This window comes from Trachypithecus francoisi, unplaced genomic scaffold, assembly GCF_009764315.1.
Source record: "Trachypithecus francoisi isolate TF-2019V2 unplaced genomic scaffold, Tfra_2.0 Lachesis_group5, whole genome shotgun sequence".
Classification (NCBI taxonomy): domain Eukaryota; kingdom Metazoa; phylum Chordata; class Mammalia; order Primates; family Cercopithecidae; genus Trachypithecus; species Trachypithecus francoisi.
In genome coordinates this window covers 88,868,082-88,995,047 of record NW_022681470.1, presented here as the reverse complement: position 1 = coordinate 88,995,047, position 126,966 = coordinate 88,868,082, and the positions used below count along the sequence as shown (strand labels likewise).

Sequence of the window (126,966 nt, the reverse complement as noted above, 5' to 3'; positions counted from 1 at the left end):
TCACCACAGTCAAATTTAGAGTATTTTCACCTCAAAAAGAAACCTAGTGCCTTTTAAGCCAATCCCCATTCCATCTTCCCATTCCCCCATCCAGAACCCTAAGAAACCATTCATCTATTTTCTGTGTCTATAGATTCCTTTACTCTAGACTTTCATATGAATGGAATCACATAGTATGTGGTCTTTTGTGACTGGCTTCTTTAACTTAGCACAATGTTTTCAAGGTTCATCCATGTTGTAGCATTAATCAGTACTTCATTTCACCTTATGGCCAAATAATATTCCATAGTGTGGATGAACCACATTTTATGTGTTCATCTGTTGATGAATATTTCAGTTGTTTCCACCTTTTTGCTATTATGAATAATGTTGCTGTCAACATTAATATACAATTTTCTGTGTGAATGTGTTTCCATTTCTCTTGGGTATATACCTAGGAATGAATGGAATTGCTGGGTCATATGGTTAACTCTATATTTAAACATCTGAGGAACTGCCAAGTTATTTTCCAATGCAGTTGTACCATTTTACATTCCCAGCAGCAGTGTATGAAAATTCCAATTTCTCCCCATCCTTGACAACACTTATCTCACTTTTTGATTCTAGTCATCCCAGTGGTTATGAAGTGGTATCTCATTGTGGTTTTGATCTGCAATTCTCTGATGACTAATGATGTCGAGTATTTCTTCATGTGCTCACATAGGTCACTTTTATGTCTTTTCTGGAGGAATGTCTATTCAGATCCTTTGCCCACTTTTAAATAGACTTTTCTTTTTTTTTTTTTTTTTGAGACGGAGTCTCGCTCTGTCGCCCGGACTGGAGCGCAGTGGCCGGATCTCAGCTCACTGCAATCTCCGCCTCCCGGGTTCACGCCATTCTCCTGCCTCAGCCTCCTGAGTAGCTGGGACTACAGGCGCCCGCCACCTCGCCCGGCTAGTTTTTTGTACTTTTTAGTAGAGACGGAGTTTCACCGTGTTAGCCAGGATGGTCTCGATCTCCTGACCTTGTGATCCGCCCGCCTCGGCCTCCCAAAGTGCTGGGATTACAGGCTTGAGCCACCGCGCCCGGCTTAAAATAGACTTTTCTTTAAAAAAAAAAAAAATTTTTTTTTTTTTTTGAGTTAAAGTCTTGCTCTGTCCACCCAGGCTGTAGTGCACTGGTGCGATCTTGGCTCACTGCAACCTCTGCCTCCCAAGTTCAAGCAATTCTCTTGCCTCAACCTCCCGCATAACTAAGACTACAGGTGCACGCCACCACGCCCAGCTAATTTTTGTAGAGACTGGGTTTCACCATGTTGGCCAGGTTGGTCTCAAACTCCTGACCTCAGGATATCTGCCCACCTTGGCCTCCCAAAGTGCTGGGATTACAGGCATGAGCCACCACACCCGGCCAAAAAACAATTTTTCAAGGAACCGTGTCTCACTATGTTGCCCAGGTTGGAGTACAGTGGTTATTCATAGGCACGATCATAGTATAATGCAGCCTTGAATTCCTGGCCTCAAGGGATCCTCCTGCATAGCTAGGACTACAAGTGCATGCCACCATGCCCAACAGATTTTCTTTTTTCTTTTTGAGACAGGTCTTGCTCTGTCACGAATACAGTTTATCGCAACCCTGACCTCCTGGGCTCAAGCGATCCTCCTGCCTCAGACTCCCGTGTAGCTGGGACCACAGGCACATGCCACCATGCCCAGCTAATTTTTTTTTTTTAGAGACAAAGTCTCTTTGTTGTCCAGGCTGTTCTTGAACTCCTGAGCTCAAGCAATCCTCCTGCCTTGGCCTCCCAAAGTGCTGGGATACGGATGAGAGCCACCACACCCAGCCCAGGCTGTCTTTTTTTTTTTTTTTTGAGATGGAGTTTTGCTCTTGTTGCCTGGGCTGCAGTGCAATGGTGCGATCTCGGCTCACTGCAACCTCCACCTCCTGAGTTTAAGCGATTCTCCTGCCTCAGCTTCCCAGGTAGCTGGGATTACAGGCACCCGCCACCACATTCAGTTAATCTCTGTATTTTTAGTAGAGATGGGGTTTCACCACATTGGCCACACTGTTCTCAAACTCCTGACCTCAGGTGATCCACCCGCCTCGGCCTCCCAAAGTGTTGGGATTACAGGCGTGAGCCACCATGCCTGGCCCAGATTGCCTTTTTATTATTAAGGATATATTCTAGATACAAGTCTCTTATCAGATATGTGATTTGCAAATATTTTCTCCCTTTCTGCAGGTTGTGTTTCATCATGATGTCTCTAAGGCACAAAACTTTTAAATTTTGATGTGTTCAAACTTATATTTTTGTTGTTGCTCATGCTTTTGGTGTCATATCGAAGGATCCTTTGCAAAACCCAAAGTTATGAAGATTTTACCTCTGTGTTGTCTTCTAAGAACTTTAGTTTTAATTCTTACTTTTATGTCATTCATCGATTTTATCTTTTGTAAATAGTGTGAGGTAAAAATTGAACTTCAATCCTTTGCATGTGGCTATCCAGTTGTCCCAGCACTGTTTGTTGAAAAACTATTATTTCCATATGGGATGGTCCTGGCACCCTTGTCAAAAATCAATTGACTATAGATATGAGTTTATTTTCTGGAATCTTAATTCTATTCCATTGATCACCACATCGATTCTTGTGCCAGTTCCACATTGTATTTTTTCTTTCTTTTTTTAGGACAGGATCTCACTTTATTGCCCAGGCTGGAGTGCAGTGGTGTGATCTCGGCTCACTGCAGCCTTGACCTCCTAGACTCAAGTGATCCTCCCACCTCAGCCTCCCAAATAGCTGGGACCATGCTTGGCTAACTTTTTAAAATTTATTTTACATAGAGACAAGGTCTCACTATGTTGCCCAGGGTAATATTAAACTCCAGGGCTTAAGGGATCCTCCTGCTTTGGCATCTCTAAGTGCTGGGATTACAGGCATGAGCCACTGCACCCACCCTTAACTTTTTTGTAGAGATGGGGTCTCACTGTGTTGCCCAGGCTGGAGGATTTTTTTGTATGCAAGATAATGCCATCTGTGAATATAGTTTTGTCTCTTCCTTTCCAATCTGGATGCCTTTTATTTCTTTCTCTTGCTTAATTGCTCTGGCTAGAACATTCAGCACAATGCTGACTTGAAGTGGAAAGAGTGAATATCCTTGTGTTCCTGATATTGGAGGAAAAGTATCCAGTCTTTCACCATGAAGCTATGATGTTAGCTATAGGTTACTCATAGGTGCAATTTTATCAAATGGACAAAGTCCCCATCTATTCCAGCCAATGGCACCTTAACATTCCAAAACTGAACTCACTTTTGCTCTACCTTCTATCAAACCCAAACTGTTCTGATTCTTGATATTTCTTAGTTGGCACCACTATTAACCTGTCTTAGGTTGGATTCTCTAAAAGCAGAGCCTGAGAAAGTGATTCTGTACAAATGGTTTATTGAGGGAGTGCTCTCAAGTAAAACCTGTAATAAAGTGAGGGAAGCAATGTAGGACGGGGGGAAAGTTAGCCAAAGATATAGATTCAGATGGTAAGTTTAGCCTCCACTAGGAACTCTGGAACATAAATGGCACCACATTTGTCCTACCTTGACGAAATGGGGAGGAATTTTGTAATTTTTTTTTTTTTTTTGAGACACAATCTCGATCTGTCACCCAGGCTGGAGTGCAGTGGTGCAATCTCAGCTCACTGCAACCTCTGCCTCCCAGGTCAGGATAAATTTTTGCTTTTTCCAAAATGGAAAAGGTTCAGTGTAATCAACTCACCATCAAGTGTCTGGTTGTTCTCCCTGAGTAGTACTGAACTGGGGGTTCAGCATTGGTCTCTGTTGCTGACAGGCTGAACACTCAGCAATAGCAGTAGCTAGGTCAGCTTTGGTTGAGAGGAGTCCATGTTACTAGGCCAATGACTAGCGTCCATCTCTGCCACCGTGGTGATTCTATTCACGAGTACACTGTGCAAGCACTGGGATAGCTGAGGTAGTTCTGATAAATTCATCCTGTCCAACATGGTGAAACCTTGTCTCTACTAAAAATACGAAAAATAGCCGGGTGTGGTGGCAGACGCCTGTAATCCCAGCTACTCGGGAGGCTGAGGCAGGAGAATCGCTTGAACCTGGGAGGCGGAGGTTGCAGTGAGCCAAGATCTCGCCATTGCACTCTAGCCTGGGCGACAAGAGCAAGACTTTGTCTCAAAAAAAAAACCAAAAACATCTTGTCCATCTGGTTACTTAGTCCTTTGCTGGCAATGCTTTAATAGGCTCCACTCTCCCTGGCCCATCCAAATGCTCTTCATCCAACCTTGTCACCCATTTTTAAATCTTCTTTCTTCCAGGCCCTGACCAGCAAAGCCAGTGACCATGAGTTCTTGTATAACTTTATCTCCAGCCACTTTTTTCATTTCTCAAAGGAAATGATACAAGTACATTGCCTGAAGCCCTACACATTAAGATTTCCCTCATCTTTGTCTTTCATGACCACCCGAGTAGGTCTCAGTGAGAGGCTGTAGTCCATCTGGCTTGCCCCAGCATAACAAGGCAGTCTTACCCATAAACCAGGCCTAGAGTTTTTCCTCCTTTGTAAGGTGGTTTAAGGAATTTTTGTATGGCCAGAGGCATGAGCTAAGAAAAAGGTATCAGTGCACCAGAGGTAGGTGACATGGGAGTGCTGGGGCCCCTTGTTCAATTTAACTTACTTGTGCCACTAAGTTTGCTTGGGCTTCTTCCCAAATGTACCATTTCCATTGTAAGATGGTTTGCTGCTGTATACACCCAACCTCATGACTTGGAAGGTCTAATGATAACCAGCTGGTTATATGGGCAACTGGTCACATAGTCACTTGATATCTCATGGCCAGGCGCTGAGTCTCTTCCAGGGCCTAACAGCAAGCCAGAAAATGCATTTCAAATGGTAAAACTTTTTCTGCTAAAAATGGCATCACCTTACTCCAGAATCCTGGAGGTCTGGGCTGGAACCCTCCCTCCTACTGGGTATTATCAAAGAATCTCTTTTTTTTTTTTTTTTTTTTTTTTTTTGAGACGGAGTCTGGCTCTGTCTCCCAGGCTGGAGTGCAGTGGCCGGATCTCAGCTCACTGCAAACTCCGCCTCCCAGGTTCACGCCATTCTCCCGCCTCAGCCTCCCGAGTAGCTGAGACTACAGGCGCCCGCCACCTCGCCCGGCTAGTTTTTTGTATTTTTTAGTAGAGACGGGGTTTCACCATGTTCGCCAGGATGGTCTCAATCTCCTGACCTCGTGATCTGCCCATCTCGGCCTCCCAAAGTGCTGGGATTACAGGCTTGAGCCACTGCGCCCGGCTAGAATCTACAATCTCTTCCTACCACAGATACCTCTAGTACAATGGAATTTTCCAGGTGATATGGCCCCCTGGACCTGTTGCAGAGCTCTTTCTTGCATACCCAAGTGCAGAATATGCTGCCTCCAAAACTGTAAGAGGCCTGCAATAACCTGTACTTTACTTTAGAGGCGATGTTCCAGAATGCTTCAGACCACTGAACTAAAAATTTCACCAATGTCACAGGCCCCTGCATCTTTGCAGCATTTATCCCCCACTGCCTTGAGTATATATGTCTAACCAAGGAATCCAGTGTACTTGACACTGCTTGGTTGTTGGGTCTGATTAACATATCCTTAATACCTGATTAATATAACTTTTTTGTTTTTAAGACGGAGTCTCACTCTGTTGTCCAGGCTGGAGTGCAATGGCGCGATCTCAAATCACTGCAACCTCCGCCTCCCAGGTTCAAGTGATTCTCCTGTCTCAGCCTCCCAAGTATCTAGGACTACAGGCACACGCCACCACGCCCAACTAATTTTTGTATTTTTAGTAGAGACAGGGTTTCACCATGTTGGCCAGGTTGGTCTCAAACTCCTAACCTCAGCCTCCCAAAGTGCTGGGATTACAGGTGTGAGCCACCACGCCGAGCCAGATAGTAAATATTTTCAATTTTGCCGGCCATATGGTCTGTGTTGCAACTACTGCATTCAGTCATTGTAGCACAAAAGCATCCACAGACAATATGTAAATAAATGATAGTTGCATGTTAATAAAACTTTATTTGCAAAAACCGGTAATGAACCAGATTTGGCCTGTGGGCTGTAGTTTGCTGATCTAGCTAGATTAGCGGCTACATACCTATACAACAGCCTGTTACTTTGTCCAGTAAAGAAAGCATATCCAACACAGCACTGTAATTGGGACTACTACTTGCTTAAGTTTGTAGTATTTCATTGTTATTCACTATAGGCCATCTAGTTTTTGCACAGGTCAAACAGCTGAAACTGAATGTGACTATAATGGAGATAACACCCCTACAATCTTTGTCTTTAAGGGTTGAACTAATCTCTGCCATTTTCCCCAGAACACAGTATTTTTTATTTTCTATCTTGGCAGAGGTGGGGGTGCAGTTTTAGGAGCATGGCCTTTCTGCCAAAACTGCTAAACATGTTCATTCTGATTATACATTTGGAAATGGGGGAAATGATCATAATGTGGGGTTTTTGGACGCACTGTAAGAGCAGGGTTAGGGGTGTTGAGGGGAAGACACTGTGGTGGTACTTCGGGTTCCTGGGTATCAGTGCCAACTCAGAACCCTGTAACCCTGTTTCCCAACTCAAAAACATCTACATATTCTTTTCCTAGTGTTTGGTTGTGATATTTTAAAATATATATTTGGCCTTCAACCCCTTTTCCTGGAATATAACTTCTAAAATCCTTGAAATCTTCAAAGTGATGTCTTATTGTATTCCAATGAGTTCACTGATGGTTGCCATCCCCCTAGGTAGCTTCAGGATGGGGGCCAGTCAACAAAAAGACTAAAGCAGTATTAGAGGGTTGGAACTTTCAACCCCACCCCCAAACCTCTAGGGAGGACAGAGGGGCTGAATTTTAAATTAATCACCAATGGCCAATGGTTCAACCAATCATGCCTACATATAAAGCCTCCAAAAAAACCCAAAAAATACAAGATCCAGATGGCTTCCAAGATGTAAAACACATGAAGGTTTCTAGAGTGAGGGATCCCCAACACCTGGACCACGAACCAGTACCAGTCCATGGCTTGTTAGGTACTGGGCCTCACAGCAGGTGAGTGGCAGGTGGGCCAGCAATATCGCCTAAGCTCCACCTCCTGTCAGATCATCAGCAGCATTTGATTCTCAGAGGAGTGCACACCCTATTGTGAACTGCACATGCGAGGAATCTAGGTTGTGTGCCCCTTATGAGAATCTAGCTAATGCCTGATGATCTGAGGTGGAATAGTTTCATCCTGAAACCATCCCCTGACCCCCGTCTGTGGAAAACTTGTCTTCTGAAACTGGTCCCTGGTGCCAAGAATGTTGGGGACCACTGTCCTAGATGGTGGCATGCCCAGAGAAGGAATGGAAGCTCTGCAATCTTGCCTTATACATCTTTTCTTCTTTTTTTTTTTTTTTTTTTTTGAGAGATGGAGTCTTCCTCTGTCTGTTGCCCAGGCTGGAGTGCAGTGGCGCAATCTCAGCTCACTGTAACCTCTGCCTCCCTGGTTCAAGCAATTCTCCTTCCTCAGCTTCCCAAGTAGCTGGGACTATAGGCATGCACCACCACACCCAAATAATTTTTGTAATTTTTTTAGTAGAAACGGGGTTTCACTATATGTTGGCCAGGCTGGTCTCGAACTCCTGACCTCAGGTGATCCACCCGCCTCGGCCTCCCAAAGTGTTGGGATTACAAGCGTGAGCCACTGGGTCCAGCCATATTTTCATCTATAGTCATTGTAATATCCTTTAAATAAACTGAAATATGTGTTTCCCCAAGTTTTGTGGGCCACTCTAACAAATTAATCAAACCCAAGGAGGGGGCTGTCGACACCCTGACTTATAGCACAGGCAAAATAACCCAGGAATTGCAATTGACATCAGAAGCTGGGGAGACAGTCTTGGTGACTGATTAACCTGTGGGATCTGACACTGTCTCCAGGTAGACAGTCAGAATTAAAGGAAATTAGAGGATATCCAGCTGTTATCCACTGCAGAATTGCTTGCTTGTTGAGGGGAGGGAAGTCCACATGTGATTACAGAAGACTTCTGTGTTGCTCATTGTGGTGTGAGAACAGAGGATGAACAGTGCTTTTCCACTCAATGATTAACTGATAAATGGCTCTTTCCATTTATAGTTTATGAGTCTAAGAGTTTATGAGTCTAAGAATTATCTCAGGCTTAAAAACTGGACAAGAAATTGGGACTTTTCTTTGAAGTTTCTGATTTCAGCCTTCTGTTCAACCATTCTTGATCTCCCTTATACATAAGAAGGCAATATTCTTCTTGGTTGCCCATCTATCCTGCTCCTAGGACCACCCACATTCCGTTAGCCATCTCCACTTTGACCTTGCTACCCTTAGGGAAATTTACTCACCTTGCTTCTGAGAGTTAAGTGTTGCCATCTGGCCTCTGCTATGTCAGGATCCTATCATTCCCCCACTGCTACTAGGAAACCAATTTCTTTTACATCTTCTATCAGCTTCAATCTACAGAGACAGCCACTTCTAAATTTCTCAAAGATGTTGGTAACCCTTCATCATTGCCTTCCCTATTGTCTTTATTAAAAAATAATTCCCAGGTCTTTCTGGGGTATATAGTCAGCTCGTGGGTTTACCAGTGTTATGTAACATTCATTCTTGCATATCCACTTCCTCTAAGTCTTTTGGTCCTTTTTTGTATGGTCTGCCATCTCTACTTTATTCAATATGGGCCAATGTTTTCTCCTAGCTCCCCAAAGCCATCTTAACATCATATTGTAACTGCCTCATGGGGCTTTGACAAGACCTTCCAGAGTCACAGGAAAATGTCCCAATTATCACAAAGTCTGTATCAATTCAATTCTTAATTCATGAAGCCACCCATACAATCATACATTTGTTATCTAACACATTTAATTTTGGAACAAAGGAGCAACTCCTTTAAAGTTTGGGAGTCGCATAAATATTTCATATACAGCTTAAACCTATGCTTTGTAATGATTATTTTTGAGCAGCAGAAAAGGCAGGCTAGAGAAATGCTAGAGATGTCCTTACTTAGTGACACATTCTTGCTGAATAACAAGTTCTCTGGAAGTGAAACTCAAATAGGAGAAAACAAGAGGTACAGATAGGTATCAGTGCTGCTAGGATCTTCAGAGAGATGGAAGGCCCCAGAACAGTGCCACTCAAAGGTGATTTGCAGACTTGTGCTGGTCTGTGTACATATATATATATGTGTGTGTGTGTGTGTGTGTGTGTGTATTTTTACCAGTCTATGACATGGTGAATTAGAAATTGAAAGTGTTTAAAAACTTTTTAGCATTTTAATGTTGCTGTGATATCCGAGGACATGATCAACGGACTTAACCTACAGAACAGTCTGGCCAGTTTGGGTGCTGTCAAACTTGTCTGGTGGGCAGCACACAGTGTGAACTCCATACTTGTCATGGGCAATAGGAATGCATATTGATAAGTGAAGCACTGGAAAACAAAAAACCTGGTCCTTTACCATACATAGTTTGAGAAAGACTACCCTAGAGTACCATACTTCCACCACAAGTCCTGGAATAATTCCAAAAGTTTTTGGAACAAAGTGTGACCTGAGGTCAACTTGCTCACATTCTATCAAATCAAAATAAAAATGAGTACCTTGGGAATAAAGCTAAAGTGGACTAGGGCATCTATTTAGATTCCTGGAGTAATCCCTGGCTAGGCTAGCAGAAGTGAGAATCTGTAAAAGAAAACTGGTAGGACAGGAGGCACAAGGTTCATAGACAAGGGCTCTTTTGTTCTTCCCTCCTCCTCTCTACCCTTGTCCAGTTTTTGGCTGGAGCTTTAAGGAGAAAACAGTGACACTCAGGCCCCATGACTGTATCACAAGTCTACCTGTACTTTCTCCATCTCTTGCAGAACAGAGAAGTTTCACATTCAGATCCTGGCTCTTCCATGCTCTGGTAAGGTATAAGAGTTGGAATTTCCCAAATAGCCTGAGGCTTTAAGAACATTTCCTTCCTAGTCAATACCATAAAACATGTAAGGTCTTCAAGGGGTGAAAAGTTTTAACCTAGGGGCAAGTGACATGTCAGAAGCTCAAAGTGACTCATAATGAATGTGAATTTGCTCTGGAGAGACTTATCTTCTGAGTGAACAAGGACAGCTAGCTGGGCTGACCACAGTATCTATGGGCCAAGGTCCATAGACCCACTGGGAGCCACAGAAAAAAAAGCCAGGTCAGCTCAAAAAGAAAAATAATTTAGAAAACATAACAATATATTACTAACATTAATAACAATAATGTAAAATGTTAAATTATAGTACCACTTGAAGGGCTTTCTACATTGAAATACTCAAGGGAACATGAGGAAAGATGGCCATCCAGTCTCCTTTGCCAACTGAGGTGCAGACTAAGTTGTAGAAGGCGGGTGGCGATGGAACCCAGCATTACAATATTGTGTAGAACTAGTCTCCTAATATACCTCACTCTGCAACTTACAGAAGCTGAGGAAGATCAGAAAAAGACCTGAATGAAAAATAGGCCACACTCCTTACTCAGAATATTTATTATATTCTGCCCCATGGGGCCGTGCAGGAAAAGGGACCCAAGCTATACCCCTACTCCTTTCCCAAGCTACTTTCCTGAACCAAGGGACAGGATTCTAAGAGAATCATGTATCTCAATAAGCCAGAATGTATCCGGGAAGGAATAGCCATTAATTTCCTAGACCTGACACTGGGTTTATTTGTGTCTGCCAGGAAGAGGGGGAGTCAGTGAGAATGGTAGACGGACTAGATGAGGGGAAATAGGATGGGCCCTTCTTTATCACAGCTTGAGCTCAAAAAGGTTGGGATAAACAGGTGTTTAAAAGAGAGGAGGTAAGAGGGAGGACAGGCAGGAGATAGAGGAAGGTCAGGGGCTGGGTTCACCCATATCACACAGCATTGTAGGAAGAAGCAGGGTAACAATTTGAGTTCTCAGGCTGGAACAGGGAGGTGAGGGCTCACCACCTAGAGAGAGGAGAATCCTAAGGCCTCTCTTTCAACTCTATTGTGATTAGATGCAAAAGCCCTTTCCCTTTAGAGAATTCAGAATGGTCTGTCTGAAGGCAAGAGAGCATAGTGACAGACCTGTAGCCCCAGCCCAGGCTGTTTCTCCCCATTCCCAAAGGCTCTGCCAGGAGAACTATAGAAATGCAGAGTCCCAGGACTCTGTCCCTCCTCCCCAGATCCAAGAGAGGGAGTAGAGACAAGGCACAAAGACCCTGGGCATAAAGATGAACATCAGTGTGGCCACATATAAAATTATTTTGAGAAAGGAAAGAAAGTGCATGCCCCAAAAAGGATGCCTTCCTTCACCTGGCAGGTAGCTGGAACTTTGATAGTGGCAGAAACCACAATGGAGTAGGGGTCACAGAAATGGTCTCTGAAACAGACCCTATTCCTAGACAGAGGAAAAACCTCAGCTGGTATGGCACAATCTTGAATGGGATGACAGAGGGCAGCGGGCAGACTTCTCCCGCAGATGACACTCCTGCCTCAGGTCCCAATGGTTCTGCTGACTCCAGATGTTCCCCATGGCTGGGACTGAGAGAGGAAAACGTGTTGTGTTTCACATGATCAGACACTGTTCGCCACTGGCACCTGGTGGGCCCGAAAGATTGAGGGCATCCAGGTCAAAGTTGAGGCCAGGAGGCTGGGGAAGAGATGAAGGGACTCAGATAATTGCTCATTTTTTAGGACAGACCTTCTGAAGATCCATCCCCAGTAGCCATAATTATCACCTTAGGTGGAATCATGAGAGGTTAAGGAATTCTGGAAATTGGGGGCTCAGATTAAAATCCGGAAAAAGAAGACATACTCACCATCTCTCCAGCCAGCTCTTTCGGAGGATGGCCCAAATCCTGTAGCTAGAAAATAAGGAAAATGGAACAAGAAATAGAGAAAAACCCAGAAAATAACAGAGGATCCAGAAAAGGAATCTAACAAATCATCTCTCTATTTCTTCTGAGAGAGAGCACAAGAGAGGATCCCTCCTTCACCTAGGTCTAGCAGTACTGCATCCTTCCCAGATACCTCCTCAACTGAACACCTAAATGGACAGCACCAGTAGGCAGAGGGCAAGAGGCCTTACCTGCTGCATAAGATCCAGCACCATCTCAAAACGAGCCTTTTGAGTGGTCTCACTGTCTGTGGGGGTCTCTGCCTCGAACTGCTCACATATTTTGCACATGACGCTGTGCTGCTCCTGATATTTTTCAAACTGCTCTGGAGGTAGAGATTCCCGATGACTCTGCAACCATTCTGGATACTAAGAAAAGAGAGAATGGGTGGAAAAGAATTAAGTGAACAATGCATATGGATGGGTAAGCAGAACAATGTGATTAAAATGTGAAAGGGAAGGGGACGTAGAAAAACGAAAAGCTAAATAAGTAAGTTCATCATGAAAAGTGGCACTGACTCCAACCAGATCACCTGGCCACGTTAGCATTTATGGTCACCAGAAATTGGTAAGCTTCTGTAAAGAGCCAGGGAATATTTTAGGCTTCGAGGGCCACATATGGTCTCTGTTGTGTCTTTCTTTTTTTTTTTTTCTTTTTTTTTTTTGAAACAGAGTCTCGCTCAGTCACCCAGGCTGGAGTGCCGTGGCTCGATCTCTGCTCACTGCAAGCTCTGCCTCCTGGGTTCACGCCATTCTCCTGCCTCAGCCTCCCTAGTAGCTGGGACTACAGGTGCCCGCCACCAAGCCCGGCTAATTTTTTTGCATTTTTTTAGTAGAGACGGGGTTTCACTGTGTTAGCCAGGATGGTCTCGATTTCCTGACCTCGTGATCCGCCCGCCTTGACCCCCCAAAGTGCTAGGATTACATGCGTGAGCCACCGTGCCCCTTTTTTTCTTTTTTTTGAGACAGAGTTTTACTCTGTCACCCAGGCTGGAGTATGATGGTGTGATCACCACCCACTGCAGCCCCGATCTCCCCAGGCTCAAGCAATCCTCCCACCTCAGCCTCCCCAGGTAGCTGGGTCTACAAGTGTGCACCACTGTGACTGGTTAACTTTTTTGTATTTTATAGAGACAGGGTTTCTCATGTTGCTTAAGCTGGTCTTGAACTCCTGGGCTTAAACAGTCTGTCTGCCTTGGCCTCCCAAAGTGCTGGGACTATTGGAGTGAGCCACTATGCTCGACTGTTGCCTATTTTCTTCGTAGTTTTTTTCAAATGACCTTAAAAATGTAAAAACCATTATTTGCTTGAGAGTTGGATTTGGCCCACTCAGGTCTTGGCCTGCTGACTCGTGGTCTGTATTATTCATTACCCACTTACTCACGTTTCCCTGTGTCACTGAAAAGCTTCTGTTCCTATATTTTATCTCTCCAGAAAAACTACTATACACTCTTTAGCCACGTATGGTGGCTCACACTTGTAATCCCAGCACTGTGGGAGGCTGAGGTGGGAAGATCACTTGAGCTCAGGAGTTTGAGACCAGCCTGAGCAATATAGTGAGAGCTCATTTCTACAAAAAATACTTAAAACATTGGCCAAGCATGGTGGCGCACACCTGTAGTCCCAGCCACTCAGGAGGCTGAGATGGGAGAATCACTTGAGCCTAGGAGGGGGAGGCTGTGGTAAGCCAAGATCGTGCCACTGTGCTCCAGCTGGAGTGAGACCCTGTCTCAAAACAAAATGATACAACCACACATATAAGCTCTTTTATGGCAGGGATCATCATTTAAACTACTCTTACACTGTTCACATCACAAAGCCAGTAAGTAAATCCTCAGTTAATTCTTTTTCTTTTTGAGACGGAGTCTTGCTCTATCGTCCAGGCCGGAGTACAGTGGTGCAACCTCAGCTCACTGCAACCTCTGCCTCCCAGGTTCAAGTGATTCTCCTGCCGCCTCCTGAGTAGTTGCAATTACAGGTGTGAGCCACTACGCCCGGCTAATTTTGGTGTTTTTACTAGCGACGGGGTTTCACCATGTTGACCAGGCTCGTGTCGAACTCCTGACCTCAGGTGATCCACCCGCCTCGGCCTCCCAACGTGCTGGGATTACAGGCATCAGCCACCACGCCCAGCCAAATTCTTGCTGGAGAAATGAAGTCAGAAATGCAAGACTGATTAGACAACAACCCCAGAGTCTTGAACCAGTTTATAGAAAACTAGAACCGAAGGATTTCCTCTTATACCCCAAAAGTTATACCCCTTATACCCCAACATACAGTGTGACAGCTTTATTCTCTCAGAGACACAACTCTCCCCACCTTCCAACTCTCCCCGTCTCAAATAAATAAAGGAAAAAAAGCAGACTCAAGTTACTCTTTCTGCAGGCTCTGAGTAGACAAAATAGCCCACATGAGTGGATGTGATGGAAAATGAAGAGAAAAAGCAGAAATGGAAGTTCACAAACCTTTTCTGTGATCTCCTTCAGTGATGGGTACAGCACATCCTTGGAGAGTAGGTTCTGCATAATACTCTGCATGATGGGGAGGATGTTCCCTTCCCCATCCCCTTCGTCCATGCCTAGCCCCTCCATGGCCTTGGTCAGCTCTTCATCCGACATGCCAGAGTTCTAGATAGGACAAGTAAGAGGTGAGCAGGTATACCACCTTCTTGGGATGCTCACACTCTTGTCAGGTGGGAAAGATAAACTACCTAAACTTGCCTGTAACAAAACAAGACAGGAACAGACTTGGGATGATACTCAAAGCATCTGTCTTTTGAGACTCTGCTGGAGAAGTGTCTGAGAGTGGACCCCTTGTGGGACCCTACTACTTTCTCCTCACCTGAAGGTCAGTGGCATTTTTGGCTAATCCACTTAGTGTCTCCTTTAGGCAAGAAGTGAATTCTTGTTGGGAGGTCATATCACTGCCTAGGAGAGATTAAAAAAGCCAACGTCATTTAGGAATTTGTTTCCTTGCCTAGACTGAACTGGTTACCAGCTTGGATATGAAGCATTTACTAGTGAATCATCACTCCCCATCTTGGAAAACTCTGTGGTTATCTTGATAGTCTTTTCATACATCTGTTTAATATATGGACTCTGTGTCAGTTTATTCTCCATGATGATACCCACAATAACACTGTGACCTTTCAAATGGTCAGTTTTGAATAATCTTTTCTATTATTTTCTAACCTATCTCACCCCTTTTCATTAAGAGGGATTTCCACCCCTTCTCTCATTGCCTTTACCCATTCCATGGCTGTGACATCATGATTGCTATCAACTTCACTACGAATTCTGGTGTTTTCAGGCAACAAAGACTTAAGAGTCTGTTCAGATATTTCCATGTATCTAGGGTCTCCTCACCCACTCTCCCCGCAGCCTCCGAGAGCTTCTGGAACTGCTCCACCAGGTGGGGCTCTTCCTCAGCCAACTCCTTCATTGCCTTCTCGAACTCTGCAGTGGCTTGAGAAGCCAGTTCACTGTCGAATAGTTCCTGGAAAAACTTCTCTTGGGAAGCGAAGAGGGCATCCTGCGGGGGAAGGGTGGCTGAAATGCGTCTCTTACTTAGAACTATACTGCACCTGGCCTCTGATAGAAGCCACAGGCAGTAGCTATGGGAAATGCACCTCCCTCCTACCCACTTCCACTGGACATTCTAACTACTGCTCCTAATGAGGATAGCAAAAAAGGCATCTAGTCACTGAAGGAGGGTATGGGATGGCATACCAATCCAACCATTTAAACCTACTATTTTTTCAAGGAACTCTGAGATTCCTCCACTCAACCTCAAGTCTTTATTTCACAAGGACTGAGGCTGGCAAGAGCACTCACCAATGTGAGGCCAAGGTACCCTCCCCCATTCCCCTCTGGCCCATAGGGGCCTGCCCAACCTCTGCTCAGAGCTGCATGCCCATCCCCTCCCCATCCCTTAAGGGGGTGGAATTTATACTTTGGCAGTGTCTCCTGGCGATCTCTTCTGGGGCTCCGAAGCATCACGGGCCGTGGTGGTAGAAGTGGGTGCTGGGGAGGGTTTGGCTTTATCGAAATCATCAAGAGCACCTTCAGAGACAAGAGACATGGTGTGTGTGTTGGCGACAGATGAGGATGCAAGCAAGGCTGGGTGGTTTCTGGGCAAAGCATTAGGAATATGATTTTTCAAATTGCCAACTTTCCTCAATTTTCCTCCTTGAGGCCCCCACCTCCCCAGACCACCCTTAATGAGCCTCCTACTTCCTTCCAGATTACCTAATTTATTGTGAGCAAAGGCAAGAAATCCCCTACGGTGGAACAAGTATCCATCTCAGAGCTGGGAGGAGAGGATTAAAAATTTCTGCAGAGACATCTCCATCTATAGTGTCTCCCTTGCCACATCCTAATGATTCCCTAGAAATCCCATACAAATACCCAACAGGAGTAGAGAACACAGATGTCCTCATCCCTGTGACCTCACTCTGGAGCTCTAAAAGGAATAACTTGGTGAGAAGGCACATGACATCCCACCCAGCTTCCTGTTGGTACTGGTACCAGCACAGACTGAGGGACCACATACCACACTCCATGGTAAGGCATTAAACTATCTTCTCTTATTCTCCAGTTTAGTGCTCTCCCACAACCTCCTAGAGCTCCTTTTGGTCTGATCTTTGCAGATAACCGTATGCTAATTTACAGTCACTTGGCATGCCTCAGCGTTTCTGTTCATTTTTCTGCCTGCCCACATCTCTGTGATTGAGCAAGAGATTACAAATTCACCTCTGCCCTGAAAAGCCTGTGTCCTTACCACCATTCTGCTTGCCAGGCCCAGGGAGAGAGCACTGGCCCCACTCTGGGCAGGAAGTCAACAGGGGAGTGGACAATAATGCTAAGAAAACATCCACCGTCTTTCAGGAGGGTGAACTGTTTTCCCCTGAAATCGCCACATCCTCAGTTTCTCAAAATAAGGGAAAGGAGTCCGCTTGAGCTACTAACAAGATGAAAGAACTGTTAAGGGGCCTAACGAGAGAAAGAGAAAAGGACTACAAGGAGAAAAGTGTCTTTCATGTTAAGGAAGACAGGACGAGGCACAGCAGGATGGGCCATGAGCTTGCTAGGAGTTAATGTAAGCAATCAGTGAGTGCGTGGTTCGCTACCCAACAAGAACCAAATGCTGCTGCTGCTGCTGAAGTTGGACTTTAGGAACTTAGTAACCTAAAGAAAGAGGAGTTTGGAGAGGTATCATGAAACGCCGTCCTGCGGAAACATCCACAATCTGGACCTCTAGGGGACCCCAGGTCAGTTCCCCAGCTCCAGTCGCGGAGGTGGGGCAGGATGACCCAGAGATTTTTGGGGGGCTCGCGGTCAGACTCTCCGCCCCCATTTAACCTTTGGAGATCCTCTCCCGCCCCGTCCCTAATATCTCAGGCTCACTTAACGCCCGGAATGGGTCCTCACAACTGCCCTCTTCGGGCCTTTCCCACTATGGGCTCTTACTTTCCAGAAGCTCCTCCAATTCCCTGTCTGCTTCTGCCCCGACACCACAGTCTTCCTCAGCGGCCGCCATCTTGCTACCTCCGACTTGCCGTAGGAGGCGGGACCACTAGGCGCCGCCACGCCCTCCACCCCTTCGTTCCTGCCCTCTTCTGCCTCGGGCAACCAATGGTATTGTTGGCCAGTGCGGAACCGCCATTTTTAAAGGGCCAGGAAGCTTTGAGTTTTTGTTTTGGGTATTTTTCCCCTTTCGCCTGTGAAACATAGAATTAAGGATAAGATAGTGTTATTTTCTGCCTGGTTTTAGAGGCCCGGACTCCTTTCAACTTCCCAAATTACCTGGCGAAGCTCTTTCATTATTTCTTCCTGAGCTATGAGTAGGCCAGATTGAGACAAACTGCCTACAAATAACCAGAATCTATACATATATAATTGATACGACAATTATGGTACATAACATACCACTTTCTCTCACTTCTTTTGTTTTTTGAGACAGAGTCTCGCTCTGTCGCCTAGGCTGGAATGCAGTGGCGCTATCTTGGCTCACTGCAGCCTTAGCCTCCTGGGTTCAAGCGATTCTCCTGCCTCAGCCTCCCGTGTAGCTGGGATTACAGGCATGCACCATCACATCCGGCCAATTTTTGTATTTTTAGTAGAGACGGGGTTTTACCTTGTTGGCCAGTCTGGGTGGCCAGGCTGATCTCGAACTACTGACCTCAGGTGATCCACCCACCTCAGCCTCCCAAAGTGCTGGGATTACAGGCGTGAGCCACTGCGCCCGGCTTCACTTCATTATTTCATTCAAATGTTATCTTTTCTGAAACACTTTCCCTGGCCATTCCCGTTCCTTTTCTTCTTAACACTGAACACTATCTGACATATTATCTACCGTACTTGTTTATTCTCCGCTCCCCACCCTGCAGAATTTAAACACTATGAAGGCGAAGATTTTCGTCTGTTGTCTTCACTGCTGTAAAGCCCAACTCCTAGGCTAGGGTTTAAAACTTAGTAGGCACTCATTGGCCACTCTTTGCTCTCGCAGTCCCTAATCAGGCACATCTGTCTGCCCAATCTAGTGGCATCTCTCATTTCCTATTCTCTATTAGAACTGTTTGATTAGCCGGGCGCGGTGGCTCAAGCCTGTAATCCCAGCACTTTGGGAGGCCGAGACGGGTGGATCACGAGGTCAGGAGATCGAGACCATCCTGGCGAACACGGTGAAACCCCGTCTCTACTAAAAAATAGAAAAAACTAGCCGGGCGAGATGGCGGGCGCCTGTAGTCCCAGCTACTCAGGAGGCTGAGGCAGGAGAATGGCGGGAACCTGGGAGGCGGAGCTTGCAGTGAGCTGAGATCCGGCCACTGCACTCCAGCCTGGGCGACAGAGCGAGACTCCGTCTCAAAAATAAAGAAAGAAAGAAAGAACTGTTTTATTAAAGGACACAGGGCCAGGAACTTAGAACTCAATGTTAGAAAGAGAGCGTCTGGGACCTCGGACTGAGCAGGGCAATTCGAATGTAGTAGTTAGTAATAGACTTGCTTTCCCTGACCAATCTCCTTTTCTCCACACAGAACCCAACCTCCAACTGAGTGAACACGAGGGATGCTCAGATAGAGGTAACTCTAGACGTCCCTTTCCTCCTTTGGAATTGTTCTATTCAGATCTGTAAGAATGTAGCAACTGTTTCACATACAAATCTGTTTTAGCACTTGGAGAGCACCTGTTATTAAGGTCTTGTTCTGGGCACAGCAAGGACAGAGAGATAAATCAGGACCAACCCCTGCTGTAAGGTAGCTAAGTGGAGGTGAGCGGGAGGTATGATGAGATATACACACAGTAAGTATGATACAAGGTAAGAATTTTAAATGAAAAAAAATTGTGTTAAGTCACCTCATCACTTTCATTCTTAGCTTCCTGAACGCACATTTGAGTACTGCATCAAGCACTAGATCAAGCACTTACTATGTCTTTCACAGACAGGGCACAGATTTGTAAAATCGTATCTATGCAAAACCTGTTTCCTTCTGACCACAAGTAGTGTGTTTTGGGAGTTATAAAGCCTAAATCCCAGCCCTAATTCTGCCACTAAATCACTTTCCAAGTCCTTTACAATTCTAAACTTCTGTAATCAAATCCTTTCCTGATAAACTTGTTTCCCCAATACCTGCAACATAATTTATTCCAGGGTTTCTCATTCAAATTGCTTACATGTGGATCTCCAATATGGCTATAGGTATAACAAGCACGTTAAAAAAAAAGAAAACTTGTGTATCAACAGGCATCTCTATTGGCTTTACTTTATTTTTTGAGACAGAGTTTCACTGTCACCCAGGCTGAAGTGCAGTGGTTTAATTTTGGCTCACTACAGCCTCCACCTCCCGGGTTCAAGTGATTCTCCTGTCTTAGCCACCTGAGTAGCTGGGTCTATAGGCTTGCGCCACCATGCCTGGCTAATTTTTGTATTTTTAGTAGAGACAGGGTTTCACCATGTTGGCCAGGCTGGTCTTTAACTCCTGATCTCAAGTGATATGTCCACCTTGGCCTCCCAAAGTACTGGAATTACAGATGTGAGCCACTACACCTGGTCAACTGGCTTTAAACTAATGTAATACAAGCATGTTAATTAAAAGATAATAGATGATAATTAAAATGGAGTAAAAAACAAGCATGACTCTTTCTTTGCATTATTGCTTAAACTTGTTTCTGCTTTTGTTTTTACTACTAATACTCCTAACATCTCATCTCAGTATTTACTGACCTACCACTGACTGCTCCTTCTGCCTTTCTAATGTATAGCGAATACTGTTGAATAACAGTATTTTATAGTACTTTCATATCACTCTGTCCTTAAGGATTTAATGGCTCTCCAGTTTATCAAACAAATCCTAATTCTTGCCTGGGATTCACAATTATTTCATATACATCAATCTTGTTTCCCCAATTATGTAAGATTCAAGAGGCAGGAATTGTAGTTTTTCCATATCCCTCAGTTAGTAATGTTTTTGTGTGCAAAATTAATTTTGTAATTTAATTTGCAAATTATAAATAAAAAAATTTGCCAAAATTTATCACCAACTTGCCTATGTTTATAGGGATAATGTTTGTAACTTGGGAAAGTGTCATCAAAGTAGTATGTACTTTTTTTTTTGAGACGGAGTCTTGCTCTGTCACCCAGGCTGGAGTGCAGTGGCGCGATCTCGGCTCACTGCAACCACTGCCTCCCAGGTTCACGCCATTCTCCTGCCTCAACCTCCCGAGTAGCTGGGACTACAGGGGCTGATACAACGCCTGGCTAATTTTTTGTATTTTTAGTAGAAACGGGGTTTCACCGTGTTAGCCAGAATGGTCGTGATCTCCTGACCTCGTGATCCACCTGCCTCGGCCTCCCAAAATGCTGGGATTACAGGTGTGAGCCACCAAGCCTGGCTTTTTTTTTTTTTTTGAGACAAAGTCTTGCTCTTGTCCCCCAGGCTGGAATACAATGGTGCAATCTCAGCTCACTGCAACCTCCGCCTCCCGGGTTCAAGCAATTCTCCTGCCTCAGCCTCCCCAGTAGCTGGGATTAATAGGCGCCTGCCACTATGCCCGGCTAACTTTTGTATTTTTAGTAGAGACAGGGTTTCACCATGTTGACTAGGCTGGTCTCAAACTCCTGACCTCAGGTGATCTGCCTGTTTGGCCTCCCAAAGTGCTGGGATTACAGGCGTGAGCCACTGCGCACGGTCAATATGTACATTTTTTTTTTTTTTTTTTTTTTGAGACGAAGTCTCATTCTTGTCTCCCAGGTTGGAGTGCAATGATGCAATCTCATTAGTAGTATGTACAATTTTGAGAAGGCAGCCTTAGTTTAGGGATGCTGTTTAAAAAAGCAACTCTTAAGATAAAGGTAAAAAAATACAACGTGCTGGGTGCAGTGGCTCACGTCTGTAATCCCAGCACTTTGGGAGGCCGAGGCGGGCGGATCACGAGGTCAGGAGATTGAGACCATCCTGGCTAATACAGTGAAACCCTGTCTCTACTAAAAATACAGAAAATTAGCCGGGCGTGGTGGTGGGCGCCTGTAGTCCCAGCTACTCGGGAGGCTGAGGCAGAATGGCGTGAACCCGGGAGGCAGAACTTGCAGTGAGCCGAGATCGCGCCACTGCACTCCAGTCTGGGCGGCAACAAAGCAAGCCTCCGTCTCCAAAAAAAGAAAAATACAACGTATAGTATGAAGAGAAGTAAAAAACAAAGTGAAGCTCCCTAATATATTGATACGAGAAAATACCAAAAATGTTAAATGAAAAAACAAAGGTACAAAATTGTTAAATAGTATGGTTTCATTTGTGTATAAAGTGGGATAGAGAATGGCATAGTCATATCTGCTAGTATATATATATAAGATTTCTGGAAGGATGTAAGCAAGCTGGTAACAGTGGTTACCTGCTTTGGGGAAGGTGATAGGAACTGGGTGCCTGATGAAAGGATGGAAAGATTTGTCACAGAATAGCTTTTTATATTTACTGATTTTTTAACTATATGCATTTATTATTTATTGAAAACATGAATTTAAAATGCAAAAAAGTACATATTTTAATCAAAGGCACAGTAACGTCTACCCAATTATTCTTAGCATATGACAAGCAAAATATTGCATTGTCAATGTAATAATTTTATCATTGTAATATATATAATGTACTATTCTTATATCTGTATATTACATGTAAAATATCTAGAACAGTGACAGGCACATGGCAGTTGCTCAATAAAATATTGCTATCATCAGCAAGAGATAAAGGGCTGCAATCAAAAACAGAATAGGGGAGCTACTTGCTTTCTATCATTTTCACAGCAGTTTAGGTCCTCATATATATCCTATGAAAAATATGTGCTTCTTTTTTTCTTTCTGTTTTTTTGAGACAGACTCTCACTCTGTCGCCCAGGCTGGAGTGTGGTGGCGCGATCTCAGCTCACTGCAAGCTCCGCCTCCTGGGTTCAAGCAATCCTCTGCCTCAGCCTCCGGAGTGGCTGGGATTACAGGCACCTGCTGCCATGCTCGGCTAGCTTTTTTTTCCCCCCAATAGTGGATGTTTATTTTGTAATTAAAAATTATTACTGGAAGGAAGATATGTGCTTTGGTGGGGTACCTGCATGGGTGAACAAGAACATGACAGTGTCCAAGAAATAAATGGCCAACTCAAGAAGCTCTCGTAGAGATTTATTTAGTGTGAGAAATATGAGAACAATAGTTGTAAAGAACAAATCAATAACCAGCAGTGTGCATTTTGGAAAACCAAATAACTTCTTCAAATTTCTGAGTACACAGAGGGTACCTGCCTGGGAATTTAAATGTCTAAGGAAAATGGGAGATGATTAAGAGTTGGTGTGGCCTAGTCATACCAACATGTATTTATTACATCCCGCTCCTTTCTAGTTGACAGGAAAGAAAGCTGCTGTGGGAAGAGAAGGGATAAATACTGAAGGGATTTACTAAATAAATGTCCATCACAGAGTTTTCCTTTTTTTTTCTGAGACAGAGTCTTGCTCTGTCACCCAGGCTGGAGTGAAGTGGTATGTTCTCAGCTGACTGCAACCTCCACCTCCTAGGTTCAAGTGATTCTCATGCCTCAGCCTCCCAAGTAGCTGGGACTATAGGCGCATGCTACCATGCCAGGCTAATTTTTGTATTTTTATTAGACACAGGGTTTCACCCTGTTGGTCAGGCAGGTCTCAAACTCCTGGCCTCAGATGATCTGCCCACCTCAGCCTCCCAAAGTGCTGGGATTACAGGCATGAGCCACTCCACCCAGCCCAGAGTTTTACTTGTTCCTTAGAATTAAGCTGGAAAGGCAGGGCCAATTATTAGAACAACTATAGTCAAGTTGAGAAGACCTCAAAAAAGTCAAGTTTAGACTTCAGATTTTTCCATAGAAGAGGAAAAGATACTAGGTTTTAGGGTAGAGAAAGCCAAATCCAAAGAGTAGTTGCAGGAGGAAGGTGCTGTTAGAAGGAGGATATAGACACATTCTCTGGGGGGAACATATGGTGACTGACCCATGCACACAAAGGGGGCCTTAGCGAAACTGCAGAGGACTGATCCTTAAACCAATCACATCTTTGCCAATCTCTGTCACCTGTGGAAGAGCAAACAGAGGAATAAGTTAGAGATTTGTAAGGTTGAGAACCCTACAAAACTTATTCCCTATACCCTCAATGGGCGTAGCAGACAGGTATTTGGGTGTTCGTCACTGGCTGGCAAACAGCAGTGGGGAGATGCTCTAGCGTTCTCCAGTGTCACTGCCTCAGGGAACAGGGGACAAGCACAAGAAGAAAAAAGGACCACCATATTTCTTTCTTTTTCCCCTTCTCTCAATATCCTAGATACATTTATTGAGGACAGTACTTACTGTGGTGACCCTACAGATTTGACCTTTGAACTCAGGGGAATAGCAGGCCCCACTGAGTGGACACTTTTCCACTGGCTTTCCACGGTAGATGGGCCGATATGATGCAGCACAGATGTCAAAGGGGTTGTGCATGTCATAATTGAGCTGATAGGCATCTGCAGGATTCTTCTCACAGGCAGACAGGATTTTTCGAGTCTAGGGAAAGGAAGGAGCATTTTATTTAGGAGGATAGAAAGCTGCAGACAACACCTCAAAAGGATCCCATCACCATGGTTTGGTAGTTCTGTTGATGTGAGATACAACTGTACCAGGTGAAAAGAGGTCCCAGCCTCTGTACTGGATGTATGTGAAGGGTTAACAATCACCATTCCTATTGTATCAAACTTTCCCCTTCTCAATACAAAAGTGGTTCCATAATTTAGACCCACATTCCTACACCAACTCTGGAGATTATCAGGGTCAGGTCCTAGAAAGGGTTAAAACAGACTTCCATCACCCAAAAAGAATGCATTTGGAGGACACAAGTAATGAGATGTGTATGTGAAGCTTTGTGGTGGTTGTGATGGGATATCTGGAGCTTAAGGACAGGACTGGGGTTACTTTCAGGTGCAATGGAGCTATTCTAGGTTGCACAGCACACTTAAGACAATTGTCATGTCTCAATAAACTATTAATTTTCCAGGAACAAAGGAAGCACCAAGTCAGGAAGTAAACAGAGGGTAGCATTCTGTTGGCTCTTTTTGTTGAATGTTGTTATTTACTGCTTTGTTTCAGAGGCAAGGACCTTGGTCTGTTCCCTCCATGTAATAGTTGATCTGGCTTCCCTATGGTCACTGAAGGAGCTCCATCTACCTGTTGTGCCACCTCAGGCTTGGGCCCGAGTTCTAGTAGGCGCCGAGCAAAGGTGGCAGCTGTCTTGAAGTTCTTGAGCTTGAAGAAGAGATTGAGGGCTGTACGCAGCACCAGGATCATGTGTACAGGCTGCAGGTTTGAGTGGGTGAAATAGGCTGCCATCTGGTGGACAGAAAGAGGAACACATGCCAAGTTGATGCTACACCTGGTAGAGGTCATTTCTAAGCTGCTACACATGCATAGAAAACACAACACAACACAACAGGATGGGTTATAAAGCAGAGAGGTCTTCTGCCTCCCAGGTATGGAGGACTGGTGAGATGAGGAAGTGGGGTGAAGAAATGTATCCTCCCCTCATAGAAATGAAGGGCCTAAATTTCTCTTCGTCCCCACTCAGATCTGGGTTTGAAATTAAAAGAATTCAAACCTAGTGAAGGGTGAAGGGAAGGACGTCTCTGTTGTACTCAGGGTCCTATAGATCTTACCTCACATATGCGCTTCTGCTGTTCTAGAGTCTCTTTGGGCAGCTTCTTCCTTTCTATCTCCATGGACAAACCCACAATGTACTCACGACAAATGGTGATGAGCTGCTGGGCCTGTAGAGGGAGCAGAAGGTCAGGATACAGAGACAAGAATGTGGGAGTGCCCAGAACTGGGACAGTGGCTAGACCCTCTTACCTCTGCAATCTCTTGTTTATTGTCCACAACAAGAAGTGGCACACTGAGAAGGATGGAACGGAATTTTTCCACAGCCTCCTCAAATTTGCCAACTGTGGTGAGCTGGTAACATAGCTGCAACCGTTGGATGAGGTCATTAAGCTTCAGGCCCACAGCTGGTACACCATTCTTCAGCCCTGCATCCTTCCTGGAAAAGGAAAAGTAGGAAGAAGACAGGATAGACAGAAATTGGAGCCAACTAGAATCCAATTTCCTTTTCTGGCAAACATCCTCATAGCTTCCCTCCTGTCTCCTGTCAAAGTAGCTGGGGAAGAGGATGACAGCAGATGTAAACCAAACCCCATAGAGTAACAAGCCAAAGATCTTTTTTTCTACTGGAAAACCCTAGCTCGGAAAGAATTCTGACTATGTCACTGAGACTACCATCTGAAATATCGACCATAACTTGGAACAGATGAAAGCAAAGAGCGAAGGGCCTTACCAGTTGCGATTAGGATATCCATACATGGAGGGTAGGCAGGGCAGAGCCTGATAGGTTGTGCGGCCTCGGGCATATGTCTGTAGGAACAGTTGCTTGTAGGGGCCAAACTGGATTACCCCTACTTGGTCATGAAGGAGCTGGAACAGAAGGAAAGAAACAAGGATTTTGGCCCTGCTGCAGAAAAAGCTACTTTTCCTTGGGCAAGGTAATTAACTTCTCTGTTCCCATTTCTTCATCAGTAAAATACATTTAATTGTAAGACCTACCTCATTTAATAATACCTATTAAAGTGTTTAGGATAGTGCCTGGCACACAGTGAACATTAAATAAACGTTAGCGGTTATTGTAGTGTTATCATTATTGTTATTATAACAATACTGGCTTAGTGTTCAAAACAGACCCCTGCTTGGGAAGGGGTACTTATCTCACTGATGTGAGCCAGAAAGCAAGCTATAAATGGGTGGAAGATGACTGAACGATCTGCCCTAAAAGATTACTAGGCCAACTGGAAGGCAGATAACAGGAAGTCAAGTGTACTTAACAAAGAGTTTTCATGAAAAATATACACCTTTGCCCTTGTGGGTAGGATAATTTCACTTGATTAAAATTGAGTCAACCATCTCCCTGGGACCCTGGGCTAGGCACACTCAAGAGGAAAAGCCAAGGTTACTTACCCGCATGGCTGTTTCAAAAGAGCCTGCCAGGATGTGATCAACTGGAAGCTGAGAGTTATTACACCAGATCTAACAAGAAACAAGAAAACCCAAATCAAGTGAAACTTTGTTCTTCTCTATTCTCCAATACCTGTTATACACTAATCGAGTATTAGCCACTCATCCTTGCTGGTTTCTTCCACTTACCTGAGTTGGACTTGTTCCCTTGGTTGGGGGCACAAAGAAACCATCTTCAGCCCCACCAGCTGCCCCAGGGGATATATCCTAGGGGGAAATCAAAAATTGAGTATTGAATAATTTTTTTTTTTGAGACAGGGTCACACTCTGTCACCTAGACTGGAGTACAGAGGCATGATCTCGGCACACTGCAACCTCTGCCTCCCATGCACAAGCAATCCTCCAACCTCAGCCTCCCGAGTAGCTGGAACCACAGGCACAAGTCACCACACCTGGCTAATTTTTGTATTTTTTTTGTAGAGATGGGGTTTTGCCATGTTGCCTAGGCTGTTCTCCAACTCCTGAGTTCAAGCGATCTGCCTGGCTCAGCCTCTCAAAGTGCTAGGATTACAGGCATGAGCCACCGTGCCCAGCCAAATTGAGTCATTTTTTAAGCCATTCAAGCACTTTGTTCTGTTGAATCTAGAACACAACCATTTACATTGTTCCCTGCCTCCAATGAGGAAGAGGGGTGATAGTTGTGGGAGAAGACTGCCAAAAGAGGAGCCACCTCACCAGTGACAAAATGACTTATCAAAAACTCCAGCTGCTGCCTTCTCATAAGCTGTTGCTGGAAGAATGCTGATTACCTCATTCTTCTTTCTTTCCATGGGAGTTAAGCATCAGATTAGAGATAAGTCCTACATCCTCTCCTCTTTGAGCATATCAGGACAGATGGAAGTGACAAGGCCACTAACGTTGACTCTCTCATGCTTCCTGCTTCTTTTACTTTTAAAAATAGAGACAGGGTCTTGATATGTTGCCCAGGCTGGTCTTGAACTCCTGGGCTCAAACAATTGTCCTGCCTTAGCCTCCCAAAGTGCTGGGATTACAGGCATGAGCCACCGTGCCCAGCCATCTTCCTTCTTTCAAACGGGAGATAAGCATCAGATTAGAAGGAGGGTCTAGTCCCCTTCCCTTCTGGAGACCTTAGGATAGTGGTGGGGGGCAATAAGGCCTCTAGCTTCCACAGGGAGATATGGAGAGAACCTTCTAAGGGTACAAATTCCACATACCAGCTCAGGAGGGAGCTCCAGATCTTCTTCTACATCCCAGCCACCTCCTTCTTCCTGTCCCTTGCCAAGAGCATCATCCCCCAAACCTTCTGTAGCCTCCACAAACCCATCTGTAAGGAAAATTCAAGCTCAAAACAGATTTGGGCAGTGGCATAATCTTAGCCAAAGAAAGTAAAATCAATCCTAGTTGGTTTCATGGCCTGGAAGTCTGCAGATCTACCCACAACCCAGTCCCAATCCAAGGTGTCCATCGCCCCAGAACAGTCCTTTTTTTTTTCGAGACGGAGTCTCGCTCTGTCGCCCGGGCTGGAGTGCAGTGGCCAGATCTCAGCTCACTGCAACCTCCGCCTCCCGGGTTTACGCCATTCTCCTGCCTCAGCCTCATGAGTAGCTGGGACTACAGGCGCCCACCACCTCGCCCGGCTAGTTTTTTGTATTTTTTAGTAGAGACGGGGTTTCACCGTGTTAGCCAGGATGCTCTCGATCTCCTGACCTCGTGATCCGCCCGTCTCGGCCTCCCAAAGTGCTGGGATTACAGGCTTGAGCCACCGCACCTGGCCCCAGAACAGTCTTAAAACAGCACTTTTACCTTCATCCAATTGTAGCTCTGCATCCTCTCCCCAGCCCTCTGTACCAACAGTGTCAATGTCAATGTCAGCAGCCAGTGCTCCTCCCTTCCCTATAGAGGGAAGGAATAGAACAGAACTGGTTATAGTCCAGCAAGTCTGAGATACGGCCTTTTCTGCAGGCAGGTTAAATCCCTTCAAAAACAGGTGCCAAGCTTCTGCCTACTTATTATTTATTTTTGTGTATTATTTATTTTTGTGGTATATATGTTATGCTGACTTGCAGTAGGTTTCACAGAGGGAGGGAATAGAAGACAAATGGAAGGAACTGGCCTTCCTGCTACCAAAAACTGGCTCTTAAATAATTTGTACTTACCAGCCTTTGGCTACCACTCTTGAATTTCTTCCTGAGAGCTTTGCTAAGCTACCACCACTACCATATGTACAAGGCGTCAGGCATAGGGTAGATAGAGGAGGTGGAGGAAAGACCGGGGTTCGGCACAAAATGCTTAAGAGTCTGTTTAGGCTCTTACTCACGTGAAATAAACTAGGAGACCAAGAAAACAGGAGGAGGTTAAGGGTGGAAGTGGTGGAGGGTGGTAGCACACATCTGCCTATACCCACATACCGGAATTACAGGTAGTTGAATTAGTACCTTTAAAATTGTGTCATGAATGATAAAATACTGAACAAAGAACATGACTACATATAGAGTAAAACTTAAGAAAATATACCAAAATATTAACTGAAGTTATTGATGGTAGTAGAGGGATCCCTTGTTTTTCTCCCTATTTTCCAAATTTTCTTTAATGACCTGAAAATGCTATTTTAAGTTTTTATGACCGCACCATAAATGACTGGCATTTCAATACTCCATTAGGCTTCATGCAGAAAAAAAGGACAGATTAAACTAAATGCTAATGGTATTCTCTAGGACAGTTCTTCACAAAACAAACAACAAAAGTGGTATGGGAGAAGTAGGTACTTACCTTTGCTGGCAATGGTGCCTTCAAAAAATCCTTTGGATACAGTCAATAAAGGCCAATTGGTATCCAATGGCATGATAGGTGCAGGTGGCTGGAGCAGGTTGGCATTAGGGTCAATGTCTGGGATCTGAGTAGTAGAAGAAAAGAGGCTAAAAACAAACAGCACTTGGAAGTCACGTAAGGAAAGTTATGGAGCCTCCTTTGATGTCATTTGTTTCTCTGCCTCTCCTGATAACCAGGTGGGAGAGTGATATTCATAATTTTAAATTGTTCTAAGATCTTAGAGTTAATCCTGTAATAAGAGACAATCATGTAAATAAAGACTCACTGTCTCCTTCTCTGGGTCAAATGTCTCCTTTAGGCTCTCAGCTTCTTCATCTAAGCCATGGGTAGCAGCTGTGAGATAGGCCAGGGACTCTGTAGAGAAAACAGACTTTGTGGTATAGGTACATTTCCAAATGCATATTGCTGGGGTAAGCAGCCTCTGAGATGGTCCCCCCAGTGATCACTGACTCCTGGTATTCAAGTTGTTGCATAATACCCACCTCTTAAGTGTGGGCTAGATTTATTAACTAGCTTCTAATACATAGAACATGGCAGATGTGATGGGATGCTACTTCCTAGATCTGGTTACAAAGATTGTGGCGTCTATCTTGGGGTGCCCTCTTTTGCTCACTTGCTGTAAGGGAAACTAGCTACCACGTTACAAACTTCTTTGGAGAGGGCAACACGAAAAGAAACTGACGTTTCTTAGACAACAGGGAGCAAGGACATGGGGCTGTCAATGGTCATTGAGTGTAGAAGTAGATTCTCTCCCCGGTGAATCTTCAGATATCTGCAGTCCTGGCCAACACTTTGACTGTAGCCTCATGAGAGACCCTGCTAAGCCATGCTACAAATTGTGAAATAATAAATGTTTGTTGTTTTAAACTACTAAATTGGGGGGTAATTTGTTACACAGCATCAGAGAACTAATATAGCTGCTTATCTTTGAGACCTATCCATCAGTGCTGAGAACCTTGGATATCCCTGACTCGTCTCTGTTACATCTCAAATCTAGTTACTGCAACAAATCATGTTGTTTCTACCTGCAAAATATATCCTGAATCTGAACAGTGCTCACCCCTCCACTAAGAGCACCTTGGTCCAAACCTCATCTTTCAACTTGTTTGTTCCCTAATATATCTCAAATGCTAATACAATGCTTGGTATATAGTGGGTTCTCAAAAATATCCCTTGACTATATACATGAATAAATGAGTGAAACCTCCAAACTGAAAATAAAGAATAAAATTCTAATGGCATCCAACCATGTGCATTTACTAGGGTGTCTGCTCTAGGCCTTTTAAAATCTCCTATCTTCCCCATGAATAACTATTTTCCTAAGGGTGTTTGGCTGGACTGAATATTCTGGCTGCACCTCGCTTTGGCTTTGAAGAAAATCTTCTAAGCACAGGAGGAGCATGTTGTCTCTCCTAAGAAAATGCACAATAAAGAGAAATCCCTCACCACTGTACACAAATTAACTCAACAAGAACAGAAAAATACTTCCTCAGACCCTGAAAAAGCTGGCAAGTCCCAGATACTTACTCTGCCCACAGTTCTTTAGGATCCGCACACGCTCTGACACATCACCCAGGTATAGGGCATTCTGATAGTGGCCACTCATGTCCTTTCTGATCTCAGCTGCACCAAGTTAAGTAAGAGACACCAAGTTAGGTCTTTTCTCTTAAGTTCTCTTTCTCCTTTATTCACCTTCCTCCTTCCCCGAAGAACCCCTCTTCCCATCCTTAGTTCGAGGGCCTCACCAATCTTCATCATCTTGCGAAGCTTTTCTAAGTTGCCAGTGATAAGATACAGGAAGGAAAGTTTGTCAAAGTTTTTGGTACGCTGATAGCACATTTCCACAATCTGGTGGTTCCCCTGCAGCAGGGCCACTTCTCCCAGCTTTTCCCAGCAGTTCTTGTCATCCAGTGCTTTGGCTGCTTCCAGAGCAATCTAAAGAATCCCCACGGTCGTGTTAACAGGTTGAAGAACAATGTGACTCAAAACCAGGGACTCTGCAAAGCATCTGCCTCTATATAAATTTCCCAAAGAATTTCTTATACTTTCAATTACTCCTAGCTTTTAGTCTAATTCCATTGAAAATTGGCCAGGCGCAGTGGCTCGTGTCTGTAATCCCAGCACTTTGGGAGGCCAAGGCAGGCGGATCATGAGGTCAAGAGCTCGAGACCATCCTGGCCAACATGGTGAAACCTTGTCTCTACTAAAAATACAAAAAATTTGGCTGGGCATCATGTTGCGCGCCTGTAGTCCCAGCTACTCAGGAGGCTGAGGCAGAAGAATCGCTTGGACCCAGGAGATGGAGGTTGCAGTGAGCCAAGATCGCACCATCGCACTCCAGCCTGGGCAGTAAGAGCGAGACTTCTGTCTCAAAAAAAAAGAAAAGAAAAAAAAATCCAGTGAACACATAGAACCCCTTTAGATACAGGGATAGAAATAATCACATCGCATTTATCCTCCTCCTCAGAAATTTACTTTTACAACAAAACCACCCAGCAGTTGATGATTCCACAGAGCCGGTTCTTGCTTAGCTACCTTACTTCCTAGCTGCCAGGTATGAAGATCCACAGGGGCTTTAGCAAAGACAGAAGAAATAATACTAGGAAGAAGTTCAGAACTGGAAAACATTTTCCTAAGCCCTTTTCACCTTAGAAAGCAATGCCTATACATTCTAGGCCTCAGTGCTTAATAGGTACTCTTTCATCTAAGTAGCTAGTCAGCAAGATTAAGTGTCAAGGAAATAATAAGATTTTCAAATTCCATACCATCTTGCTTTTATCCTAGAAGTTACTATAATTGAGGTTGACAAAAATAGAAATGCTGTGGGAGAAGCAGAGGCAGGTAAAAGTAGAGATGGGCAAAGAGCAACAGGAAGATGGCTCAATGTAACAACTAAAAAAATCCCAAATTTCATTATTCTGGCTAAAGAAGCAAGCCCAGAATAATGCCCTCCCAATGCCACTCTAACCCTCTCACCTCTAAGACAATATGGGGCTGATGACCATATTCCTCTCACCTCAATGTTTCCACACTCCAGTGCCAGACTAAAGCGAGTTTTCTCATCCTTGACAAAATGAAGTGCCACTTCAGGATAGCCCTTCTTCTGGAGATAAGCAATAATAGACTGGCCTACTAGTTTGGCATTCCTCACCATGTGCAGTACCTAGACATTTGGGGTAGGGTTGGGCAAGAAGTAGACATCACTCACAGGAAAGAAAAAAAAAAGAGTGCTGCCTCTCTTAATACTCTAGTTTGCATCCTCACTTCCTACCTCATCATATTTTCTGTTGATCAGGGCCAGCTTGAATTTGAACTCAGTGGGATCAATGGTGAGTACCCGGGGACGACACTCCCTGTCTAGGCAGTATACATTGTTGCCCTTCACCCGTGTGACATAGATGGGTAAATCCAGAGTTCGAATGATCCCGTGGTCCCTAAGAACAGAGGGTAGATGGCACAACTTTCAGTAAGTGAGAAGGAAAATCCATCCTGTGAAGAAATGGAACAAACCTAGGAAACGGTCTTTTGTCAAGTGCCATTTGAACAATGATATAGATGGGAAGTGCTTCAAAAAAGAGCAGAACTAAATGCCAAATTTATCATATTCTTTCTATGATGGGGTAGATGGCATGATTTTTCTTTATATACTATTATCCTAGAAGATGAGTAACAGACATGGCTATAGGAATCAGACCTAACAGTTAAATCTTAAGTTCTTATATATAATCAGTAGGTGATTATGGACAGCTAACTCCTTTATAAGCTATAATTGAAAGTAGAAGAGAGGTATATGTGAAGAGTTCTGACAAAGAAATAATAAAAAACAGAAAGTATATATATATTTTTGAGACGGAGTCTTGCTCTGTCGCCCAGGCTGGAGTGCAGCGGCACGATCTCGGCTCACTGCAAGCTCTGCCTCCTGTCACGCCATTCTCCTGCCTCAGCCTCCCGAGTAGCTGGGACTCCAGGTGCCCGCCACCACGCCGGGCTAATTTTTTGTATTTTTAGTAGAGACGGGGTTTCACCGTTTAGCCAGGATGGTCTCGATCTCCTGACCTGGTGATCCACCTGCCTCAGCCTCCCAACGTGCCGGGATTACAGGTGTGAGCCACCGTGCCCAGTCTAATAGAAAGTATTTTGAACTAAATAATAATAAATAGATTGCAAATTGAAGTTTGTCAATATAGCTAATGCAACACTTGACAAACAATTTATAGACTGTATTAAAAGAAATACTAAAAATTATTGGGTTCTACATGCATATATTAGGAGAAACTAAAAATTAACAAGCACTCATCTCAAAAATGTTACTGTTCTTTTTAAACCAAAGAAAGTACTTAGAAGAAAATAATAAAGCCAATAGTAGAAATTAAATAGAAAACAAAAATACAATAGAGAAGTTCAATAAAGGCAAAACTTGAATAAAACTGATAAGCCTCTCATGAGGGCAATTCAGAGAAAAGAAAATAGTATGAATGAAAAAGGGGATATCACTACAGATCGTGCAGAATAAAGATGTAACTTTTTAAGAGAATCAAACTGGCCAGGCACAGTGGCTCACACCTGTAATCCCAGCACTTTGGGAGGCTGAGGCGGCTAGATCACATGAGGCCAGGAGTTCAAGACCAGCCTGGCCAACATGGTGAAACCCCGTCTCTACTAAACATACAAAAATTAGCCAGGCGTGGTGGTGCATGTTAATCCCAGTTACTCGGGAGGCTGAGTCAGAAGAATCACTTGAACTTAGGAGACGGAGGTTGAAGTGAGTCGAGGTTGCACCACTGCACTCCAGCCTGGGTAACAAAGTAAGACTCCAACTCAAAATAAATAAATAGATAGATAGATAGATAGATAGATAGATAGAGAGATAGATCGAAGGATCAAATTATTTGCCAAAGCTGACTCAAAAATAAATAGAAAACACCTATAGTCCTGTAATAGCTAAATAATCTGAATCAAATTTTTAAAGTTCTCCCATAGAGAATATGACTTCAAGGGCAAATTCTAACCAACATTCAAGGACGAATTAGTTCCAATCTTATGCAAACTCATTGAGGGAACAGAAAAAGATACATTATTTGCTTACTTTATGAAATTCACATAACCTTGATACTAAAACCTAACAAAGACAGAAAGAAAAGGGAAAATTACAGGTAATCTCACTTATAAATATGTGAAAACATCAGCAAAATATTAGCAACCTAAAGCTAGCAATATTTGAAAAGGGTAAAAATATCAAGACCAAGTTACATTTATATCAGGAATATAATGTTGATTTAACATAAAAAAATCAGCTGGGCACAGTGGCTCATGCCTGTAATCCTGGCACTTGGGAGGCTGAGGCAGGCGGATCACCTGAGGTCAGGAGTTCAAGACCAACCTGACCAACATGGCGAAACCTCGTCTCTATTAAAAATTCAAAATTAGCCAAGCGTAATTGCTCACACCTATAATCCCAGCTACCTGGGAGACTGACACACAAGAATTGCTTGAACCCGGGAGGTGGAGGTTGCAGTGAGCTGAGATCACGCCACTGCACTCTACCCTGGAGTGAGACTCTGTCTCAAAAAAAAAAAATAAAAAATAAAAAAAAAATCAATTTAATTCACTACATTAATCAATGAAAGGAGAAAAATTGTATGACTACCTCAATGCAGACTGAGCATCCCCAACAGGAAATCTGAAATGCTCCAAAATCCAAAACTGAGCATTGAAATGACACTCAAAGGAAATGTTCATTGGAGCAGTTTGGACTTCAGATTTTTGGATGTGGAATAATGTTCAATCAGTAACGCAAATACTCCAAAATCAGAAAAAAATCGGAAATATAAAATACTTCTGGTTTCAAGCATGTCAGGTAAGAGATACTCAACCCGTATATGTAGAAAAGTTATCTAATAAAATTTAACATTTGGACCAGGCATGGTGGCTCATGCCTGTAATCTCAGCACTCTGGGAGGCCACGGCAGGCCGACTGCTTGAGCCTAGGAGTTCAAGACCAGACTGAGCAACACGGTGAAACCCCATCACTACAAAAAATACAAAAATGAGCTGGGCATGGTGGCATATGCCTGTAGTCCCAGCTATTTGGGAGGCTGAGCTGGGAGGATAACTTGAGCCCAGGAGGCAGAGGTTGCAGTGAGCCAAGATTATGCCACTACACAACGGGAAAAAGAGTGAGACTCTCTGCCAAAAATAAATAGTTAAATTACATTAAATTAATAAATATATATAAATAAATAAATTCAACATTCATTCAAGGTAAAAAAAAAAAAAAACAAAAACTCTTAGCAAAAAGAAATAGCAAAATTCCTTCACAGGAAAGGGATATACATTTAAAAAAATCTACTGTAAGCTCACATAATTCTAACACACTGAAAGTTCGCCCTTTAAGTTAGGAATAAGACAAGAATGTTTGCTGTCATTATGTTAACTCAACATTGCTGGAGATCCTAGTCAGTGCAGTAAGACAAGAAAAATATAGTAATATATAAGTACTTGAAAGAGAAACTAAATTGTCGTTACCCACAGATACTATGATTATTTGTAAAGGAAATATAAATCCTAGAATTGATAAGAGTCTAGCAAGATTCCTTAAAATAAAATCAATTTTAAATTGATTTTGTTGTATTTAAATTGAATTAACTGTATTTCTAAATATCAACAAAATTAGAAAATTAAAATTTTAAATAGATATCCATTTACAAACAGAATTTTAAAACCGTCAAGTGTCTAATAAATCTAACCAAAGAGATGCAAGATCTCTATAGAGAAAACTATAAAACTTTATTGAAGGATGTTTCAGAAGACCTAAATGAATGAAGAGCTGCTATACCAAGTTCACAGATTAGGAAATTGAACACTGTAAGGACTGTAAAGATGATGGTTATCCCCCAACAGATACAGAGATTCCATGCAATTCCAAATGAAATGACAAATGTTTTTGTGTGCAATTTCACAAGTTACTTTTGTTTTTTTTTTGAAACGGAGTCTTGTTCTGTCACCCAGGCTGGAGTGCAGTGGAGCGATCTCAGCTCACTGCAACCTCAGCCTCCCAGGTTCACGCCATTCTCCTGCCTCAGCCTCCTGAGTAGCTGGGACTACAGGCGCCTGCCACCACGCCCAGCTAATTTTCTGTATTTTTAGTAGAGATGGGGTTTCCCCGTGTTAGCCAGGATGGTCTCGATCTCCTCACCTCATGATCCGCCCACCTCGGCCTCCCAAAGTGCTGGGAGTACAGGCTTGAGCCACGGTGCCCGGCCAAGAATTTCACAAGTTACTTTAAAAACTTATGTGAAGGTCCGAGCCTGGTGGCTGATGCCTGTAATCCCAGCACTTTGGTAAGCCAATGTGGGAGGATGGCTTGAGGTCAGGAGTTTGAGACCAGCCTGGCCAATATGGTGAAACCCCATCTCTACTCAAAATACAAATATTAGCTGGGTGTGGTGGCATGCACATATAAGGCAGGAGCATCTGGGGAGGTAGGACAATCACTTGAACCTGGGAGGCAGAGGTTGCAATGAGCCAAGATTATGCCACTGTACTCCAGCCTGGGCAACAGAGTGAGACTCCATCTCAAAACAACAACAATAACAATGACAACAAAACTTATGTGAAAGGGCATAATTTACTTGAAAATACCCTAAAAACTTTTAAAAAATAAACAAAATAGCATCAGAGTAAGTGTTGTATCAGATGTGAAGATTTATCATAAAGCTACATTATTTAAGACAGTGTGGAATTAGAGCAGAGATAGACCACAGATCCTTGCATTTTTGAAAACATGATTTATGTATGACAAAGATGAGACTGCAGAACAATGGAGAAAGAATGGTCTTTTCAATAATGCTGCTGAGGAATTGAGTGTCCTTATGGAAAAAGTGGGATTAAGCTTTCTATACCTCACAGCATACATAACAATCAATGTCAGGTAGATTATAGACCTAGATATAAAAAGCACAGTTACAATGTTTTTACAAAAGAATACAGCAGAATAGCTTTATGATTTGGGAGTCAATAAAGATCTTTAAAATAGGATGAAACCTAATAGCCATAAAAAATAAAGATTCATAAACTTAACTACATTTTAAGACTGTCTGTTCATTAAAGGATACCATAAGGAAAATCAGAAGACATGCTACAAAAGAGGAGATACTGATAATTGCAACATGTAGCCCTGACAAAGGACAGACATCCAAAAAAGAAAGATAATGTAAGACAGATTAAAGATTTGAACAGAATTCATATGAGGAAATCCTACTGGATGGCCAGATGAAAAGGTGCTCAATCTCATTAGGAAACAGAGAACAGCAAAACAAAATTACAAGGAGATACCATTACACATCCATCAGATGAACAAAAATAAGTCTCACCAAATCAAGTGTTGGTCAAGAAGGCAAGAAAGGAAATTTTTTCTTTCTTTTTTCTTTGAGACGGAGTTTCGCTCTTGTTGCCCAGGCTGGAGTGCAAGGGCACGATCATGGCTCACTGCAACCTTTGCCTCCTGGGTTCAAGTGATTCTCCTGCGTCAGCATCTGGAGTAGCTGGGATTACAGGCACCCACCACCACGCCCAGCTAATTTTTTTGTATTTTTAGTAGAGACAGGGTTTCTCCATGTTGGTCGGGCTGGTCTTGAACTCCTGACCTCTGGTGATCCACCCGCCTCGGCCTCCCAAAGTGCTGGGACACAGGAGTGAGCCACCGCACCCGACCCAAAAGGAAATTTTTATACCAAGCTGAGGGGCATGCAAATTGGTACAACCACTTTGAAAAGCAGTTTCACAACTGGGCACAGTGGCTCACAGCTGGGTGCAGTGGCTCACACCTGTAATCCCAGCACTTTGGGAGGCCAAGGCAGGCAGATCACAAGGTCAAGAGTTCACGACCAGCGTGGTCAACATGGTGAAACCCCCGTCTCTACTAAAAATACAAAATTTAGCTGGGCGTGGTGGTGCGTGCCTGTAATCCCAGCTACTTGGGAGGCTGAGGTAGGAGAATCACTTGAACCTAGGAGGCGGAGGTTGCAGTGAGCCGAGACCACACTACTGCACTCCAGCCTGGGCAAGATTCCATTTCAGAAAAAAACAGAAAAGCAGTTTCACATTGCCTAATAAATGTGAAGATATGCATACTCTATGGCCAAGCAATTCTATTCCGAGGATACACTCTAGAGAAATGTATGTACATGTACACCAGAAAACAGGTAAAAGAATGTTAAGCATTGTTCACACAAGCCAAAAACTAGAATTCACTCAAATATTCTTTAAAAGAGTAGAACTGACAAACTGTGGTATAATCATACAATTATATAAAAATGAAAATAAATACATTGGAGCTACAAGATGGATGAATCTTACAAAATATTGAGCAAAATATGAAATAATATATTCAGTATGGTTTCATTTATATGAAGGCAAAACCAGGCAAAACTAAATCATATCAAGAAACACAGGGCAGTAAAATTACAAAGAAAAGCAAGGAAGAAATTACTGTAAAAACTAGAATGTTATTTTTGGTGGAAACAGGGTGGGTTGTGACCACATGGCAAAGGGCTTCTGGGGTGCCAGCACTGTTCTGTTTTTTGACTTGGGGGGTAGTTATGTTGATGTTCACTACATAACTTGTTATTCTATATCTTTTTTATGTAATTGTCTACATTTGTTTTAGAGTTCTCAATTTTTAAAAAGTTGAAAAAAGAATGTTCTAATGCCCTTTGCGCATATATACCAGGTAAAGACTTTTCCATGAAGGAAGTTCATGGAGGACTTCAGTTACATCTCAAGACAGGACAGTGATTTCAGGAAGCTGCCTTCTCCCATTCTGTATCCCAGATAATTAACTTACCCAGTGGTGACAGCATATTTGATGTGGTTGCTTGTGGTATAGATAAATACCCCACTCTCATCCCAGGCCCCACTCTTGACACGAATGTTCTCATGAATGTTACATAAAGCATCCAGTTTGCGGTTACAGATCACAATGGCTGTAAGAGGCAAAGGGCATGAGTGTTCTGTTGGATAGGGTAAGTGCCGTAGACTGGCAGGAATGGGTGTGGGAGGGACTGGTCTCTAAATCAGGGTGGATATAATGAAGACTCACCGTGTTTGGCTAGTAGTGCCACATGTGACATGTCTGCTGACCAGATAACATATTTCACTTTAGAAATCTTCACAGATGCCAGAGACCTGAGATAGACAGAGATGTGCAAACATGAATGGATCTATTTCCCTTGTCTCAGGCTATGATCTACATTAATTGCACCCTCTAATTAATGTAAACCCCAATTTCTTAATGCAATACTAATTACACAAAATAATGTAATTTCTACATAGTAGCTCAGTGACTTAAACATTTTGGCTCACACTGTTCACTTTCCCCCTCCTCAACCCCCTCTCCCTCATTTCCTTGTATTATTAGGGAATCTGTGTATGTCTATTTTCACCACTGGACTGTAAGCTCCTTTAAATATAGGAACTATGTTATTAATCTCTGTGTCTCTCTCGTTCTAAGCCCTGAGAACACGCTTTGTTCAGGTAAGTACTGTAAAAACAGATAAATAACCAAGACTCTCACTGTAATGCTAGTGTGGACGTGCAGGATGGAGAGTGATCACAGAAAGGAAAAGTTACTACAAAGTGTCTTGGAGCACAAGAAGTGGCCAAGCAACAAGACAAACTCACTTGGGGAAAAAGGTTCCCACTAAAGATGTCCACTCTCCCCAACTACATGGCTGTCTGCTCAGGGGCACCTGATATGTTACCGCTTCTGCTGTACGTCAAAGAGTGTGATAGAGTCCGCATCTCGAAGCAGGAGATTGCCTGTGCCAGCATAGAAGATCTCATCACAGTTGGGCACCTGTACCTTTTTGGTGATCTCATTCTTCAGATTCTTGATCAGAAGCTGCAATAAGTATTAAAGATGGGGTTAAGAGAAGAAGTGTGTATAGATGATGATGACAACTGATGATGTCTCTCAGCAATTGTTCCTCAGCGTCAATTAACAAGTATTTTTTGTCCTGTCCATGTCAATGACCACTGCAGACAGACCACGCCAACCAAGATCTTCTCTAAGGGCCTTAATACATATTCTTTCTCCTCCAACTAAAATATACTGAGAAGTCCCAACTAAAGTCTGAATTCCTTAATGAACAACAGAGAGAAAACAGTGTTTCTGGGGCTTAAATTTTGTTAAATATTTTCTTCAGAGTGCTTTATCTTGTGCTGGACCTATTACATTTCAAGTAACAATGGAGACAGCAGAACGAGAAGGGAAATTTCCTCATCCAGCCCATTCACTTCAGATTTGATGCATTTTGGGCTCCTGTAGTCAACAGTGACTTTAGCTTGGTTCTTAAACCCAGAGCCACAGCAATCAACCCAATCAAATCAGTTTTAATGCCTTTCCCCCAAGAGGGTTTAGTGTAGGGCTAGAGACAGAGGTATAGCCAATATGAGAATCACAGCTGCTCGGGGGGAAGAATAGAAAAAACAATGGTCTTTATTTTGCAATACACAGGCCGCTGCCACCACACTCCCCAAATTAGTTTCCGCTTTTAGTCTTAACTCACCGAATGCATCCGATCTAGGACAGCAAACCGATTTCGAGCGACCCAAACGGCTGTCAGGCCTGAGGATCGTTTCCCTTCAGGCGCTGAGAAGAACAAAACCAAAGGGTGGGAGCATGTGGTGAGTCACTGGCAGGTGACATAGTCGGGTGCCATGGAGCTGCCAGTCTTGCTGGATGCCATCTTGGCTTTGCCAGTTGAGCTGCTTCCTAATTCAGCCATAACCTGGGGCTATTACTGAGTGACTTTTCCCCACCAGTCCCCTCCAAACACCAACCACCACCCCTGCCAAGCCTCTTTTCTCTAGGCCAAGTGGTTGCATTTCAGCCAACATCATGTACTGGCAGAAGGGCCGCCCATCTTGGGAGACAGCACACTCCATCAAGCTAACGAGCAGGGCCTCCCTGGCCAAGCTGCAGCAAAGCAAGCCTGTGTCATAGGACCCCCTCCCCAGGATGCAGCTGCTCTGCTGCTTTTAACATGCAAATGCACACACTTCCTAGTAGGGCAGGGTGGGACAGAGCACTCCCAACTAAATCTTGACAGGAGAGCTTGGTGCTGGGTGGTATTTAGAACCAAGCTGTTGCTCTGTAAATGTCAACTGACCATTCTTATCAACTTGACGAGAATTAAAAAATGTTTCTCAGTTCAGTGGCTTATTAATTTTGAAATGGACACTCCATTCTCTGGGAAACTTGTAGAAGGATAAACAGAAGGGTGCATCAAAATACTCTTTTACCTATTAGACCAGCAGAAAACTGGAGAGAACATGTTGGCTAGTCTTGCCCCTGGCATCTGGAGTGGCAGGCAATTTATGAAACTAATTATTATCAAAACTAACACTCCCATTTTCCAGGGGCCAGGAATCTGCATTATTCAAGCCTATCACTGTTGCCCACCATTGGGCTGCTCCTTTGTTATTATCTCCCTCAAAAAATGAAGTACACAAAATAAAAGTGGTAATAAAACAAAACAAAATATTTTAAATTCTATTAATTGTAAACACAGATGGAAAAAAAGAAAAAAAGCAAAGGGCTGAGTTGGGAGGTACCAAACCATAAGACTTAGTCAGAAATGGCTTAACTAATTTATAAGGGAGAATTTGACTTATGGATACTAAATACAAATATATTTTCTTCCTCTCATTTAAAAGAGAGGAGATAGATTAGCAACAATAATAACCCAGTGGCACCCAGAAAAGAAACAGAGCTAGTAAATTATTTCTCAGGAAACTGTTGATGGGGTCTAAAATATCATGAAAGTATGCCAGTAAGAGTGGGGATATGCAGAATAAATCTCTGATCTGGTACTAGCTATAAACCCGCTGGAGGAAGTGCACTGAAAGGACCATAGGCAATAGTCAAATCCATTCTGAGAATGTTTTGTCAGCAAGTTCTAATCACAAGGACATCAACAAGGGATGGTGGTGATAGAAGAGGTAGTCAGGAGTCTCAGCTGGATCCTGGGATCCCAGGTGGGGTGTGGGGCTGTTAGCAGCCTCATCTTTTTGACACGCAAAAGGAAGCAAATCGGATCTGGATGTGGATGGGAGAGTATAAATCCCTAGTCCCAGGATGAGGCATTGTAAGATTGGAACCACATTTTTAAATAAATGAAACTACCAGGGTGAAAGTCATATCAACTGACAATAAACTAGGATAACATGCTGTGCTGAAAGAGAAAATGGAGAGTTTCTAATAACCAAATTATAAAATATATATATCTAGCTGGGGTAATAAAATGGAGGAGGAACATGAATATTTCACATCATGGTCGCCGCTGATGCAACTGTCAGCAGCACCTGCCAACAGACATGAGTGATGTGGCCATGGCTTGCGGATGGAATGTGAAAAACTTGAAGAGGAGTTATGATGCGGGTGAGGAGAGCTGGAAGCAGAGTAGGGTAGACAAAAAGAACACCTACCATCAGGATTCTGGGAGTCAGCATCTTTAGGGATGGTGTACAGGTCATAGGTACTATTCTCTAAATTGCTAGCTCTCTGTAAAAGAAAAGGGGAAATTAAAATGTTAGTGAGAAGCACCCAAGATAACAGTTTTCCAGTTTACTCTGACAGAGAAAACAGTTCCATTGCACAGACATCAATCTGAAACCATACTTTTCTTACCCTTCTCCCAGAGGGTATTTGACTGTTTCTACATCTATGAATTATAGGGCTCTTTGCCAAACAACTCAGCACTGATGCCACTTTATTTTCTTTATCTTCCAAAGATGCAGATATTATCTGAATGAAAGTAAGAACTGCTCTCTATTCCACAAATTAGCAGACTAGGACCCTGATATTCTGGTACCCCACCCTGAGGACTCATCAACTGAGTACTCAACCACTGGAAAGAAAAAAAAGACATCAAAGAAAAGACACTATAGGAATGCAAATGTTTATTGGAAAAAGAAGAAAAGAAAAAACATGAAAGAAAACTGTCAGAATATGGGACTGCTAGATATTAAAGAAGAAAAGATTAGACAATACAGCTATATAAGGAAAGACATATAACTTCATTCCTTTTAACTTGGCCACCAGGGCACTAAAATTAGAATGTCTTTTTTTTTTTTTTTTTTCAAATTCTGTTGCAAGAAACAGAGAGGACTCTTTGATGACTCTGAAGCCAACCCCACTGACATGAACTCCCTCTCAAAATCATAGTTCTTCTATTTTCACCCAAAGGAAGGAATCAAGGTAAACATTTTCTTTCCATAGGATATATACAGTCTAAACATTCTCTCAAATTATTTCTAGTGATCTGGGTCATTCATCCTGATGCTCCATTAAGTTCAGCTTTATGAAAGATAGGCAGTTCACAAATGCTCAATATGTTTACAACTGAAACCTACCTGATTTGAGTCTCTGAGTGATCACTGTGTCAGCTCTCACAAACTGACCATTAAATAGTTTTTAAGAAGCCATTAGAGATTCCCTAAGGGCATAAGAAAGAGACCTATGGAAAATGGGGAGAACTTAGGAGAGCTCCACAGGTTACTTACCGTACAAAGCAAGACTGCATTTTCTGCTGGATTGTATGACATATTGAATACTGGAAACTTGGAACCACTAGAGATATATATAGAAAAAGGAAAAAACAGGGAAGACACATAAGAATAGAAGGAAGAAAGGAATCACCCCCACACCTCCTACTTATCCAATCTTTACACTATAGACTCATCACTTTTATAATCAGGAGTAAAATGAATAAATATTGTATTCTCTTCCTTTAAGGCTTGGCAACTTCCCTAGCTCAGCTTTGAACAAACAGTTTTAAAAAGTAAGCCATAGTAGAAGTCAAATTATTCAATAGAAGGTAGGTAGGGTTAGCACTCACTGTAGTGAGTGGGACTGAAATTCCTACACATAATTGCAGTGGACACCACACAGTAACATAATGTGATTTGTCTCTGGCTGGTTTCTCCTGTCCCTTGGAGTGTTCACATAAACCCATTTTTTCATTGTAGTGATGCTAGAGGGCGGTTATCAAAACCTCATGCCAAAGTTTGCCACCATTAATGTTTCAGCATGCTGATGCAGCTGGCTTTTCAAAAGGACAGTTCCTTTTGCCAGGCATCCCAGAGGTTATCATATCTTCAGAATTAAGAGTTTCCGGGGACATATATTCTGGTTCAGAGCTGTGTGCTTTTTGAGGGAAGGCAATGGACAGTTAAAGACAAGAAATGCCAAATAAAGGCAAAAAGTTCTGTTACCAGTTTGGGCCATTCTCTATCAAGAAACTTCCTCTGGCTTGCAAGAGACCCAGCAAATTGTGGCAGAATGATTTTCCATCCACATGGTCACTAGCATTCTCAAGAAGGGAACTACCATTCTACTCATGACCACTTCCTTGCCTCCCTCACTCATTGGGTTTACACTGAGCAGGCTCATCTAATGGGGATTCCATCTGTGACAGAATACGAGATCCAAAACGTCATTTAAAAGAAGAGTCTTGGTCGGGTGCGGTGGCTCACTCCTGCAATCCCAGTACTTTGGGAGGCCGAGGTGGGCAGATCACAAGGTCAAGAGTTCGAGACCAGCCTGATCAACATGGTGAAAACCTATCTCTACTAAAAATAGAAAATTAGTCAGGCGTGGTGGCACATGCCTGTAATCCCAGCTACTCGGGAGGCTGAGGCAGGAGAATCGCTTGAACCCAGGAGGTAGAGGTTGCAGTGAGCCGAGGTCGTGTCACTGCACTCCAGCCTAGGTGATAGAATGAGACTCCGTCTCCAAAATAAATAAATAAATAAATAAATAAATACAAGTAAATAAATAAATAAAAGAAGAGTCTTGTTTGTGGGAGTTGTATCAGGGTGATAGATGAGAGGGTTGGGAGGAAAGAAACAAGTCCGATTTACCTCCGCAGCTGCATCACAGCTACATCTTTGGAGCTGTTGAAATCCAGCTGACGTAAGAATCGGTCCTTGACATAGTGTAGCATATTGCCGTGAACAGCATAGGCTGGCCGTTCCCGTTCCAGCTTAAACACAATCATACCACCATCATGGCCTGGGGGACAGGGAGAAGAGGAGAAAGAATTAAGCTGTAGGCAAGAAAAAAACCTGGAAATTGGAGATACATAAGGATGAAGATTGTATCTGTATGCTATTAATAAAAGACAAGACACCTGAATACATCTCTTATTTGCCTAAATTCTCACAATTCTTGGAATCTCTATTTAAATAGTTCTCTGTGAATCCTTTTCTAATACTATTCACACTGCCCTTTTCTGTGTTCCCCTAATGCTTTGTACAAACCTCCATTATAGTACTTATCATCCTGCACTGTAATCATTTAGGTCTATCATCCACATTATAACATGAATTCCCTGAAGGCAGAAATTATAATTTCTATCCTTCCTCAGTCTCTAGCATATAAAAAGAGTCCGGGCACGGTGGCTCAAGCCTGTAATCCCAGCACTTTGGGAGGCCAAGACGGGTGGATCGTGAGGTCAGCAGATCGAGACCATCCTGGCTAACACGGTGAAACCTCGTCTCTACTAAAAATACAAAAACTAGCCGGGCGAGGTGGCGGGCGCCTGTAGTCCCAGCTACTAGGGAGGCTGAGGCAGGAGAATGGTGTAAACCCGGGAGGCGGAGCTTGCAGTGAGCTGAGATCCGGCCACCGCACTCCAGCCCGGGCGACAGAGCGAGACTCCGCCTCAAAAAAAAAAAGTATTTACTGAAAAAATGAATGTTAGTTTAAAAACCCTTTATGATTCTGTTTTTTAAAATGTTTTGCTCTTTCCCTACTAGCATCATTGTCCCTTAGAGAACCCTTCCACTTTTGTTCTCCTACTGTTTGCTCTCCCCTACTGTTTGCTCTCCAAATATAAACCAGATCATGTCACTTTCCTGCCCAAAACCTTCCAATGGCTTTCCATTTATTCAGAATAAAATATTAAGTTCTAATCATAGCATAGAAGGCAATACATGATCTGGCCTGACCTCACCTATTACTTAGTCCCTTACTCACTGTGCTCCAACTGGCTGGCCTCTTTGGTGTTCCTTAGCATGTGATGGTGACATGCTAAGCACCTCTCACAACACAGTCTCTGCATTTGCTGTTCCCATTGCCTCATACCCTTTCACTTTTCTGAACACCCAATATAAAGCAGTAGTCCCCATACTCATCCATCTCTATCTCCCTTAACTTTAATTTTTCTTCAAAGCATTTTTCACCACACATCATTTTATGTACATATAAAGTGGAGGAAAAAAAGGAGAAAAGCTTCAACTAAGTGGCTCTGAGAGTCCTTCTTCTTGTCATCCTACTATACATTTACTACAGACAAAGCTAATAATCACTTTCAAGTCTTCTATAAAACAAAGAAAAAAGAGAGAAAATGGCCCTTACCTGCTGCAAAGAGGTTAAGGTTAGGGTGAGCAGCTAAGACCCAGAAACGATCATGGTCTCTGCGGAAAGTCTGAACCCCAGTCCTAGAAAAGGTACACAAAGAGAAAAATATTAATTTCCTAGGAATCTTCAGCCCATCCTACACAAGAATATTAAATGGTAAGCCAGCAAGCTGATTAAAATGTAAATCAGGGAGAGTAAACTGCATATCCTAAGTAACAGTAGTCGTGATAAGTTCTACCAAAGAACAAAAAGAGGAGACTTCAAAACTGACCACATTATTATGATATACAGATTTCCCCTTTTCAGCATAATTTTAAGGCTTTCATTTCGCATTTCTTACTTCTCTAGCTACAGAACCGGAGAAAGGGGGAAGAAGAAAAAATGTTTAAATTTAGAGGCAAAAAATAATAAATGTGGAGATTTCTATTTGATGGAAAATTTGTAAATGCTGACTGATCTCTAGGTCTCTTCAAATTTTCATAATATATGATTTGATTTGTCTACATGCTGAAGATGATGAGAGACATAAAGAAGTATTCCAGGCCGGGCGCGGTGGCTCAAGCCTGTAATCCCAGCACTTTGGGAGGCTGAGACGGGCGGATCACAAGGTCAGGAGATCGAGACCATCCTGGCTAACACGGTGAAACCCCATCTCTACTAAAAAATACAAAAAACTAGCCGGGCGAGGTGGCAGGCACCTGTAGTCCCAGCTACTCGGGAGGCTGAGGCAGGAGAATAGCGTGAACCCAGGAGGCGGAGCTTGCAGTGAGCTGAGATCCGGCCACTGCACTCCAGCCTGGGCGACAGAGCGAGACTCTGCCTCAAAAAAAAAAAAAAAAAAAAAAAAAAAGAAGTATTCCAATCTAGTTTTAAAAGAGAGAGTAAGAGAAAGTTCACACAACATTGATGACTACCTTACCGCTTAGACATATCCCAGACTCGAATACTCTTGTCCTCAGAATTGCTGAGGATCAACTCTTGGCGAGGGTGGAAGACGGCACAAGATACATTGTTATAATGGCCCCGGCAGGTATCAACCTCCCATGCTTTTGATTCTGAAGGACAAAAAGAATTAGGTCATCACAATTCCCTACTACTATAACTTTAGGATTTGGAGATATGATATTCTTTTAATCAAGAACTAAGTACTATTACAGAATGCTAAATTTCCAACTTCTTTCTAACATGGCAATCTCCTTCATTTAAGTCTCTTAATCTTTACATGTCTTGGTTCTTTCATTCTGACCCTCTTATTGATTATAACACATCTTCCCTTGGCCGTACATGGTGGCTCACGCCTGTAATCCCAGAACTTTGGGAAGCTAAAGTAGGGGGATCACTTGAGCCTAGGAGTTCGAGATTCGCCTGGGCAACATGGCAAAACTCCACCTCTACAAAAAATACAAAAAGTAGCTGGGTGTGGTGGCACACGTTTGTAGTCCCAGCTACTCAGGAGGCTGAGGGGGAGGATCACCCGAGCCCAGGAGGTCAAGACTGCAGTAAGCCATGAATGCGCCACTGAACTCCAGGGCAAGAGAGCAAGACCCTGTCTCAAAAAAAACAAACACCTCTTTTTCATCATTTGCCATCCCTTTATCCTGTTTTATCTGTCCTGATAACAATTTGTCCTAGCTGCCCTTTTAATTTTTGTTATTTTTTATTTTTTTTCAGGGACCTGCCACTTTAGGAGCTGCCATTTTAGAACAAATATGAGCTCCTTAAGACGGGCCTTATCTGTTTTAGCCACCACTGTATCTCCAGAGCCTTAAACAAAGTCTAGTACAAAGGAGGTACTCAATAAATATTTGTCAAATGAATGGATGAATTCTATGTGTACTCCTCAAAACAAGGGTACCATCACAGGAAAAAAGGGAAAGAAGGAATACTTTCAGTTGCAAAACAGTGGTAGAGAAACAAGTTGGCTTCACTCCCCTCCACAGAAAACCCAAAACAAATATAAAGGGCTGAGATTTTCATCAGCAACAACCCAGACCTCAAATATGACAATGAGACAGTTCCCGGGGCCACAGAAAGATGAAAAAACTCTGAGCAGATGGTAAGAGAATCTGATTTCCACATCTGCAATGCCCCTTCCCCCAACTCATGGTTTCTACACTGCAAAAAGTAAGACTGAGGTGGTCAACTATCTGCCCCATCTTCCCGGGTGCCCTGGCAGGACATCTAATCTTGACTTAACCCATGGGAGGCATCACGACTGCCTGAGAGAGGAAATACCCCTGAGGACAGGCAGAGAGAAAGTGGGGAGGCAGCACTATCATACCCAGCCCCAGAAACGTGCTCTGTTACTTGGCCAAAGGAGATGCCAAGTAGCACTGCGTTGCAGGAAGTATGTTCCACAGGTCCCCCCATACAAGAACCTCTAGCCAGCCTTGACACACAGCTGGGATAATCCCTTTGGGACCTCCCCATTCAGGATAGACAATGCTCGGGTCATTTACTAAAGCCAAGGTGAACCTGGGCTTAAGGTGTCACCTAAAGCCAAAAAGGAGGAAGTGATCGAGCAGTAAAGATTTGCTAAGTAAATATATCCAATAAAAACCAAAGCAAGCCAAACAGAGAAAACTGGAATAAGTAACTAATCTTTCAACACAAAGACATAGGTGTATACCCAAAAGTAACAATAGCAAACACGGAACCATAACCTCCCCACAAGGACAAAGCAAAAATACAATGATTGACCCTAAAATGACAGACATTTCTGATCTCTGACAAAGAATTCAAACCAGTAGTTTAAAGGAAACCCTGTTATCTCCAAGAGATGGCTGAAAAACAATTCAGAAATTTACCAGAGAAGTTTAACAAAGAGATTGAAACAATGAAAATAAATCAAACAGAAATCTTGAAACAGAAACACATTTGCTGAAATGAAGAGCTCATTAGAGACTCTGAATAGCAGACGGGACCAAGTGACCAAGTGGAGGAAAAAAATCAGTGAGCTTGAAGACCGGCTATTGGAAAATTACATAGTCAGGCCAGACGTAGTGGCTTACACCTGTAATCCCAGCACTTTGGGAGGCTGAGGTGGGTGGATCACAAGGTCAGGAGTTCGAGACCAGCCTGGCCAACATGGTGAAACCCTGGTTCTACTAAAAATACCAAAATTGGCTAGGCATGGTGGTGGATGCCTGTAATACCAGCTACTTGGGAGGCTGAGGCAGGAGAATCGCTTGAGCCTCGGAGGTAGAGGTTGCAGTGAGCTGAGATTGCACCATTGCACTCCAGCCTGGGCAACAGAGCAAGGTTGTCTCAAAAAAAGAAAAAAAAAGGCCGGGCGCGGTGGCTCAAGCCTGTAATCCCAGCACTCTGGGAGGCCGAGACGGGCGGATCACAAGGTCAGGAGATCGAGACCATCCTGGCTCACCCGGTGAAACCCCGTCTCTACTAAAAAAATATAAAAAAAAAACTAGCCGGGCGAGGTGGTGGGCGCTTGTAGTCCCAGCTACTCGGGAGGCTGAGGCAGGAGAATGGCGTAAACCCAGGAGGCGGAGCTTGCAATGAGCTGAGATCGGGCCACTGCGCTCCAGCCTGGGCGACAGAGTGAGACTCCGTCTCAAAAAAAAAAAAAAAAAGAAGTCGGTGGAGAAAAAAAAAAAGAAGAATGAAAAGGAACAAAGACCACCTACAAGACTACAAGAAACAGAAAATTGCCTCAAAAGACCAAATTTAAGAACGATTGGCCGGCGTGGTGGCTCATGCCTGTAATCACAGCACTTTGGGAGGCTGATGTGGGCGGATCACCTGAGGTCAGGAGTTTGCAACCAGCCTGACCAACATGGAGAAACTCCATCTCTGCTAAAAATACAAAATTAGCTGGGTATGGTGGCGCATGCCTATAATCCCAGCTACTCAGGAGGCTTAGGCAGAAGAATCACTTGAACCCAGGAGGCGGAGGTTGTGGTGAGCCGAGATCGCACCATTGCACTCCAGCCTGGCCAACAAGAGAGAAACTCTGTTTCAAAAAAAAAAAAAAAGAATGATTGGTTTTCAAGAGGGAGCTAAGCAAGAGCAAGGGTAGAAAGCTTATTCAAAAAAAAAAAAAAAAATCACAGAAAATTTTCCAAAACTTCAGAAGAAAGAAATACCCAGGTACAGGAAGGCCTGAGAACACCAAACAGGTCCAACCTAAATAAGACTACCCTAAGGCACATAAAAGTCAAACTCTCAAAAGTCAAGGACAAAGAAAGGATCCTAAAATAAACAAGAGAAAAGAAGCAAAGAACACATAAAGGAGCTCCGATTGTCTGGCAATAGATGTTCCTATGCAAACCATACAGGCCGAGAGAGAGGAATGACATTTTCAGTGTTCAAAGAAAAAACCCGACATGTAAGAATACTGTACCCAGCAAGATTATTTTATTTTCCAAATATGAAGGATAGTCTTTCCCAGACAAACAAAAGGTGAGAGAATTTACCACCACCAGACTCATCTTACAGTAAGTATTAAAAGTAGTTCTTCGATCTGAAAGAAAAAAACACTAACGTGCAAAAAGAAAACTTTTCAAGATATAAAACTCAAGATGTAAAATTAAGTTCACAGACAAACCCAGAATACTACATTACTGTAATGGTGGTGTGCAATCCACTTATAACTTTACTATGAAGCCCAAAAGACAAATCTATCAAAAGCAATAATAGCTATAGCAACATGTTAAGAGATAGTCAAAAATGCAGGAGCAGAAATGGAGTTAAATGTATAATTCCTGAGTGTGTTTTTGCCTTTGTTTTTGTTCTTGTTTGTGATATAAAATAAGCTGTCATCTCTTTAAAATACCTTATTCTATCTATAAGATTTTTTTTTGTGAATCTCATAGTAATTACAGCACAAAAACCTATAATATACTTACTAAAAATAAAAAGCATCAAATTAAGACATATTACCAAAGAAAATCACTTAACCACAAAAGACAGAAAAGGAAGAGAGAAGCCTCAAAAAAAAAAAAAAACAAACAAACCAGAAAATAAGCAAAAAACAGCAGTAATAAGTCCGTACTTATCAATAACATCACTGAATGTAAATGCTCTCAATTCTTCAATTAAAAGGCATAGAGTGGCTAAACGGATAGAGAGAAGACCTAACTATATGCTGCCCTCAAGAAACCCATTTCACCTATACAGATACACATAGACTGAAAATGAAGTGGTGGAAGACATTCCATGAAATTGGAAACCAAAAAAGAGCAGGCATAGCTATACTTGTATCAGATAAAACAGACTACCAAACCTAAGACTCTAAAAAGAGACAAAGAAGGTCACTATATAATGTTAAAGGGGTCAACTCGGCAAGAGGAAATAACAATTATAAATATCTGTGCACCTAACACCAAAGCTCCCAAGTATATAAAGCAAACACTAATAGATCCAAAAGGAGAGATAGACTACAATATAATAATAGTAGGAGAACTAATACTCCACTCTCAAAAACAGACAGATCATTTAGACAGTAAATCAACAAAGAAACAGTGGAGTTAAACTACACACTAGATCTAACAGCCCTAACTGAAATTTACAGAACATTTCACCCAATGGCTACAGAATATTCTTTTCATCAGCACATGGAACATTCTCCAGAATAAACTATACTTTAGGCCACAAAACAAGTTTGAAAAAATTGTAAAAAACAAATCATATTAAGTATCTTTTTTGAACACAATGGAACCAGAAATAAATAACAAGGGGAACCTCAGAAAATACAAACACATATAAGTTAAACAACATGTTCCTGAAAGACTAATGGATCAATGAAAAAATTAAGAAGGAAATTTAAAAATTGCTTGAGATGAATGAAAATGGCAATACAATGTATCAAAATTTATGGGAAATAACAAAAGCAGTACTAAGAATGAAGTTTATAACATAAACACCTATGTCAAAAAAAAAAAAAGGAAAGACTCCAAATGAACAATCTAATGAAGCATCTCAAGGACCTAGAAAATAAAAAAAAAAAGGCTGGGCGCAGTGGCTCACGCCTGTAATCCCAGCACTTTGGGAGGCCGAGACGGGCGGATCACGAGGTCAGGAGATCAAGACCATCCTGGCTAACACGGTGAAACCCCGTCTCTACTAAAATACAAAAAAAAATTAGCCAGGCGTGGTGGCCGGCACCTGTAGTCCCAGTTACTCGGGAGGCTGAGGCAGGAGAATGGCGTGAACCTGGGAGGCGGAGCTTGCAGTGAGCTGACATCCGACCACTGCACTACAGCCTGGGCAACACAGCCAGACTCCGTCTCAAAAACACACACACACACACACACACACACACACACACAAATTAGTCGGGTGTGGTGGTGTGTGCCTGTAGTCCCAGCTACTCAAGAGGCTGAAGTATGAAAATCACTTGAGGCCGGGCGCGGTGGCTCAAGCCTGTAATCCCAGCACTTTGGGAGGCCGAGACGGGCAGATCACGAGGTCAGGAGATCGAGACCATCCTGGCTAACCCAGTGAAACCCCGTCTCTACTAAAAAAAAATACAAAAAACTAGCCGGGCGAGGTGGCGGGTGCCTGTAGTCCCAGCTACTCGGGAGGCTGAGGCAGGAGAATGGCGTGAACCGGGAGGCGGAGCTTGCAGTGAGCCGAGATCCGGCCACTGCACTCCAGCCCAGGCGACAGAGCGAGACTCTGCCTCAAAAAAAAAAAAAAAAAAAAAAAAAAGGAAATCACTTGAGCTGGGCGCGGTGGCTCAAGCCTGTAATCCCAGCACTTTGGGAGGCCGAGACGGGCAGATCACGAGGTCAGGAGATCGAGACCATCCTGGCTAACACGGTGAAACCCTGTCTCTCCTAAAAATGCAAAAAACTAGCCAGGCGAGGTGACGGCACCTGTAGTCCCAGCTACTTGGGAAGCTGAGGCAGGAGAATGACGGGAACCCGGGAGGGGGAGCTTGCAGTAAGCTGAGATCATGCCACTGCACTCCAGCCTGGGTGACAGAGTGAGACTCCGTCTCAAAACAAAACAAAAAAAAAAAAAAGAAAAGAAAAAAAAAGAAAATCACTTGAATTGGGGAGGGGGAGGTGGCAGGAAGCCAAGATAGAGCCACTGTACTCCAGCCTGGGCGACAGAGCGAGATCCCGTCTCAAAAAATCAGTGGCATTTATATATGCCAACAGTGAACAATCTGAAAAAATATCAAGAAATCCCATTTATAGTAACTACAAAAAATATAAAATGCCCAGGAATCACTCTAACCAAAGAAGTAAAAGGGCCATACAAGGAAAACTATAAAACTCCAATGAAAGAAGTTGAAGAGGACCCCCGAAAATGGAAAGATATTCCATGCCTGTGGGTTGAAAGAATTAATACTGTAAAAATGACAGGGTAAATTACTACCTAAAGTAATTTACAGATTTATTGTAATCCCCATCAAAATATCAAAGACATTCTTCACAGAAACAGGAAAAAAAGTCCTAAAATTTATATGGCAGCACAAAAGACCCCAAATAGGCAAAGCAATTCTGAGCAAAAAGAACAAAGCTGGAGGCATCACACTACCTGACTTCAAAATTTACTACAAAACTAGAGTAACCAAAACAGTGTGGTACTGGCACAGAAACAGACACACAGACCAATGGAACAGAATAGAGGACCCAGATATAAATTCACAAATCTATAGCCAACTCATGTTTAACAAAGGTGCCAAGAACATAAAATAAAGTGTTGGGAAAACGGGGTAACTATATGCAGAAGAATGAAACTCCTATCTCTCACCACACACAAAAATCAAATCAAAAAGGATTAAAGACTTAAATATAAGACCAGAAACCATGAAACTACTAGAAGAAAACATTGGGGAAATGTCCCAGGATATTGGTCTGGGCAAAATGCTCATCACTAATTACCAGAGAAACACAAATCAATGTGTCCTTAACGTAAAGGCTGAAATATATACACATATATACAGAAATAAAAGACATGTAAATCAAATCCATAATGAGATATCATTTCACCACAGGTAAAATGGCTTGCATCAAAAGGACAGGCAATAACAGATGGCGGCGAAGGCATGGAGAAAGGGGAACCCTCCTACACTGTGGGTGGGAATATAAATTAGTATAGTCACAATGGAGAATAGTATGGAGGTTCCTCAAAAAACTAAAAATAGAACTACCATATTATCCAGCAATTCCACTACTGGGTATATACCCAAATAAAGGAAATCAATATATCAAAGCGGTATTTGCATCCCCATATTTGTTTATTGCAGCACTATTCACAATAGCCAAAATACGGAATCAACTTAAGTGCTCATCAAAGGATGAATAAAGAAAATTACACACACACACACACACACACAATGGAATATTATTCAGTCATAAAAAAGAATGAAATCCTGTAATTTGCAGCAAAATGACGGATGCAACAGGAGGCCATTGTGTTAAGTGAAGGCAAGAACAGAGATAAATATGGCATATTCTCACTCATATGTGGAAGCTAAAAAGTGGGTATTAAGATAGAGAGTAGAATGGGGAGGGTGAAAGAGGAAATGAAGGGAGGAAAACAGAATATAAATATATTTATTACCACTTAACTGTACACATAAAAATTGTGAAGATGATATATTTTATTTGTAAAAGAAATAATTTCTATGCTCCTGGCATTAGCATTAATTAATTGCCTGAGATAGAAAAATAGGTCAGAGTCCAGAAGACCTGCCTACTTTACCTTGCTGGCTGGCAATTTCCTAGCGGTGATAATGTAACCAGTTCACTCACCATTCATGCGCCAGATCTTCACTTGACGATCATCTGCCCCAGATACAATAAGGGGCATAGTGGGGTGGAAGGCCGCCCAGTTTACTCCACGATCATGACCCTGTAGAAAAAGAGTGGTTCTTCTAAAACATCTTTATAGCCATCACTCAAAGCAAATCAATGAATCAAGCTATCCGTTGTAAAAGATACCTGATTTATTCTTCATGTGAACAGATTTAAGAGACTATGCTGATCTAAAATTTTGAGCATCAGAATTATCATGTCTGTCCTCCAATATTACCCCAAATTCTCATGTGAATTTCCAAATACTTATTTCTAACCCCAAACTCAGCCTCATTTGCATTTAGGATATTCTGCTTTGTTTTTTACTTGCCCATTTTTATCTTATTTCTACAAAAAATTATTAGTATCTCCAGACAAATTTTATTTTAATTTTTATTGTTTTTAGGTGGAGTCTCGCTCTGTTGCCCAGGTTGGAGTGCAGCGGCGTGATCTCGGCTCACTGCAACCTCTGTCTCCCGGGTTCAAGCAATTCTCTGCCTCAGCCTCCCAAGTAGCTGGGATTACAGGCACCTACAACCGTGCCCGGCTAATTTTTTGTATTTTTAGTAGAGACAGGGTTTTACCATCTTGGCCAGGCTGGTCTTGAAATACTGGCTTCATGATCCATTTGCCTCGGCCTCCCAAAGTGCTGGGATTACAGGTGTGAGCCACAGTGCCCAACTGACAAATTTTATAACTTAATGCAGAAATCTCAGTCTGATCTTGAAGGAGCTCCAAGATTCTTTTAAGAAATCTGCAAGGTGAAAACTATTTTCATAATATTACTAAGATGTTGGCTTCTTCATTCTTTTTTTTTTTTTTAAAGATGAGGTCTTGCTGTGTCACCCAGGCTGGAGTGCAGTGGTACAATCATACTAATTGCTCTCTGCAGTCTTAAACTCAAGTGATTCTCCTACCTCAGCCTCCCAAGGGACTACAAGTGAGCACCACCATGCCCAGTTTTTTTGTTTTTGTTTTTTGGTAGAGACAAAATCTTGCTATATTGCCTAGGCTGGTTTCAAACTCCTGGCCTCAAGTAATCCTCCAGCCTCGGTCTCCCAAAGTGCTGAGATTACAGGTGTCAGCCACTGCACTCAGCCTATTTATCTTCTTCTTATTATTCATGAGTATACAATAGAGTTTCCCAGCACATGATATGTGATATCATTGCTCTGACAGCTAATAGAATGTGTGCTGATACATTTCACGTTTTTAAAAGTTGTTTTAATTTAAAATGTGGTAAAAAATTGACACACATACCCCACATAAACAAAAACTCTTTGGGGTCCTCAATAAATTTTAAGAGTCTAAAGACATCTTTAGACCAAAAAGTTTAAGAACTGCTGATTTTAAGAAACTGTATACCCTATTTATACATTTATATGGTATAGTGTGACAGAATCCTGGATAAGGCAGTTTTGAATTAGCAGTATTATTGAGATATATCATAGTGCAGTGAAAAGCACCTGGGTTTTGCAGTCAGATCCAAATTCAAATCTTAGTTCTTACATTTATTTAGTAGATACATGTAGATTTTGGTAGACTGCTTAATTTCTCTAAATCTCAATTTTTTTTTGTCTGCTAAATAGGGATAATAATATCTACTTCAGTGGGTAGCTATGAAGATTAGATAATTTTTGAAAGAAAAACTAGTTTCTTTCCCTTATGCTTTTCTGTTTTCTCACCTGCACAAACGTTACACATGGCTGGTTCTCAATAACTTTGATTAAATTTCTTGCAGCCCTGCCTTACAGAAAGCTTGAGAATGGGCTCTGCTTTGGGATGGTGATGAAGTCTGCGCCTGGCCTTCTCCCTTTCCCCACTGGGTTTATAAGGTAATAAGACTCTCCCTCAGGTGGCACATAAGCTTCATTTCTCTGTTGGTTCACTCACAGTTTGATTTCTAGTACCTCAAACAGTGCCTGGTACTTAATAAGCACTCTGTAAATATTTGTTGAAGGAATGAATAAATGAACAGCATATTGTGACTTTCCCAAAATGACAGCCCATATCCAGCCCCTGGCTGTAAAGATAAGTACCTCTAGTACATGCTTCACCACTGCATCTGTAGTTCCAAATAGATCAACCCCAGTTATTCCTCTCACATCCGATTCCACTGCACCAGGGGACAGGTTTTTTTTCCTTAGACCTTTGAAGGGATAAGGAGCAGGATGAAAGATGTAAACACAAATGTTATCTAAAACAGCACAGTACCAGAAACACAGAAAGTACAGTGAAAAAGAAGAGAAAAAGAAATGGAAAAGACTGAAGAAAGAAAACAGACTCAAGAATTCCTATTTCTAAAAATGTTCAAAATATTGAAGTACATTCACTATCTTCTCTTCTGCTCCCTTAGCACTTAAACAGATCCATTACTGGAACTTCTTTCCAGAGGAGGGTGACCCAAATTTCTCGCACACTTTAACCTCTTCTTCCGCAAATCTTACCTCAAGAGGTGTCTGCTTCAGTTAACGCCCACTTTCCATTCTTCAGTGTTCTTGTGTTCTTGAAATGTGGCCCCAAATGGTAAACATTCAATTTCTACTCTCAACTTCATAAAATTTATAGCAGCTTTTTTCCCATCATTTCAGAAAATTTTTCCTTTTTTTTAAAGACTAGTCAAGTGCAGCAGTGAGAAAGGGGAAAAGAGTGGAACAAGGAGTTCAATCTGTAACTGACTGTGAACAATCAACTGAGATAACTCACTATCTTCAGACTAGGCTCAAGAAACTTTAAAGGAAAGCCATTTGAGGCAGGCATGGTGGTTCAAGCCTATAATCCTAGCACTTTGGGAGGCCAAGGCAGGTGAATCGCTTGAGCCCAGGAGTTTCAGACCAGCCTGAGCAACATGGCAAAACCCCGTCTCTCCAAAAAAAAAAAAAAAAATTCGCTGGGTGCAGTGGCGCATGCCTATAATCCCAGCTACTCGGGGGACTGAGAGATAGGAGGATGGTTTGAGCCCAGGAAGTCGAGGCTGCAGTGAGCCATGATGGTGCCACTACACTCCAGCCTGGGTGACACTGAGACCCTATCTCAAAAAAGAAAAGCCATTTGAAGAGGCCACAGCACAGTGTTTCTCAACTTGAAGCCTTTCAACAGCTGATGGGAGAAGTTCCAAATGGGTTACAGAAACTAGGCCTATTAAGGACAAAACAGCTATTTGGTAGAAGATAATGTAAAACCACAACCCATGTAAAAAAGTGTACTCATGCCTACTACTTGACTCTTGGACAAAGAACAAGATAATTAAAACTGTCATGTCCTTTTAAGTTCCTGCTTAAAAGGCTGATTATAGATTTGAATACTTGGATTTTGCCATTGAAACCTTTGGAGGCTAGTTTTACTGCGAGGAATTAGGCTGTAACTTAAAAATGAAGGAAAAAGACACCAGAATAATAAGTCTTATTTGTAGAGGACCCACGTATATGGCTCAAGTACAACTATCTTTATTATTATTATTATTATTATTTTTGAGACAGAGTCTCGCTCTGTCGCCCAGGCTGCAGTGCAGTGGCTGGATCTCAGCTCACTGCAAGCTCCGCCTCCCGGGTTTACGCCATTCTCCTGCCTCAGCCTCCCGAGTAGCTGGGACTACAGGCGCCCGCCACCTCGCCCGGCTAGTTTTTTTGTATTTTTTAGTAGAGACGGGGTTTCACCATGTTAGCCAGGATGGTCTCAATCTCCTGACCTCGTGATCCGCCCGTCTCGGCCTCCCAAAGTGCTGGGATTACAGGCTTGAGCCACCGCGCCCGGCCAAGTACAACTATCTTTAAAAGCTATTTGTGCTACAGTCAGAACCAAAATTATGATAACACTACTACTATCTCACATTCGAAAAATACTTTGCAGTTTTCAGAGCGTATGCTATGTAACTGGATTCTGATAACAAACCTTTGGAATGAGCAAGCGGTAAAACTGTAACAGTTTGTAGATGAGAAAAAAAGAATTGAGACTAAAATCCTATCTTTTGAAGTATTTTAGGGGGAAAGTGGAAGATGAAATTACCCAGCACTTGTAAATGTTTTAAGAAAAGATAGTTATGTATAATGGAAAACCAAAACTCTTACTGAAAATAAAACCTAAAGGCTGGGCGTGATGGCTCACGCCTGTAATCCTAGCACTTTGGGAGGCCGAGGTGGGTGAATCACCTGAGGTCAGGAGTTTGAGATCAGCCTGGTCAACATGGCAAAACCCCGTCTCTACTAAACATACAAAAATGAGTCAGGCATGGTGGCGCACGCCTGTAATCCCAGCTACTAGAGAGGCTGAGGCAGGGGAACTGCTTGAACCCGGGGGGCAGTGTGGCGGGGGGGTAGCGCAGAGGTTGCAGTGAGCCAAGATTGTGCCACTTCACTCCAGCCTGAGTAAAAGAACGAAATTCTGTCTCAAATTAAAAAAAAAAGGAGGCTGGGCGCAGTGGCTCACGTCTGTAATCCCAGCACTTTGGGAGGCCGAGGCAGGTGGAACACCTGAGGTCAGGAGTTCGAGACCATCCTGGCTCAAATAGTGAAACCCTGTCTCTACTAAAAAGACAAAAATTAGCTGGACATGGCGGTGCATGTCTGTAATCCCAGCTACTTGGGAGGCTGAGGCAGGAGAATCACTTGAACCTGGGAGATGGAGGCTGCGATGAGCTGAGATCGCGCCACTGCATTCCAGCCCGGGCAACAGAGTGAGACTCCGTCTCAAAAAAAAAAGGAAAGAAAACCTAAGTCATTTTAAGCCTAAACTTTGCCATCTGTAGGAAAATATAAGAAGTTTAATAACCACATTTATATTTATTGTTTTAAAACTGTGATATATCTCTTTTGTTATAGTGGCACCTACATTTTAACACTGGAGAAGCAAGAGCTTAGAAGGCCACAACAATTTTAATTATTTTGTCCTCTGTCCAAGATGATCATTTAGCCAGTAGGTAGACAGAAATAAAGCTGATGCTTTACAATATATTCTCCCAACGGTTCATAAATACTTTATTGCTGGGATGCCTCCTTTCACTTATTACACTTGTCCCTTTAATAAGATCTGTCAACTTTTTCTAATGAGTCTGGTATATGAAACAGATTCAAAGGAAAATACAAAGATAGACAGCTGTGAGAAACTTCACCTCCAATAAGCTTCAACAAACACATTAAAAGGAAAGCTGTATGACAGAATGGAAGGCTTTGTTGCATTTGCGTGTAATGATCCAGGAAAAGGGGAAGGGCAAAAACAGACAGATGAATGGTGACAGGCAGTGAAAAGATACTTAGAGAAGAAATATTTGAGCCTTCAACAAGCCACTTGCTAGGACTGAACGACAGACGGAAAATTTCTACAGCAGCTACCCAAATCCAGAGGGAGGAGAGGACACTCTCAGAATGGACCAGTTTGATGCACACCTCCCAATACGGACCAGGGAAAGCAGGAAAAAGAGAGGGATGATAACAGGATTTGGCAGCAAATTAATACTTTTTTAGTAGCCATTTCAAAGACTGAGCCTGAATTACATGGGCTTGACATGCAAAGGTACAAGCCTATTAAAATAATTTAACTGTCAGTTTACTTGGGAGCTCAAGTTAAGAAAGTAACCTTTTATATATAGGTTTGTAAATACATTCCCTCTTAAACAAATAGTTTTTGCCAGGCTAACACAAAAGATTCAGGTTAAGCTAAGCCCCGTGGGGCTCAATCCCCATGGGAGAGGTATCAAGAGATAGGTTTTCCTTTAAAGATCTCTATATTCTCTTATTGCTTAAATAACTCAGAGAGTGTCCCTTTCAAAAAAAGATAGTCAAAAAAATTAGAATTAGTCTTCTAAATTTGGGAGTATTCATACTCTTATTCAGAACTAATTTCTCCGTTTTGGAAATATAAGCACTGGTCTTTAACAGATAGGAAAGCTAATTCCTCTTCCTGTTTTCTGACTTATTTGAACCCAATAGCAAAAAAGAACTCTGCTGAAAAAGAATATGCTGATTTCTAGAGAAGGAAAGCATAAAAGTCTAACCCAAAAGCTTCCTGCACTTTGTTAAATACCAAAGCATCTCCTTCCACTCTGGTTAAGGGGTTACTGGAAGTCAAGAGTTGTGGGTAAAGAACAACACTTAGAAATGGTAAAGACAGCATTAACATTAGTACAGCAAGTTAGCACAAAATTCTCACTACCACATAAATAAAGTATAGCAATTGCAAGATTATTATATAGTAATCCATGCACTTCACACATTCAAGAGCAAGTATAAACCCCATGGTGTCACACTCTCTCCCTCTCTTCTCTGATCTGGGGCCCTTAATTTTGATGTAAAAATGTTCTCTGTCTGCAAAAGGTAAAGCAAAGTATTTCGTGCCTTGAGCATTTCATGATCACCAATAATCCAACCACCTGATTGCCCCCAAACTGCACTGGCTAGACTGCAGGGAACATGCTGGGCTGGCATCAGGTGGCACAAACATTACTCTTAGAGCGGAGCCCTTCTCAACCTGGTGTTCTGGAAAAGAATTAAGTCTTAATGCCTGAAAGCATCAGTTTAGGTATGTAATAAATTCTCTATGATCTAGAATAGCATTAGCTATATACCATTCTTGGAAGAACTATGGAAACAGCCACTGAAAGTACTTTCTTTTTTTTTTTTGAGACAGAGTCTCGCTCTGTCACCCAGGCTGGAGTGCAGTGGCCGGATCTCAGCTCACTGCAAGCTCCGCCTCCCAGGTTTACGCCATTCTCCTGCCTCAGCCTCCCAAGTAGCTGGGACTACAAGCGCCCGCCACCTCGCCCGGCTAGTTTTTTGTAGTTTTTAGTAGAGACGGGGTTTCACCGTGTTAGTCAGGATGGTCTCGATCTCCTGACCTCGTGATCCGCCCGTCTCGGCCTCCCAAAGTGCTGGGATTACAGGCTTGAGCCACCGCGCCCGGCCGAAAGTACTTTCTATAGCACTTAATTCTCTCACAGAATCCAGGTTGACAAAGGCTATTCTGGATAATTGCTGGCCGGGGGCAGTGGCTCATGCTTGTAATCCCAGCACTTTGGGAGGCTGAGGCAGCCAAATCACTTGAGGTCAGGAGTTCGAGACTAGCCTGGTCAAAATAGTGAAACCCTGTCTCTACTAAAAACACAAAAATTAGCTGGGCATGGTGGCATGTGCTTGTAGTCCCAGCTACTTGGAAGGCTGAGGCAGGGTAATCGAACCCAGGAGGTGGAGGTTGTAGTGAGCTGAAATCATGACACTGCACTCCAGCCTGGGTAACAGTGAGACTCTGTCTCAAAAACAAACAAACAAAAAAATTGCCCCGATCAGCTGGAACAGCATGAATTGGGATCCAACCCCATCAGGCTCCTATATCCTGAGACAGAGAGAGTGCTTTGAATGTGTGCACAGTGAAAAACCATGGAAAGCCATAGTGAGGTTACTGGGAGAGTAGATGCTAAGCTCCCTGGTACTGGCAGTGAGGAGAGGACACAGGTTCACAGTGCCTGTGTCTAGCTCCTCCTGTTGGCATGGCTGGTCACATCTGGGTGTACTTCAAAAAACCTTGTCAGTCTGATGAAAAACTGCAATGGCAAAGCCCTAGGGAAGGAGAGTACAACTGCCCTATCTCCAATACCTCATTTATACTACTCCCTTTCATTCTAAGCCTTTGAAAACGACGAAGACAGCATGATCTAGAGGTTCTACTCTACAATTGTCTCCATCTCCCCTTGTCTTGTTTCTATGCTACATTAACCTAAACAACTGCTACTGCAACATTCCAAATGCTGTATCCCAGAATCCAAATTTTCAGCTTGCTGTTCATTAATGGTCTATAAAAACAAGTGCCATTATTGCCCCAGCTCCCCATGCCACAATGGAGTTGGGAACAGTTATCACCTCCGCTGTACAATGCAGAGGATGACTCCTTTATTACAAAGAACCAAACAAAGATCTATGAGGGGGGCCTTCCTTTCATAGAATGAAACATGTTTTGTAGTCCAGTCACTGACATTTCAAAGAACTCACATCTCCAAGAATTTCTAAGGAAATGAATAGAAAGAAACAACAGGCTGGGCATTATGGCTCGTGCCTGTAATCTCAGCACTCTGGGAGGCAAAGGTGGGCAAATCACCTGAGATCAGGAGCTTGAGACCAGCCTGGCCAACATGGTGAAACCCTGTCTCTACTAAAAATACAAAAAGTAGCTGGGCACGGTGGCACATATCTGTAATCCCAGCTACATGGGAGGTGGAGGAAAGAGAATCGCTTAAATCCAGGAGGCAGAGGTTATAGTGAGCTGAGATCATGCCACGGCACTCTAGTCCAGGTGACAGAGTGAGACTGTCTCAAGAAAAAAATAAATAAATAAATAAATAAAAAAAAAGAAAGAAACAACAAATACTAACTGGTCAGGGAACTACAGCATTTAGTGTTTGATTTCCCTATTCCACCACGAAGCACTTCCATCATTTTCACAGGTACAGTCCACTCTCTGCATTTAAATTCTCTAGGTAGCACTGTCTTAGATCTCCTCTATATAAGACTAAACATTTAAATCCTTGTCTCAAAATAAAGATATGTAAACTGTAAAAGGAGGAATTATCCCAACTATCCATAATCTATAAATTGTTTAATTTCTAGTCCTAAATCTGTCCATTAAAAGGTATTCCGGGCCAGGCACAGTGGCTCACGCCTGTAATCTCAGCACTTTGGGAGGGCAAGGTGGGTGAATCACCTGAGGTCAGGAGTTCGAGACCAGCCTGGCCAACATGGTGAAACCCTGTTTCTACTAAAAATACAAAAATTAGCTGTGCGTGGTGGCACACACCTGTAATCTTAATTACACAGGAGGCTGAGGCACAAGAATCGCTTGAACCCAGGAGGCAGAGGTTGTAGTGAGCTGAGATCGTGCCACTGCATTTCAGCCTGGGCAACAGAGTGAGATTCCATCTCAAAAAAAAAAAAAAAGGCCAGGCACAGTGGCTCACACCTGTAATCCCAGCACTTTGGGAGGCCAAGGCAGGTGGATTACGAGGTCAGGAGTTTGAGACCAGCCTGGCCAATATGGGGAAACCCTGTCTTTAATTAAGATACCAAAATTAGCCAGGCATGGTCACATGCGCCTGTAGTCCCAGCTACTCAGGAGGCTGAGGGAGGAGAATTGCTTAAACCCGGGAGGTGGAGGTTGCAGTGAGCCAAGATCATCGCACCACTGCACTCTAGCCTGGACAACAAAGCAAGACTCCCTCTTAGAAAAAAAAAAAAAAAAAAGTATTCTGGACATAAAAGTCACCAACTCCTAGAACCCAACCATGCTCCTTGCACTAGAAGAAATGTAATAGATTTTACTATTTTTAAATAAAGCAACAGGGTCCAACAGTCTTGTTTCCCTGTATTAATCTATTCTAAAAATTTCTTTTTGTCATAGATGTATTTTTTTCTTATTTGTAGTGCAAAGCCTGATTCTTAACCAAATGTCCCAACAGTATATAGATTTTAACTAAAAGCTGATCTAAGTAGAGTTAAAATTTCTTCAAATCAAATGAATTTTCTAGAGTTACCTCTTTTCTTAGAGAAGACTTCCAATATGAAGAACGATCAAAGCAGATTCAACACCCTCAGAAACAAAGACGCTATTATAAAACAGAATATTCTAAATTTTCCAGTTCTAAGTCAACTTTCCTCACTATTTTAAGCAATTGCAGTTTTGCACCAGACATGACCAGGTTGTCCCCTGAACTTGGGCAGCTCACCAGAAATATCCCAAACGCGCACAGTCTGGTCCAGGCTGGCTGATACTACCAAGTCTTCTGAGGGGTGGAATTGAGCACACATCACATAATGGTTGTGCCCTGTTAACACACTGCAAAAAAAAAAAAAAAAGACAATACCAAGTTAGAGGCGGAAGTCAACAGACTCCTAAACTGAATACCTTTCTCCATATTCAATAAATGCTTATCCAATTATATTTTTATGGAGACAAAGGTAGGTCAACCTACCAATTGTGAACTAATAATAATAAGCCCAGTCAGCTATTTTAACAACAGTTCTCTTCTTGCCTCTAATGCTTTAGTATTTAAATATTACTAATTTCAGAAGAACTGAGATTGCATAGCTCTCCTCTCAAAAATATTTTATAATATCAAAATAAATGTAATCTCAGTAATTCATACTGTAAATTATCTGTGAGATTTTAGTAAGGTATCTCTTTTAAAGGCCAGCACTTTATTTATTATTATTATTATTATTAATATTATTATTATTATTTTGAGACAGAGTTTCACTCTGTTGCCTAGGCTGGAGTGCAATGGCACAATCTTGGCTCACTGCAACCTCTGCCTCCCCAGTTCAAGCAATTCTCTGTCTCAGCCTCCCAAGTAGCTGGGACTGCAGGCACGCGCCACCGCGTCCAGCTTATTTTTGTATTTTTAGTAGAGATGGGGTTTCACCATCTTGGCCAGGTTGGTCTCGAACTCATGAACTCAGGTGATTTGCCCGCCTTGGCCTCCCAAAGTGTTGGGATTACAAGTGTGAGCCATGGCGCCAGGCCAAGGCCATCACTTTAAATGGTCCCTAACTCTTCATGGAAGGTTCTATGTAAAGCTCCAGCTCCAAACACAAAATAAGACAAAGGTCTAGACCTTGACTCGGGTTTTCTGGGAAAATAATTGAAAACCAGCTAAAAGTTCTTGTTCTAAAAGGCTGTATGACTTCTCTTCCTGGTAAGAAATTATTGGAAGATCAGATTCATATATGGGATTGCCTTTACATTTATTATTTTGCACTTAAAAGCATCCTACAAATACAATCAGTAATTAATCAGCTGACATAGCCATTTGGGAAGGGAGAAGATTGTTGTAAGAGAAGCTGATTATGAAAAAGTAGGAAAAATGAAGACTCTTTTTGAGCCCTCTGCCTCCTGCTTTACCAAACACAGGTTCTAGATTGCCAATTCCACACTCGGATGGTCTGATCATCTGAGGCACTCAGAATCCAGGGATATTCCTGAAAGATATTTCAGACAAAGGCTTTAAACATTAAACAAATTTGTTTTATCAGCCTCTTGTAATCATTTTTCTCTAAACAATTGCATTGCTTAACAGCTTAGCTACATTAGCAAAGGGGCTGCTGCTTTTGCTACCAGGTTAACTGTCGCCTTTTCTCTACCACTCTAACGGCTTTTTTCAACTTCGGCACTTTCACCTATAAGACTTAAGAATGGAAGCCAGTCAGAGGCATAATAGATTCTCAGAGGCAGATAGTGACATATACATTTACATTTTCTTCTATATGTGTGTATGTGTGTGTATTTATATATAGTTAATCATGTAAATTAAGATCCTGTGAAAGATTCTTCTACCTTTAACTCTAGGATGGGAATATTATTTTATGGTCTGACTTCTTTCTGTCCAGTTTCAAAAAATTCCCAGGTCTCAGCAACCAAAGCAGAAAGTAACATGTAAAGACAATTTAACCTTTTTGGAATCTGTAAGATTGTTGAGAAAAGGAAGTATTTCTTATTTACACTTCCTTCTTACTACACTTGCTAAGGTTTGTGTTAAACACTGAGGATAGACGGTATCTCTATCTTCAATACAGAGATAGTACCTCTAACATCAGTATTTAGCACAAAGCTTAGAAAGTATAAGGCACACACGTATTTACTGAGCTAGTAAAATGAAAGAAAATAAGGTTTTTCATAACTTTCCAGGTAGATGGCAACTTGTTCTAGGCAAGGATCTTCAGGAAGTCCTTTATGGCAATGACAAACAATTCCTACTTAAATTATCTTATTGAGTGGTTATCATTCTGAAATGTTTAAATTGTAATTTTCTCATTCTCTCCTATCCTACAATTTTTTAATTAAAGAAACAATGTATACTCAACCAGTAAATTATTGTTTATTTCATCATATTCTTTCTAACTTAATTCAAAGACTTAATTTACTGGCAATCAAAGAATAGTATAAGTTAATGCTAATACACAGAATTATAAGGAGATCCTCTCAGGTTGCAAATGGATTCAGAGGTTGGGAGTCTGTAATCTCACTATCTAAATCGACTATGATACCTGGCAGCTTAAAGAAAGTAGTAAGCCTGGCTAAGGGAACAGCCTCCACCAGACCCAAAAATCCTAGGATAGACGGGTATGATTGTTAATATTTCAAAACGTTTGTTAGCTCATCAAAATGGCATCTTAGTCTGATCTTCCAGACACACCTACTACTTACTAATAATACCCTACATGGGATTAGCTGGCAAACTTTTGTTTTTTGGTTCAGCAAACCTGAAATCAAATCCCTACTTTTCCCTACAGAGAAACAATGACTTCCCATAGAATCCACTGAATCCAATAAAATTAAATTCAGTACAATCCCAAGTGCTTCCTTTTGCAGAAAGAAACAAAGCAGAAAGGTCAATACCACACAGATTGTAGAAAAGCAACTCCAAAAACAACTCTGTTATTAAGACATGGGTTCTCAAGGATCAAATAAAGATTACTATGGGGAAAGTAAGAATGCTCCAAAACTAGTGCCACCATGACTACTTACATGATGAAAAAACGTGGTACGAATATAATCTAAGTGCCCAAGCAATGTGAAAAGACAGCGCCGAAGCTTGTAATTCCAAACCTGCAAAGATAGAAATCAAACTAAGAAACAGAAATATACCTATTGGGCCTCTATAGAGATAGAAATATGTATATAAATATGGGTTTACACACATATTTGTACTTTGGTATTTCTAAATAGGTAGGAACCTTGGTAGGAAGCCTTAAGATTTGAGGGAAAAAGAACAAGAATGAAACTATAAGTCAGATAAACAATGTGGGGTTGGGATGTGATTAGGGAAAAGATAAATATGAAATTATTAAAGTTTTTCAGGCTGCGCGCAGTAGTTCATGCCTGTAATCCCAGCACTTTGGGAAGTCGAGGTGGGAGAATGAGACCACCCTGGCTAACACAGTGAAACTCCATCTCTACTAAAAATACAAAAATTAGCCGGGCATGGTGGCATTCGCCTGTAGTCCCAGCTACTCCGGAGGCTGAGGCAGGAGAATCACTTGAATCCGGGAGGCAGAGACTGTAGTGAGCCAAAATCATGCCATTATACTCCAGCCTGGGCGACAGAGTGAGACCCGGTCTCAAAAAAAAAAAAAGAGAAAAGTTTTTCTTTCTTTGGGAAGAAACCATCTGTATTTAGTAGCGGGAAATATTTAACCAGGGCTTGATTTGAAACTCTTTTTTCTACTACACAATTGTGCTCTTAGCTTGAATACAGGCCCCTTAATGCTTTACCCATCACTTTTAAAAAGTATGACAGGCCGGGCACGATGGCTCATGCCTGTAATCCCAGCATTTTGGGAGGTCAAGGGGGGATCACCTGAGGTCAGGAGTTTGAGACCGGACTGGCCAACACGGGGAAACCCCGTCTCTACAAAAATACAAAAAAAATTAGCCGGATGTGATCCCAGCTACTTGGGAGGCTGCAGCAGCAGGATCACTTGAACCGGGGAGGCCAAGGTTGCGGTAAGTAGAGATCGCACTACAGGACTCCAGCTTGGGCGACAGAGAGGCCTGATCTCAAAAAAAAGTAGAACAGATAGATACCATGACTCCAAGGGAAACAGTAATATACGGCATCAGCTTCTTAGACTCCCAACCTGACGGCAAATGATGCCCATACATATGTGGTCTGTACTCAACTGTCAAGCAAACAGACTTTAACTTATTACATGGAAAATACTAATTGCTCAGTAAGGCTGAGCTAACCAGAGAAACAATATCATATTCAGATGTGAAGTTGAGTCAACTACCAAAGTACTAGGCATCAATGAACACAACTGAAGACACGAAAACCAGGAGCATAAATACAAAACAGCTTATCTTCCTCATTCAGAAAATCCCCTAAAATGTACAAAAATAAGAGACCAGGTGCATTTTTCTTTTTATTTCATTTAATTTTTAAAAAATTTCTTTTTAATATTTGTTTATAATCAATCTGGGCCAGCTTGTTACTATTTCTAATTTTTAACTTTTCTTTAGTAAATTATAAAAATATCATTTCCTGTAACAAATTCAGACAATTCAAAAGTATGATCTTCCAAACAAGAATGCTGAGTTCCTTAAAGGCAGGGTTCTTGCCCAGCATGCTCAACACTATACCCTTACCACCTAACACAGTGCCTGACACGAGGTAAGTGCTCAGCAAGCATTATGCATGGAAATAAGAACATGAAAAGTTAAAGTATTCCAATACCTTCGCCTCTATCTATTCAATCAGCTACATATAAATACACATGTACACAGTGGAATTTCACATAAAAATTAGATCATACCATAAACACTATTCTTTAACTGACTTTTTCCCCCTTATAGAGTTCAGTGTTTTAAACTTTCATATTTCTAGCTTCAAAATGTCTTGACTCCTTCAATGGCCTAAGTCAAGCTCCAAAACTGTAAATCCTTAAAGACTTATAGGGGTTTTAGACCAATACTCTGACCATTTGCTGGGCTCCCCGTCTTACTCTTTGTAAATGAAGATTATACTAATGCTACATTTATCTGGATATAGCAAGCAATATGATAGTCCACAGACATAACTTTTCTAGATAATCCCCCTTTTTATGAAAAAATGTTCAAGTTTATTAGTCATCAGAGAAATTAAATTAATTAAAACCACTAAATGGCTGGGTGTGGTGGCTCACACCTGTAATCCCAGCACTTTGGGAGGCTGAGGCGGGAAGATCACCCAAGGTTGGGAGTTTGAGAACAGCCTGACCAACATGGAGAAACCCCATCTCTATTAAAAATACAAAATTAACCGGGTGTGGTGGCGCATGCCTATTATTCAAGCTACTCAGGAGCCTGAGGCAGGAGAATCACTTGAACCTGGGAGGTGGAGGTTGCGGTGAGCCAAGATCACGCCATTGCACTCCAGCCTGGGCAACAGCGCAGACTTGGTCACAAAAAACAAACAAACAAAAAAACAAACAAAAAAAACCCCACCGAATGATAGCACTATACACCTACCAGCTAGTAAAGAATTCCTTTGTTTTAATAACAGCTTTATTGAGATACAGTTCAAATACCATACAATTTATTCATCTAAAGTATAAAATTCAATGGTTTTTAGTATATTCACCATTGTGCAACCATCAATTTTAGGACATTTTTATTCACTCCCCTAAGACATTCATACCCATTGGCCGTCACTCCTCATTTCCTCCCAACACCTTCAACCCTAGACAATCACTAGTCTACTTTGTGTTTCAATAGATTTACCTATTCTGGACATTTCATAAGTGGAAGATTATTTCTTTTCCAAAGTATTAGTCATTTTGGGAAAACTTTTTCTTTTTTTTTTTTTTTTTGAGACGGAGTCTCGCGCCCAGGCTGGAGTGCAGTGGCCGGATCTCAGCTCACTGCAAGCTCCGCCTCCTGGGTTTAGGCCATTCTCCTGCCTCAGCCTCCCGAGTAGCTGGGACCACAGGCGCCCGCCAAATCGCCCGGCTAGTTTTTTGTATTTTTTAGTAGAGACGGGGTTTCACCGTGTTAGCCAGGATGGTCTCGATCTCCTGACCTCATGATCCACCCGTCTCGGCCTCCCAAAGTGCTGGGATTACAGGCTTGAGCCACCGCGCCCGGCCAACTTTTTTCTTAATTAACACCCAGTTTTTCCTTTTTAAACAGATTATAAGAATCCCAAGTTAACCATCCTTGATACTCAATGTTCATCACTATAAACAACAAATACAAAAATATTATAATGAGGTGATATCCTTATGGGCTTCTGAGATCTATCAGGTGATTTGAGTTTTGATTGCCCCAGGATGTGGTGCCTAAAAACTAGAAAACAGAAATAAATGTCCTTCCTATAATTCCAATAGCTCTTTTCTCTGTAGGCAGCTGTCACTCATTACTCCTGTCACCTGAGTTCTGTGGTATAATCACAATATATAACTTCTTGAAGTTGCTTATGAAAAAGACTTTACCTTTTTATCAAGTAAATTTCACTGGTTTGGTTTGATAGATAGACTTAATGAAAACAACTAAAGGAAGTAAATAAAGGAAATTTTGATTTATTTTTATAAATATAGGTTGCTAGTCTCTGGCTCTAACTTTCGCTATTATGAGTCAATCGTCTTCAAAGAATTGCCTATATTCTGTCTGCTTCCTCATTTTATACTAAGGCCTTCCAAATTAAGCACTTTAAAGGTTATTGCTCAGTCTTGATCTTATTCTAAACGCTTTCTCCTTCCCAAAATTCTCTTCTTCCTTGGCATGCAAGAGGCTTCTTCTCCCTCTTGGTTCATCTTGAACCCCTCAAATCACTGTTTCCCATACTAACTCTACTTCCTCTCTCTCCCTTAAATGATGGTCTGTCTTCTTATTCAACGTACTCCTTGAGCAATATCTTCTACTGCTTCTCCTTTGGCTCCTCCCTTCATGATGACAAATCACAAATATATTTCTAGCACAGACACCTCAACTAGACTGTCTCTTAGCTCCCTCAAAATTATCAGAGACAAGATGGAATTCATTACCCATTCTCTTCCACTCCAGAAAACTATCTCCTCCTGATTTTCCCTTCCTAGTTAATGACACCCCCTTTATCCAGTGACCTAATCTAGAAGCCTGAAAATCATTTCATTTATTTCTCCTTATTGCTCCTTATTTCTCCTTATTGGCCATCTCATTTATTTCTCCTTATTGACCATCATCTAACGGACATACTGATTCATTTCCTTAAATTCTCACATCCATCTCCTTCTCTCCATTTCAAATGCTACTACCTAAGCTCAGGTTTCCTGATTGGTATCTTTGTCTCCAGTTCTGCCCAAATCATCCAATCTTTTCTTTAATTACCACCAAGTAATCATTTTAAAAACATATAAATCTGATATCACTCCTGTATTTAAGTTCCTTAAATTGCTCCTTGTTATCTGCATGATAACATCTAAACTCCTGAGTGCTGCAAACAGGTACTCCATGATCTGGCTCCTCTCATCTTCTGCCCCTTCTCTCAACATTTCTTCAGGTTTTCTCCATACAAAACTAGTAAGAGTTGCCCTGTATCTAGCTGTATCACGCCTTTTGTCTTTGCACCTGTACTGCTCTTTCCTATTTCACTGTGAGTATCTATTACATCACTCACCAAACTATACATGCTATTACTTGGATATATGTTTATCTCCTCTATTAGAATAAAAACTCCTTGAAAACAGAAGCCATTTCTTATTTTTGAATTCCCAAAAAAGAAAACAGTGTCTGGTATACAGTAAGCATTCAATAAATGTTTGCTGGGTAAGTTCTCCAGATAATGTTGTCAAAAGCCTGAGCTCTGTATGAATGAACTTCCCTGTCTTTCAGTCCCTTTCACGATTCCCAAACCTTCCCACATCCTCCGTCCTTTATTCTCAGTCATGACAGACCCTCTGTACCTTAATCTTATAGTCATCTCCTCCAGAGACGAACAGTGGCTGCTGCTTATGGAAGTCAATGCCTCGCACTGGACCTGGTGGAGAAGGCAGGCAATGTATGTTAGAGAGAGCTATCCTTTCTAATATCTAAGGTAATTCCTATTCAGGATTTTTCCGTTTTATCACTTCCACATTCTTTAATCATAGAGGAATCCATGTCAAACAAGGCTTTAAATACCCCAGGATATGATAAATATTTATACTCCTTTAACTTCCTCCTAGAAATATCTCACCATCATGTTCATCAAACTTGTCAATGAGAGTGCACATCCGATAGTCCCATAACTGGATGACCCCATTATGTAAACTAGTCAGGATCCAAGGTCTTTTGGGGTGAAAGCTGAGCCCTGAAAAAAACAGAAAACGATACAATGAGCTAACTAAGCGCCATGATGTCACCTTCTGTCAATTCTGATAAGAAAAAGAAACAGCAAGGTTAATCTTAGGTTCATTTATTCATTCGACACGCTTGATGATTTTTTACTGGATGCCAGACATCATGAATTTTATGTTTGGTACTAGATGTTTGTTATATTCCTTTAAATATTGTTGGGCTTTGCTCTAGGATGCAATTAAATTACTTGGAATCAGTTGATACTTTCAATGCTTGCTTTTAGGTTCTATTACAGGGGAGCTACAGCAGCCTTCATTCTAGGCTTAATCTGGAACCATTATTAAAGCAACAGCCATCTGAGGTCTCTATTTGAAGCCCTATAATATTAGGAAGTCTTTCCATTCTGGCCAGTAGGAACGCAAACTAGTCTTAGCCCTGTGTGAGCTCTGGGGACTGCTCTGCCTTCTCCTTTCCAGTGGTTCTTTTTCAGGTTTTGAATAGTTTTCTCACATGCAGATCAGTACTCAAAGACCCAAGAGGACATCCTGCAGATCTCTAGTGCTCTCTCTCTGCAGCCCCCTCTTCTCCGGAATTTTGCCCTGCAAAATCTAGCATCTTTGCTTCCCCACACTCTAAACTTTTGTCTCCTCAGAAAGAACAAGGGATTCCCCTCTTCACTGAAGCCTGAAAACTCTCTAGGCAGCAATCTATGACAATCATAGGACTCATCTTGTTTATTTCCCTTCTCTCAAGAATCATTTTCCTGCACTGCGTGTCACCCAACGTCTGTGAGCAATGTATGAACCTTTGTTTCATACATTTTGTTTGTTCTTCTATCAAGACTGGAAATGGAAGTCCCCAGAGGTAACAACTACTAACAGTTTGGAGTGTACCCTTTCAGATTTTTAATGCAGTTACACATAGACATAGGCCTTAGTATTTTATGAAAGTGGGGATCACATTATGATGTTGTTCTGCAAACTTTTACATTATTCTAATAGGCATTTAACTTTGTCCCCCAATTTTTGGCTATCAGAAGAGCTTACTGAAGATACTTCTACACATAATCTAGCCTATTTGCATTATTACTGCTCTAGGCTAAAGACCTGTGAGATTGCTCAGGAATAGAATATGTGCACTTAACATTTTAGTACATATGTTTAAATGTAAAAACACTGTATCAATGTACAGTCTCATGAAGTTTATGGAGGTGCCCATTTTGCACCCAGGATGTTATCAGCTATTTGTTGTTTTGTTTTATAAATCTAAGACCCTTCCCCCAAGAAAGTAACTTCACTTTTTTTTTTTTTTTTTTTTGCATTTCTTTCATTACTAGCGAGGTGGAACTATTTTAATTATTTATTGAACATTTACAATTTTTCTTCTAAATTGTCTATTTTTCCATTAGGTTCTCTTTTTTTTTTCCATTATGATATATAAGTACACTCAACAATGGATGTTTGCCCTCAATTATTACAACATCTTTGTTTTTCCTTCTCTACTGCCCAGCAAGAAATTAGGAGCAGAAAAGAAAACTGAAAGATTATGAAGACCCATTTCACCTATACAGGTCTCAGAAATTCTTAATGGTATCCACCTTTTAAGGTAAAGTTTCCCAAGAGACTTAGAAACAGCTCAGAATATATTCACACATTGATAGCAGCCTCCACTTTTTGCACTACTGAGTCTACACCAGGCGCTGTAATAAATACATTCCATACTTTCTCATTTTAATTCTTTCTATAAACGACTATTTTACAGATGAGGAAATAGAGACTTAGAGACCTTAAGTAAGTCACCCAAGTCATACAGCTTGTTAGTGGATGTCTCACGATTCCAAAGCAAGCCCATCTGACTTCAAAGACCAACCACTTCAAAGACTAACCACTTTGTTACGCTGCATCTTACTACATACTCTAGATACTATTTTTCCAGGTCTCTGGAGACCTTACTTCTCTCTGCCTTTCACATTTTAACATTCTGAGGCTAATATTGCGATCTCAGTATTTGCCCTCCACCCCCAACGACCCACACTCGAGCTCTAGAGTCGCGATACTTAGCAAATAAAAATACGAGATGCCCAGATATATTTGAACTTTTGGTAAGCAAGGACAGACTAAAAAAACTATTCATTGTTTACCTGAAATTCAAATTTAACTGGGTGTCCTGCATTTTATCTGGCAACCCTATCAAGTTCAGACTTTATTGGGGTTATAAGCCTCAAAGTACTATTTCCGGGTAGTGAATAAAGCCGAATGGAGGTAGCGATGTTGAGGTGCTGCAGCCAAGGCCTCCATGAGTGAGGTAGCCACTACAAGTCTCCAAAAAAGCTACTGACTCGGGTGCGAGTAACAGAGATCGAGACTCAAGCCCCAGGGCCACTCCATATAACACAATCAAAAGCCAACAGGTCACAGGGACTTTGGAGCAGAACAATACAAGTCGGGAGCACAGCAAAGAGGGAAAGGGAAAAGAAAGAATAGGGAAGGGGTCTAAGGAATCCCCTGCAGTGTGGGAGCGACTTTATAGGTAAATCGAAGCCCAAGGACACACCAAAGAAGAGGGGACTGGAGAACCGCTAGCCAGGCCTAACTTCTCTCCCACCCTCCGTCTTCCTCTGGGTCCGTCTGGTGGGCCCACTTCGGCCAGCTCGTCTACCCATTTTCTCTTCCCCGGTGTCTGCGCCGCTCTTGACATCCAACCACCATGTTCCCCTTTTTTTTCTCCACTACCTTTGACCCGCGCGCTCTTGGTCTCGAATTTGGTTAGCATCTCTCAGGTCTCCGACTCCGATGTTTTAATCCGAGCCCCGACACACCCTACTGCCCTTCGGACGCCTCCACGTCAGCTACCCTCTGCCGCGGTTTCCGGAAGCTCCTGGAAACACGAACTTCCGGTCTGTTGGGCTCCGGGCCACAGAGATGGTGTCAGTGGTAGCCTAGAGAGGCCGCTACCCGGCAGGAGCCGAACGGGGGCTTCCGCTCAGCAGAGAGGCAAGATGGCCACGGCAGGGGGTGGCTCTGGGGCTGACCCGGGAAGTCGGGGTCTCCTTCGTCTTCTGTCTTTCTGCGTCCTACTAGCAGGTGAGGCCTCCCCACCCGTGAGCTCCGTTCTCTAAGGGGAACTCTCCGGATCGGCCCAGCCGCGAGCGCCACTGTCTCCCTTCTGGTTCCTGCTGCCCCTCTGTCCCCGCATCCTGTAAATCCTCTTTCTCTTTCGTTCCCACGACAGAAGTTCCCCCTTTGCCTGGACCTAAAGGTCCCTTCTCCCCCGCAGCATGTCGTGTCGCTTCACTCCCTTCTCTAGGCCTCTTCCTGGACTTTGAACCCGACCCTCTCCCACTTTGTCCAGATGCCTCGTTTCTCCCACAACCTTAGCCACTCATCCCACAGTCGAAAGGAACAGGTGTGCAAGTTAGCTTTCTTCCCCGCATTTAGACTTTTTGAGACGAAAGCAATCTTGTTCTGTGGGTACTGTGTGGCGCTTAAAAGGTAGATTTCTTATTTCTTCCTCTATTGGTTACACCCAAAGTCTGTGTCCCTCTGCCTTGCCTCAGGTTTTGTTTTTGTTTTTTTAATCAGTAAAGCAAGAGTAAGATAGGATATGGGTACTCTTAACTGTCAAGACCGTGAAGTAACAATTCAAGGAACTTTTGGCATTTATAATGTACTTGACTGTTTGCTTATACGCGTTTATTTACTGATACATGGCTTTTTAGTTGGTCACGCCCTAAAATGCAAATGTCTGTATATAACTATGACTGTGCCTTTCCCCAGTTCACATTGTTTTTAAAGATCCTCAAAGGAGAAACTACAGCTGCCCCACACTGTGGGCACACAAATGACCTACTGATGTTAAATTAACTGACCGATGTATGTCATAAGGTTTCTCTCAATTCTGTTCACACTTTTGGAAAAATGTCTCAGAAAGTTTTCTTAGCCCAGCACCTTTGTATTAACTGATTAGTAATATACATACAGGATATACAAGCAGAAGTGTGATCACCTGTGCAACCAGAATCTGGCAAATCTAAGGTCAAACACCTTTCCTTTGACCAAGTTTTCTCTCTTTTAGTGTCACTGTCAATGGCGCTACATGGACTTTTTAATAACCCTTTGAGGCACATAGCTGAGTGCCATGTAGAGCGTGTATCTGTTACAATAATGTGCGCAAGAAGTAAGAATAATGGACTTTAATCTCATTTTAGAAAGTATGATATTGAATGATTTACCCAAGCCATACGTCAGGTTAATGACATGATAGAAGCTAATACCTGTGTCTCTCAATTTTTTCTAACACTTTTTATCTTCCGATCAGGTTTGTGCAGGGGAAACTCAGTGGAGAGGAAGATATATATCCCCTTAAATAAAACAGCTCCCTGTGTTCGCCTGCTCAACGCCACTCATCAGATTGGCTGCCAGTGTGAGTTGAGACTGGGATTCATGTTTATGGACATTGGTATTTGTCTGTGCCCTAGATAGTAAGTAACATTCATGTCCTGCTTAGGAGTTCTGACACTCATACTGGACTGAGAGTAGGCAGTTGTAGAGAACAGTCTGTCAAGCTAGGCAAGATAATTAATAAGAACTGACATTTAGTAAATGCTGCATACCAAGCTTTTTACATGTGCATCTCATATAACCCCCACGACAACCCCATAAAATAGGTCTTACTATTGTTGTCACTTTATAAATGATGAAACTAAAACTTAAAGAAATTGAGTAACTTTCCCAAGATCATACTAGTAATAAGTGATGACGCCAGGATCTCGTGGCTCAAGCACTAAACTGAGACTCTTATTTTTTTTTTTGAGACAGAGTTTCACTCTTGTCCCCCAGGCTGGAGTGCATTGACACCATCTTGGCTCACTGTGACCTCTGCCTTCCAGATTCAAGTGATTCTCCTGCCTCAGCCTCTTGAGTAGCTGGGATTACATATACCTGCCACCATGCCCAGCTAATTTTTGTATTTTTAGTAGAGGCAGGGTTTCACCATGTTGGTCAGGCTGTTCTCAACTCCTGACCTCAAGTGATCCACCTGCCTTGGCCTCCCAAAATGCTGGGATGACAGGCATGAACCACCGTGCCCAGCCGAGCCAGGACTCTTAACCACCCTATTACACTTTTTTTAAGGAGAAAAAAGTCTCATGTTCTATGGTGTACAGTCATCACTTGCACTCTGAACTTTTTGGAACCAAAATGGGCTTCTTAAAGGCAATGAACTATTTAAAGAGAAAGCATTGAAAATGCCATATAGACTGGGTGCGGTGGCTCATGCCTGTAATCCCAGCACTTTGGGAGGCCAAGGCGGGTGAATCACTTGATGTCAGGAGTTTGAGACCAGCCTGCCCAGCATGGTGAAACCCCCCATCTCTACTAAAAATACAGAAATTAGCCGGCTGCTGTGGCGTGCCTATAGTCGCAGCTTCTCGGGAGGTGGAGGAAGGAGAATCAATTGAGCCCAGGAGGTGGAGGTTGCAGTGAGCAGAGATTGTGCCACAGTACACCAGCGTAGGTGACAGAGTGAGACACTGTCTCAAAAAAAAAAAAAAGAAAATGCCAAATAATTGCAGGAGGAATTAGTGAAGCATTCTATTTATCCTCTTTTAAAACTTTGTTTTTCCTTAAATTCAACTGACATTGAGGCCACTTATTTTTATGCTTTGTGTGTTCCAAAAGAAGGTGCCACAATACTATGGCTTTAAAAACTGTTAAAACCATAGGGCAGGAAAAGTAGTAATCTAAAGGCCAACCTGCTGTCTTCAGATTTTGTTTCCTGTGGACAATAGCTCTGTCAGAAAGTAGTTTTGCAGATAAGCAGGAAACTTGGGGTCTGATATTGGCTTTCTCATCATCAAATTGATCACCTCTGAATTTCAGTTTACCCCTGGAATAATGGTTGGAATACTTTCATAAAGCTGAAAGTCAAATATCTCTTAATAGATGGTTATTGATGATGCTAGGTAAAGAGAGTGATCTCTCAGAAGTGCTGTATAATTTCCTGAAGCCGTCTTCAAATTTGGTAAGAGAAAACTGGGACACTGAGAAGTGAAGGACTTGTTCATGGAAGCAGTTACTACTTTTTTAGCCATCTTTCCATGAGCTACAGTATCTGTTAACTGTCCCGTGTCCCTGCTATACAGAGCACTGGGAATAGGTTGACTGGTTCCAATCAGCCCCAAATAAAGTTTTTGTTGTACTTAGTTTCTTTTTTTTTTTTTTTTTTTGAGATGGAGTCTCGCCCTCTCGCCTGGGCTGGAGTACAGTGGCACGATCTCAGCTCACTGCAATCTCCGCCTCACAGGATAAAGTGATTCTCCTGTCTCGGCTTCCTGAATAGCTGAGATTACAGGTGTGTTCCACCATGCCCGGATAATTTTTTGTATCTTTAGTAGAGGCGGGGCTTCACCATGTTGGCCAGGCTGGTCTCGAACTCCTGACCTCGTGATCTGCCCGCCTTGGCCTCCCAAAATGCTGGGATTACAGGCATGAACAACCGTGCCCAGCCCTCTGGACTTAGTTTCTGAACTGATTTGTAGGTAGAAGAGAGCTAGGTCCAGGGTGGGCTGAGATCAGACTGCTGGTCTTGCTGGAACCTCATGATAAAGTACAGAAGGCCAGGACCCCATCTTCTTGTAACTGGGCTCTAAGAAAACTCCTTTGGGAATGAGTCATTCTGCTCTATGTTCTTAAAACAGCTCTGTGGGAAGCAAAGCCTCTGGAGGTAAAGCCAAGTGCCAGTACAGAAAAACAAGAGGGGGCAAGCGGGACTCTGGCCACTTCCTCATTGTTTCCTTTTCAACGTACTTATTTCTAAGTCTTACTTTGTCATATCTGTCTTTTCTGAGCAGGCTGCGCCCTTTTTAATTAGTGTAGCTAACGTGATAAAACTAAGGAGAAAAAGTGATACCCAGGTTTGATTTCTCATTATAATGCTCTGCTTCTCTTGGATGCTTTAAAGTTCTGAAAGGGGGCTATAAATAGGTTTCTTTTCCCTCCCTCCCTCCTTCTATCCTTTCTTCCTTCTTTCATCTATCCCCACAGTATGAGATGAGTAGAGGTAGAAAACCTCCTCATTGAAGGCCCAGAGAAAATAAGCAAGTTACTTAAGACTACTCCATTGCTAGTTGGAATCCAGATTAGAATCCAAGTTTTTTTTCAGTCCAGTTATCATAGTTTGTCTTCTTCCTGTCCTCCCTGGAGTTGAAGTTTTGGGGTGGTTTTGTGTGTGTGTGTGAGTCGGAGTCACACTATGTCACCCAGGCTGGAGTGCTGTGGGACAATCTCAGCTCACTGCAGCCTCCACCTCCCAGGTTCAAGCGATTCCCCTGCCTCAGCCTCCTGAGTAGCTAGCATTACAGGTATGCGCCATCACACCTGGCTAATTTTTGTATTTTTAGTAGAGATGGGGTCTCGCCATGTTGGCCAGGCTGGTCTCGAACTCCTGACCTCAAGTGATCCAACCACTTCGGCCTCCCAAAGTACTGGGATTACAGGCATGAGCCACTGCACCTGGCCGAAGTTATATATGTTTTAGTTGCCACACTATCTGTTCCTTTTCCCATGTTTTAAATGCTATGGCAAGGGCCAGGCATGGTGACTCACTCCTGTAATCCCAGCACTTTGGGGGGCCGAGGCGGCCATTTAAAACTCTAAAGTGATTCTGATACACAGCCAGGGCTGAGAACTACTGGTCTTAAATAATTTATGAATAACACATCCAATTTTCTGTGGGGGGAAGATTCACAGGGAGACCCTAGGATATCTCTACACACATCACTAGGGACTTAAGGAGTATTACCTAATGTGTTGAATTATGTAGAATTCAAAGTATTCTGGACTCTGGGTAATCCATCCTCTAATACAGTGCTTCCCAATCTTTATCATGTCATGAGACACATAGAAAATGTTATTTGTATGGCATCCTGGCACATAGAGAAATGGGTGATATTTTCAGGGCATTCTGGGGTAAATGATAAGTAGACTCCTGGCTGGAGGTGACTTTGGAAAGAAACCCTAGGTTTCCTGGAATGAGGAGAACCAATGAGAGCACATCTCTGATCCGTTCAAGGCTTATCAATTGGGAAGCTCTGTTTTAGAAACCTCAGAGTTCTTGATTAACCTCATCTAAAACCGGCCAGAAGCAAGTAAAGTCATTCCCAAAAAGGGCAAAAGGAATGATGATCCAGGAAGGCTCCTGAGGCCAAGGGCATCTATGCATGTGTTTTCACAAAGGAAGATTCAAAGCTAAAACCCTGAGCTAGAGATTTAGTGGCATTTCCTGGAGAAAATATAGGTTTGAAAACTTTATTGTCTATTGTTGTAGAATCTTATGTATATGGCTAAATAAGGTTGGGGTCAGAGGGCAAGAAAATGAAGTTCATAGAACCTTTCTGGCATATAATGAGTCCCTGCTCTTTTATATTCCATTCCCTCCTGATAAACTTCAGATGAAGCTGGGGCAACAGCTTTTCAGTTCAAATCTAGAGGTGCCTGTATTCACCCAAATATGTTGTGACATCTTTAGGGATAAAAGATACGCAGAATCAGTGAGACAGAGTCAGAATTATCAACTGTGGGAGCTTTAATTTAACTCATTCTGTCCTGGCAGCTTCAATTAGTGGAGACACAGGGGTTATCCATGTAGTAGAGAGAGAAGAGGACCTACAGTGGGTATTGACTGATGGCCCCAACCCCCCTTACATGGTTCTGCTGGAGAGCAAGCTTTTTACCAGGTAAGAATAGATATATCTGCTGGGAAAACATCCATAGAGGGAAAGTTTCAGTGAACAGTCCTCCCACTTATTAGTGAAAACTTCCCTTGGCTGCCCTGGTCTGGTCAGGGGAGAAGGCAGGGTGGTCCTCAGAAGGAAAGGTGTACCATCAAAAGAAATGATCTTGAGCTCAGGGCCAAATTTCACCTATCTTGTCCCTGAGTAACCCTGGGTACCCCTCCCCTTCCTTCCTGGGGTGCTGACTCACTAGAGCTCTACTTTTTAGAGCAGATCATAGTCCAGACTCAGAAGTTAGAGACTGAAAGGGAAGAAATAAGTCAACAGTATGATTCCCCTAGTTCCCCATTTGTTTCCATCCTGGAGGGCAGGATGTCAGGCTGTCCGATACCTTCCTGTGTTCCTTCATGGAATTCCTTTCCTATTCCAGGGATTTAATGGAGAAGCTGAAAGGGAGAACCAGCCGAATTGCTGGTCTTGCAGTGTCCTTGACCAAGCCCAATCCTGCCTCAGGATTCTCTCCTAGTGTGCAGTGCCCAAATGATGGGTTTGGTAAGTGTCCCAAAGGATCAGGAGAGCCTACTGTCACCTAAGGCTCATTGTTGCTTCAGTCTTATGTCTTTGTGAGGGATGTATGTGTGTTTGTGTCTGTGTGTAGTGTCAGTAACTGACTCCCAAACAGGAGGTAGTGTTTATTTGTCCTTGCTGCTCATCCCTTCCCTTTCCTGCTTCCCCTTCCTTTGCCTTACCTGGCATCATCTCTTTTTGTCACATGTTCACATCCCTAATCTTATAGCCTAAGACTCCCTGATACCATTATCTTTCCATTTTAGTGTGGATGGTGATAGACATCATGCCTGCTTCTTTGAGTCACCACCTGCTTTTGAACTCTTAGTTCCAACTGTAAGATTCTTCCCCCCTCACCGGGTTCCTAAGTACTTGGTGTCCCAGTAACCAGTCCCCCTATTCCCCATCCTTCTCTTCAGGTGTTTACTCCAACTCCTATGGGCCAGAGTTTGCTCACTGCAGAGAAATACAGTGGAACTCGCTGGGCAATGGTTTGGCTTATGAAGACTTTAGTTTCCCCATCTTTCTTCTTGAAGATGAAAATGAAACCAAGGTCATCAAGCAGGTAATGACTCTGCTAGCTCCTAGCAGTTCCAATTAGAAAGAAGATTATTTTTCTAGCCAGGTGTGGTGGTGTGTGCATGTAGTCCCAGCCACCCAGGTGTCTGAGACAGGAGGATCACTTGAGCCAGGAGTCAGAGGTTTCAGTGAGCTGAAATGGCACCATTGCACTCCAGCCTGGGTGACAGAGCAGGCTGTCTCTGTCTCAAAAAAAAAAAAAAAAAAAGAAAGAAAGAGGATTATTTTATAGACTCTCCTATTTGGAGGGTGTCTCATTCTACTAGTACACCTGCTGAAAGATGGTTGCTCCAAAAAGAACCAAGACGTTTATTTTTCTCACATTTTCTCCCCACATTTTGCTCCTGCTCCTTTAATGCTCACAGCATTAAAGCCTTTTAGACTAGAAGAAAATATAAAGAATATCTGAAAGAATAATATGAAACAAGGTACACAGCCCACGTGAAGAACCACTAGTATCGTAAAAAAAAGCATTGGACTAGAGATTGAGAGATTCAATTTGGTAATTTCTGGGCTTCTTTTTAGCTCTACTGTGCCTTAATTCTGGCCTAGTATTTCCATTTTGACTCATAGAGTAGTTAAGAGATTTGTCCAAAGTTACATGGTGAGTTGATCTCCTAGCTGTGTCATGTCTGATTTTCTGTCTCTAGTTTGGTGCTCTTTGTATCAGATTACACTGAGTCTTTTCAGTGGCTGACACTTTCAACTGGGCTTGGCCATCTGGAATGGGATAATTTCATCTCCAGCTAAACCATTGAGTCTGCAACCCTTTGTACCTCTTGATGAGTTTTTCTCTTTGACCTTATAGATCCTATGGTTGTACCAGATAACTATTGCTCAGGGACAGATGTCTCTGAAAAGGGTGTGGCTTCATCCCAAAAGGATGGAACTGGGCCCTCCTCCTTCTGGGACGTAGGGGAGGGCCTCCACCAACTAGCTGTCTCAGTGGGGTCCATCTCCCCTTTCAGTGCTATCAAGATCACAACCTGAGTCAGAATGGCTCAGCACCAACTTTCCCACTGTGTGCCATGCAGCTCTTCTCACACATGCACGCTGTCATCAGCACTGCCACCTGCATGCGGCGCAGCTCCATCCAAAGCACCTTCAGCATCAACCCAGGTAGGGCAGATCCAAACCATGAGGGTAATGGAATAAGGGGCAGAGGGAGAGTGGAACCAGGCCGGGGAATGTTAGAGAGACTATAATAGGGAAGGAGTAGACACCATGAAGGAGCTCTGCGTGGGAGAACTAGAAACAATTCTGAAAAATTGAGGCAGCTTGTTCCTAAAGCGGATGGTGGCAGAGAAGCCAAGCCGGGACTATTGGAAGTAGAGAAAATGACTTAGAGTCCGTGGGGCACTGGTCAGAAGTTTTCCAGTGTTGCCTTTATAGCTACGTTCTCCTTTAGCCTTGTTGATCTCTCATTGTTTTCATCCTGCTTAGAAATCGTCTGTGACCCCCTGTCTGACTACAATGTGTGGAGCATGCTAAAGCCTATAAATACAACTGGGACATTAAAGCCTGACGACAGGGTTGTGGTTGCTGCCACCCGGGTGAGTGTTGGCTTCTGATCAGGATGGGCAGCACTGGCACAAAAAGAGCTGGTAGGCCCCTCTCTAGCATATCAGATTTCAAAGTTGCTAAATTGGGAAGCCTCAAATGGGGAGGAATCTGGGCTGTGGGACTCCTGGGTTGTCTCCGTTGCCGCAGGACGGGTATATTCTCTTGACTGGAGCAAGAAAGGAGGTTTGGGGCCAGTTTTAAAGTATATATCTCCTGACTTTTCTTCTGTTGTACCTAGCTGGATAGTCGTTCCTTTTTCTGGAATGTGGCCCCAGGGGCTGAAAGTGCGGTGGCTTCCTTTGTCACCCAGCTGGCTGCTGCTGAAGCTTTGCAAAAGGCTCCCGATGTGACCACCCTGCCCCGCAATGTCATGTTTGTCTTCTTCCAAGGGGTAAGGGCTCTTTGCTGGGGTGCAGTGGCAGGAAAGAAAGAGGATAGTAAAGATGAGAGTGGCTACTGGTTGGAGAAGACCTCAGCACTTGACCTAAGTTGTTAACCAGCATAGAGCTTCTGGATGTGTCCTTTTTAGGAAGCTTTTACACCCCGAATTGGTATGTAACCAGCCCCTTTTTTCCCCCACTGATAAGATATATTGGAGGTGGCCTTTTACTTTTACTCTCTAGACTCCTTTACTGCTATCTCCATCCAGGAGCCCTGAGGCTCCTGACTCTCATCACTAGGACCACAGCCCTAAACTAAGGGAACAGCATCTGTGGCTGAGTCACTGGAGGTGGGGGACAGTTAAGAAGCAGACACATTATAGCTGATGCTCATCTTAGGCCTTTACTGAGGCTACTTTCCCCATTTCTGGGCTTGAGAAATCTTGTAATACATACATATGAGGGATAGTCACAGCTGGGATGTGGGGCCAAGAGAAGCACAAAGTCGCATGACTGTAAGCTGACTAGCAGTTGAGGTGACCTGAGACAGTCGTCTTGCTTACAACTTTGATGATCTGGCCTTCCTCAAGGCTCTCCTAACCCTTTGGAATCTCTGTTCCCCCTCCCACCTACCTCCATCTCTCAGGAAACTTTTGACTACATTGGCAGCTCGAGGATGGTCTACGATATGGAGAAGGGCAAGTTTCCTGTGCAGTTAGAGAATGTGGACTCATTTGTGGAGCTGGGACAGGTATGTGGCATGTCCCCCAGCCCCTTCCTTTTTAATTAAAACTTCCTCCTTTGTTGTTCTGTGCTCTCAACTGCAGGAACCACCACCTTTTCCCTTGACTTCTGTCGCCTAAGTATGGCCCAGAACAGGAGACTGATTCTAAGTGTTGTTTCTTCATCCTCCCCCCAGGTGGCCTTAAGAACCTCACTAGAGCTTTGGATGCACACAGATCCTGTGTCTCAGAAAAATGATTCTGTACGGAACCAGGTAACCTGAGCATCTCCCCTCATTTCCTGTTCCTACAGCTCAGAATCCAGACCCCAACCCCTGCCCTGTTTCCACCAACCCCCAGGGCCTGTGAGACAGGGTAAGAGACAGGATTGGATTGGGTGTTGGCCAAAGGATGAACACCACAGCTGTTGTTGCTGCTGGGAAGAATCAGGAGCTCAGTGGCATTCCATTGGTTCCCTGGACTGGGTAGTTCTCTGATCATTTGTTGCCTAGCAGACTACCACTGCCCATTAAGGATAGGTGAGTGACTAGCTCTCTTCTTGCCTTGCTGCCCCATGGATCCAATTGTCAAGGCTGCTCTGCCCAACTCCTGGCTGTGTTACACTCCCTATCCGACTTGTCCTCCACTTTCCTCACTGCTTGTTCAAAACCTTCCCTTCCCTCTAGGTCCACCTTTAGGTCTGCTTTTTTCCAGGTGGTCCTCTTTCTGTAATTCCAGCCTTCAGCATCATCCCTGCTGTGGAATTCTATAGCATTTAAAGAATTGGTTATCTGTTTGGCATTCAGCACGCAGTTTTCTATTATTATTTGCTCCCTGCAATTCTGCACAATAAGTAATAAGTGAAGCATCCACTGAGGATAAAGCAGAGTCTTGAAGACGGTAGAATTTCCTTATAAATATGAAAAAGAAAAGGTCTCTTCTTTATGCCCCAATTTTCTCATTCTAAAAAGAATGGTGGAAACTACAGGAAATCCAGAGAGCCTTGGTCCCAAAAGGCTTGAGGGATAAAGGTCTACTAGAGATAGGGTAGCTCCCCAAGCAGGGGACTTGAAGTATAGAGCGTTTCAGGCCTAAAAGAGACCTCCTGCTTCCCATCCCCCAGCCTCCCATCAGTTAATCTCCCTCGTTCCGCCCAGGTGGAGGATCTCCTGGCCACATTGGAGAAGAGTGGTGCTGGCGTCCCTGCTGTCATCCTCAGGAGGCCAAATCAGTCCCAGCCTCTCCCACCATCTTCCCTGCAGCGATTTCTTCGAGCTCGAAACATCTCTGGCGTTGTTCTGGCTGACCACTCTGGTGCCTTCCATAACAAGTAAGAATCACTTGGCCCTGGACCCTCTTCATTCTCGAAAAGAGTCTATTCTGCAGTCTGGGAGGAAGGTTATTACCCTCTACTTTCCCACACTACCCCCTCCAAAACCTCCGGTCCATCTGTATTCTTTGCTCAGTGGCCTTTTCACATCTGACCTGAAACCCTTATTTGTTTGACGGTCTAGTCATCTTAGAAAATCATCCTCACCCTTAGCCCTTTCCTGTCACAATCCTCGGTTATGGTTCCACTGCTCCCAAGCTCTCCAGGGTCCTGAGTTCCTCAGGGCTGCCAGCAGAGGGCATCATCTCAAACAAGCATGGGAAGGATGGTGGAGGCCCTTTGACTAGAGGACAAAAAGCAATCCTTCTCTGGAACTCACCCAGAGGTGCCGGAAACAGTATTCATACTCTGTGAAATGTACCATGTTCTTGACATGTGGTAGGTGTCCATGGTTCAGTGTGAGGGTAAAAGTGCCTCCTATAGCTGATGGAGCTCCAGAGATAGTAAGGCCCTATTAGTCACCTCTTTCTTGGTCCGGGTTACCCTTAAACTGCTCCTAACTTGAGGCCTCGGATAACGGGGACTTCTTACTCAGGCTGGATTGCCAAGCTTCCCTGGGGCCAAATGAGTTTCAAAGTGAAAATGCTTGAGCTCTGTTTCTGACCCCAGCCAAGTAGCACCTTCTCACTCATTTAGGGGAGTGACAGTCCTAGCACTTAGGGTCAGCTGTCTTCTCTAAAGCAACCCTTTTTTTTTTTTTTTTTTGAGACGGAGTCTCGCTGTGTCGCCCAGGCTGGAGTGCAGTGGCCGGATCTCAGCTCACTGCAAGCTCTGCCTCCCGGGTTTACGCCATTCTCCTGCCTCAGCCTCCCGAGTAGCTGGGACTACAGGTGCCAGCCACCTCGCCCAGCTAGTTTTTTGTATTTTTTTAGTAGAGACGGGGTTTCACCGTGTTAGCCAGGATGGTCTCGATCTCCTGACCTCGTGATCCGCCCGTCTCGGCCTCCCAAAGTGCTGGGATTACAGACTTGAGCCACCACATGCGACCTCTAAAGCTATCCTTCTACCACTCTGGGGCAAGTGAGGATTCATCATTTGAACACATTTTGGATTTGATTATGTGGCTGACTTGACTTGTGTAAACAGGGATTTACTGATGGTAAAGACTGTGGAGTTCAGCCCCTCTTTTAAGGTCTATCTCCTTGGGGCTCCATAAGGATCATCATGGTGCTTTTATCAGTGCATTCTTACATATCTATGAGCAGACCTGATCCTAAGACGTGCTAATCACCTCTTGTTCCCAGCCACCGTAAATATAAATGTTCATTGGAACAGTTACACAGTTGATCTCATGGTATATGGCAGAGTTCTCTGAAAATCATCTTAGCCGTCCCCCATATCTCCAGCCCAAATGATACAGAAGAGACTCTCCTGTGTTTGAAGATCTGAGCTCATTCACCTTTTCCACCTTGTCTGTCAGGAAAATCTTTAATTTTCTGTAACTACCTCACCCTCACTCCTACTTCCCTGTTCTCCACACCTTTTTCAGTATGGGATCCTGATTTTCTCTTACCCCTTTTTTCTGGATGCTGAAAATGAGATACTGAGTTCCTGCATAAGGGGGCATTTGAGGGAGGAAAGGGGCAGAGCCCTGGCTAAATGTAGCCAAGGCTCATGCCGGCTTTCCTGTCAGATATTACCAGAGTATTTACGACACTGCTGAGAACATTAATGTGAGCTATCCCGAATGGCTGAGCCCTGAAGAGGACCTGAACTTTGTAACAGACACTGCCAAGGTAGCATTGAGTCAGGCTGGGTGGGAGCCTGGGGCACAAGTGAAGAGCTAGCATTTGAGGATAGGAGAGGTGGGCCATTCAGCCCCCTCCTCACCTACCACAGGCCCTGGCAGATGTGGCCACGGTGCTGGGACGTGCTCTGTATGAGCTTGCAGGAGGAACCAACTTCAGCGACACAGTTCAGGCTGATCCCCAAACGGTAAGAAGATGGGCCCTATCTCCTTCTTTCTGTTTACACAGCAAGCTGTCCCTATCCTCCCTTGCCCTAGTGTCCCAAACTTTGGAATTCCACGTTACTGTTGATGCCGGTGAGAATGCCTGATGCCCCAGAGAGCTCTTAGGTGGGCCTCATCTGCATCTTATGAGCCAGCCACTGTCTCCCAACTCCAGTGTATCTGGCCAGTCTGGTTCCTGCCCCGTGACTGGGTCTCCACTGAATTCTTTCCCTGGGCTCCCTTCAAGTCACAGGGTTTTCTCTCCTCACTGTTCCAATCCTAGGTTACCCGCCTGCTCTATGGGTTCCTGATTAAAGCCAACAACTCGTGGTTCCAGTCTATCCTCAGGCAGGACCTAAGGTCCTACTTGGGTAAGCATCTGGTATGGGAATGGGACCCTTAGCTGAGGAAAGGGATAGAGAAAAAGTCATTTTTGGTTTAACCTTTATTATTTTTTTCTTTTTCCACTCTGTTTTTCTTACCCCTTGTTTTCCTTTCTTCTCATATTTGATGGATCCTTTCCCCTTGCCCTCCTTTCTCTGGCTGCTGCCAATCTTGGGCTTTTCCTGTTTCACCCACCATCCACCCACCAAATCTTCCCTTCCCTTTGGTCTGCAATCAGGTGACGGGCCTCTTCAACATTACATCGCTGTCTCCAGCCCCACCAACACCACTTACGTTGTACAGTATGCCTTGGCAAATTTGACTGGCACAGTGGTCAACCTCACCCGAGAGCAGTGCCAGGATCCAAGTAAAGTACCAAGTGAAAACAAGGATGTGAGTGGTGGTGGGTGTCGGAAGTGCCCTGGGACCCCCTTTCCCTTGGGAAAGTTGGAGGTTCTTCTAGACCCAGTTAGACCCGGGGGTTGGGATGGAGAGGTGAAGAGATGCAGTCCTTAGCAATTGGGTGTTGAAGAACCTGGGTGAAAATGGACCACCTAAAGGATAAAGGGACAGCAACCAGTTAGCTCAATTGGTTAGAGCATGGCACTGATAGAGGGTAGAGGGAACGAGTGAGAAGAGGATCACCCTAGCCATGTGTTGTGGCCCATCTTCTGTGTAGCTATATGAGTACTCGTGGGTCCAGGGCCCTTTGAATTCCAATGAGACGGACCGACTCCCCCGGTGTGTGCGTTCCACTGCACGATTAGCCAGGGCCTTGTCTCCTGCCTTCGAACTGAGTCAGTGGAGCTCTACTGAATACTCTACATGGACTGAGAGCCGCTGGAAAGATATCCGTGCCCGGATATTTCTCATCGCCAGCAAAGAGCTTGAGGTGAGATAGGGCAGGAGGGGAGGTGGCAGGGATCTGTTTGACTTCTTTCTGCTTTCTTGTGTCACATAGCCCCTTCCATCTCCCATTTGCCCCACATCTGTAGCAAAAGCTTACTGCAAATCTGTCCCTGGTCAGCCAGCGTGTTCTCTTAGGAGGCCTCTTTCTTTCTTTCTTTTTTTTTTTTTTTGAGATGGAATTTCACTTTTTGCCCAAGCTGGAGTGCAATGGCGTGATCTCGGCTCACTGCAACCTCCGTCCCCCAGATTCAAGTGATTCTCCTGCTTCAGCCTCCCAAGTAGCTGGGATTACAGATGTGTGACACCATGCCCGGCTAATTTTTTAAAATTTTTAGTAGAGATGGTTTTCACCATGTTGGTCAGGCTGGTCTTGAACTCCTGACCTCAGGTGATCCACCCGCGTTGGCCTCCCAAAGTGCTGGGATTACAGGCATGAGCCACTGCGCCCAGCCAGGTGGCCTTTCTTCACAGATAGTTTGAGTAGGTGTTCATTCTGGAGAGCCCCTGTGGATCCCAGAACTCCTTCACAGTTTCCACCTCCCATCTGGCATTCCCCATCTGGCACAGCTGGGATGAGTCAGTCTAATGTACTGAGCTCCTGTCACAAGTCAGTAATGTAAGTGCCGCAAGATAACCAAAGCCATGGGCCCTCCTTTCAAAATGCCTAAAATACGAGACGGAAGCAAGAACAGAGATACTTCACTTCTCTTTTCAAATGGTGAGACAAAGTCTGTAGGCTGGGGAGATGTTGCCCACGGTTGTTCCATACTTGGTGCTTAGAGCCAGCATCCGAATTCCCATGGCTCCAAACCCCAAACAATTATCCAAAAAACGGCACTAAGTTCTGAGAATGCCTTTCTCCTTTCCTGCCCTCCCTCTCCCTGCAGTTTATCACCCTGATAGTGGGCTTCGGCATCCTCATCTTCTCCCTCATCGTCACCTACTGCATCAATGCCAAAGCTGATGTCCTTTTCATTGCTCCCCGGGAGCCAGGAGCTGTGTCATACTGAGGAGGACCCCAGCTTTTCCTACCAGCTCAGCAGTTCACTTCCTAGAGCATCTGTCCCACTGGGACACAACCACTAATTTGTCACTGGAACCTCCCTGGGCCTGTCTCAGACTGGGATTAACATAAAAGACTGGAACTATCCAAAAGAGACAGGGAGAGATAAGTAAGTTGCCTCCCTTCCTCCACTCCACTTACCCATCTCCCCTTCCCCATTTCTTCCTCCTTCTCTACTCATGCCAGATTTTGGGAATACAAATAGAAGCTTCTTGCTCCTGTTTAACTCCCTAGTTACCCACCCTAATTTGCCCTTCAGTATCCTTCTACTTTTTCCGTCCTGCCCTGTACCTCTCTCTGCTCCTCACCCCCACCCCTGTACCCAGTTACCTTCCTGACTGGGAAGGACATAAAAGGTTGAATGTCAGAGTCAAACTACATTGAACCCCTGAGGAGGACAGGGGCATATTTGGGCTGAGCCTACTGTATCCTTCCCACCGTCTTTTCTCCAGGCCCTCAGACGGCACATTAGGGTGGGCGTGCTACGGGTGGGTATCCCACCTCCAGCCCACAGTGCTCAGTTGTACTTTTTATTAAGCTGTAATACCTATTTTTGTTTTTGTCTTTTTCCTTTATTCTTTTTGTAAATATATATATAATGAGTTTCATTAAAATAGATTATCCCACGTTACTTGTACTGCTACAGTTATTCTTCCCAGGCCACTTTGTTCAGCGAGCCTGGACTGGAAGTCATGAAGTTGTTATCTTTTATGCTATCGTCTTGGGCTCCAGAGGACCCAAGGGGTAAGGCTTTGTCAAAAACAGTTGAAGTCCTTTCAAATTGCAGAGCCCTGGTTCTCCTCTTATAAGAACAATGTTAACATAGTTTCTTCTCACTTTGTAATGAACAGGCATGTCTTTATTCACTCTGAGACACTGGCTGGGGTACAGAGATGAAGAGAATATAACCCTAACCCTTGAGTAGCTCACAGTTGGGATGAGAGAAGGGACAGACATTCTCACAGCTGCATGTAATCCAGTGTAATAAAAGGAATAATCGCAGTATATCCCAAGTGCTCTGGTAGCACATAGAGGAATTCAGGACCATGTCGGGGGTGACATTCAAGTGATGATTTAAAGCGTTCACCGGGTGTGGAAGCACAGAATCAAGAAAAGGTGTGAGTCACGCTTGGGAGATGGTAATTTCAGTGTGTCTGAGCCATAAGGATCAGCAGGAGGCGAGACTAGGCTGAAACCCGAAGTTCTTGGCTGGCATGCTAAGGAGTTTGGGTTTCTGTTAATGGTGGGCCTTTTGTAGGCCAAAACAAGTTTGAACTATTTTAGAAAAAGAACCTGACCTCTGTAGAGATGCTCAAATTCCCTAGGTCTTCACGGAGACAAAATTCTGGAGTATAGCAGCCGTGCTAAATGATCGTGGGCAACGGCTGAGTCAGCCAAGGGGGAAAGAGAACCTGCAGGAGTAGAAGCTTAAACCCAGCCTTCACTCCACTGCTGGCCAGGAGGCTGCCTCTGACACGTGCCTGAATGCCAGCAGCAACGGAAAGGGACTGGCTGGCAGTATTCACAGGGTTTCAAGCACTCCTCTTAGTTCCCTGATTGGACTATTTACCTTTTCAAATCCTGCTGAGAAGAGGTGATTTTTCTCCAGGTTTCTCTCCAAGTTCCCCTGGAGGGAAGGGAGACATGTTTGGAGTTCTGAGAGACGAAATATACCCTGCTACTTCTCCCCCACCCCAACCCTCCCAGTTTGAGCTGGAGAGGCTGTGTGGTGCTGGCGGGAGTTGAGCACAGCTGCCACCATCGACTGGGCCGGGCTCCACACCTCCCTTGGCCAACAGGTCTCCCAGCAGACAGAGCAGTAAACTCCCTCATCCTGCTGGCAGCTTCAGGAAGCAGAGAAGTGGCTGGGAACCAATGAGGGGGCTGAAAAGGGAAACAGGGTTGGGCGGAATGGTGATCAAGGGGTAAGTAAGAAGTTTCGAGATGTAGGACTGTCACTACTTCAATCTCTGCCTAGGGAAGCATCCTGAACACAAACTTGTCTGCTGCCTTCCATGCTCCCTTACCTTCCACCTCCTAAAAAACCAGCTTAGCTTTTTCCATGGCTCATGGAGAGGCCAGGCCCCATAGAAGGAGCACAGCCATCCAGATGACCCACTGGTCTCTCAAACACCCCCTTTCTGAGACCATGGTTCTGACTTCTTACCAGTTATCTCCTATGCCCTGAAGACCATGTGTGACTGGCTAGAAGCATCTAATGGGCCATGTACTTCTCAGTTCCTTAGCCTCCGCCTCTCCCTTGATCTTGGCCTTGCCTACCCATGCCTTCTGAAATGTTTCATTTTCCAGCCCCTTTCCTTTCCCCAAGGGTTTTCCTCCCTATCTACTCCTGCCTGTTGCTAGCTGACACTGTACCTTGTCTTCCTCCCAACCCATGCCAATACTGGAATAACTGACCACTCCTGCCCCAAGACCAAGCCTGCCTCTGCCTATTGTCATACCTCATCTCTCAAGACAAAGGCTTTCCTACTCACTGGTGTTTCTTGCCCAGCTTATCTGGGTAAAGGGATTTTTTATTTTGTTCTTTTTCACCTCTGGGTCACTGCTCTCAAAGGTACATCCTGCGATGAGATACTGTTTACCCAGAGTGTGGTGGTCTGTACTCTGTGTCACTATTATTCAGTAGGACTTTTGTTTCTTCAAGCGATCTTAGAAATCATTTGCATAGTCTAACTCAGTTGATTGAAGAGGGAAACAGCCCAGAGGAGTGATGTGGCTTGCCCAAGGTCACACAGCAAATTAGAGACAGAACTAGGATTAGAACCTTCTGTACATCTGCATGGGCAGCCACAGCAGTAATAAGCATTTATTGAGCATGGCTCTGGGTAGGGCATTCTGCCCAGCGTGGACAAAGGGGAAGAGATAGAGCACCTTCCCTTGGAGATTTGGGACCCAGAGTCTAGATGGCAGGACGAGACATAAGATAAATAACAGGCAAGGCAGCATAGTCCCCATGCAAAATCAGTGCTATAAACAAGTTCTACAGAGAAGTTCAGAGGATGAAGGGGTTGCTTCAGCCAGGCGAGGCCAGTATGGAGGAACGTCGTGGGAAAAGCTCAGGACCAGGATTCTGCCACTAATGCTCTTTGTGGCCTTGGAAAGGGCATTTCCTCCTTCTGTAAAATGTAGTTAGACAAGGGACTGCTCCCAGGTCCCCCCAGCTCTCTCAGTCTTGTTCTTTGAAGAGAGCCAGTGTTGAAGCCTCTTCCTTCTCCCTTCATCTGAAAACTCGGAGCAGGGAACGTTTCAGAGGTTGATCAATTCCTGAACTCTCAAACGTAATAGGAGAATCAACTCTAGGGAGGAAGGCCTGAGGGGCACTATTGCCGTATAACCCAGGGACAGCAGGAATATGGGGAAACTGTGGCATAACACCAGAGAAAAGACCCTGTCACCCAGCATCCCATTCCCAAAAAAAGTTTGGCAGGAATTGAAGTTAAACTGGGGAAGCAGGGACCCCTGAAAGGTTGGGGTCCCAGTGGGCCTCAGATTGGATTTTTATTCCTTCCTGAATTCAAACTCCAAAGCTAGAGGAGCTCTCCCACTCCTTTTGTGGAAAAGGGCAGCTGTTGCCCCTGTCCCCAATCGGGGAAACTTGGAGCAGGAGTGGAGGGGTCATCTCAGGAGGCCTAAGGAGAAGTCATTAGTCTGAGATGATGCAATTGTTGAGTAAATGTTACAGCCTCTGGCTCAGGCTGGTTGGATGCTCACAGGCTGGGGGCTAGGACCCCTAGAGTCCCCACTATCTCCCTCAACTCACAACTGAGGAGTTAAACTGAGGGAAGAAAGAAAAAAAAGGAGAGGGTATCCAGAAAAGGAAAGCTAGTGAAAGGAAACTAAGGAACTAGGGGGTTCCTGGAAGGACTGAAGGCGGAAAGGGAGGCTGAAAGCTGTACTGAGAGGAATGGGAGCCTGAGGGGAGAAAGGCCAGGCGGGCGTGGCCAGGAGGGGAGTAAGCCCAGAGCTGGTGGTGACAGATGGGTGGACACAAAGAAGAGAGCTTCAGGGAAGACAGATGGATGGGGGAGGGAAGAGAAGAGGTTGGGGGGATTTGGGGGGAGCCCAGTAGTTGGAGGCCATAATGAGATTGGAGATGGGCTATGAGCTGAGGAGAGGTGAGTGGAGAGGAAAGAAGAAAGGGGAGGCCGCCTTAGGAGACAAAGGCAATACAGCCTAGAGGGCCGGGGACGAGAGGGCTCGGTTGGGCGCTGAGAAGGGGGGCTTCCAGCCGGGCTGGCAGCAGAGAGAGTGACAGATTGTGTAGTGAGCCAGAGTGGAGACCCGCTGTCACCTTCCAGAGGCACAGAGAGGTGGAGACAGAGAAAGACAGACTGACAGAGACCATGTGGAAAAACACAAGGAGAGAAGCTAAGATGAAAGACATCCAAGACAGGCTGTCCCTTCCCAGAAACAACAGCTCCTGCCCAGGAGGAGCAAGCTCTGCCTGTCTTGCTCCTGTGACCCAAAACACTGCCACTGTTATACAAAATAACACCCTAGCCATAGGCCACTCCCGGGAAGGGTCAGGCAGTGTGGCACAGCGAGGGTTAATGTCGTCTGCTCTCCCTGCCAGCCGCTTGCCTGGTTGGGTCCCCAGGGCTCCCCACATATGTCACCCCCTCTCCTGCCAAACCCACTGCTTCCCAGCTCCTCCAGGCCCTCCCCCCACCCTCGAGGACAAGGCCCAGGCCCCTGTATCTTCCCTACACACCAACCTCCCTCCCTTCCCACAACGATCTACCTCTCAGGCCATGGGGAAAGATTTGCGAATCATGATCTGAAAAAGTGAATGCCTGTAAAATGTAAAATAGCAGGAACACTCATTCTGTTGTATCGGGTGTTGCCTGATTATTGGATTATCACAAATAAAAGCCAGTGGAGATTTTTAAACAACAAAAAGAAAGTAAAGTAACAAACTATAAAGCCGTAATCATTCTCCTTGTCCCCAGGCCCTGGTCTTCCTGCCCTCCTTGCAGCAAAGACCCATATACAACTCCAGGGGTTCTCCCTTCCCCTGGGGTCAGAGGCCAGACAAGCTGGGTTGGCCTCAGAACTCTCCCCAGCCTCCATAATCATAATGCCACAGATACATGTGTGTATGAAACTTCTTGCCACTTTAAAATCACCATAGGAGGTTGGGATGAGCACTTTATACAGTTTACCCAGCACTTTCCCATGCATTATTTCACCTGGGTGTCACTACTCTGACAAAATAAAACTCAGTCAAGGTTAAGTGACTTATCCAAGGTCACCAGGACTTAGACCCATGTCTAACTGCCCCCAAATTTAGTAGATGTAGTTCTTCCCACCATTTCATGCATTTATGTCCTCTTTATCACAATTGTGTTTACTCCCCTAAGGAGCAAATTCTAAGTGAAGTCCTAAGTGAAAACTGGGGCAGGAGGCCCCAGAGTCCAGGATCCTGGGATGCCAGATGCAGAGGAGGAGGAGCGGCCCCCAGAGCACTCTTGCACCCTCCTCTCCCATGGAACCTTAGCTTGAACTGGGACAGGTTCAGGCAGGGTGCTTCCAGGATGGAGGCTGCAGAGCTTAAGTATCTGAGCAAAATGGCCTGAAAGGAGGGAGCCCTGCAAGGGGTTTGGCTTCTTCCTGCATTCTCTATGCCATCCTCAAGGTTCCTTTCTGCTTAGGGGGTCTCTCTAGATTCTGCTTCTGTTTTCCTCAATGTCTAACTTTTTGGGATCTGGCCTCCCTGTTTCAGTAATAGTCCCTCATCTCCATCGTTCAGTTTATCACCTTTCCCCACCTTGTTCTCTTTGTCTCTGGTATTTTTTGTTTCCTCCCAACTGTCTGCTCTCTGCTTACCCCGTGCCTATGTGGCCCCACCCTGCCTTGGGGCCTCCCTCAGGACTCTGTCTCATGGTGTCGGTATTTCCCTGTCACTGAATGGCTGTGTTTCCTCCACATCTGTATTCATCCAAGTCTGTGTCTCTTTTTTTCTTTAGACGGAATCTTGCTCTTGTCGCCCAGGCTGGAGTGCAATTGGCACAATTTCGGCTCACTGCAACCTCTGCCTCTCGGGTTCAAGCGATTCTCCTGCCTCAGCCTCTCGAGAAGCTGGGATTACAGGTGCCCACCACCACACCCAGCTAATTTTTGTATTTTTAGTAGAGACGGGGTTTCACAATGCTGGTCAGGCTGGTCTCGAACTCCTGACCTTAGGTGATCCACCCGCCTTGGCCTCCCAAAGTGCTGAGATTACAGGTGTGAGCCACTGTGCCCGGCTGCAGCATCCTCTTTTAAAGCCTCTCCCCAAGTCTCTATCTCTCCCATAGCTTGGGTCTCCAAGTCTTCCCCAAAGCCTTGGTAACCTGGCAATTCTGTTTCCATTCTTTTTTTTTTTTTTCTTAAAAAAAATCTTTTTGCCTCCTTTGTGTGTCAGTCTCCCCATGAGACTGTGTTTTCCCATTTCCCTTTGTCTTCCCCATGTCTGTTACCCAATGACTGTGGTTTCTCATTTTTTTCTCTCCCTGAGTCTCGGTATCTTCCCGTGTCTTTCTCGTCGTTTTCCTCCACTTCCCCTGTCTCTGTTCATCTCCCCTTCTTTCTGTATCTCTCATCTCCCCCATGGCACTCTCTCCTGAGTCTCTTGGTCTCCCAATTTCTTGGATGGGGTGGAGGGCAGGAGAGTGGAGGAGGTAGAATTGTTGTTGCTGGGGGCTCATTAGGTGGAGATTGGTTTTTAATCAGCACCATGGCAATGATGATGCAAGAACTGAGATGCCACCTGATCCCCTGCCCCCCAGCCCCCCTCCTCAAGCCTCCTTTCCCCTCCAGCTCAGCCCATCTGCTGGCGCCTGGGCACCTGTCTGGGCCTGCCCAGGTGGGAGTTGGCACCTCCCAGACTCAGGGGTGGGGGCAGGTGGGGGAGCTTGGGGAGGAATTATGGGACTCCCCTTAGGGAATGCTTCACCCTGGAGAAAGCCCAGAAAATGTTGACCAGCAACAGAGAAATGGCAACTTCCTCCAGCCTGAAGGTGGGATGTGCTCCTACTAAGCTCTAGGCCCACTACACATATTATCTCCCTTAATTTCCATGGCAACCTAAGAAGCAGCTATAATCAACCCCATTTTACAGAAAAAGAGGTCAAAGCTCAAAAGATTGTTATTTGTCCAGGGTCACACAGCTGACAGAGCCTTTTTCACTGTACCACGCTACCTCTCCAGCCATGGTTCTTTTGAATACTCGCAAAGATTCAGTGAAAACATCGAACAGCTGAGTAGGGAGAGAACTTCAGATACTGAAACCCTCTGTGCACTCCCTCTCTATGTACCCTGGTCCCTGTGCTGCCCGTCCTCAATCCTGCCACTCGGCAACATACACACACACTCACACATTCACACTCAAACTCACACACACTTGCGTATACATGCTGGAGGCTGCTGAGCTATTGATGGGAACTTAATCAGTGGCCATTTGCATGTAATTTTGTATCTGGTTTTCTTATTGCTGATTTGATGCCCTCAAAACTCAGAGCCTACCTAGGCTGCCCTGCCCTCCTCTCCCAGTATCCTTCCAATCCTGGTTCTTCCTGTCTTGGCACTCCTCCACTCCTCTCCTTTTAGCCCTTACCTCTTCCTAAGAGCCCTCTAATTCCCAGTGGTTCAGGTTGGGCTGGCCAGCCTAGAAAAACTCCCTGTGGGATCTGTGTCCCAAATTTGATCCTGCTCCTCCCCTTGGTGATGGGTTAGGTAGAAAGATAGGGGATGGGGTAAGGAGGGTGTGGGGGTGATTGAGTCCCAGGGTGATGAGGGTAGGGGCTTGAACAGTTGCTACAGGCAACCTGGCAAACAGTGGGTACCAGTTTTCTGAAGGATAAGAACTTGAGGGCCAGGACCCTAGGGTCCTCTTCTGCGTTTTAGTGCAGTCCTCTTGCTGTTTTCTCGGTTTCCCTGTTAGTACCTTGAAGAGTCTTCCTCTCAGGAAAAAGGAGACACCAGGAAGGGGCTGTCCAAGTCACGCTGGGACTCAGAATGGGGCCATGGCACTTAACCATAGCTTGCTGGGAGCCTCTGCCCTGCTGCCTCTGGTGTGGGAGACTGAGGGGGTTCATCTGTGGTCCTGCCCTGGCTCTCGCCCCAGCCCCACCCCTTCCCCAGCTCTCCATTTCTTGCTTATGAAATATGCATGGAGAACAGATGTCCCTGCTCCCCCACTCCCCGCCCCCCCAGGGCCAGCCCCCGCCCCCAGCTCCCCAGGGGTTCCCAGATCCCTCTGCCAATGGCTGCCTGGCCTGGCTGTTTAATATTGATGAAGGGGGGTGGGCCTCGGCCAGCCAATGGAGAGCTGGGGGTGTGTGTGTGTATCTCCATATATATACATAGGGCTGGGCCAGCTCAGGTGTGTATGTGTCTGAGGGTGTGTGTGTGAGTGTGGCTGGCCCCAGTACCCTGCCAAGCCTACCACCTCCACCTGGGCCCTACACCGCCACAATGTGTACCCCTCTTATCTGCCCTGGAGCCTGTACAGCCATGCCACGCTGCCCCTGAGAGTCTAGAAAGCTGGTCACTAACTTTGCAGACGGATGAGCCCTGAGCACCCAGAGGAGACTGGGGCTGTCAGCGCTGCCCCTTGTGCTGCCGGCTTGGATCCCCTGACAGGGTCCTTCTAGGTAAAGGGGAAACCACGGGCGGGGAGGGATGGGCGTGTCCCTCCCATTCTCTGGCTCAAGCCCCTTCCTAGTGCCTCCCTCTAGTTCTCTCTCTCATGTGCTGTGTCTCTCTCTGTCTCCGCATGTCCCTCTTCTCCACTCCTCCCCTTCGACTCTTTGTGCCTATCTATCCTCAGTCGGGTTAGGGCTGGCAGAAGTCGGGTGGGAAGTCCTGTCCTGGAGGCTTGGAATTGCTGCTCCCCTGATCCTTGGACCCTGGAACTTTGAGACCAGAAGTGGATTTGGGGTTGAGGACTTGATGGGTAAATAGAAGCTACTGCCGGGACTGGAACTGGGGAGGACAGTGGGGCCAGGTGGAGATGAGACTGGGGCCAGATGGAGAGCTCAGAGAGGGGAAGGAAGGGCATGGCAAAGTGATGAGGGATGAAGGAACATAGGCACCAGGCAGAGAGAATTAGCCTGTGATAGATGTGATAAATGTGTTGGGAACCCCACAGCTGAACTCCTGCTCCCAACTCCAGCATGGGGGCAGGGAGTTGGGGGCACTAAACATGTACTGGGAGGTGCTGACTTTGGGGCCTCCCACACTATTGCCATCCCCTCATAGTTCATTTGAACCCCAGAACATGGAATGTGTTCTCAATGTCAGCACTAACCACCTTCTGTTTCCTGTTAAGATTGTGTGTGCTTATCATCAGATGTGGATGACTTTGCATCCCTCCAGAGCTTCATAGCTGTTTCTTGGCTTGATTTGAACCTATCTTCTGTGTGATGGGGTGGGGCAAGGCTTGGGAGGATCCTAACCCCTTTGAGAGTATCTATCAGGCAGGAAAGCCAGGGCGGGGAAAGAAGGGGAGATAGTGACGGTGCAGGCACCTTGGGGCTTCTGTTTCTAATCATTCTTAGTTGAGCTGATGATGAGTGGCCCACTGTTCCCCTTTAACACTGCAACAAGCAAAGCCCTTTCCCCAGCTTTTCCAATGCCATATTTGTGCTGCCCTGCCCTGATCTCCTCTGGTCCTAGGACAAGCAAACCTTAGCTGAGTCCCATACGGGTAGCTCCAAAAATCTGTCTGTGTCCTCCTCTGCAGGCCATGTCTGAACCTACCCTGGGCTATGGGAGAGTATGGAGGTAGAAGGTTGATTATGTTCCCTTTCCCCAGTCTTCCTTGCAGAGCCTCCAAAAGGGCCAGGGAATGGCAAGGGCTGAAAATTTCAAGGACAGAGGTGGAGGAAGGGGCTGGTTGTGCATAGGGGGGTGGTGGTGAGAAGAGATATCTTCCCCTGGTTTTAGTGGACAGGATCTGACATCCACAATGGTTCTGCTGGAGAGGTTTGGGGAACTGGGAAGGGAGCTGTGCAGAGCTGGGGCAGCTGTGCAGAGCTCCATATGTCCTAGTCTACTCTACAATGGGCAATCTGTGTGTTTATCCACTCCTCCACCCCAGGCAGCAAGGGTGGAGAGGGGCCCTGAGAGGGAGGGGACCACAGGACCAAGGCTTGTATTCTCCCCTCACAACTGGGAAGCATCTAGAGTCATAGCTAACTTCTCTTGGAGCTGTGGCTGCGGTCTTGCTCAGATTTTTTCTCCTTTTATTTATTCATTTAGGTAAAAAACAACATAAAATTTATAATCTTAACCATTTTTAAGTGTACAATTCAGTAGTGTTCAGTATATTCACATTGTTGTGAAACATCTCTAGCACTTTTTCATCCTGCAAATGTATAATTCTATACCCACTAAACAACAACTCCCCTTTACCTACTCCCTCAGTCCCTGGCAACTGCCATTCTACTTTCTGTTTCTATGAATTAGACTACCTTAAATACCTCATATAAGTGGAGCTATACAGTATTTGTGTTGCTACTGGTTTATTTCACTTATCATCATATCCTCAAGGTTCATTCATGCTGTAGTGTGTGACAGAACTTCCTTTTTAGGGCTGAATAATATTCCACTGTATGTATATACTACATTTTGTTTCTCTGTTGTCTATTGATGGACATTTGGCTGGCTTCTACCTCTTGGCTATTGTGAATAGTGCTGCTATGAACATGAGTGTGCAAATATCTCTTTGGCTTGTATATATACCCAGAGGTAGGATTCCTGGAGCATATGGTAGTTTTATTTTTTTATTTTTTGCAGAACATTTATACTGTTTTCCATAGTGGTTGCATCATTTTGCAGTCCCAACAAGGCATAAGGGTTCTGATTTCTCCATATCCTCGCCAAGACTTATTTTTTGTTTGTTTGGTTTTTGTTTCTATAGTAGCCATCCTAATGGGTATGAAGTGATATTTCATAGTGGTTTTGATTTGCATTTTAATGATTAGTGATGCTGAACATTTTTTCATATACTTGTTGGCCATTTGTATAACATCTTTGGAGAAATGTGTGTTCTAATCCTTTGCCCATTTTTTTTCTTTAAAAAATTTTTATTTACATAAATTTATTGGGTACAAGTGCAATTTTGTTACACACATAGATTGCATAATGGTCAAGTCAGGGCTCTTAGGATGTCCATCACCTGAATAACATACATGGTACCCATTCTGTAATTTCTCATTTCACCCCCCTCCCAATCCCTCCTTTGCCCATTTTTAAATTGGGTTATTTTATTTATTTTTTTGTTACTGAGTTGTAGGATTTATTTATATGTTCTGGATATTAACCCCTCATCAGATATATAATTTGCAAATATTTTCTCCCATTCCATAGATTGCTGTTTTACTCTGTTGATTATATTCTTCAATAAATTAAAGTCTGATGTGGTCCCATTTTTTCTATTTTTGCTTTTGGTGTCACATCCAAGAAATCACTGCTGAGTCCAGCGTCATGAAGGTCTCTCCCTGTTTGCGTCTAGGAGTTTTATGGTTTTAGATCTTCAATCCTCTTGCTCAGTTTTAACCTGCCTGGTGTATCCTTCTCATCACTTCTGCTCCTTTCCTATTACTCGTTTTCTCTTCCCTTCTTATTACCTTTCCTCCTCCTCTTCCTTTCACCCTGTCCACCTGCCTGTCTGTCCCTCGGCCTCTCCCCACCCCAGCCCACACTCGTTTCTGCTGTTCTTCCCTCACACTCACAGTTCCTTACCCCTCCCAGCCCACCTCAAACCTGCTTTCCTACCTCTGAGCTAAGCACTCCCTCCTCCCTCTGCTGCTACCACTTCTCTCTTCTCTTTTTCAGGCTTCAGACTAGAACCCTGACCATGGAACCCTGAAGTGGCAGTGACTTCTAGAGCTCAGTGGCAGACCCGACGACCCCAGGCCCTTCCTCCCCCTCCCACCACCAGCTTTCAAGCTCCCAGAGGGAGGGGTGGGGAGGGGATCCTGATCTCACAGGGCAGGGGGCTTCCATCATGATGCTCAACTCAGACACCATGGAGCTGGACCTGGCGCCCAACCACTCAGAGACTGAGTCGGGCTTCAGTGACTGTGGGGGCGGGGCGGGCCCTGATGGTGCTGGGCCTGGGGGTCCGGGAGGGGGCCAGGCCCGAGGCCCAGAGCCGGGAGAGCCTGGTCGGAAAGACATGCAGCATCTGAGCCGCGAGGAGCGCCGGCGCCGGCGCCGCGCCACAGCCAAGTACCGCACGGCCCATGCCACGCGAGAGCGCATCCGCGTGGAAGCCTTCAACCTGGCCTTCGCCGAGCTGCGCAAGCTGCTGCCCACGCTGCCCCCCGACAAGAAGCTCTCCAAGATTGAGATCCTGCGCCTGGCCATCTGCTATATCTCCTACCTGAACCACGTGCTGGACGTCTGAACTCGGCCTGTCTCCCACCTCCCGGACTTCTCTGGGGCCCCTTTCCACCGCTCACTGCTTAGAATGGCCGCATCTTCCCCGAGCCCTTAAACCTTGGCATGGAGTCCCAAAGGCCCTGGCCCCAGGCAGAGAGCCCACGGGCTGGTCATGAGGGCATCTTTCTTTCACTGACCCAGGCACCTCGAGGGCTTTTCTCCTGGGTTCCTCCCGGGGTTTGTTGCTGAGGCCCAGCTGTGCAGAATTGTTTGCTAGTGTGGTTGGTATGGAATCCTTGCTAGCTTTACTAAGCCAGCCGCACTTGGAGTCTGCCCCCAAGCTCTCTCACGGAATGCTGCCTCTTCTACCCCTATGTCCAAATTTTCAGGGACTACAGACCCCAGCTGTGTATCCTATCTGTTCTAGCTTCTCCTGCCCATGGTGCGGATGGGCTGTCAGAACTGCAAGGGAGGAAGACTGGGATTAGAGTGGGAGTGGGCTTCTTCCTTCAAGATCTCAGTCTCTCAGTGCTTGGCAGAGGGGCAGGGCCCTGGGGAGGCAGGGGTTGGTGCCCTGACTCCTGTGAGGGGAATCTCAGTAGCTGGGAATTATGGAAAAACTCTTCCTGTTTCTGCCCATCTCGTTCCTGTGGCTTAGCACATACAGACCTCAGATCTTACTTGGTAGTGAGTGCCTTGCCCTCTCCGAGCTATTTGGCCACTTCCCTGCCCCTCTGACTCCTACCGTCCAATTTTCTCCCTCCCTGTGTGTCATTAGAGAAAAAAACAAAAAAACCTAGATCCCGGATTAGGGGATGACATCCCAAACAGCCCGGAGTATTTGCAGAAGGCTCAGGCAACGAGTGGGCCACATCTCACTTCTGCTTCCTCCATCTCAACCCACCCTGAAAATGTGCAGCACCCTCACTGGTTCCTCCCCCTCGCAAGGAGAGTGCCCGAGTGTTGCCCTCTGGGAATGCTCAGTTCTCCTGGCCTTAGGACCTACTTATTAAACTTTTTTTTGTTTTTCCTTGATCTGCTTTTGGCAAGGGAAGAGACCCCCAACTCTGTGTCCCTACTCCATGTTGCTGATCCCCACCTGCACACTATAACCCAGGGTGGGCAGTAGAATGAAGGGCCTTAGAACCTGCATAGAAGAAATGAACTCACTGCATTTCTATATTCCCTTCTCCCTCGCAACAAACTCCTAGCTCTACAAGTATATTTATTTATTCATCTATTTATTTACTTATTTATTTATTTATTTATTTATAAATATTGCTATTTATTGCCGAGTTGTGCACTTTGGGATAGAGTGAGGGGCTCCCAGCAGCTCTAGCTGGGTCTTTCTTGCTTCCTCCCTGTTACTCCTCTCCTTTTCTTGCTCCTCCTTCAACTCTTGGTGTGTGTGAGCATGCCCTTTGCTCGCCACACCATATCCTTTCCCCAGATCCACCTGTCCTGACACTCTAGTCCTCCAGGATAGTGCTCCTCCCCCAGCTTCGGGGCTCCTGGATGTCCTTCCTCAACGCCCTCCACCCCCAGACAGTCCCACCCGGTCCCGTCTGCCTAGTTTCTCTCCCCAGCCTGCCCTGTGACCCTTGCTTCTTCCTGATACTCCCAAGAGCAGGCCCCAGGGGTCTGTGTCCTTTATCTGTGTGTGATTCCTTCTGGTTGCATTCCCAATTTCATACAAAAGGAAAAATAAAAGTGACCTCGTTCTAGCACCAGGTATGGTTGTGGTTCATTCAACTGGGTTAGGAAGCTGGCCTGCAGGTTATGGTAGTGTGGGCATTAAGGGTCCTAGGCTTCGTAGGCTTTTCTGATGAGGTCAGAGAGCTCAGTTTGGGGAATAAATGAAGACAGAGAGAAGGGGCCACAGGGAAAAGAGGTTCAGGGGAGAGTATAACATACAGATCCAAGATTGCCCCACCAAAATCTGGGTGCCAGATACTCCCTTCTTGGTACTTATTTAGTGACACTATCTGACTTCTCTGATGTTGTGCTTCTGCTCCTGCTCTCTATGGCCTGAGAAAGAGGTGAATATTCCAGTGGAACCTAAGTTAAACATGTATCTGTGGGTCTGTGCTGCTGGGAAAAGCTATGGTATGAAACTGAGACATTGCCTTCCCCTTTATTGTCTCTAGGCTGGGTCAAAATTCCCTGCAATCTCAGTTCTTGGCCTATTTTGTGTTCCCCAGCCTTAGGATACTGGGGAAAATAGACGGCAGGCCGGGGACTCACAGAGGAATATGGACAGGGATTAAAAAAAAAAAGAGTGCTGAAGGAACCCTCAAATGAATTTATAGATGGGAACACTCAAGCTCAGAGAAGGTCAGAGTCTTACCCAAGGTCACACAGCTAATTGGGAGCACAGCTAAGGCCCAAATCCAGGTTCTTTGTACCATATGCTGCCAATTCCCCTCTGCCTCCTTAAAATGACCCCGCCTGACAGCCCTCTTTTGGACCCCATATTTTCATATGTGCATTTATAAGCTAGAGAGGATTTAGGGTTGTGTGGCGAAGAAACCAAAAGGTCTGGAGACCACTTTATAGAAGGAATAGTTGAAAAACTGAGGATATTTGGACTCGGGAAGGGGAACATCACACACTGGGGCCTATCATGGGGAGGGGGGAGGAGGGAGGGATTGCTTTGGGGAGTTATACATGATATAAACGTCATGCACATGTACCCTAGAACTTAAAGTATAATAAAAAGAAAAAAGAAAAACTGAGGATATGTGTCTTGATCAGAGTAGACTTGGGGATAATATGACACCCACTTTTAAATATTGAAAGAAGAATCAAAAGTGGATATTCTGTGGGGCCCCAGGAGGTAGAACAAAACCAGTGAGTAGAAGTTAGAGGAAAGTGGATTTTAATTGGAAGAAAAATTTTGCAATACCTGGAGCTGTCCAGCAATGACAGTGACTGCCTCAAGAGGAGAACTCCAAATAGAGAAGCTGGAGCATCAGCCACACACAAAGAAATCATAGAGCATATTCCTGCCTCTGATGGAAGACTGGCTAGGGTCATTAGAAGATCCTTTCCAAACTTAAGGTCATACGAGAAGGCTGAAGGCAAACAGCAGAAGGGAAATGCAGAGACACCTTTCAGTCCCTGAAGGGTTTTCTTTTCTTTCTTTTTTTTTTTTTTTTTTTTATCGTGTTGAGACAGAGTCTTGCTTTGTTGCCCAGGCTGGAGTGCAGTGGCGGGATCTTAGTCCACTGCAACCTCCACCTCCCAATTCAAGCCATTTTCGCAGCTCAGCCTCCTGAGTAGCTGGGACTACAGGCGCCCGCTGCCATGCCCGGCTAATTTTTGTGTCTTCAATAGAGATGGAGTTTCACCATGTTGGTCAGGCTGGTCTCAAACCCCTGACCTGAAGTGATTCTCCTGCTTTGGCCTCCTAAAATGCTGGGATTACAGGCATGAGCCACCATGCCCAGCTATGGATTTTCATCTTTGATGAACAAAGAATGGCATAAACAGCACGAGGGGCTTAAGTTAGACTTAGGGAGGAGCTTCCATACAGGAGGACTTGACATCTTCCCCTTCCCATGTGAGTTAAATGACATGTGCTCTGCCCAGAGCCTGACAAAAGGGAGGGCTGAACTGAGATCAGGGAGAACTTCAGGGCTCCAAAGGGCCAGAGTTGGACGGAAACACAGAAATCACTGAATCCAACAACTTTATTTCAAAGGCAGGTAAACTACTGTCCAGACAGGTGACATAACTCACCCATGATGATGGCCTGGAATCAGAAGGCTAATCTTCCATTCCTGGCCCTGAGAGCTTTGTGCTTCTCTGTGCTCAGCAGCCACAGTCCTCTGGGCTCCCTGCCTCCCTCTCTTGTCTCTTTGCCTGGGCTGGAGAGCAGAAGGGGTTAGGGGGCCCCTCCCCTCAGGGATCCCTGAGGGCCTGGGGGTGGTGAGAGGGGGAAGCTGCAGCTGTTCTACTGCTAGCTCCAAATTTCTTCAGATAATCAATTGGCCTCGCTGCCGCTCTTCTTGCTCTTCTCGCTCTGGGCAGGACAGGAGAAGGAGGTGGAGAGTGGGAGGAGGAGGGAGCAGGGGACCAGGCACTAGGGGAGGAGGGAGAGGGCAGGGAGATGGAAGTCCCTGGGCTGAGGGGAAAGTGAAAGCTTTGGGGCTAGCAGACAGGGAGGATGGAGAAAAGGGATTGTTACAAGAGGATCTGCTCTACATCCCTCATTCCACATCCCTCTAAACCCAACTAGTGGGTGGTGGTGTGGGGGAGGGGCAGCTTGGGGGACCCCAGAATGGGACTCTTGCACTTCACCCCTGCTTTCCTCCTCTATCCCCTTGCCAAGTATCCCATGCATGGCCATAGCTCCTCCAGCTGTCCATGCCCTCTTCCAGCTCTAGTGACTACAGATGCCTGACCCTCCAGTCGTGTCTTCATCAATGCCCCGCTCTGTCCGGTAACTCAGCAAACCCCACCACCAGTGACAGAGCAGAAGGCAAGGCCCCAGGGGCTTGGGGGGATGCCTAAAATACCACACACACACACACACACACACACAGTCATAGGCTGCCAGGCATATGGCCTCTTTGTGCCCACACAATGGAGGCCCTGTCTGTGCCCTTTCCCAAGTCTGGGCACAGTGTGGAGAGTGCTCTGCTCCCTCATTCCACCTACCTCCCTTCCCTCTCCACCCCCTGTGCAGGTCCTGCTTTTTTTGTCTTTGCTTCTTCCTCTATCTGGAAAGCCCTTTCTACCACCCAGTTCCTTTATCTTTCTGCTTTTTTCTTGTGTTCTTTACTGAGCTTTTGACCTCTCATTGGATGAGGATTATGGGCAGAAGAAAGAGGCTCACAGCGCTGGGATGTCAGCGAAGGGAGGAGAAGGGAGCAAACAGAGATGAGCCTGAAAGGCTGAGAGGGAGTAGAAGAAGGAAGGCAGTGGTGGCAGCTCAGCCACACTGTGCTAGAGGGGAGAAATCTCACACCCGGCGGCCAGAGGACCCTTGTCCCTGCTCTGTCTCCACCTCTCCCCTTTGTGCCACAGTGAGCAAACCGCAGGCCCTCCCTGAGTGACAGCTTTTTCATATGGAAAGCAGAAAGACAACAAGACCCACCAGGGTGTGATGAGGATTCAATGAGATCATCGTGAAAGTGTTCAGCATCCTAAAAGCTCATCAGATGCTATCTCAGGGGCAGTAAGTAGCAGGGTCAACTGTACTTTTACACAGTTTGTGCACCGTACAAAGCACCAGGCTAAAGGCAGTGTGGGGGCCTGACTCCCAACCCCCCCTCTACTAAACCAGCTGTGTACCAGGATGCAAGCATTCCCCGAGAGGTGGCCCTGGAACTGAGCCCCTCATGTGAGTTCCTGAGCATTGGTCAGGAGTCTAGATGAAAACTCTGGAGTCCTGACCACCTTGGGAACCAAGACAGAAAGGAAAGGGACGAGAGGCTCTGGGGAATGCCTCTCCCTGAGGGGGAAATTCCTGAGCTCAGTCTTCTCTGAACAAATAGACAATCTAGGAGATCTACTAAACGAAGGATGGAGAAACTGCAGCTGAGGAGAAGAAGGGGGCTGAAGAAGCAGAATAAAAAGGGAGACGTGAGTTGAGGGTGTGATCAGAGCAATGTGTTGGTCTGAGGACCTTTCTCTAGTTCCCTCCTCCTCCATTCCCTCCCTTTAGCAAGTTGAAGGCTGATTTGATTATTTCTTGTTGAACACTGCCCCCTGCTGGCTACTAGCAGAAACGTTTTCCCTCTTCCCTATCCCCAGCTAGGAGCTGCTGAGAGCCTGAAAAAGAGAAGAAATGACCTGACTGAGGACAAAGCACGAAGGAATTGCAATTCTGCAATCTGGAATTTTCTACTTGTCAGAGATTTCTGGAAGGTGAAGGAGGCTTGAGGGCTGACTAGGGATAAATAGAGTTTAGAATCCACAGGTGGTTCATTTAGCTATGTTATGACCTATAATTTTCAGATTGATTTTTTTCTGGTCTGTGCCTGTTTCATTTATTGTGCGTCTGTGTTATGTGTGTGTTCTGTATCTGGGTATGCTTGCCTAATTCTGTAGTTTTTGAACACGTCTATGTCTGTGTACTTTGTGTGTGTGTACTCTTTTTAATGTAGGAGTCTGAGTGACAGCTGTCAGGTATGGAGCAAGGACAGGAAGCCGTCTAATTTCCTCTTTCCTAGAAGCCTGTTCTCCCCTTGAAGTTTTACCTTTGTCTCCCAGTTCCATGAGCTATAACCTATGGCTATTTATAGGTTACAGGTTTTATTGTGGCTCCTGCCCCTCTTTGGACATCCCAAGTTCAGAGCCTTGATTTGCTCTAACCTCAGACTCTTGGACCTCCCAAGCAGGGCCTCCAGTGTGGTTCCCAAGTGAGAATCTCTACTGTCTACTTCCCTTTTATCCTTTCTGGCATTAAACTCCAGCCTCCTTCTTTCTTTTTTTTTTTTTTTTTTTTTTTGAGGCAGAGTCTCGCTCTGTCGCCCAGACTGGAGTGCAGTGGCGCAATCTCGGCTCACTGCAAGCTCCGCCTCCTGGGTTCACGCCATTCTCCTGCCTCAGCCTCCCGAGTAGCTGGGACTACAGGCGCCCGCCACCTCGCCCGGCTAGTTTTTTGTATTTTTAGTAGAGACGGGGTTTCACCATGTTAGCCAGGATGGTCTCGATCTCCTGACCTCGTGATCCGCCCGTCTCGGCCTCCCAAAGTGCTGGGATTACAGGCTTGAGCCACCGCGCCCGGCCTAGCCTCCTTCTTTCATAAGCTTGTAGCTACCTCTTTCATTGGTTGATCCAATTTATTCAGTGCAACATACATTTATGGAATAGCCAATGTATACCAGGCACTGTTCTGGATTCTGAAATACAGGATCAGGCCCTCCCCATCATCTGCTTGGGAGGGAGTGTGGGAGACAGGCATGTAAACATATCAATTTCCCAAAAGGGAGAGGCATCTGCAAGGAAGAGAAGTAGTGCAAGGAAGCGAGTGATTACCTCAGAGAGGGTGTTGGTGAGGAAGGCAGCCAGTAAAATCTGAGCTGGGTTTTGAAAACCGTGAGATGTGTACAGTGAATTCTGTGGTGTGCAGCCAAGACCCTCCTTACAGATTTCCTCCTTCGCTGGACAAGCCACTCACTCCTCCAGCTGTGGAAGTGTTGACTCACAGCTGAGTCCCTCTCCAGGAATTGCCTTTGGAGGAAGAAAGCCACCTTGCCTGAGGTGCTGCTCTCTCCCTAGGGCAATGACTGGTTGATATGGAGTTACAAAGTTATCCCAGCTTGAGAGCCCCCATGGGATGGACAGAAGCCTCCATTGCCATTGTGTTGCTTTTCGGTTTCTCTCTCTGCTTATTGCAGCTTCCCTCACACCTCACAGGTGTTCTCAAGATCTCTCCTGCTGGCACTCCCCTGTATACAATCTCAGAGTTCAGGAATCCGCTTCCCAGGGAACCCCACCTAAGATGTAAAGGCACTTTAAGTATGAAGGCATGGAGCCCTGAGAAGCTCTGGTGAGCAAGAGCACACTATAAGCATGTGGTATTGTTGGGACATTAAGTGCAAGGGGCTGATGGGACAGGAGAGTGACAGAATGGTCTGGAGAGGTAAGCATGGGCCAGGTCAGGAGAAGCATAATAGGGAGTGTTGTGCTTGGCCACACAGTGATGGGAAACCAATGAACATTCTCTAGTAGGGTAGATAAACACCATCACCAGATGTACATTTTAGAAATATCACTTTCAGAACATTTCTTTTTTTTTTTTTTAAGAGTCTCATTCTGTCACCCAGGCTGGAGTGCAGTGGTGCGATCTCGGTTCACTGCAACCTCTGCCTCTGGGTTCAAGTCATTCTCCTGCCTCAGCCTCCTAAGTAGATGGGATTATAGGTGTGCGCCACCACGCCCGGCTAATTATTTATTTATTTATTTTTTGAGACGGAGTCTTGCTCTGTCACCAGGCTGAAGTACAGTGGCATGATCTTGGCTCACTGCAATCGCCGTCTCCTGGGTTCAAGCGATTCCCCTGCCTCAGCCTCCCAAGTAGCTAGCTGGGAGTACAGATGTGCACAACCACACCGGGCTAATTCTTTGTACTTTAGTAGAGATGGGGTTTCATCATTTTGGGCCAGGCTAGTCTCGATCTCCTGACCTCAAATGGTCCGCCTGCCTCGGCCTCCCAAAGTGCTGGGATTATAGGTGAGAGCCACCATGCGTGGCCACTTTTAGGACATTTCTGAAGATAGCTGCATAAAGGTAAGCTCCGTGCAGGGAACAGTTTTAGGAGGCTATCGCAAAGTCAGCTGCAAGAAGATGAGGGTCTGTATTTAGGTAGTGGCAGTAGGAATGGGGAAGGGAGGACAGATTTAGAAAGCTATTTAAATGGTAGATTCAACAGGATGTCGTGATTCATTAAATGTGACAGGCTAGAGGAGAACTCCCAGGTTTCTGGCCTGGGAGCCTGGGTGCACAGTGGTGCTACTTTCCAAAGTAGAGCATGTAGGAGGAGGAACGTTGTAGGGAATTGCAGTGGAGATGGTGGCAGTAAGGTGGTGTAATAAGGACAAACTGAATGAGAACCCCCTAGGAGCCTTCCTGTGGAGCTGCCCAGAAGGAAGTTGGCTTTCTAGGTTTGTAGTTGAAAAGTTGTACCGCTTTACTAGGATGTCTCTCAGGAATGTCCAACTCCACATATCTCAAACTGGCCACCTTATCTTCTCCCCTCCTCAACTCTCCTCCTCTCCTCGTATCCCCATGGCAAAACATGGCACCATCAGCATTCAGTTGCCCTGACCATTGCTACTTGTTTTTCCCTCTAGTCTCACCTCCAATCCATCATCAGTAGCTATTCATTTTACCTCCTAAACGTGACTTCTTTTTCCATCAGTTCTACCAATGCTTTTCTTCACCTGGAGTATTGCGGTGGCCTAGCTAGTCTCCCTGCCTTTCGGTTTCCTCCCTGTAGGTCCACCCTTCAAACTGCCCTCAGACTTAGCTACCCAAAATGCAAACTGAGCCAGGACACTTCTACACTATCCTTTAAATGATTCCCAATTATTTCCCCAGAATAAAACCCAAGTTATTCAACATGGTATGAAAGTCCCTTCACAGTGTAGCTCCTGCCAGTTTGTCCAGCCCCATTGGTCATTCTGTCCTTTATATTTTTTGCTCTAATAATTTGAAGGCACTCAAAGCTCTCTGGCACAGTCTGTACTACTCCTGACTGCTGTGCCTTTGCTCCCGTAGTTCCTCCTCCTGTACTTCACCTGTATGAGTCCTATTCATCCTTCAAGACAATGCAGATGTCCTCGCCTTCAGAAAAGTGCCACAGCTTGGTGTGTCTCTCCTATAGCCCCAGCTTGGCTCCTCATGTGCTCCCTGGTCTTTCTATGAATATCTCTGTCATTGCACTCACCACACTGAAGTTTACTGAAATCATCTATCTGCTAGCACATGGGTTTCAGTGTGACCTGGGGTGAGTTACTTCAAATCTCTGACTATGTTTTCTTTATTTGTTTGTTTCTTTGTTTTTTTGTTTTGCGACACAGTCTCCCTCTGTCACCCAGGCTGGAGTGCAGTGGCCCAGTCCCAGCTTACTGCAACCTCCGCCTCTCAGGTTCAAGCAATTCTTATGCCTCAGCATCCCAAGTAGCTGGGATCACAGGCATGCGCCATCACGCCTGGCTAAATTTTGTATTTTTAGTAGAGATGAGGTTTCGCCGCATTGGCCAGGCTGATTTCAAACGCCTGACCTCAAGTGATCCACCCACCTCGGTCTCCCAAAGTGCTGGGATTACAGGTGTGAGCCACCGCACCCGACCCTAGCTTCACTTTTTAAACTTCTGCCTAGGACATATGTATATAATTCATTGAGCTTTCCTCCTGCTGATGGTTTCAATCTTCCATTATTAACAATGCTGCGGTGCACATCATCCCATGCATATACTTGTGCATTTATACGAGCATTTCTTTTTTTTTTTTTTTTGAGATGGAGTCTCACCCTTTCGCCCAGGTTGGAAGGCAGTGGTGCAATCTCGGCTCAGTGCAACCTCTGCCTCCTGGGTTCGAGGGATTCTCCTGTTTCAGTCTTCTGAGTAGCTGGGATTACAGGCATGCGCCACAACGCCCAGCTAATTTTTGTATTTTTAGTAGAGGCGTGGTTTCACCATGTTGGCTAGGCTGGTCTCGAACTCCTGACCTCAAGTGATCTGCTGCCTCCCAAAGTGCTGGGTTTACAGGTATGAGCCACCGTGCCCGGCCTATATGAGCATTTTGTGAAGAAATAAAACTGCTGGATTAAAGATAATGTACAATTTACATTTTGATAGATACTTGCAATTCTCCTCCAATAAGGCTTTATCAATCCACACTATTTCCAACCACATGTAGGAGTCTACATTTCTCCCTACCCTTTATAACAATGAATATCATCATTTTTTTTTTTTTTGCCGGTTTGATGGGCAAAAGGAAATGTCACATTTTTCTTTAATTAGAATTTTTCCTATTATTTGAGGTTGATGGTAATTTCATGTACTTATTAGATATTTGTTTTTCTTCTGTGAATTTCCTGTTCATATCCTGGGCCTATTTAAAATTTGTTTTAATCCTTTTTAAAATTTAAGCAATATTTATTTTCTAAAAAATACAATTTATTTTAGGTAAAATAAAAATGTTTTTATTCCCCCCTTTTTTTCAGAGATGGTATCTCACTCTGTTGTCCAGGCTGGGGTGCAGTGGTGCTATCCTAGCTCACTGCAGCCTCAAACTCCTGGACTCAAGTGATGTTCCTGCTACAGCCTCCTGAGTAGTCTCAGTGTTTTATTTGTTTATTTATTTTTTTGGCACACTAAATAATTGGTTCATGTATCCCTTTTTGTTGCATTCGATTTTCCTGTCCCTAATCTTATTCTCCTTATTTTTATTTATTTATTTTATTTTAGATGGAGTCTTGCTCTGTCACACAGGCTGTAGTGCAGTGGGCGCCATCTCAACTTACTGCAAGCTCTGCCTCCCAGATTCAAGCGATTCTCCTGCCTCAGGCCACCAAGTAACTGAGATTATAAGCGCGTGTCACCACGCCAGGGTAATTTTTGTGTTTTCAGTAGAGACATGGTTTCACCATGTTGGCCAGGCTGGTCTTAAACTCCTGACCACAAGTGATCCACCTACCTTGGCCTCCCAAAGTGCTGGGATTACAGGTGTGAGCCACTGTGCCCAGCCACCTAATTCTCTTTTTCACACCCCATAGGCATTGACTCAATTATTTAGTGTGCGTCTTTGAATCTACCTTTTATTCCTTTATTTTCTTTGTTTGTGTATCCAAGATCAATACATTAGATTATTTTGCATATTTTACATTTCAGAACAATATTGTAGTGTACATCTCACTCTGCTTCTTTTACTTTTCCTTCTTACCAAACATTTGTTATTAAATTCTATTCTGCTTTTATATGAGTTGGAATTTAAAACAATATATGGTGACTTAATTCATTCTTTTTATCTACATTTACTATATGTATAACATTCCACAATCTGTTTATCATAGAAGATATTTTTCCTAATTTTTTGCTGCAATGAATAGACTTGAGTATGTAATTTTACGTATCCTTTGCAGAATTATTTTTGTAATATATTCCTAGATATTGGAACTAGATCATAGGTTACACACATATTCAATTTTACTAGACACTTCCAAATTACCCTACAAAAGGTACCAATTTATACTCACACTAGCAGCTCATGATGCTCTTCATTTCCTACCACTTCACTAGTGCTTGATTTTTTTTTTTTTTTAATTGAGATGGAGTCTTGCTGTGTTCCCCAGACTGGAGTGCAATGGCATGATCTCTGCTCACTGCAACCTCCACCTCTTGGGTTCAAGCAATTCTCCTGCCTCAGACTCCCAAGTAGCTGGGATTACAGGCCCCCACCACCATGCCCGGCTAATTTTTGTATTTTTAGTAGAGACGGGATTTCACCATGTTGGTTAGGCTGGTCTCGAACTCCTGACCTCAGGTGATGCACCTGCCTCAGCCTCCCAAAATGCTGGGATTACAGGCATGAGCTACTGTGCCCAGCCACTAGCACTTGATATTATCCAAACTGTAAATCTTGTTGCTTAGGTAAAGTGATGTAAAGTGAGAGGTATTTTTTTTTCCACTTTCTGTTTGATTGTTTGGAATTTTAACTGATTTTAGGATCTCTAGAATTATTAAACTGAGGATCCATAGGTTTATAGACAGTAACACTTGCCATGCAGAAAATTTTAGTTTAGTCAAATGTATAATCTTGTCTTCTATTACTTCTGTATTTTGGGCCTTCGCTTTCCCTGCTCCAAAATCACAAAAGAAAAAAAAAACTCCTTTGTTCTCTTTTCATACTTATATGATTAATTTTTTGTGGGTAGTATTTTACCTTTAACACTTTAATACATCTGCATGTTATTAGAATAAGAAATGAGGTAGGAATCCAGCTTTACTTTTTCCAAATGGCTATCCAGTTGTTCCAACACCATTTATTGAACAATCCATCTTTTCTTTATTAAAATAATAGTTTTATTCTCCCCTTGCAATACTTTTATATATTATTCTCTTTTTTCTTTCTTTAGTTTTGAGAGTTATTTATGTAATGTGAATACAAGTTTTGTATGATTTGCAAATGTTTTCCTCTAGTCGGTGACTTGTCTTTTCATCTCTTAAAAGCTCTTTTGAAAGTGGAAGTTCTTAATTGTTAGTGAAGTCCCACATATCATTTTATTTATTTTATGGCTCATGCTCTTGGTGTAAGAAATCTTTGTCTCACCCAAGTTCACAAGGATTTTCTTCCTGTTTTTGTCAGGAAGTTTTATAGTTTTAGGTTTTTTTGCTTTTATTTTTGAGACGGAGTCTCGCTCTGTCGCCCAGGCTGGAGCTCAGTGGCGTGATCTCGGCTCACTGCAAGGTCCGCCTCCCGGATTCACACCATTCTCCTGCCTCAGCCTCCCAAGCAGCTGGGACTACAGGCGCCCGGCACCACGCCTGGCTAATTTTTTTGTATTTTCAGTAGAGACAGGGTTTCACCGTGTTAGCCAGGATGGTCTCAATCTCCTGACCTCGTGATCCACCTGCCTTGGCCTCCCAAAGTGCTGGGATTACAGGCGTGAGCCACCGCGCCCGGCCAATCAACTTTTTGAGAAGTAAAATCTTAACAATATGAAATCTTCTAACCCATAAACAACGTATAGTATATTGCCCCATTTATTTAGACCTTCTTTAATTTCTTATTTTATTTTATTTTTTTACTATACTTTAAGTTCTAGGGTACATGTGCACAACGTGCAGGTTTGTTACATAGGTATACATGTGCCATATTGTTTGCTGCACCCATCAACTGGTCATTTACATTAGGTATTTCTCCTAAAGCTATCCCTCCACCAGCCCCCAATCCCACAACAGGCCCCGGTGTGTGATGTTCCCCGCTCTGTGTCCAAGTGCTCTCATTGTTCAGTTCCCACCTATGAGTGAGAACATGTGGTGTTTGGTTTTCTGTCCTTGTGATAGTTTGCTAAGAATGGTGGTTTCCAGCTTCATCCATGTCCCTGCGAAGGACATGAACTCATCCTTTTTTATGGCTGCATAGTATTCCATGGTGTATATGTGCCACATTTTCTTAATCCAGTCTATCATTGATGGACATTTGGGTTGGTTCCAAGTTGTTGCTATTGTGAATAGTGCCACAATAAACATACATGTGCATGTGTCTTTATAGTAGCATGATTTATAATCCTTTGGGTATATACCCAGTAATGGGATTGCTGGGTCAAATGGTATTTCTAGTTCTAGATCCTTGAGGAATTGCCACGCTGTCTTCCACAATGGTTTAACTAATTTACACTTCCACCAACAGTGTAAAAGTGTTCCTATTTCTCCACATGCTCTCCATCATCTGTTTTTTCCTAACTTTTTAATGATCGCCATTCTAACTGGTGTGAGAGGGTATCTCATTGTGGTTTTGATTTGCATTTCTCTGATGACCAGTGATGATGAGCATTTTTTCATGTGTCTGTTGGCTGCATAAATGTCTTCTTTTGAGAAGTGTCTGTTCATATCCTTTGCCCACTTTTTGATGGGATCCTTGTTTTTTTTTCTTGTAAATTTAAATTATTTGTAGATTCTGGATATTAGCCCTTTGTCAGATGGGTAGTTTGCAAAAATTTCCCCCATTTACTCCTGTTCACTCTGATGGCAGTTTCTTTTGCGGTGCAGGAGCTCTTTAGTTTAATTAGATCCCATTTGTCGATTTTGGCTTTTGTTGCCATTGCTTTTGATGTTTTAGTCATGAAGTCTTTGCCCATGCCTATGTCCTGAATGGTATTGAACAGGTTTTCTTCTAGGGTTTTTATGGTTTTAGATCTAACATTTAAGTCTTTAATTCATCTTGAATTAATTTTTGTATACGGTGTAAGGAAGGGATCCAGTTTCAGCATTCTACATATGGTTAGCTAGTTTTACCAGCACTATTTATTAAATAGGGAATCCTTTCCCCATTTCTTGTTTTTGTCAGGTTTGTCAAAGATCAGATGGTTGTAGATGTGTGGTGTTATTTCTGAGGCCTCTGTTCTGTTCCATTGGTCTATATCTCCATTTTGGTACCAGTACCATGCTGTTTTGGTTACTGTAGACTTGTAGTATAGTTTGAAGTCAGGTAGCATGATGCCTCCAGTTTTGTTCTTTTTGCTTAGGATTGTCTTGACAATGTGGGCTCTTTTTTGGTTCCATACGAACTTTAAAGTAGTTTTTTCCAGTTCTGTGAAGAAAGTCATTGGTAGCTTGATGGGGATGGCATTGAATCTATAAATTACCTTGGGCAGTATGGCCATTTTCACAATATTGATTCTTCCTATCCATGAGCGTGGAAGGTTCTTCCATTTGTTTGGATCCTCTTTTATTTCATTGAGCAGTGGTTTATAGTTCTCCTTGAAGAGGTCCTTCACATGCCTTGTAAGTTGGATTCCTAGGTATTTTATTCTCTTTGAAGCGATTGTGAACGGAGTTCACTCATGATTTGACTCTCTGTTTGTCTGTTACTGGTGTATAGGAATGCTTGTGATTTTTGCACATTGATTTTGTATCCTGAGACTGCTGAAGTTGCTTATCAGCTTGAGGAGATTTAGGGCTGAGATGATGGGGTTTTCTAAATATACAATCATGTCATCTGCAAACAGGGGCAATTTTACTTCCTCTTTTCCTAATTGAATACCCTTTATTTCTTTCTCCTGCCTGATTGCCCTGGTCAGAACTTCCAACACTATGTTGAATAGGAGTGGTGAGAGATGGCATTCTTGTCTTGTGCTGGTTTTCAAAGGGAATGCTTCCAGTTTTTGTCCATTCAGTATGATATTGGCTGTGGGTTTGTCATAAATAGCTCTTATTATTTTGAGATATGTTCCATCAATACCTAGTTTATTGGGAGTTTTTAGCATGAAGGGCTGTTGAATTTTGTTGAAGGCCTTTTCTGCATCTATTGAGATAATCATGTGGTTTTTGTCGTTGGTTCTATTTAAGTGATGGATTACATTTATTGATTTGCATATGTTGAACCAGCCTTGCATCCCAGAGATGAAGCCGACTTGATCGTGGTGGATAAGCTTTTTGATGTGCTGCTGGATTCAGTTTGCCAGTATTTTATTGAGGATTTTCACATCGATGTTCCTCAGGGATATTGGTGTAAAATTCTCTTTTTTCATGTGTGTCTTTACCAGGCTTTGGTATCAAGATGATGCTGGCCTCATAAAATGAGTTAGAGAGGATTCTCTTTTTCTATTGATTGGAATAGTTTCAGAAGGAATGGTACCAGCTTCTCTTTGTATCTCTGGTAGAATTTGGCTGTGAATCTGTCTGGTCCTGGACTTTTTTGGTTGGTAGGCTATTAATTATTCCTTCAATTTCAGAGCCTGTTATTGGTCTATCAGAGATTCAACTTCTTCCTGGTTTAGTCTTGGGAAGGTGTATGTGTCCAGGAATTTATCCATTTATCCAAATGGAAAACTTCTAGATTTTCTAGTTTATTTGAATAGAAGTGTTTATAGTATTCTCTGATGGTCATTTGTATTTCTGTGGGATTGGTGGTGATATCCCCTTTATCATTTTTTATTGCCTCCATTTGATTCTTCTCTTTTCTTCTTTTTTAATCTTGCTAATGGTCTATCTATGTTGTTGACCTTTTCAAAAAACCAGCTCCTGGATTCACTGATTTTTTTTTGAAGGGTTTTTGGTGTCTCTATCTCCTTCAGTTCTGCTGTGATCTTAATTATTTCTTGCCTTCTGCTAGCTTTTGAATGTATTTGCTCTTGCTTCTCTAGTTCTTTTAATTGTGATGTTAGGGTGTCGATTTTAGATCTTTCCTGCTTTCTCTTGTGGGCATTTAGTGCTATAAATTTCCCTCTACACACTGCTTTACATGTGTGCCAGAGATTCTGGTACGTTGTGTCTTTGTTCTCATTGGTTTCAAAGAACATCTTTATTTCTGCCTTCATTTCATTATTTACTCAGTAGTCATTCAGGAGCAGGTTGTTCAGTTTCCATGTAGTTGAGAGGTTTGAGTGAGTTTCTTAATCCTGAGTTGTAATTTGATTGCACTGTGGTCTGAGAGACAGGTTGTTGTGATTTCTGTACTTTTACATTTGCTGAGGAGTGTTTTACTTCCAATTATGTGGTCAATTTTAGAATAAGTGCTATGTGGCACTGAGAAGAATGTACATTCTTTTGATTTGGGCTGGAGAGTTCTGTAGATGTCTATTAGGTCCACTTGGTGCAGAGCTGAGTTCAAGTCCTGGATATCCTTGTTAACTTTCTGTCTGGTTGATCTGTTTAATATTGACAGTGGGGTGTTAAATTCTCCCGCTGTAATTGTGTGGGAGTCTAAGTCTCTTTGTAGGTCTCTAAGGACATGCTTTATGAATCTGGGTGCTCCTGTACTGGTGCATATATATTTAGGATAGTTAGCTCTTCTTGTTGACTTGATTCTTTACCATTATGTAATGGCCTTCTTTGTCTCTTTTGATCTTCGTTGGTTTAAAGTCTGTTTTATCAGAGACTAGGATTGCAACCTGTTTTTTTTTTCTCCTTTCCATTCGCTTGGTAAATCTTCCTCCATCCCTTTATTTTGAGCCTATGTGTGTCTCTGCACGTGAGATAGGTCTTTTGAATACAGCACACTGATGGGTCTTGACTCTTTATCCAATTTGCCAGTCTGTGTCTTTTAATTGGGATATTTAGCCCATTTACATTTAAGGTTAATATTATGTGTGAATTTGATCCTGTCATTATGATGTAAGCTGGTTATTTTGCCCATTAATTGGTGCAGTTTCTTCATAGCATCGACGGTCTTGACAACTTGGCATGTTTTTGCAGTGGCTGGTACCAGTTGTTCCTTTCCATGTTTAGTGCTTCCTTCAGGAGCTCTTGTAAGACAGACCTGGTGATGACAAAATCTCTCAGCATTTGCTTGTCTGTAAAGGATTTTATTTCTCCTTCACTTATGAAGCTTAGTTTGGTGGATATGAAATTCTGGGTTGAAAATTCTTTTCTTTAAGACTGTTGAATATTGGCCCCTACTGTCTTCTGGTTTGTATGGTTTCTGCTGAAAGATCTGCTGTAGTCTGATGGGCTTCCCTTTGTGGGTAACCCAAACTTCCTCTCTGGCTGCTCTTAACATTTTTTCCTTCATTTCAACTTTGTGAATCTGACAATTATGTGTCTTGGCTCTTCTCGAGGAGTATCTTTGTGGTGTTCTCTGTATTTCCTGAATTTGAATGTTGGCCTGCCTTGCTAGGTTGGGGAAGTTCTCCTGGATAATATCCTGAAGAGTTTTTTCCAACTCGATTCCATTCTCCCTGTCACTTTCAGGTACACCAATCAAACTTAGATTTGGTTTTTCACAGAGTCCCATATTTCTTGAAGGCTTTGTTCTTTTTTTTTTTTTTTTTTTGAGACAGAGTCTCACTCTGTCATCCAGACTGGAGTGCAGTGGCCAGATCTCAGCTCACTGCAAGCTCCGCCTCCCGGGTTTATGCCATTCTCCTGCCTCAGCCTCCCGAATAGCTGGGACTACAGGCGCCCGCCACCTTGCCTGGCTAGTTTTTTGTATTTTTTTAGTAGAGACCGTGTTAGCCAGGATGGTCTCGATCTCCTGACCTTGTGATCCGCCTGTCTCGGCCTCCTAAAGTGCTGGAATTACAGGCTTGAGCCACCGCACCTGGCCTTGTTCATTTCTTTTTGCTGTTTTTTCTCTATTGTTGTCTTCTCACTTTATTTCATTAATTTGATCTTCAATCACTGATACCCTTTCTTCCACTTGATCAAATTGGCTGCTGAAGCTTGTGCATGCATCATAAAGTTCTCATACCATTGTTTTCAGCTCTATCAGGTCATTTAAGGTCTTCTCTGCATTGTTTATTCTAGTTAGCCATTCGCCTAACCTTTTTTCAAGGTTTTTAACTTCCTTGCAATGGGTTAGAATATGCTCCCTTAGCTTGGAGAAGTTTGTTATTACCGACCTTCTGAGGCCTGCTTCTGTCAAGTCATCAAAGTCATTCTCCATTCAGCTTTGTTCCATTGCTGGTGAGGAGCTGCGATCCTTTGGAGGAGAAGAATCGCTCTCGTTTTTAGAATTTTCATCTTTTCTGTTCTGGTTTCTCCCCATCTTTGTGGTTTTATCTACCTTTGGTCTTTGATATTGGTGACCTAAAAATGGGGTTTTGATGTAGATGTCCTTTTTGTTGATGTTGATGCTATTCCTTTCTGTTTTTTAGTTTTCCTTCTAACATTCAGATCCATCAGCTGCTGGTCTGATGGATTTTGCTGGAGGTCCACTCCAGACCCTCTTTGCCTGGGTATCACTTGCAGAGGCTGCAGAACAGCAAATATTGCAGAACAGAAAATATTGCTGCCTGATCCTTCCTCTGGAAGCTTTGTCCCAGAGGGGCACCTGTCTGTATGAGGTGCCTGTCAGCCCCTACTGGGAGGTGTCTCCCCATTAGCCTACACAGGGATCAGGGACCCACTTGAGGATGCAGTCTGTCTGTTCTCAGAGCTCAAACGCTGTGCTGGGAGAATCACTGCTCTCTTCAGAGCTGTCATACAGGGACATTTAAGTCTGCAGAAGTTTCTGCTGCCTATTGTTCAGGTATGCCCTGCCTACACAGGTGGAGTCTATAGAGGCAGTAGGCCTTGTTGAGCTGTGTTGGGCTCTGCCCAGATTGAACTTCCACGCTACTTTGTTTACCTACTCAAGTCCCAGCAATGGTGGACACCCCTCCCCCCACCAGGCTGCTGCCTTGCAGGTTGATCTCAGACTGCTGCGCTAGCAGTCAGCAAGACTCTGTGGGCATGGGACCTGCTGAGTCAGGCATGGCAGAGAATCTCCTGGTCTGCTGGTTGCTAAGACCATGGGAAAAGCACAGTATTTGGGCGAGAGTGTACTGTTTTTCCAGGTACAGTCTGTCACGGCTTCCCTTGGCTAGGAAAGGGAAATCCCCCAACTCCTTGCACTTCCCAGGTGAGGCAACGCCCTGCCCTGCTTTGGCTTGCCTTCCATGGGCTGCCCCCACAGTACAACCAGTCCCAAATGAGATGAACCAGGTACCTAAGTTGGAAATGCAGAAATCTCCCGTCTTCTTTGTCAATCATGCTGGGAGCTGCAAACTGGAGCTGTTTCTACTCGGCCATCTTGGAATGGACTCCAACTTTTTAAAATTTCTTTGAGCAATATTTTATAGTTTTCAGTGCATCAGACTTGTACATCTTTGGCAGGATTTGTCCCTCAGTATTTTACATTTTTTGGTGTCACTGTAAATGGTGTTTTAAATTTAATCTTTTGAGTGTTCATTGTTAGTGTTATGGGTTGAATTGACCCTTCCTTCCAAGAGATATATTGAAGTTCTAGCCCCTGGTACCTGTGACTCTGAGTTTGTTTGTAAATAGAGGTCTTTGCAGATGTGATTCATTAAGATGAGGTAATGGAGTAAGATAGGCCCTTAATCCAATATGGTTGGTGTCCTTTAAGAAGAGGGAAATTTGGACATAGACACACAGGGAGGGAAGATGATGCAGAGATCCAGAGAGATAATCCAGCCAAATGACAATGGAGGCAGAGAACGGAGTGATGAATTTACAAACCAAGGAATGCCCTGGATTGTCAGAAAACACCAGGAGCTGGAAGAAGCGAGGAAGGACTCTCCCCTAGTTCCTTCAGAGAAAGCATAGCCCTACCAACACCTTGATGTCAGATTTCTATCCCCATCACCTTGTTAATGAGTGTTTATCATTCTGAAGTTCTGGTATCATTTCAAGTCCTCTCCTCTAGTTACTTTGAAATACACATAATATTGTTGCTAAGTATAGTCACCCTAGTCTGCTATCAAACATTAGAACTTATGTCTTCTGTCTAACTATATGTTTGTGCCCACAATCAACCTGTCTTCATCCTTTCCTTCCCCTCCACCCTTTCCAGTCTCTGGTATTATATTTGGAGATTTTCTACATATCTTTCTATTATTGATATTTACTTTAATACCACTGTAGCCAGGGAATATATTTTATATAATCTGATTCTTTTAAAATTGATCACTACTTATTTTATGGCTACCTTGGTAAATGTTCCAGTGAAATGTTATTGAAAAAAATTCGGCTGTTGGATGGAATGTTCAATAATCAATTCAGTCAAATTAATTGATACTGTTGGTCAAATCTTTTATATCTTTACTGATTTTCTATTTGTTCTATAAATTATTAAGATATGGATATTGATATTACTGATTATCATTGTGGATTTGTCAATTTATCCTTGTAGTTCTATTGGTTTTTGCTTCATGTATATATACATACACATACACACATATATATACACACACAAACATATATACATACACAGAGAGAAAGAGAGAGAGAGCGATAAAGAGAGAGTCCTACTCTGTCACCCAGGCTGGAGTGCAGTGCCACAGTCATGGCTTACTGCAGCTTTCACTTCCCCAGGCTCAGGTGATCTTCCCATCTCAGCCTCCCAGGTAGCTGGGACTACAAGTGTGAGCCACCATGCCCAGCTAATTTTTTGTATTTGTATTTGTATTTTTTTTTTCTGAAATGGAGTCTCACTCTGTCGCCCAGGCTGGAGTGCAGTGGCATGATCTCAGCTCACCACAACCTCTGCCTACTGGATTCAAGCGATTCTCATGTCTCAGACTCTACCTCCTGAGTAGCTGGGACTACAGGTACACGCCACCAAGCCTGTTTAATTTTTGTATTTTTAGTAGATATGGGGTCTCACCCTATTGCCCAGGCTGGTCTTGCACTGCCGGGCTCAAGTGATCAACCCACCTTGGCCTCCCAAAAGTGCTGGGATTATAGGTGTGAGCCACTATGACTAGCCCAGCTTTTTTTTTTTTTTTTTTTTTTTTCGAATTCAGTCTTCGTAAAGACTGTCAAAAATTGTCAATGCTGACTGTGTTACAAGTCATCACAGTGGGCTATTGGGAAAAGTTTTCAATTAACAATAGTCGTGCCTCAGATAAACCTCATTGGCTATGATACTTGCCATTGTGCAAAGCTGCTTCATGTACTTTGAATATCTGTTATTGGGTACATAAATGTTTAGCGTTATTATGTCTCCTTGATGAATTGACCTCTTTATCATTATGAAATGATCCTTTTTTATCCCTGGCAATATTCTTTGCTCTGAAATCTACATTATTATTAGTAGTATAGCCATTCCAACTTTATTTTGATTAGCATTAGCATGGTACATTTTTTCTATCCCTTTAGCTTTAACCTATTTGTATCTATATTTAAAAGGATTTCTTTTAGGCAGTTAGATATCGCTTTTATAATCTAATCTGACAAATCATGCTTTTATAATCTAATCTGACAAATTATACCTTTTTTTTTTTGAAACGGAGTCTCACTCTGTCACCCAGGCTGGAGTGCAGTGGTGCAGTCTAGGCTTACTGCAACCACCACCTCCTGGGTTCAAGTGAGTCTCCTGTCTCAGCATCCCAAGTAGCTGGCATTACAGGTGTACCCCACCACGCCTAATTTTTGTATTTTTAGTAGACACAGGGTTTCACCATGTTGACCAGGCTGGTCTCGAACTCCTAACCTCAACTGATCTGCCCTCCTTGACCTCCCAAAGTGCTGGAATTATATGCATGACCCCACTGCACCTGGCCTTTAATTTTAGTATTTAGACCATTTATATTTAATGTGATTACTGATATAGCCTGGCTTAAACTTTTGTCTTGTTATTTGTTATCTATTTGTACCATCTGTCCTTTGTTTCTTCTTGCCCCTTTTTCTCAGGAACATAAATAACTGAAATTCAAAATAGTGAATATGGCTGAGCATGGTGGTTCATACCTGTAATACTAATACTTGGGGAGGCCAAAGCAGGTTGATCAGTTGAGATCAGAAGTTGGAGGCCAGCCTGGGCAACGTGGTGAAACCCTGTCTCTCCAAAAAATACAAAAGTTAGCTGGGTATTGTTGCAGGTCCCAACTACTCGGGAGACTGAAGTGGGAGGATCACCTGAGCCTGGGGAGATTGAGGCTGCAGTGAGCTGAGATTGTGCCACTGCCCTCCAGCCTGGGCAACAGAGCAAGACCTTGTCTCAAAAAAAAAAAAAAAAAAAAAGACAAAAAGTGAATATAGTGGGAGAGATTCAAAGAAAGATTTGGGACTTTACAGAAGAGAGATATTAAGTCAAACTGATGATGTCAGGAATGACTTAAGAAAATATTCAGATTGAACCTTGAAATATTTTGGATATGAGTGATGGTGTAAGGAAGGTGCTCTATATAGAGGCAATAGGATGAACAATGGGATTGGAGGCAGTAAAGCATGTGTTTGGGCTAAGGAATAATAGATTGTTCCCGTGGCCTGAAAAAGAGTGGCAGGAGAGATGTGGAAAGTACTTATGTTATTAACAGCTTCCTACGGATGTCCCTACCCTGATAACCCACAGATACCTGAGATACCTGTCAAATCCCACATATTATCTACTCTTTAAACCTGCTCTCTCGGCCGGGCGTGGTGGCTCAAGCCTGTAATCCCAGC

The 126,966-nt window shown here is 43.9% G+C and overlaps 4 protein-coding genes and 1 non-coding gene across 6 annotated transcripts; 2 read left to right on the top strand and 3 right to left on the bottom strand.

Moving 5' to 3' along the window:
* Positions 1-10,239: 10,239 nt before the first annotated feature.
* Positions 10,240-17,521, bottom strand: PEX19 (peroxisomal biogenesis factor 19). The gene is made up of 8 exons (XM_033198493.1): positions 17,395-17,521; positions 15,878-15,987; positions 15,292-15,457; positions 14,768-14,853; positions 14,392-14,553; positions 12,119-12,295; positions 11,850-11,894; positions 10,240-11,680 (listed from the first exon to the last, which is right to left on the bottom strand). Exons 1-8 carry the CDS (start codon positions 17,462-17,464, stop codon positions 11,597-11,599), a joined length of 900 nt encoding a protein of 299 aa, XP_033054384.1. The 5' UTR covers positions 17,465-17,521; the 3' UTR covers positions 10,240-11,596.
* Positions 17,522-22,567: 5,046 nt separating this feature from the next.
* On the bottom strand, positions 22,568-76,171 carry COPA (COPI coat complex subunit alpha). Of its 2 annotated transcripts, none has more exons than XM_033198470.1 (33): positions 76,001-76,171; positions 73,168-73,281; positions 72,896-72,969; positions 68,004-68,084; positions 66,381-66,457; positions 65,206-65,315; positions 57,542-57,651; positions 55,461-55,560; positions 47,654-47,789; positions 46,732-46,814; positions 45,234-45,384; positions 43,875-43,941; positions 42,798-42,873; positions 40,877-40,959; positions 40,070-40,209; positions 39,409-39,494; positions 39,154-39,319; positions 32,581-32,743; positions 32,326-32,472; positions 31,055-31,244; positions 30,837-30,932; positions 29,575-29,663; positions 29,250-29,373; positions 28,284-28,373; positions 27,695-27,804; positions 26,649-26,726; positions 26,463-26,531; positions 25,789-25,925; positions 25,308-25,494; positions 25,115-25,225; positions 24,630-24,791; positions 23,778-23,972; positions 22,568-23,504 (listed from the first exon to the last, which is right to left on the bottom strand). In XM_033198470.1, the coding sequence occupies exons 1-33, from the start codon at positions 76,038-76,040 to the stop codon at positions 23,445-23,447; spliced, it is 3,702 nt and encodes a 1,233-aa protein (XP_033054361.1). In that variant the 5' UTR covers positions 76,041-76,171; the 3' UTR covers positions 22,568-23,444. The 2 variants fall into 2 exon arrangements, with proteins under 2 accessions (XP_033054361.1, XP_033054362.1); XM_033198471.1 differs by having other exon boundaries at positions 39,154-39,292.
* Positions 76,149-92,134, top strand: NCSTN (nicastrin). Its single transcript, XM_033198472.1, has 17 exons — positions 76,149-76,351; positions 77,586-77,690; positions 81,879-82,002; positions 82,430-82,551; positions 82,986-83,131; positions 84,114-84,264; positions 84,589-84,698; positions 84,947-85,099; positions 85,735-85,839; positions 86,008-86,085; positions 86,968-87,140; positions 88,834-88,936; positions 89,040-89,135; positions 89,435-89,522; positions 89,774-89,928; positions 90,215-90,427; positions 91,332-92,134. Exons 1-17 carry the CDS (start codon positions 76,267-76,269, stop codon positions 91,452-91,454), a joined length of 2,130 nt encoding a protein of 709 aa, XP_033054363.1. The 5' UTR covers positions 76,149-76,266; the 3' UTR covers positions 91,455-92,134.
* A 112-nt stretch (positions 92,135-92,246) lies between these two features.
* Positions 92,247-105,627, top strand: NHLH1 (nescient helix-loop-helix 1). Its single transcript, XM_033198473.1, has 2 exons — positions 92,247-92,646; positions 103,349-105,627. The coding sequence occupies exon 2, from the start codon at positions 103,521-103,523 to the stop codon at positions 103,920-103,922; it is 402 nt and encodes a 133-aa protein (XP_033054364.1). The 5' UTR covers positions 92,247-92,646; positions 103,349-103,520; the 3' UTR covers positions 103,923-105,627.
* Positions 105,628-125,324: 19,697 nt separating this feature from the next.
* Positions 125,325-125,466, bottom strand: LOC117076916. Its single transcript, XR_004434534.1, has one exon. It is a non-coding gene; the product is annotated as a U4 spliceosomal RNA (small nuclear RNA).
* Between the last annotated feature and the right edge of the window lie 1,500 nt (positions 125,467-126,966).

What these genes read in the sequence shown, in the direction of transcription:
- PEX19 (XM_033198493.1), bottom strand. Translation starts at nt 17,464, where the DNA reads ATGGCGGCCGCTGAGGAAGACTGTGGTGTCGGGGCAGAAGCAGACAGG. An exon ending in TGAAGGAGATCACAGAAAAG is followed by an intron (nt 12,296 to 14,391) that starts GTTTGTGAACTT and finishes CTCTTTTCTTAG; the next exon opens with TATCCAGAATGGTTGCAGAG. An exon ending in AAGAGCTGGCTGGAGAGATG is followed by an intron (nt 11,681 to 11,849) that starts GTGAGTATGTCT and finishes TCTCTTCCCCAG; the next exon opens with CCTCCTGGCCTCAACTTTGA.
- COPA (XM_033198470.1), bottom strand. Translation starts at nt 76,040, where the DNA reads ATGCTAACCAAATTCGAGACCAAGAGCGCGCGGGTCAAAG. An exon ending in GCTGTGATGCAGCTGCGGAG is followed by an intron (nt 43,942 to 45,233) that starts GTAAATCGGACT and finishes ATATATCTCTAG; the next exon opens with TGGTTCCAAGTTTCCAGTAT. An exon ending in TCGCAAGATGATGAAGATTG is followed by an intron (nt 30,933 to 31,054) that starts GTGAGGCCCTCG and finishes AACTTGGTGCAG; the next exon opens with CTGAGATCAGAAAGGACATG.
- NCSTN (XM_033198472.1), top strand. Translation starts at nt 76,267, where the DNA reads ATGGCCACGGCAGGGGGTGGCTCTGGGGCTGACCCGGGAAGTCGGGGT. An exon ending in TTTCTGCGTCCTACTAGCAG is followed by an intron (nt 76,352 to 77,585) that starts GTGAGGCCTCCC and finishes TCTTCCGATCAG; the next exon opens with GTTTGTGCAGGGGAAACTCA. An exon ending in GAGAGCAAGCTTTTTACCAG is followed by an intron (nt 82,003 to 82,429) that starts GTAAGAATAGAT and finishes TTCCTATTCCAG; the next exon opens with GGATTTAATGGAGAAGCTGA.
- NHLH1 (XM_033198473.1), top strand. Translation starts at nt 103,521, where the DNA reads ATGATGCTCAACTCAGACACCATGGAGCTGGACCTGGCGCCCAACCAC.